We start from the raw sequence: 121896 nt of genomic DNA, 5'->3' as shown, positions 1-121896 counted from the left end.
AAACTAAAATCACCAATAACACAAAGGAGGGGACTATGCTGCCCCTTGTTAGACCCGTCACCATTCTGGCAATACTCGGCGTGATTGTCAACTTTTTAACAGCCCCGCCCAAACCCGAGGTGGTACACCTATCCTGCTACAACCATTCACACCCTACTAGTCCACCAATGCCCACCCTATACCATCACTTAAGAGCCGTAAATCTTGATTCCAATTCTCATGCAAAAAGGATCCATCAGCATCATCCTCACACAAGCCATCCTCCCAATCTTGCAGTTGTTCACGGATGGACGGGACAAACTTATATGAACTATCAACCATTACAGAGGAAGACTCGAAGGATCTACAATGAAACGCGGCATCAACTTTCTTTATGAGGTCTCTCAACTCCCTTGATGATGTCAAAACATTTAGTACCTTCAACACCATTTGTATTATTGTATCAACATCATTGTGAAGAAATTTGTGTGCGACCCCAGAAAATGCATAACCATAGAGCTATAGAAGAGATAATTGGACAGCACATATCCTTCCCAAGAAGATGTATACCCCTACTGTTGATTGGCACTATCTTTAACAAAGTCCCGGTTATGGGTCGTCCAGCAGATTGATCTATGAATGCCTCAAGATCTGCATACTTTACTGAGCTAACTTTCCAAGGCTCTATGTAAGTAATCCATACAAAAAATACTTGAGAAGCATTTTTAATATTAGTTTCCACCGGACAGAACTAAAATGTCCTCAGTATGAACCTGTACAATGGCCTCTGAATCAACGAATTCCAAAGTGTAACAGAACACCCATTAACAATTTGTGATACACCACTCTTAGACTTCACAAAATCATTAGAACCCCCACTTCTCAACCGAGGACTTCCAGTACGCTCAGCAGGTTCAAACCCATGACTAACAGAAACCAAGCTACTATTAAGATACTTCACAAATACCATCAAAATCTCCCCAAGACCCAAAGTCGGAAGCGCGTCTCCCTAACACAGCTCGAAAAGGAAATAACACACCAAAAGACTTGCAACATTCACAAGCAACGGAGAAAAATTCTTCTCCACTAACCAAGAATGCACCAACATATAAACCACAAACTCCATTTGTAACATAACCGAACCATCACACTCAGACGAGTACTGCAATAACGAGCTCCTGTAAGGCTGATGCGCCTCAAAACCATAATTCGGTACAAAAGCATGTAAATAACTAATCCGATGACCTTGTCGGGTATGGTGCGGCGCCAGTTGCCATTTTCCATACGTGATGTACCTATCTCAACTAGAAGGCAAGAAAAGCCCAAGTAGCATCGACTCATGAAACACCCAATCTACTTCACCTCAATTTCTGACCCGGTGGCATCCCTATTCCACCCAATCCAACACCAATATTCATCAACCCCAACCCAATTGCAACTCAACCTTTGGTACTAACTTTAGAACACTTTCAGCGGAGAAGAAGGTGGCGCTTTTTGAACTCTCTCTGCCCCCTTTTTCTCAACAGATTTCACAATCCATCATAAGGGCCCGACCCACAATGACTTAAGAATCGCCCCTACAACTAACCCAAGCCCAACTGCCTAAAGAAAAGTTACTTTCGGCATCGAGAGTACTTGGATAGCGATCTCTTTCTCCTTTCTCTCGACGACTTCCCCACCACCCAACCGGTCACCAATCAACCGCCACCACATCCTACCAATCACTCGGTTTTAACCACCAATCAAAACCCTATAGCTTTAATGAAATCAACATCCCCACATATGTATCCTCAAACCACTCGGTTCTCCTCCATCCATTGATACGGTTGATGGGAAAGTCTTTGTCTCGATCTCCTTCATCGACCAAAACCCGAACCGATGAAGAACCAACCTCAAAATGGACCAAGCGATTGCAACCCATCCAACAAAGACACAAATCATCGTCTTCAGTAATCTCGACCCAGTCCTGCAATTGTATACGCCCATCTACTCAAAACGTAAACACCCTACAGACTTTTTGTTCAAGTCCCCACAGACGGCGCCATTGTGTGAACCCTGTTATTACCATTTAACTTCACACCTTCACTCTCTTCTGTCTCTTCTCAGAGATGAGACTCCCTCTCTTTTGAACCTCTCAGCTGAACCCATTTAGGGCTGCCTACGTACCCCCTTTAGGGAGGATCAAGCTGTGCCGTAGTTCTCCTTTCCTCTTTCTCCCTCTCTCTCCTCTCTTTCTCTATATATATGCGGTTCTCGGCGGTTAGGCGCTTCTCGGCGATTAAAGGTTTAGGTTACCGCTGGACTGATCCAATTGCATCATGACTCCTCTTCCTTATGCTGCATGCGACCCCCTTGCCACCTATAACATTGTATCTCACGAATATGTCCACTACAGAAATAGAGCCTACGCTGGCAATGATGAAGAAAGTAAAGTCGTTAGTGAAAAACAAAAATATGAGAAATCTTGAGGGCTACACCAAAAAAAATTTGGATAATATTTTGGGACTCACTTATGTGTGTTGTGCTTGCGAAGATTTCTTTTGCAACTATAAGAAAGCGCAGACTCATCTTAAGAAAGATCATCCTAAGATTGTTAAAGAAATCATGACTAGAAAATAGAACTACTATCTCTACTTTCTTAAGTTCGGTTGCAGAATGATTAGTATATTATTATGTAAGTTCGGTTGCAGGTGCGGGTGTCTACATTAACCCCAGTTTAATCTTCAAAAATAATAATAATAATAATAATATAAGAAACTAAAAGAAAAACTATAAAACCAACCCAAAATATAATCCAAAAGAGTAGTGGGGGATTTTTATTTATTTATTTTTTAAGTAGAAATTGTATTCATAATGATAACGAATTTTACAAATAATTAAAACAAACGTACAGTAAGCTCTGCAAGTTCTTTCTAAATAGCAAATCGTTTTTGTCTATTTTTAATCTTAGACTTGTGTGTCCTCTCACGACAAAGTTTTACATATGCCTCAATATTTTCATTATGTGGCTTCATGTCAAACTTGTGTTCAATTTTCCCTTCCACAGCAATCTCTCTCTCTCTCTCTTATTTTCGATATATTACATTATGCCCAATACATATCGAAAAGTTGAAGAGTTCGATTTGTGGGGACTTGTGGTCGCCAATTGTCAACAAAATTACCTACACATATCTCATCTTTAGGAAGCTACTATTCATTCCATGAAAGCATGCTGAAATTAAATTTCAAACCCATTTTTGCTACTATTCCTAAGAAATTGAAAATCTCAACTCTGCCCTTATCCGTTTCCAGTTCCCTCCAAAGTGTTCGAGAAAATGTCTCAAACAATCTCATCACCTCAATCAACCCTCTTTCTCCACCCACCTCTGCATACATTCACCTTCCCTTCTGTAGGAAACGTTGCCATTACTGTGACTTCCCCATTGTCGCTCTCGGTTCCATGAACCAATTCGAAGACGACCCTCGTATTATAAACTATGTCCAACTCATTTGCAGAGAAATCAAAGCCACAAAACCAATTTCTACTACCAACCCACCTCTTGAAACACTCTTTTTCGGTGGAGGCACGCCGTCTCTCGTGCCGCCAAAACTTGTTTCGTCGATTATTCAAGTTTTGAAGGAAAATTTTGGAGTGTGTTCTAATGCTGAAATATCAATAGAAATGGACCCAGGCACTTTTGATGAGATGAAAATGAGGGAGTTGTTGGAGTTGGGAGTGAATAGAGTGTCTTTGGGTGTTCAAGCGTTTCAACAAGAGTTGTTGAAAAAATGTGGTAGAGCTCATGGTTTGGAGGAAGTTCATGATGCTATTGGTATTGTTAAGTCAAGTGGGTTGGAGAATTGGAGCTTGGACCTCATATCTTCACTTCCTCACCAAACACTAGAAATGTGGGAAGAGAGCTTGGAGCTTGCAGTTAAAGCTAGTCCTACTCATGTGTCCGTTTACGACTTGCAAGTTGAGCAAGGCACCAAGTTTGGAAACTTGTAAGTGTTAAACGTACAAGAAAACTTGGCAGAGGTTACTTGATATACACAATTGGGATCTAAACATCCCATCATCCTTTGTCGACTGTCAATAACGATGCAAAAAACATCAATGTGCCTTAGTTAGGCCATATAGTAGTGGTGCCTCTGAGTTTTGGTTACCTATGGTATTACTGAAATTGTACGAAGAGTAGCTTTTCTTTTGATATATCTGAAATTGAATTTGAAGTTGGTGTTGTTGCAGGTACACTCCAGGGGAATTCCCTCTACCTTCTGAAACTCAGTCAGCAGAGTTCTATAAGATGGCCTCAAAGACACTTTCTAAAGCCGGATATGAGCATTATGAGATCAGCAGCTACTGCAAGAAAGGATACACGTGTAAGCATAATGTTACCTACTGGCAAAACAGAGCATTTTATGGATTTGGTCTAGGGTCTGCAAGTTACCTGGGTGGAATGAGATTTTCAAGACCAAAGAAGATGAAAGAGTACATGGGTTACGTGCAGGATTTGGAGGACGGGTTAGTGCTAAATTACCAAGAGAATATTCATGTTGATACCAAAGACTTGGCCATGGATGTTGTAATGCTTTCACTTAGGACTTCAGTAGGCCTACATCTGAAGTCTTTTGGGGAATCATTTGGTAGCTCTCTTGTTTCGTCTCTATGCAAGACCTTTCAACCACATGTAGCGAGTGGGCATGTAGTTCCATTAGATGTAAAGCAAATTTCGCTGAATGCAGATGAGTTCAACTCTATCCTATCCGATGAGGGAAAAATTGAAGATGTGGTGGCTTATATTCGGCTCAGTGATCCAGAGGGGTTCCTCCTATCGAATGAGTTAATATCTTCTGCATTTGGGGTTATAGCTCCATAGGGTTGCAACCTTATCTGGTTTTAGTAAATTGAATTTCAGATTATAGGGTAAATTGAATGTATGAACAAGGATAAGCTGTAATGGTGAATATCACTATCTTGAATAGTACTCACCTCGCACGAATGTGTACGTTGAATTGTCATAGCGGATACTGAACTAAGTTATTCCAAGACAAAGTGCTGTTCTTGAAAGGGACAAGTGTCCTCGCCCAGTAAAACGTCGAGGATCTTCATTCGCAGTATTTATACATGAAAAGTATAGAAGAAGATGCCACAATATGAACAGAGCAACCTCTAGCTCAGGCTCACTACTTGTAGGTGAGAATCAAATTGATACCGAAGTAGAGGAACGCCAGTCTAAAGATTCAGTTGATAAGCGTACCTATGTGGCTGTGCAACATTTCTGATGTGGGACTCCCTGCTCATGATATTCAAGGTCTACGCTTATGAAAGAAATTTGTACAGGTGATCAACAAGGAAGATGACTTATTAGACGCCCTTTGAAGGATGCCAAGCGTACAAGTGTTGATATATATATGCCAGATTATTACGCTCAATACTATGTCGTGTGCTTACAATTATTAGAAAATCATCATCAGACTATTATCCTGAGACAAAGTATTTCAAGTTCATTTGAAACCACATCTAAATTTAGCATACACATTTTTTTTTCTTTTAATTTTCCATTGCTTTGCAATCAGAAATTGCATCTGTATCAGTTTGGCATTATAAGAACATATCTGAATTTTTGTTCTGCTTTAACTTGATAATCATGATTCTGGGGGTGAGTAGATTTTCATTTGAAGTCATTATCTCGTCAGAATTAATTATAAATTATGTGTGGCTGTTGTTTTGTGCTAATGATGAATGAAGTAGGTTCTCTTTAATACGTAGGTAAGTAAAGTTCGCGTCAAGTTCCAAACCAACTGAATATATGGTTACGATCTTTTAACACCATAAAATGAGAAAAAAAATAGAGGGCAACAAGGCATTAGGATTTTTGAACCTCATGGAATGAAGGCTTCCGATAAACACTAGGGTTTTTTAACTTCACCGAATATAAGCCTTCCAATAAACACTGGGGTTTCTAATATTTTACCCACTATAAAAGGGCTTGTTATTCCTCTATGCTGAAATGCTGAATCCTCAAACCAGATCTGCGTACAAAAAATACACCATTTCGACTTGAGACCTTCAATTATCTACTTGTATTTTCGTAATGCAGGGTCAACCTACTGAATTAATCTCGACTTGGCCCATTAAAAATGCAAAATGTAAAATAAATTTATAGCAACTAGGGTTCCTTAGGTACTCGACTCAGATAAGAGAAGAAAGAGCCACACATCTAACGGCAAAAAATCAAAGCCGGTTTCGTTGGCTTCAGGATATTTGCCTCTATCAACAAGTTCTCTAACCTGTCACAGTGCTTCTGGTGCATCAACACTTGTATAATTCCCTGGCATCACAAGAAAATCATCAAACAGATAAAATCACTGGAAACAAGATAATAGTAAAAGTCAAGATATAAATCATCCACTGGCCTATACATAAAAGGAAACATGAATACGGATACCTATAACTCGATCAATACCAGAGAATGGTTTCTTTCATGATACGCTGAACATGTGCTTGTTAACAAGATTATGCTGCAATGGAGTTTGTCACACAGATAAACAGATCTCAGCTGTAAGATATCCATATTTTAACGCACAAACAACTATAATCTATGGTATTCGATGGAAACTGTTTAATTGTGAATAGCTAATCAGATTTCCCTTTGTCATTGGATCCAGATGGATTTGAACCATCAACCTCTCAACTAAGAGTGCTCTAACCATTTTGAGCTTATGAATCCACACACTGATTAAAATATTACAATCTATGTACAAATTAGAGTACTTTTTTTTTTTTTTTTTTTTTTTTGGCAAACCTGTTTTAAATGAGATCAGTAACTCTTTGATGCTGGCGGGGTTCGAGCCCCAGACCTCTAGTATCATCACCCAAAGGTTTTACCGACTTTGCTAGTCGGCACCTGCCAAATTAGAGTACTTGTAACCAAACAAATTTAAACTACACGTAACTCGGGGAGTTTTGTCCCAACAGCCTTGATCTTATTCAGTTTCTCCTTCGCTTACATTTGCTCCATATCTGCAAAATGACCCAAAACATCAGCTCCCTAAACACCATAGCTTGCTTATTCTTAGTAGAAATAATGACAGAAAGTAGAGGACCTCCTCTGAAAAGGTAGACGGCAGTCCTATAGCCAGAGAGTAGTCCAGCTCAAACCTGTAAACCATAGTTCAATCCCAAGCTATAAAGCAGAAGAAAATTTTGGAATAAAAACCAGATGGAACTGTAAAACTAAGAAAAAGTTACTCATATAAATCAAAACCCTAACCACTACTCACCTTAATTAACAACTATGACCTAATTATTCCAAGGATCTCCACGGTTTGTTTTTCACCTTCTGAAATCTGAACATCACTCCAAGAAAAAGGTGCCTAAATATAGAAGTATGTCAAATACATTAAAAAAAAAAGAACAGAACAAAAGAAAACCTAGGAAGAGAGAGAGAGGGAATAGTAAAATTTACTTGTTCATAAATCACGGAAAATATATGGATAATTAGTAAAAGACGAAACTGGGATTTAAGTGTAGAAGAATTTATAACTAACCAGGCTGAAACAGTCGAATTAACAACAATCCCACCCTGATTTTGACATTTTGTACATCAGTACATCACTCCTTTTCCCTCTTGTCACACCTGAAGAAGCAAATATGTAAAACAAACGAAAAAGCCCAATGTAAACTACTACTCGAGATTAGATATTAACTATTTTTGCTAGTATTACAGACCTTGGATTAAGGAGTCGGAACCCTAGAATACCCATGCCATCACTCATTGAGTGAGTAGGTTGGACCTATTTTTTAGACCTATTGTTGCACCTCACTATTTCGATAACGTAGGTTCAAATAATAGGTCAAATAAATGAGTCGGTGTAGCATTATTGGTCACTAGGGTATGCCCGCGCTTACTTTCCACGACATCGACGCATCGGGCGCACGCGCTTATTCAAAAAATGAACAATCAATGTTCATATATGTTTTGGGTATGAACATTTATTGTTCATATATGTTTTAATATAAACAATCAATGTTCATATATGTTTTGGGTATGAACAATCAATGTTCATATCTGTTTTGGGTGTGAACATTTATTGTTCATATCTGTTTTGTTCATACCTATTGTTCATAGCTAATGTTCATAATTTGGGATATGCACGTTATTGTTCATATCCTGTTTTGGGTTCATGTTTTCATAGCTACAATCAATGTTCATAAATGATGTTCAAGATGGTAGGTATGAACAATCAATGTTCATACCTATTGCTTATCACGAACTCATTTGCTTATAATTTTTCAATCTCTTTTGAGGAACAGCTTCAATCTAGCTCACAAAATAGAACAAAATAAGCCCACTACTCAAAACAGAAAAAGAAAAACAATGGCCTGTATATTTTTTCCTTTCTTATCTCATCTTTAGTTTTACCAATGGAAGAAGAGTTTCTCCTGAGGAAATCTTTTCTCTTGGAAAAAACAGTTCTGTTGGGAGTTGAAGTGAAGGTTTTTTTACAAATGGGCAAGTTAAAAGTGAACAAAGAAGAAGAATGAGAGGGCGTAGTTTCTTTGCATTTGAACAAGGAGAATGAGAAATTGGCGCCTACCATTGCCATTTCGAGAGTGAAAAAAGAGTCGAGTGTGAAGAAGAAACGAGTAAGTACCTTATCTTGTGTGTTCGTAAATGTTTGGAGAAGTTGGGTTTTATTTGGTGGGCTGACCCAAGCCCAATTGATATTTAGAATCCCATTTAAATGTCATTTCGAAACCGGCCTATTATACTGTTTTCTCATCATAACGTTCTGATATATGTTGACCTCCTGACCATCATAACGTTCTGATATATGTTGACCACGTCCGACGGGCGTCCATGGTCAGGACGCGGGTCAAGACACAGTCAGGACGCGGTCAATATGGTCAGGACGGGGATTTTGACCTAAAAAATTAAAAAATAAATCAAAATAATATAAAAATAACTCAATTTTTTCATTTTTTTTGTTTTGTTAAGACTTATAACATGTTTTTAAAGTTTGATTAGGAAATATTAAACTTAATTTTGTGGCTATTTATCTTTAATAGTTTTGAATTTATGAATGTTGATACATTTAATTAAGTTTTTAATGTTTAATTTATATAAAATAAAATTATAAATATTAATTAATTTCCGGCCCCTATTTTTTTAGATATAACCGAAGTCACAGCGTCGATTAATGCAAGGCCCCGTGTCCGCTATTCAAAAATGAACAATCAATGTTCATATATGTTTTTTGGGCATGAACATTTATTGTTCATATATGTTTTAGGTATGAACAATCAATGTTCATATGCGTTTTGGGTATGAACAATCAATGTTCATATTTGTTTTGGGTTCATGTTTTTTGGGTATGGCCGCCACTATCCCAAAAATGAACAATCAATGTTTATATATGTTTTGGGCATGAACATTTATTGTTCATATATGTTTTGGGTATGAACAATCAATGTTCGATAACGTTCTGATATATGTTGACCTCCTGACCATCATAACGTTACGATATATGTTGACCACGTCCGACGGGCGTCCCATGGTCGACGCTGGTCAAGACACAAATGGGGCCGGTCAATATGGTCGACGGGATTTTGACCTAAAAATAAAAAATAAATCAAAATAATATTAAAAAACTCAATTTTTTCATTTTTTTGTTTTGTTAAGACTTATAACATGTTTTTAAAGTTTGATTAGGAAATATTAAACTTAATTTTGTGGCTATTTATCTTTAATAGTTTTGAATTTATGAATGTTGATACATTTAATTAAGTTTTTAATGTTTAATTTATATAAAATAAAATTATAAATATTAATTAATTTCCGCGTCCTATTTTTTTTAGATATAACCGAGTCACCGCGTCAGTGTTTGCGTCCGTGTCCGCTATTCCGAAAAATGAACAATCAATGTTCATATATGTTTTGGGCATGAACATTTATTGTTCATATATGTTTTGGGTATGAACAATCAATGTTCATGTCTGTTTTGGGTATGAACAATCAATGTTCATATTTGTTTTGGGTTCATGTTTTTTTTGGGTATGACGCGGCGCGTCGCTATCCCGAAAAATGAACAATCAATGTTTATATATGTTTTGGGCATGAACATTTATTGTTCATATATGTTTTGGGTATGAACAATCAATGTTCATGTCTGTTTTGGATATGAACAATCAATGTTCATATTTGTTTTGGGTTCGTGTTTTTTTTTGGGTATGAACACGGATTGTTCATACCTAAAGAAAGTATGAACAATCAATGTTCATATCTGTTTTGGGTACGAACATTTATTGTTCATATCTGTTTTGCTCGCACACACTCATCTTTGCAATAACTTCGGACGCGCCGGTAAAATAACTTCGACGCGCCTCGACGCGAAAACAATATACTTATGCCCTTGCCTCCGTGACGGATAAACAACTCACACTATTGACGATATAACATCGATATAACACCTTCGAAATAAATAATATTAATTATCCGGTTCACAGTATGGAATAACTAAAGCAATAATATCTACAAAAAGAAAGGAAGACCTCGGCATTTTACAGAAATTGAGGAACCGGGCTCAACCAAAGGATAGTTATCTAGTTCCCGCAACAAGAATAAATAAACAAAACAAAATGACACGGGATTCCAATGTGGCTACTTTTTATGTTTACCGCCAGCTTTGGCGTGATTTAACAAAGGGAAGTGGGTTTCATGGCTGCCATTGGGTTGAGTGCTTTACATATCTTAAGAACAGCCAAAGCAGTCCCAAAAAGCGTGCCCTGCAACATCAAGTCCTTCATGTGTAGCCTCAAATGCTTCTCCATGCCTACAACGAGAATAACATAATGAGATGCATACTTGTGAGGCTAACTTAAAGTCAGATATCCTAGTAGCTTTCAATTGTATTTTTTTAGTTGATTAAGTAATGGATCAGTATGACCAAGTCATACATAAAGAAACACAACCACAAAGGTCTTGGTACGCAAAAACGCGGCATTACTTGGGCATTCATGAAAGAGTTTGTAGCCGACCACAATAAATTTCAGCTAAGCGAGCCAACCAACTAAACATGCTTTTAGGTTTGGAATGACCCATGCACAAAAGCGGACCCTGCTTATTTATCTTCTAAATTGTATATATTGCCTGCTACCCAAACTAACCATAGTATTTCATAAATACTTCACAATAAATTCCTTTTGTAAAACAGACATCAAATTCATTATTCGTACTCTTTAGGATTGTATATCCTGAGCTTCTATGTTCCACGGGATATGATGGTTGATGCAGAGTCACCATCAGACTTCAGATACATACTGCATAATGATACATAAGAAGGAAAAAAGAATTAATAATAAAGTGAGTGCAAATAGATCGACTTGTTGAATAAGTAAATGTAAACAACCATGAAAATAAAATAAAACTAATAATAAGGAAAAGAAACTACGATGCACCGACGACAAATGCTTAAAGCAAGACTTCGTGGTATAACGACATTTGTAGTAAGCTTCTCGCTTTGGAGGTAGAAGAATACTTATGCGGGCTCTGCGAAGTGCACTGGATAATGCCACATATAATCGGCCATGGCTGAAAACTTCGGTTCGAAGATCGATTCCCACAAACTTCACGGATTGTCCTTGTGATTTATTTATAGTCATGGAATAAGCCAAACGGATAGGAAATTGTCTTCTTGTCATATTGAAAGGAAAATCAAGAGGATGGTGACAAAGAGATCCTTGGAATAAATACACGGTTACCTGATTTTTCACCGTAAAATTCGGCCCGATATAACGTGTGGTTGACATTGCAAGACCATCAAAGCGAGTCCCGTTGCATAACCCATCTCAGGGGCAATATTAGCGGCAACATTATTGGACAACCCTCTTTTTAGATTGAGTCGAAATGGTGGCGGACCGTGGGGATCAAGTGAGTTTAGGTACTCATTTGGATCTTGATTAATATTTCTAGGATTATTTGCATCCGCCTCATCCAACTTGTCGTGACGGAAAAAGTCCTAGTTTCTCCCCGGAACATAATGTAAAAGCCTGCCATTAATGGCATTGACATCATCATTCCTCGCAAAAGAATTGTCCGTTCAGTTAAATAGTCGGGGGATACGGTGGAAGTTTCATCCAAATTAGGATATGTAGCGTAAATCAAGTCCCGAAGATGTGTGCAATGATGGATCGTTGAGGGTAGCTCAATAACCGCTCGGGATCGTTTCCAACCTGATGACATAAAATGTGAAATACAATATTATGAGAATTCTAATAGAGGAATATTATAAATTAGGGGCGGGAATGTTGGTACCTTTGTTAAGAACTCTCGCAAATAGTAAATTCTCATAAGTGCCACGCTCTAATCGCATGTTCTGTACCAGGGTGAGAACATTGACGTGATTCCAAAGAAAAGAGCATCGCAAGGAAGCACGGACAATTTGCTCTCGGGACCCTCTGGGTATAACTGGTAGGCATTGGCGGAAGTCACCACCAAGAACAACAGTGATTCCCCCGAATGGGTTGTCATTGTTTCGAATATCACGCGAAGTGTCGCGATCAACAACGACTTCCAAACGTAACTTGTTTTGCATCGGGACCTCATCCCATATGATTAGGTTAGCTTTGTCCGAATAAATCAGCTTGTGGTGAACGCTTCATCAACCCACATACTGAGTTATCCATAATATCTAATGGGATGCAAAAGGTTGAGTGAAAGCAACCGACCACCGCCAATAGTAAAGAAGCTATTCCGGATGAAGCCACCATAATAGCAATGTGTCCTTGAAGTGCGACACGTAGCAGCAATGGTGTTGTAAACAAAAGTTTTTCCCGCGGCTGCCCCATTCAAGAAAAAATAGTCGTCCATTTGTTATGAGCTCTTGAATTTGTCACTTCACTATATGCAAAGTGTTGCTTTCGGATTTAAGTGGATGACATTGGCATGTGCCTCTTCATTGTGTGGGTCAAATTGAAATTGCCTTTGCTCCCATATAAGTCCGTTCCCAACAACCAAGCTCCAATTTCTAATTGGGGCGGCATTGTAGGAAAATGAGCAAGAGTTTTACCACCTAACTTCGTAGAGAATATCATTTAAGAGAAATAACCCATAATCTTGTACACGGCATCCGTTGGATGAGGAATGAAGAACATGGTTTGAAGCTTGTATGGGAGGTCATCACAAATGCTTTCGCAAAATTCATTCCATAAGGCTTCAGGTTGCACCGGATTGCACTCGCGGAGAATAGTACGAGAAAAGTCGGCGAAGTTGATACCCGGTTGCATGATTGCGACCTCTTGTAAACATTGCACCCATTCGCCGTTGTCGTCTTCAAAAGTCCACGCGATAACACATGCTTCTTTGAAAGTACGGAAGTGGAGGACCATTTCAATTCTCTTTAGATCATCAAAGGATCATGGACCTTTTACAACAGCTTAGAAGTAACCGCGAAATAAAACCGTTCACCGAGTTAGGACTTGCAAAGTACATTCGCCAATAGCGGTGCTTGAGTCCTTTTGTCCATCTATGCCACCTTTTACTCCAAACATAATGTTCGGAAATTCTTGATATGTAAGCCCTCGCGCATCGATCCGCTAAGCAACCGCCGAAAAATGCGCTAGAGTTGACTTTTTGTTCCGAGCCCCTTAAGAGAATAACATCCGTTGATTCATTAGGATTGTAAACTACTCTGCATTCGGGAGATGAAGTGCTAATCTCACAACAGCCTTTCTCTTGGTGAAGAGAAAACCGAACAACCTCCAAGCCGCTTCAGGTGGCCCGATATATCGTGCATCTAAATATTGTTGTATCTCATCCAAGTCATTGAACACCACTGTTGTCCTATCATGTCCTTTGAATATGTACTTGTGAATGTATTTGACACAACGTATCCCGGCACAAACTTCGACATTAATATGGCAATCGAACATCTTAGAAAGATAAGGATTGTATGGAACAACATCCCTATTATCAACTTCATGCCCTCTAACATTATATTTCTTGCTAGTGTCACGACGACGGTAGATAGGATATCCAGTCTTATCCATGGTCGTAACATTTTCGAAAGCACGGGGATACTGACTTTTGCAACGCCTATTTACCATACATGGACAACTTGGATTTTTTAAGCCACATGGCCCATGAACCATACATTTGATAACAGTGCGAAACAATTCAGGTTCGATTATCCGGATCGAAATTCAAAGACAAACAATGTGGTCAACCCGAAAGCGTAACACCGCAATTTTGTCTTGATGTCGAAGATATATAAGAGCGTGCATATGTGGTAGACCACGTTTCTGAAATTCAATTGTGTAAACATGTGCAAAGAATACCAAGCACACCTTTGTCTCTCGATCTCTCTCATTAAAGCTCTTCGCTTTAGTTCAAACACACGCGCTACCACTTCGGGTCGATCGATTAGCGGTTTAAGTTCTTCGCAAGGCCTTCATAACTTCCTCCCAATGTGGGTTCGCGAGTCATGGTGAGGAATATATCCGGATGGTTGTTGAACCGAAGTTATAGCCATTGAGTCCCGGAAAATCTCAAACATATGCCTTGATCGCCGACGATGATGATCTTTGGTAGAACTTCTGGCCCTTCCAACTTCATCCGGATTTAAGATTTCTCGACATCGGTGAGATTTTGATATAATTCAAAGACGGTACATCTTGCCTAAATCAGTGAAAATCGTAATCGCTTACGTTGGGTGGCGTTCCCGATAAATCAACTAAGAATTCCCTCGAAATAGTTTTTACCTCGCAGATAGAAGAATATTCGTTGGAAAACAAAAGGGTAAGATAGAAGTCCATCTGTGGTGGGCGGTCGCCATGGTGGTTGAAGTTGAGGGGTTCGAACGCTTTCGGATCCGGTGACCACCCAAGCTCTCCACGAGGAAACATTAACACATAGTGCAAAGGTAAGTATCTTTGGATGACATTCAACGATATGAACAAATTCATTTCCCCTTAAGATAAATCACAATGTCTCGCATAATCGTCCCCGCTACCCATCTCCGGTAAAATAACAACAATTTCATCGGTGATGGCAAGTTGTAGCGGCGTCCATGTTGGGTCGCGACCGTAATGTAAATAAGCATGGATGTTGAGATTTTCATCATTCTCAACGTAGGCGATCTAAGAACCTCATATGCATGGAGGAAAGTGTCGAGAAACGGTTATATTGGAGCATAGTTTAGTCGCGGGATCCTAAGAACATCTACATCCGTTATTAGGATTTCGGTCAGTCCGAATATCCATCTTTGCACTTGGATCATAAATATAGAGTCGAGAGTATGTTGCCCGCCTGCCTCGATCGGGAATAAGAGCTCCGCTCGGTCGCCGTAGTTCTCCATGTATAGTGAAAGGTCGTGGACCTCGACCAACAAAGACATGTTCATCGGCACCTAGACTTGTAAATGCAAACGCTGATTGTATTGTCTTCGTACTTCGAAAAGACTTTGACTTGCGATCATCTCCCTCGCACAAAGTTTTAAGGGCGTTGGCAATGTCCGCAATGGAGGCATTTTTATTTTTCCTTGCAAACGGCAAAGTCCCAAACCGAGGATTTGCTAGCTTAATGACGATCTACTCAACCGTTCGTCTTTCCAATGAAGTGCATGGCGTAAAGGACAATCGAACATTCATTTCCCTAAGGAGTGACGCCCCTTGTTCAATTGGATTAGGTTAAGAACATTAGAAGGAAGTACATCATCTTCATTTATGCGTCATGTCATCATTTCCATCATATTGTTGTTGTCTACATAATAGCGATTGTGTCGACAAAGTAGACGAAAATGCAAATAATGACAAATTTTTCGATAAGAAACGCGATACCACCGCATTTTGGTGATGCAATGTTGAAGCACCATTTGATGTTGTTGGATGTGGTATCCCATGAAGTAATGATGAGGTTGAAGACTTCGGGGGCATACTGTTAGAGAATACATGTAAGAGTTATTTGTAAAAGTAAAGATCATACGGGTAACAAATAATTGCCTATTTAAATACCTTGCATTTTGATGACCCATTGCAGAATCAGTCTGAGCACGTGATGGGAGGACATCTGTAAATAGCCTTACAGGATTAAGATGTCCCACGACTCGTTGAAGAGATTCAGAGGAAGTGAGTAGCTTCGAATCCGGGAATAGGTGTAATAGGGCTATGGTGAGTTGAAAATCTCCGCAGCTTGAGGAGGAGTACATAGATTTGTAGGAAAGATATTTTGTGAGGACCCGGGCAACCGCTGGAAATCGGGTAAGACTGGTGCGGTAGATTGTGCGAACAAACAGTGCGAGTTATTGTTTTGTTTAAGGTGTTTTTCTCGTTCCTTCTAACACGCGTTGTGCCATCATTCTTTTGTTAATATCTATAGCAAAGGAAACAATATAAACATCTATATAATAATAGCTATAAATGTGTTGGAGTAGTGACAACAATTTGAAATTTCAAAAATTTCAAAAACAAGACAAAAGTAAGAGCTCTATAGTAACCACGATGAGGCGATATATATAATATAGTTTGGTGGAGAAATAATCGTAGACGATGGTAGAATAAAACACATCGACAATATTAATAATAGGGGAAGTTCAATTCGAAGCTGACCTGAGCACCAGACGACGGTTGAAGAGAGGGAGGAATGTCATCCGTTGGGCGCTGAACAATAAACAAATAAATAATAGTCTTAATTGCAATGCATCAAAGCAATGATGTATAGATAGTAAGTCATGAGGTGACTGAAGTAAGACCTGGAAGGCACGAGGTGGCTGAAGACTCAACCTATCTTGAGGGGGAATGTAAATACGTCTTTTTTGGTTTGAAGGTGCCTCAGACGGGTGCATTGGGCGCTTGCCCTTATCCACATTTGGTCTGGTGGGTTGCTTAATAAAGATAAAGCAGAAAAGATTAAGTCAATACTAAGCAATATAGAAGAAGGAAAAAATTTAATAATTAGAGCAACGGGCATCGCACAAAGTCACGAAGGGTAGTAAAATTCATAACAAAATAATAGAAAAGTGTGAGAAGTTGAAGTAGTACCCGAAAGGCAGGTGGTGGTTGAAGGGTCAACCTATCTTGGGCTTTGGATCGAATTATGGTTTTCATGGTTTGAAGGATCCTCGCGTGGATTCATGGGGCACTTGCCCACATCCGCCATTTAGGAGGCTGTGAAGAAGAAGGCATGAACGTTAAAAGCGCATGAATATGTCTAGCTTACATCACATAGTACACAATCAAAGAATCATTCTTACAAGTACTTGGATGTAAGAGTGAAGTCCCAAGATATCTGAGGCGAGTTCCAAAGAACTACCTAGAAGCACAATGACAATGGCCGCGAAATTCGGTCAAAGAGAAGAAAATTAGAAAAGTTTCTCGGACATCCATAGAGCATAATGAGTTGGTGACAATTAAAGCGTTTGAACTAACTTGTGCTTGTTTTTCCTTTCTTTGTCAATTACACTCTTTGTCAATTACACTGTTCCATATGAAGAATTTAAATTCAAATTAAAATAAGAATAAAAACTTATTTTACAAAATGAACAATACCCGCTTGCATTTTGCACATTTTTGCGTGAGAGAGACTTTTTTACAATACTTTTTACGAAACCCAAAGACAATAATGAAACAAAAGACGAACCGAAATTATTGAGAAAGTACCTTAATATTACCGTGCATAGATGTGATGACCTGAAATATCATAAAGCACAAGATAGCAATTATTAGATAAAGACTAACTCAAGGCACAAAAAAAAGTAGGAATCGAGAAAACATGATACCTCGGTGAATAAATGATGGAGATCTTTCAAATGAGAAGAGTAGCTTTAATAGAAATGTGTATTGAAGTTTTGAGTCCATATGAAAATAAATGCACCTGAGAAATGAGAAACCGCCGAGACTAAATAGAAATAAGCAGCTCAGAAACGAAGAAAGTCAGATAATGACCGATCGGATCTACGTGGATCTACAACTTTATAAAAAAAAACTTTATAAAAACAAACAGAGATTATTTGTTGTTGGATCTACAACTCTATAAAGTTTTTTTTAAACACGAGAGATTATTTAAGGTTGTTTTAAAAGCAGAGAGTGAGGTTGTTGGATCTACAACTTTATAAAAAAACTTTATAAAAACAAACAGAGATTATTTGTTGTTGGATCTACAACTCTATAAATTTTTTTTTTTTTAAAACACAGAGATTATTTAAGGTTGTTTTTAAAAACAGGAGAGAGTGAGAAAGTGGTAGCAAACTAAAAGAAGAGCGAGAAGAGAGAGAGAGACGATTGAGAGAGATTAGATTAGATTAAATCCAACGCGGTCGGATGTTCTTTGTAAAAAGCAACAGACGGGGCTTTCTACCTTTGATTGTCCATGCCATGTCGGTAGTTTGTAGCCGTGGGATGGGGCCCTCTTGAATCCCTATTTCTTCTGTATTGTTAATATAGATTAGTTGCGTAACATCTAATGGGCTATAACACGTGATAATTAGGAACACGTGCGAAACACCGCTGTTACTATATAACCCACGTGCGAAATAGGCTGTTAGTAAAGACAGACTATTTGGGCCTATGTCTCACAATGTTTTGGGCCTTAAAAAAGGACCAATGGGCTATAACTGGATTTCTCCGTTTAATAGTGGGCCGCTTAATTATTCCTTCTGACCTGAACAAGCTCCTCAGTCAAGCTATATACCCATCTTTCTATTCGATACCTTACTTTGCAGCGAAGACAATCCCGCTCACGACTTGACCAAACCCTTCATGCAAATTACGTGCGAGTGCTGCAACCAAGTATGTCCATAGGAAACTTACTGAACACTCTTCTTGACCCACTTCAAAAAGTTGGGTCATGGTACCGAACTACCGATACTCATGGCAGGTTAACTGCGAACCGCACCATGAGAAAAGTGGATCCTAAGCCAAGATCTCTCCTGCTAATTTAACTATTCCAATATATCCCAATAATGCCGAACACAAGAAGTGGATCTCTTCTAAACAAGTGCAACACTTGGATTCAGTTACCCCCAGATTAAGAGTGATGCAAGGCATTGTGCCATCCCCTCGTAATTTGATTGACTCTTGAATTACTCCGAGTGGAGCACCATCGCCAATTCTGAGATTCTTCAGCCAAGGTGTTGCTCAAAAGATGAATCCGAAAATTGCTGCAACTGTGGGTGGCGTCAATAGTTCCATATCCATTTGGTGAGGAATGCCAGCCACTTTATCCCAGACTGTCCCTGGCTTCTCATGCACACCGATTAACTGTCGCACAATATTAGCTTGGCTTTCTCATCTCCAGTAAATGGTTTTGTTGATTCCAATATCCAGTGCCATTTGGCAAGGACATCCAAAATGTTTAACTGCTTGAAAAACTGAAACTGACAAATGAAATACCTAAAAGAAAAGAGTGGGTTCAGAAACCAATTCAAATTGTCCATTACTACTAAATAGAGTTTTCAACCAATGTTACCAGCCAGAAGTATTGCACTAATACCTTGGTATTAATGCCAAAGAAAGGCTGCTCTTGGACCCCGGACGAATTGTATTACAAACAAGCAGCATGTCCATTTGAAGACAGGCCCTCATAAATAGATGGCTGCTGCCAAATGGCTTGAAAGTACAAGATCACAAGAAAGCACTAAACAGATAAATCACTATGACCAGAAACAAGATCAATGTAGAAGTTAGAATAACGGATAGCTGGATACCTATAACTCAGTGCCAGAGAACGGTTTCTCTCCTAATATTGTTGAAGGCTTGAATATTAGGCGAATTGTATTACAAACAAGCAGCATGTCCATTTGAAGACAGACCCTCATAAATAGATGGCTGCTGCCAAATGGCTTGAAAGTACAAGATCACAAGAAAGTACTAAACGGATAAATCACTATGACCAGAAACAAGATCAATGTAGAAGTTAGAATAACAGATAGCTGGATACCTATAACTCAGTGCCAGAGAACGGTTTCTCTCCTAATATTGTTGAAGGCTTGAAGCATCTCTTTGTTATTGCTTCCGCTGTAAAGGACGTCTTTGCAGCACAAACATAACCAGTTCCCAGCTGTAAGCTATCCATATTTTAACGGCAGAAACAACTATAGTCTATGGTATTCAACAAAATCTATCTAATTTGTTGTAATTGGAGCCAGATGGATTTGAACCATCAACCTCTCAACTAAGAGTGCTCTAACCATTTTGAGCTTATGTATCCATTAGAGAACACGCATTAACAAATATATTTGTACCAAGTATGCACCGACGAGAATGCTTGTTACCAAACAACTTGGGGACTACTTGTAACTGGGAACTTTTGTCCTTAATTGGCTTGATCTATACAAATGTTTCCTTTGCTTACCTCTGCTCCAATTCTGCAAAATGACCCAAAAAATCAGCTCCCTAAACGTCCTACTGGCCTTACTTAACAACTATGACCTACTTACTCCAAGGATCCCTAAAAATTGTTTTTCACGTTCTGAAATTCGAGAACGTCGACTCTAAAGCCATAATGTTAGTATGATAGGATTGATAGGGGAGTAATCAATATGGGAAATGTACAAACATATCAGACCTTGAATAAAAAGTATTTTATATAGAAATATCTTACTTTCACCTTTCACAATTATCAGAAGTGTCGTGAGTAGTTCTTGAGCTATTTCCTGCTTAACAAAAAAATTGGGAACTGACTAGAAGTCCGCCCAAACTTCCGTTGTGGATACCCTAGGTTGAGTTTTCATTAAAATCTCCTCAGCGGTTTGTGGGGAGTTCCTTGTATCCAACATCGTAGAGGACTGCATCCGCTTATTCCCTGAATCTGTTAACCATAATAACGTCAAGACTAAAGACTACATCGTTAGAAGATAAGCACACTTGACGTAAACTATAATTACAACTCCTAAAGATAAGAAGAATGAAAAAAATCAGATTTCATTAAAGTACAGCAATAAGGATATCTACAGAACATAGTAGATGCCATACCATCATAAAAAGACTTTAAATTTGATTACTGCAAAATAAGGATGGATAACACTCGGGCAAACAGATTATAACATAGTTGACAATACCCAACAGTCTGGTCTTGATCATCAGTAGTGATGTAGTTGCCGTACCTCAAGTATCATCTGCATATAATCAAAGTAAACAGAACAAAAATATCTCCATTGCAAGGTAAACTGAAAAATACATGTCCTATATAACAGTCTAATAAAAACCATTAATACAATTGCTTTAGCATCTCGTAGTTCATGAACAATTGAACCCGGATGGTTGTACTACAAGTAATAAAATACATGTCAACAATACCAACCCTCAATTTAGAGAAGGATGGTATCAAGCTTATAGTGCATCTTATATATTCCTAGCCTAAGTCCCTTCACCTACGTAAAGTCTGCAAGAGCTTTGGTCAAGTATTACAAAAAAATTTACCTAAGAAAATGAGGCATATATGTTACCTTAGAAAAGCCTCCTTTAATGACAATATAAACCACATTGGTAAGGGGAAGGGGGGGCTGGTGGTGCTCTTTTTGTGAGATGTTGGTAATGTGTTGGGTAATTGATGTTTGATTTAGTCTAGATCACATTCTATATTTTGCCAATAACCACAAAGAATCAAGATTACCATATAACACATTAGTAATCCACATCTTTATCGTACAAGGAGAATAATACATGAGTAAATACCTCTGTGAGTGAGATGGAAATGATTAATTGATGCCAACACGATTCCTTTGTCTTAGCAAACAAGAGGCATATATGAGGATATCAGACTGGCCTTTGACATTTGGAGTCCTCGAAAGAACAACTAAGCCGTTGTTGGACATCTCTTTTACGTCTTCTCTGTTACCTAGTATTAAAGGGTCTGCAAATAAGATAGGTTATCAATAACAACTGAAAAAGAAATATATAAGCAAGGACCATGAGTATGATAGCTAGTATTTATCTGAAAACAGTCGAGTTCAGGCTTTACCAACTCCGCTAACACTTGAAGATGTCTGCTCTCTCAAAAATCCTCAGCTGCATCCAATCCAAAGTCTCCTCTTTATCTTAAACGTTCAATTGGCATCTGCTTAAACTTGGTGCTTGAGTCGACTGTCCTGCCAGCAGCAGACAAGAAGTATGCTGCCATTTCTCCTAATCACACAAGGCCATGCCCCCTTTCACCCTTCAACTTGGTGCCCAACTGTCCTTCCCATATTCACTATGTGTCAGTCACAGCCTCGTTGAAGAATTCAGGTAAGGCCAGGTTATATTCAGCAAACAGACTTAAGGATTCAACACTGGTTCTAATGAATTCAATAGAAAGGTGCGGGTCTAAATTTTTCAAAAACATCGAGAAGAATCACAACTACTCTGAACAGAGGGAAAATCCAAGGACAACACCTGCATTACTGTTTAGTGTTTACTCAAAATGTACATAGACAACTGAGGAGTTAAACCCAACAACTGACCAAAACCAAGGGTAATACAAGGGTATGGTGTTGTGGAACTATAGCTTGCAGTGAGATAAGACTTCTCAAAGAAGAACAAAAGACGCCACAAAAACAATATTAGTAACAAAAAATAAGATAGTACCAAAATACATCTCTAATTCAAACACAACTGGACCTTCTCCAATTTTCTTGTCTGTTCAGTTTTCACACAATGAAGAAAAGTCCAGTTGCAAGGCAACGTAGTGTGAAAGCTAAGCTGCTACAAGAAAAACATATCCCAATCAACCAACTATTAAACATCAACTTCCACATAATTCAAAGGGGGTAAAACCCATATGAAGTTAAACTGATATTCAACAGCTTAAAACTGAAATACAGTGAAACTTATAGAAAATCGATAGAAAGAAATCAAGAGTGATAACCATATCAAACGATAATCCAGTGGAAAAAAAGGAAAATGTGTAGGGAAAATGTCAAAACATCACTAAGAACCAAGAAATCATGTAAATACGAGAGCAATTAAAGAAGATAAACCTTTGTGTATGGGTATCCAAAGTGTAGTGAGTAGATCTTGAGCTATTTCTTGCATTAGGACCCAATAGAGAATGATGTATGCCCCCTAACAGAAAAATGAGCGGCCCATTAGAAATCCACACTTCTGTCATGGATACATGAAAAAGTCTTGTTAGTGGTGTTGTGAAAAAGGGAAGAGAGAATAGACAAGAGGGGGAAAGAAATTTAGGGTTAGATCAAGAGAACTGATTATTTTTTTTCTTTTTTTCTTTTCTTTTTTCTTCTCGAGTCAAATATCCTAACCATGTTGACTGCGTCCTGACCTGTGTCCACCTCGGTCGACAGCATCCTGACCATGTTGACTGTGTCAGACACGCATCCATGCCGCGTCCGATGAGTGTCCAACGCAGACACAACAATACAACAGTTGCGTCTGTACTTCATAGGTTCTGCCAAAGCTGGACTGATGAAGACTCCCTAGTCCCTAACAAAACAAAATGCCAACTTAAAAAGGTACGATCAGAGCATACAAAATCCAACACAGTATCATAAATAAACGATGTCAAACCTTAGTCTCAGTAGCCAAGTGGTATATCACTTCTATGTCATCTCTGTTAACGAGTACAAGGGTCCGCAAATCAGATAGTTCATCAATATCTAGAATGCCACTAACAAAAAACTGATAATATAAGCAACCAGTTTCTGTATCGAAGCTAATATTTATTTTATAGACGGAAGTGGGTGTAACTAAATACGCTTGCTCTCCCTATTATCCTTGAATAAAATCGTAACAACTTTCTTATGCCTAGGGCAAGAGAATGCTAGGATCAGGGGCTTGTAAGGAAATGACAATTAAAAAAAAAACTGTTATTAGTACAGCATGACTCGTTAAGATGTACCACTGTTTTTTTTTTTTTTTTTCAAAAAGGAAGATATGAACTTTCTCTTTTGTTTTTGTGATTTTCTGTCAGAAAAGAAGAAACTTTTGGGGTCCACTTGTTTCAGGCAGAAAACGATACAAACTATTGTTTTGCAAACATTTACCAATTTTGTGGGAGGTTAGTTAGTAAGTTTTTATGTGGGTTCCAATAGAAGGAAGTTGGAACATGGTAATTTTGAAAACTAAGGTGTGTTTGACTGGTAGGGAGAATTTTAACGAGTAAGTCTCACTTGATACAATAAAACGTTCATAAACTAAAAAAGTAATCACAAAGTGAAATTTCTCCACGCCCCTCATGCGATGAATTCTTCAACAGAAAAATTCACAAGCGTGGAGAATACCTTCACAAAGGCTTCCCAGTGCATGGTATATTTCTACTGTCCAAGTAAAGCGTACTTCTGAATATCCTCCTTACAACCCAAGACACCCCTTAAGAATAGAAGTGAAAGTGTGAAACAGACAAACAAAGTTTCATTATGAAAAATAAAAATAACACCCCAAAACCATGACTAACAAGAACTCAACAACAAATAATCCGAGAAGAAAATACTCCACACTATATAAGGTTAAGCCTTTTCTTGAAACTAAAACACACACAAATGAAAGGATAGGCCAAAATTTGTAATTTGTTCGAAAGAATGAGAACCTAGACGAGCAAAACTTTCTGATGTGACTAGACCTAAATTTAACCTAAGGACAAACTCAAATCCTAACCAGTGAAGACCAAGTTAGTCAAACCCAACTATAAGCATATAAACACGATTTCAGTTGGAAAAACAATGGAACTTCTTAACCTTGTGGATATCCCAGTGGACCTCTGATTTCAGTTGCAACAATAAGCATAGCATAAGTAGGATCCCATGTGGGCATAATAATAAACATATAAACATGAAATTCTTATTGTCAGATAGTAATAAATTCAGGATATGCTGAGCTTAATACGTACACATATACTTCTATGAGGGTAAGACCAAAGGGACGGGATAATCAGAACATATTCTAAAACGAGATCTATTACCATAAGTAATTGATGTGAACAGCATACCTTAGTCTTTAGTAGTGAAGCAGTATATCACTTCTACACCATCTATTTCTTTTTCAAATAAACATAAAACAGTGAATACTTTTCACAAAAGATGTACCACTTTGATTTTTTTTTTCAAAATGGAAGAGATGACTTTTCAAACCCCTGTTTTGTTTTAAAAAGAATCTTTTGGGCCAAGGAAAATTTTGTAAATATAAGTAAAGGGCTTTCAAACATATGATCTTTTGAATTGAGGTTTATAATCTGTGTCAAATGTGTTTTGGAGATATTTGTGAAAAGGTTTTCAAACAAGAAGTGCAAAAAGATTTAAGGATTGGTACTTATGACTGATTGAGAAAATTTTGACAAGGGCAAGACTCATTTGATACAAATATGTCATAACGAGTATACTTATTACCAAACAGCTTTTGACTACTCATAACTTATTCACTGTATCTTTTTCTTACCTTTGCTCCCTAAACGTCATAGCTTGCTTACCTTTGATAAAAGGAAATGACAAAGTGTTGAGAATGTCAGTTGAAAGCAGACGACAGACCTAAGCATAGGGTGTTCGAGCACAAACCTGTAAAGCATAATTCAATCTTTACCTACAACAATATATCACAATCAATCTTAACCTACATCAATATATCACAATTAATCATATAGCTTAACAACAACTATTGTTCCTTTAGTGTCTCAAGAGTTGAGATCTGTTTCATTTTAACCTTCTCCATAATCACACAAGGCCATGTTCCCTTTCACCCTACAACTCGGTGACCTTCCGTCCTTGCCATATTTACTGTGTTGGCCAATGCCACCGTCACGAACTCAGGTATGTAATGCCAGGCAAGGTGGACTATTTTGGTATCTACCAATCAAATAGTTATCAATCACACTTCAAGCTAACAAACTTAGAGATTAGAAAATGTCTCTCCTAATGTATAATTAGAAGGGGGCATGACTAAACTTTTCAAAAAAAAACAAGATCACTATCACCAACTGACTCTTGCAGTACAGTTGAAGTCAATTTCCAGGCAATATAACAAAATAAAGTGGGGAAACAACGTGGTAAAAACAGGTTTACAAGCCACTACTCCAGATTATATTATTAAAAACTGTTAAATGGGCGGGTTTTAGTCACAGAATCAAAATCACTGAAAATCCTAGCAATGTTATATGGAGCGGATATTCATGGAAGTTGAAGATTATACGTTCTTGAGGAATACAAATACTAACTAAGAGAGAAGCTCAGAACTACCATTTTAAAATAGTATAGTTGTGTCAATTTCAAGATAGATGCCTCTATTAAATTTCGAAAGCATGGCTTCCAGAAAATATTGTGTAGCCAGCCTACCTCCTTAAAGGGGTCTTTTTTTAAAACATTTCTCACATTTAACGGTTGTTTATCAATTGAAAAAAAATGTGTGACATACTGTTAATTGTTGAGATCTAATGTGAGAATTGTGTTAATTGTTTCTAATTTCATTTAGTTGTACCAACCGACTTTTGTAGATATAATCCAAAAAAAAAGGTCACCTAAAGGCAGGTAGACCTTCAAATGTGGACATTATAAGAAACAAAAACCAAACCATTTGAAGATTGCTTTCAAGAGAGAACTCTAAATATCCTAATGATGTAGCCTCATCAAATTTCCACAAAGAGGCCAACTGTTTAAACAGAAATTGAACAATATTTTACTAGGAAAGTGGAAACAAAAGACCTCATACAGAGACTTGTTAGACAGCTATACATGGAAAACAACAATAATAATAATAACCATCATGACACTAATGAGTGCTTTAGAGTATCTTTCAAAAATTAAAATTGTTGTGATGGTCCAATTAACAGAAAAAGATCGAAAATTTACAAGACTTCCAGTTCCAACAAAAAGGACCACCATACAGTGTAGAAAGACGATGGAAATTACTTACAAGTTACAAGGTCTATGTACTAAATATACCTTGCATGGGCATAGCTTCGTAATCATGTAATTATGTAAACACATGAAAGTAGATCCGTATTGAATAATCTGGCCTCGCCTAATAAAAAAAATGCAAAATGTGGGACAAATATATACCAGCTAGGTCTTTAAGTGGAGTTCACAAGAGCAAGATATAAGAAGAAAGACCCATACATCCGATGGCTGGTCCAAAAAGACCCATACAAGACTTCCAGTTCCAACAAAAAGGACCACCATACAGTGTAAATAGACGATGGAACTTACTTGCAAGGTCTATGTGCTAAATATACCTTGCATGGGCATAGCTTTGTAATCACGTAAACACATGGAAGTATGTTCGTATTGAATTAATCTGGACTCGCCTAATAAAAAACGCAAAATGTGTGATAAATTTATACCAGCTATGTCTTTAAGTAAAGTTCACAAGCGCAAGATATAAGAAGAAAGACATACATCCGACAGCTTGTCCAAAATTTGAAGGTGGCTTAGACGGCTTCAGAATATTTGCCTATATCAACAAGCCCCTAACCAGTGACAGTGCTTCTGGTGCATCAGAGTTTGTATAACTCCCTGACATAAGAAAGGAACCATTGTGACCGGAAACAAGATACCAGTAAAAGTAAAAACGAAAACAAAGTAGAATAACAGATACCTATAACTCAATGCCAGATAACAGTTTCTTTCGTGAAATGCTGATGCATGTGTTTGTTAACGCTTCGGCTGCAAAGGAGTCATTGCAACATGAACATAACCAGTTCTCAGCTGTTAGTTATCTATATATTAACGACACAAACAACTATAACCCAACCTCTCAACTATGAGTGCTCTAATCATTTAAGCTTACAGATCCATTCGAGAACACATATATTTGCACCAGATGTATGTACTAATGAGAGTACTTGTAAGTTGTAACCAAACAACTTCGGAGTAGACCATACTTAATTGGGGACTTGCACAACTATAGAGTGAGCGTGTGAGTATTATAGCAAATCCTAAAAATTGAGGAAATAAGCACCAGGGATAGCGTGGGAAATAAGCGCCGTGTTAAATTTTTACACCAGGGTAACTTAAGAAATAAGCCCAAACCGTGTGAAATTTAGACTAGCTTCGGAAATTCGCAAAAAAGTCCAACCACGGTCGGGCCCAATGCCCTTTAAAACAAAGCCCAGCCCATTGTATCCCCCTAGCGTAGTTTTTCACTGCTGTAGTGCTGCCTTGCTTAGGGAGTATAGTAGTAGACCAAGATCTCCTGCTAATTTAACTACTTCAATAGAAAGACGATACCACACACATATAATGCCGAACACAAAAGGTGGATTTATTGATTTTATTCTAGGCGAGTGCAACACTTGTGATAAGTTACCCACCCCCCAGATGAAGAGTGAGCAAGGCCATGAGCCATCCCATAATAATTTGATTGACTCTCGAATTACCCAAGTGGAGCACCATGGCCAATTCTGAGATTCTTCAGCCAAGGACTTGCTCATCAAAAGATGAATCCAAAAATTGCTCCAATTTTCTAATCACGAAAATCCAGATAATATTGTTTTTGAGTGTAGCTTGGTGCCGGTGTTTTTTTAGCAATTCTCACATTTAATTGTTTCCAACTTCAATAGCTGTAGTCTGTAGGCTGTAGCAACCGACTTCCAAATATCTACCAAAAATATAAGTAATGAGATAGTACTAGTAAACTCTAAACTGAACAGAAATGCATGTACATATATATACCATCTTTAAAGGCAAGTTACCGCAAGACTGATGGCTCCTCCCCTCACTGCAAGTGTCTTCTCTAGCTTTGCATCAGACCTATTTCTTCTCTATATCTTGCCTAGTCTGAGTCAATACCATCTCATCCACATCCAACCCAAACTCCTCATCTTTAACTCTCCCCTTCATCTTAAACTTTCAATTGACATCTTCTCTGGGAAAGTTTTCCTTGCTTCAACTTGGTGCTTGAGTTTATTGACTGTCCTGCCAGCAGCATTGGAAATTTGGAATATTCAAGACACCAGTAGCAAACAAGAAGTATTCTGCCATTTCACCAAATCACACAAGGCCACGCCCCCTTTCACCCTTAAACTTGGAGCCAAACCGTCCTTCCCATATTCACTATGTCGATCACAACCTCGTTGAAGAATTCAGGTACATAGGCCAGGTCATATCACACTTCAAGCAAACAGACTTAAGGATTCAATAGTGGTCCTAATGAATTAAAAAAAATGGTGCAAGTCTAAATTTTTCAAAACATCGAGAAGAATCACAACTACTCTGAACAAAGGGAAAATCCAAGGTATACAGTAGACAACTACAACATTCTTAGCTAACACAAGTACATTGCATACTACTCCAAAACAATGAGTAGGACAAGTGTATGGCATTGTGGAACTATAGCTTGCAGTGAGATAAGACTTCTCAAAGAAGAACAAAAGATGCCAAAAGAACAACATTAATGAAAAATGAGATAGAGAGTACCAAAATACAGCTCCGATTCAGACACAACTGTACATTCTCCAATTTCTGTTCACTCAATGAAGAAAAGTCCAGTCGCAAGGCAACACAGGGTGAAACCTAAACTGCTACAAGAAAGACATAAAAACCCCAAAAACAAATCTCCCAATCAACAGGACTATTAAAGATTATGACATAGTTAACAATACCCAACTGTCTGGTCTTTAACATCAGTAGTGATATAGTTGCCGTACCTCAAGTAGTTGATACTCTACATATAATTGAAGTAAACAGAACAAAATTACCTCCATTGCAAGGTAAACTGACCATCAATATGAGAAAGGGATATATAAGCAAGGACCATCAGTATGAGAGTTAGTATTTATCTGCACACAGTCAAGTCCGCGCTTTACCAACTCCGCTACCACTCAGAAATGTTTGCTCCCCCAAAAATCCTTGAGCAAAGTCATCACAATTTTCTTAGAGACAGTGTCACACAATCATGGGCTTGTGAGGAATTGGAAATATCACATAATCTGCAGCAAAGAGTTCATTAAGATCAAACATTATACATTTCATTAACCTACTTCAAATAAGTAAAAAGAGTGTCAATTCATACTAAAGCAACATTACTTGAAAAGGAACTGGACATGCGACCTGCAATTAAAAGCATTACATGGCACTACTCAATGTTATATTATAAGATTGCTATCACCAACTGGTGTATCAGGGTCGATAAATAGTGTGAGAACCCTATCAACCTATCACCCACTGACTTTTGCAACACAGTTAAATTCCATTTCCAGGATAGATTACCTGATCAAAGAGGAAACACGCGATAGATAAAGATTTTACAAATCACTATTCAATGTAACATTATTAAAAGGTGCTAAATGGAGCGGCTTTAAGTTCCAGAATCAAGTTCACTGCAATAAACTGGATATTCATGGAAATTAAAAAATTTACATTCTAGGAGTTTCATATATGTTATATGAAGAAGCTTGGAGCTACCATTCCAAAATAGTTGATTCTTTCAGAATCCAAGAGAGATGCCTCTACTAAATTTTGAAAGCATGGAAATTCAGATAATATTGTTTTTAGATGTAGCTCCGTGCTACATCCTTAAAGGGGTTGTTTCTTTTTTAGCATTTCTCACGTTTTATTGTTTCTAACTTCATTAAGCTGTACCAACCAACTTCCAAAGATATAAGTTGAGAGATAGTACCAGTAAACTATAAACTCCTCTTTATCTTAAATGTTCAATTGACATCTTCTCTGGAAAGCCTTCCTTGCTCTATATTGATAGCTGCTTAAACTTGGTGCTAGAGTTTGTTTAGTGTCCTGCTAGTAGCATTGGAAATTTGGAACATTCAAGAAACCAGTAGAAGACAAGTAAGCTGCCACCTCTCCAAATCACACAAGGCCATGTTCCCTTTCACCCTTTAACTTGGGGCCAACCCGTCCTTGCCACATTCACTATGTCAGCCAAAGCCTCGGTGAAGAACTTAGGTGAGTAAGGCCAGGTCAACTCAAATATCACACTTCAAGCAAACAGAAACAAGGATTCAACAATAGAAAAGCACATGTCTAAATTTTCAAAAACATCAAGAAGAATCAGCTATTCTAAACAATGGGAAAATCCAAGGACAACACCTGCATTAATGTTTACTCAAAATGTAAATCAGTATACAACTGAGGAGTTAAACCCAACAACATTCTTAGCTAACACGACTACATTCAATAAGACTCCAAAACCAAGAGCAGGAGAAGTGTATGGGTTGTGGAACTATAATTTGCAGTGAGATAAGACTACTAAAAGAAGAACAAAAGACGCCACAAGAACGATATTAGTAAGAAAATAAGATAGATAGTAGCAAAATACACCTCTGATTCAAACACAACTGGACATTCTCCAATTTTCTTTTCTGTTCACTCCTACAAGAAAAAAATAAAAAAATAAAAAAAAAACCCCCATAAACAAATCTCCAAATCAACCGGACTAAACACCAACTTTCATGGAATTCAAGGGGACCTTATGAATGTTAAACTGATATTCAACAGCTTAAAACTGAAAAACAGTGAAACTTATAGAAAATGGATAAAAAAGGTCAAGAATGTGATATAAAAAAAACATTGGAAGAAAATGCCGAATACATGAAAACTAAGGATATAAAAAGATCCACAATATTAAGAAAGAAACTATTCAAGACAATTAGTCAAAGAGTGTAGGGAACATCTTATATAAAATAAGGACATATATAGACATAACACAGCCTTAATAACTAAAAGATAAAGCATCACAAAGAAGCAGGAAATCATGTAGATATGAGAGCAATTAAAGAAGAAAAAACTTAGGTGTCTGAGATGGGAGAATTTTCACTGATAGTCTTACTTTGCAGAAGAGAATTCCCATGAAACAGACAACTCCCTCTTTTTGTTTGTTCACTTGCCCCGTGAAACTTCTCCTTCTTGAGGGTTGAAAAGTATATGTTTTGAAGGCCTCCTATCTCATGAAAAACCCTTCACTGCAAAGTGAGATTCCTCCTCAACATCAAACACACTCTATATACAAATAGAAAATCTAGCAAAACTCGTAGCTATAATATGTATTCACATGAACCACGTAAACAGACATGGTTTTTTTTCGGCTAGGATTATTGACTTACATCCTAGACTACAGTCCGCCACTAACTTAGTTGCTTTTCTCCCTTCAATACTAACAACATACACATATACAAACGATGTTAACAAGTTAACATTTGACCATCCAACAGACAGCGCACAGCAAGCTCAGCAAATGCTTTATTAATGTCGACTGCAGAAACCATAATGTTAGTATGATAGGCAACTAAACAATACGGGATATGTATAGATAGATCAAACCTAGAATGAAAAGTAATTTACATATAAATATCTTACCCATGTATCCGAAGCAACGTGAATAGATCTTGAGCTATTTCCTGCCTTAGGGACCCAATAGAGCATGGTGCATGTCCCCCCTAACAGAAAAGGAGCAGCCCATTAGAAACCCGCTCTTCCATTGCGGATACCCTTGGTTGAAATTTCTTTAAGGTCTTCATCAGCGGTTCTTGGAACTTTGGAAGAGTTGTTTGTATCTATCATAAGTTCATAATTATTCAGCTGGGTATTGAGACTGGTGGACTGGTGGCGAAGAGTTAGTGGTGCTGTGACAGAGGGAAGAGAGAATAGACGAGGGGGAATGACATTTACTGTTAGATCAAGAGAACTGATATTATTTTTATTTTTATTTTTATCTTTCCTTTTTCTCTTTTTTACTTCTCGAGTCAAATATCCTAACCATGTTGACTGAATCATGGACGCGCGTCCGATACGTGGACACAGCACTACAACACTTGCGTCCGTGCTTCATAGGTTTTAGTGTTCTACCAAAGCTGGACTGATGAAGACTCCCTAGTCCCTAGCAGAATAAGAGACAAACTTAAAAAGGCGCGATCAGAACATACAATTTCTAACAAAGTATCATAAAATTGATGTATTACAATAATTAAACAATGTCAAACAATAGTCTCAGCCAAGTGGTATATCACTTCTATGTCATCTCCGTTATCAAGTACAGGGGGTCCACAAACCAGATAGTACATCAATATCTAGAACGCCAAATAACAAAAAACTGAAAATATATGCAAAGACTCTGTATCGAAACTAATATTTATTTTATAGAAGGAAGTGGATGTAACTAAATATGATTGCTCTTCAAGATGTTTGCCCTCCCTATAATCCTTGAATAAAGTCGTAACAACTTTATTATAAAGTACAGCATATGACTCGTTAAGTTAAGTACGACCAATATAAAGTTTGATTCCCTACTTAGGTAATAATTAAGTAAAATGAAATGTTATGTTAAACCGAGTCAAAATATATACACAAAAATAACAGCAAAATAACAAGTCGAAATTGAATAAACAGATGATTAGGTACAGAACATTAAGATCCATGCACAAACCCGCTAGCATTGATGCCTAGAGCTCTCAAACAATTAGTAAAACAATATGTATTAGGAAAAAATAGTAGGGGAACACAAACAAGATTTCCTCCCTGGATTTCAATTGCATAGTCATTCCTGATTACAGAATGTAACATTCAAAGCTTGACTGCTTGAGAGAGAAATACCTCTGCACGCACACAAATACACCACAGCAACATATCACACAACAAGTTAGTAATTTACATCACAGTGACTTGTGAGGCTAACATAACACCGAAAACACAACTTAACTCTATTACTTATTAACCAAATTAAGGCATCCTTTATAACACATGAAAATGCATATATAAACACACATATACATATATAATATAATTCGATTTGTGACTAAGGGCGGGAAATGACAGTATCATGGGCTTGAGTTGATTTGTGAAAAATCAAAGAACCTACAACATATAGTTTATCAAGGACAAACAAAGATTTCAGAGCTGATTTACCCACTAGATAAGAAAAATAAATTTAAGTCATACTGGAGAGATTTGTACCAATGAGTGTCTTATTAGCACCATTGCAACAATCAACAAAGCAGACAAGCAAGCTGCCCAATTTCATCTTATGTGTATTGCCTCCCACTTGGTCTCCTATAACCCTTGTCGTACTGTGCGAAACTTTTCTGGAATTTGAACCAGAAAAATCGTTGCCTTGAAAAGAAAACTAAGGGACATTTTAAAGAACAAGAACATTGTTTCAAAAAGAAGAGAGTTTTGAAGGAGATGTATGTTTAATCAAATTGGAGAAACTTAAAAACCATGAACTCATTGCAAAACACTGAATATTCAAAAAAGGGGCTGATAAATTATTTGTAGAACACAAGCATAAAACAATGATAACTTTTCACAAAAGATGTACAACTCTGTATTCCTTTTTCAAAAAGGAAGAGATGAATTTTCAAACCCCTTTTTTGTTTTTAAAAAGAATGTTTTGGGCCAAGGAAAATTTTGTAAGTATAAGTTAAGAGTTTCAAACAAGAAGCACAAAAAGATTTAAGGAAAAGTTTGATACTTACGACTGATTGAGAGAATTTGACAAGCAAGACTCATTTGATACAAAAGAAGTTCCATGAAGTAGAAAGCAAATTGGCAAGTGAAATTTCTCCACGCCCCTCACGCCATGAATTCTTACATGCAAAAATTCACAAGCGTGAAGAATACATTCGCAAATGCCTCTAACTGCATGTAACTTTTCTACTAACAAGTGAGATGTACCCGCAACGTCCCCCTTACAGCCAAAAAACAACTTTAGAGTAAGTTTTTTGTTTTTTAAAAAAAATAGCAGACCTTTTTAAGAAAAAAAACAGAAGCACGAAATACTTTTTTCTAGATGTGGTGTCAAAACCAATATATTTGGGTTAAATAAGCATTTTTTTTTTTCTCTAAAAAATATTTAGGATACACGTAACAGTTTTTCTAAAAAGAAGCACAGTATAATGATTGGAAAAACAGAGAGAAGGTAAACTTTAAACATAGAAGGATTTGGTTTAAAACAAATTGTCGAAATAAAAAAAACAGTGAATATGGTACTGAAATAAGTTAAAATACCGGCTTCCAAATCATTACTCCAGGGTAACAATGTAGATTGAGAGAGAGAGAGAGAGAGAGAGAATGAATGAAGAGCATCATCATCTCGATCGACTTTCTCTTACTTGCCAGTTCCCACACTTCATCTTTTATAGCAAATTCTAAAACCGAGTTGCGTGGGAAATACGCCACCGCCTTAAATTTTTACACCGCGGCAACTTCAGAAATATAAGCCCAAACCGACTAGCTTAAAACGCCCAGGCCTATTGCAAAGCCCAGACCTACGTTTTTCATTGTGCTCCTTGTCGTGAGACCATATCAACAAACCATAGTTAGAACCTTTTCTTATCTGTTTCTTTCCAATTCATAGCCCTATGCTGCTATGCATCGGTAATTTGTTGATAATTATGTCTCAACAATAATAATTCTCATAGTTCATTGTCAAGACCTGGACACATCCGCCATATCTAGGCCTCCGCACCATAGAATAACTAAGCACCCGATATTGTCGCCACTTATCATTGAAGCTTTGGGCCACATCTTGACATGGGTGTGGGTTTTTTAATCTTAAAAGGCATCGACATTAGTTAGTGAAACTTCCACTTTATCAACCCATGATAAATTTCTTTCTTGTTCAATGGGAGACTATTCCTCTTTTCAGTCCACACACTCTAACATTCATAACAAAGAATCCGCTCATTTCAATAATAAAACAACTAAGAGCATCTCTACTTGTTTCTACACATCTTGTTCACTTTTCAACATGAAAAACATATGACTTCTCATAAATATTATTATCCTTATCTGACTATTGAAGTAAATAGGGAATTTGAAAAGGCTTGTGCATCAGTTCAAAGCTTTAAAATTCCTTTTTTCTTTGCCTACAAGAAAAAGATATTCTCAATTTCTCAAAAAATTTGAAATTCGGCAGTTGTAGTTTTCTAGAGCTAAATCTCAAAAGAGAATGTGATCTGATCTGATTCCTTCCACTATGATCCGCTTCTTGGATTTTGTAAAGGACAGAGAGCCCTGTTTGCTTGCGCAAATCTTTGTCACAATTATCTGAAATGGACTCTAACAATACATAACATAACCTGCAGAACATCTCAATTATACTGTAGCAGTACACAACTCCAGTTATATATCTATAGGATTTTACATCATTTATGCAACATGGGAATCATCAATGTCTCAACCTAGAGGCTGGTAGATCTTCAAATATAGACATAATACAATTATAAGAAACAAAAACCAAAACTACTTGAAGAGTACTTTCAAGAGAGACCTCTAAATATCCTAATGATATGTAGCCTCAACAAATTTTCACAAATTGTTTAAACAGAAATTCAACTATATTTTACTAGGAAATTGGAAACAAAAGGCCTCTTACAGAGACTTGTTTTACAGTTATACATGGAAAGCATCAACGACAGTAATGGGTGCTTTATAGTTTCTTTCAATAATTAAAAATTTTGTGATGGTCCAATTAACAGAAAAAGACGGAAAAATTACGAGACTACCAATTCCAACAAAAAGGACAACCATACAGTGTAGAAAGACGATGGAAATTACTTACAAGTTACAAGGTCTGCACTAAATATACCTTGCATGGGCATAGCTTCGTAATCATGTAAACACATGAAAGTAGATCTGTATTGAATAATCTAGCAAAGTCAGTAAAACCTTTCGATGATGATACTAGAGATCTGGGGTTTGAACTCCGCCAGCATCAAAGAGTTACTGATCTCATTTAAAACAGACTTGCCAATAAAAAAAAATAAAAAATAAAAAAAATGCAAAATGTGTGACAAATTTATACCAGCTAGGTCTTTAAGTAGAATTCACAAGAGCAAGATATAAGAAGAAAGAAACATACATCCGATGACTGGTACAAAAATTTGAGTCCGGCCTAGGCGGCTTCAGAATGTTTGCCTTATCAAGAAGTCCCTAACCAGTGAAAGTGCTTCTGGTGCATCAGACTTCATACAACTTCCTGACATGACAAGAGAATCACCCAACAGATATACAACTGTGACTGGAAACAAGATAACAGTAAAACATATGATAGACAAAAAATAAAGTAAAATAACGGACACCTATAACTCAATGCCAGATGATAGTTCCTTTCGTGATATGCAGAAGCATGTGCTTGTTAACGCTTTGGCTGCAAAGGAGTGTATGCAACAATCAATTGTATTAACCAGAATATATTTAATTTGTGAAAAACTAATCATATATTTTTTTTATAATTGGATCTAGATGGATTTGAACCACCAACCTCTGAAATAAGAGTGCTCTAACCATTTGAGCTTATGAATCCATTCAAGAACACTTAACACGTCTACACTTAATTGGGGACTTACACAGCTATAGAGGAAAACGTTGTTTGAGTAAAGCGTTGGTCATCAAGGATTCAAGGATATCTAATAAATTTGACACAATACCGTATTTCAACTTTGGAAGGAGCTGGTTTTAACCTCTTCGTGCCGGGTGGGTTTTGTAATGTGCTGCTGAGTAATGAAAACAATGAATCGGCATTACACAAACCCAAATAAAAAAGTTCAAGTAAATTTAAATTAATATTAAAGGTCATTTAGATTTTTTTTTTTTAAAAAAAACGCATGGGGCATCATGCAAAAAAAAAACACGCCTAACCGGGGTCATCTTGGAATATCTAGTAGGCAATTTAAAATATCTTTATTTACTTAATTTAGATGTCCTTTTTCTATTAATAATTTAGATACATTTCACTAATGTCACTTAAATTAAATAATTACTCTTATTTTTCATATTAAAATTAAAACAAACTCTATTTTATTACATTTAAATAACATAATTATCTCCTATTTTATTTAAAATAAATAAATAGACGAGTCTCTCTTATATAATTACAATTAGAATCTAAAAAAATCATACTAACTATCTCGACAAACGGGTGGGTCATTGGTTGCTTAACATCTACAATAGCGTGAAACTTAAGACACGAGTTGAGCAGGCGAGAACTAACAAAAACTAGTCCCACACACGCTGTTATTAGAAATTTAGAAAGGCCCACCGTATTTTAGGCCTTCATAATGGACACTATATGTCTATATATATATATGTTTTGGGCCTTAAAAGAAGATCCAGTAGGCCCATGTGGGTGTGACTAAATTTTCGAGACAACCATCCGACAAAAAATAAAAAAATATAGATTTTCTTTACCAACTTCTGAAAATAATCGAATTCAACTCTACGACTTTCGATCAATCTCATTGCATGATCTCCACTCTTCAGATAACACAAAATTTTTATACCATCTCGAATCTAGCTTAAATAGCTTTATGTTAATAATGAGCTTGAATAATTATGGCAACTGAGTCTATAATTAGGCCACTTGAAAAAACACATGAAATTTAGTTATCGATGCCCATTTCAAATCTAGCTATGAAACCAGCTTCAATGGTGAGATTTTTATTAGTTTTAGTGTGGGTTTTAAGTTTGGGTATTGGTGTATTGAGTCAACAACAAGCACCATGGAGAATCCACACATTGTTTTCTGTAGAATGCCAAGATTATTTTGACTGGCAAACAGTTGGTCTTGTTCATAGTTTCAAAAAGGCCAAACAACCTGGACCAATTACAAGGCTTCTTAGTTGTACTGATGAGGAGAAGAAGCGGTATAGAGGAATGAAGCTTGCTCCTACTTTTGAGGTTCCTTCAATGAGCAGACACCCAAAGACTGGCGATTGGTATTCAACTTTTACTTAATTATTATGTTAAATATTTGTTCTTTTTATCATTTTAATTATTTTTTTTACTGTTTATGCATGTTGATGTTAATCTGTGGTCTTTTATGTTCCGTTTTTGCACATTTATGTTTAAAAGTGTGGTTTCTGTTCTATGCATTTTGGCAGGTACCCTGCAATTAACAAGCCCGCTGGAGTAGTTCACTGGCTCAAATATAGTAAAGAAGCAGAGAATGTTGATTGGGTTGTGATCTTGGATGCGGACCAAATAATTCGCGGTCCAATTATACCTTGGGAACTTGGCGCAGAGAAAGGAAGACCTGTTGCTGCATTATACGGGTAAGAAGAATTGACATAGGAAGTGGAAATGACATAGGGTACATTTTTTCCTTCTATGGTGGCGGTGTTACCTTTCCGAAATGCATCTGTAATACGGATTGATAGATTGAATAACTTGTTCAGATATTTGATTGGATGCGATAATATTCTTGCACAACTTCATACAAAGCACCCGGAACTCTGTGACAAGGTTGGTGGGCTTTTAGCAATGCATATTGATGACCTCAGGGCATTGGCCCCTATGTGGCTCTCAAAGACAGAAGAAGTACGTGAAGACCGCGCTCACTGGGCAAGAAATATAACTGGTGACATATATGAAAAGGGTTGGATCAGTGAAATGTATGGATACTCATTTGGTGCTTCAGAAGTGAGTACAATGACATCTCTTCTGTTTGTAATTATGATGTTCTGGTGCCGTGCTAAATCATTTTTTGTTTATGCGCTCTGCTTGTGTAGGTGGGACTTCACCACAAGATTAATGATGACTTGATGCTCTACCCAGGTTATATTCCACGCCCTGGGGTTGAGCCTATCCTTTTTCACTATGGATTGCCATTCAGTGTTGGGAATTGGTCTTTCAGTAAATTGGATCACCATGAGGATGGGGTCGTTTATGACTGCGGCAGGCTCTTCCCTGAGCCCCCATATCCCAGAGAGGTAGGTCACTAGATTAGAAATAGGATGCTGCAAATAGGGACAGCCTAGTGTATTTGATAAAATACAACTGGCTATAGTTGACATGTTACCCATCCATGATCAATGAGCACCACTTACTCATCAATCAGTACCATACACATCTCTTTGTCAGTATTGGATGCATGTATTCTCACCCAAAACTGTATTGATGGTAAGACCAAATTATGAATGCTTAATTGTTGGAGAAGGTATTACTGACTTAATTCACTTTCGCTGTGTCACAGTAGTTGCTATGATGTATATCTAAATTTGATGCAGGTCCAACTGATGGAATCCAATCCGGACAAAAGGCGAGCTCTGTTTTTGAGTATAGAATGTATAAACACTTTAAATGAGGGTCTTCTATTACACCACATCAAGTGGATGCTCTAAGCCGAAATGGTCAAAGTACTTGAGCTTTCTAAAGAGCAAGACGTTCTCTCAACTCACTTTCGCTGAAATATATAATTAAGTGATAACATGCGAAGTGAGGAAACAAAGGTACAAGATCAGTCGATTGAAGAACCAAGAAGGATGCACTCAAAAATACATACAATTTTTTTCCACAGAGTGTTCCCCATATTTTGACTGGCAAACTGTAGGACTTCTCCACAGTTTTCATCTCAGTGGCCAGCCTGGAAATATTACACGTCTACTCAGCTGCACCGAGGAAGACTTAAAAGCGATATACTGGCCATGATCTGGCACCTACACATCATGTCCCATCCATGAGCCGACATCCATTAACTGGAGACTGGTAATGCATTTCTCCTCTCTGAAGATATTTCCCTTCCCTGGATGAGATTTTGTGCATGTAGAGATAAAATGAAAGAATAAGTAAGCCCATTTTTTTTTAACGCTGCCACATTGTATTCTTCAAATGACCTAATAATTTGATGGTCAAAGATCTGCTGATATGCTTTCTTGTTAAAATTTCTGAAGAGATTTAAAATGAGATACTTGGAGTCAGTGCTATAGACTCTCTTCCTACCAGCCCTAAAAAGAAAGAGAGAAGAAAAGACCCTCTTGATGCTTTTCCAGTGGACAATAAAGTGGTAGGAAAGGTGCTACTAGACTAATAGAAAACAAGTTTAGGCTTTATCCGGTTCCAATTTTGTGGAAGCTAATTAAGGCCATGCCCCAGTTGTACAGGGTTTTGTGTTGGAGTGGAAGGTGTTATCATAATAATGCTGCTTACCTGCCAAGAGATCTGATAATTAAAGAACATTAATAACTATATTATCATTAATATCTTATCACTAACGCAGTTTTACTGTACTAATTATTGTTATTGTTAGTATTGTTTCTGTTCTCGTCATCGTCGTCTTCTAAGGAAATAATGTTGTGTCTGTTTTGGCATCTAGGTACCCAGCAATCAATAAACCTGCTGGTGTTCTCCATTGGCTTAATCATGTGGATACTGGCCTTGGGAATTCATAGTTATTCTAGATGCAGATATGATACTCAGAGGCCCAATAACACCATGGGAGTTTAATGCAACGCTGGCCATCCAGTTTCAACCCCTATGAGTAAGAATCTCTCTCTATCTCCGATAAACACAAACACTTGCACAAATTCATGTATTTCTGTGCAGATTTGTTACTCATTTGGTGATTTGATGCATGTCAGTACTTTATGGCTTAACCCCGTTTGTGCATTTCAGCTACCTTATAGGTTGTGACAATGAGCTTGCTGAGCTTCATACCAGTCATCCTGATGTCGCGATAAGGTTGGTGGTGTAATAATTATGCATGTAGATGACCTGCAAAGTTTGCCATGCTATGGCTGCACAAAACTGAGGAGGTCCGTGCCGATAAAAGCTCATTATTCAAAAATCTCACAGGTGATATATATGAATCTGGATGGATAAGTGAGATGTATGGTTACTCCTTTGGTGCAGCAGAGGTATGTTCGAATAGAGGCAGATTTTCTTAACGTAAAAAAGCTACATTATTTGACATCTGTTCAATCTATAAAGATGTGTACCCTTGTTGTCTTTCATGCAGCTGAATTTGAGGCACATCATTAACAAAGATATACTGATTTATCCTGGTTATGTTCCTGAGCCGGGCATCAAGTATAGGGTCTTCCACTATGGGTTAGAATTTAGTGTTGGAAACTGGAGTTTTGATAAGGCCAACTGGAGGAATGTGGACTTGGTCAACACATGTTGGGCTAACTTCCCAGATCCTCCTGATCCTTCAATACTAGATTCAACTGATCAAGACATTCTGCGAAGGGACCAGCTGAGCATTGAATGTGCAAGGACTATGAATGAAGCTCTCCGTTTGCACCATGAGAGGCAGAAATGTGGCAACACTCATATTGAAACTACCTCTAATCAGATCATTGAAGAAAAACCTATGTTGGCACGTCGAGTTGGAAAGTTTGATGGAAACTTGTACGTAAAAAGTAACCCCATGCCAACGACTGCATCTTCTGTGCCATCTATACCCGCCGAATGGATCATGTCTCTAACTCGTATAAATCTTGGATGATTTTTCTATGGATTTTTCAACTCTGGGCTTCTTAGCTCTCATGTCAGTGGTTCTGTTGGGCGTAAAAGCAGAAAACACGGAGTAAATCATACAGGAATAAGAGAAGAGCCTCACATTCTGGTTTCCTGGATACAAATGGGCATGATAGACATATTTATACTGACTTGTGATGAACGCAATAATCTGTACCTTCTCATATAATTTTGATCCAGTTTTGAGATATGATTCAGAAATTTCTGTACAATCCTGGAAGAAAAACGTCGTCAGTGTTATTAAGTCTAAGCTATTGGACTGGAATTTGTTGGTGAAGGACAAAGGATCTGATACTGTGCTATGTTGCTGAAGATGTTCATGGCTTAACTTGCACAATGTGAGTTGGGACTCTGCAATTGTTTGAAGAGTAATTGTGCTGAATTTACAATGCAATTGTAATCCAATTTTGAAAATGTATAATGTTTAACTTAGAGTGCAATTTTTAGGTTTCAACATGCTTGTAACTTACCATGCCGGTCATGGCAATATATTAGAGTATCATAGAAAAAATAAAAATAATAAGCACAATTTGAGAAAGAAAGTATTCAATGCGATTTTCCCTCCATCTTATGTCTGCTTTACTGTCTTAGCGGGCTAAGAATAGTTTCCCCTGCCGTGTAGGATTTTAATTAGTCCAAGTCGGGGATGGATATGGATTTCTTCGAGTAATCACATCTGTATAACCCCCAATACCAGAACTCTAAAAAGACATGCCTGCTTAAAAAGTACTTGCAAGGACTGCTCTTGAAAAATTGATAGGTTCTTCTTGCATCACACACGGCTACGATGCCTCCAGAATTCTAGATGCATACCACCGCCTCTTCAGAGATGTTTTGTCAGGATTCTTCTTGCATCAGTATGAACCCTAAGTACTTTGAAGTCAAAGACGGTAGGTACCGAAACAAGGTCACTAACAGATTAACAGAGGCTGACGCATATACAAAGATATCCACGTATGTCACATCATATACGCGATGCAAGGAGGTGATGTAACTGCTAACTACAGGCCGTGCTTGTGTTTCCCAGAAAAATGTGAATTTTCGAGGGTAGAATTTGAAATATAACAGGGGAGTCAAGAAGTTGGTAGGTGTCACACCACCAAAATCCTAATAAAAAAAATGCAAATCCAACTAGACACCTCCAGTCCTTGAAACAACCCTAGTTCAAATTCAACCCTAACAAATTTGTAGAGTAAACAAGCAGTTCATAACTATGTTTCCCACCATAAGTTTGTTGTTTCCATCTAATTTACATGTTAAATATCACATAGCTGTTAGAAAGATGAAATATAGAAGTGTAGGTGACAGAGCAATCTATGTAAGGATCAGTCACCTAACACATAACAGGTTTCTTTTCAAGATACCGTGCTACCAGTCTCTAGTAAAAACCGGACTCCAGAGCTGTACGGGTCATGTAATGAACAAACCTTCAGCTATTGTAGAATATTCGATTGAGTCGAATAGATAATCTGAGTTGAACCTCAGTCCATCATTCAAGTGACTTGGAATATCAGTAATAAGTTCTGGACCAAGGTAGTCGGAAAATTCTAGGTTGTTGAGCCCAACATTCTCAACGTAAGCATGATCTTGTAGGGAACAGAGTTGGACATCCTCGTGGGGAGATACTAAAATAGGCCCACTTACAAAGTTCAGCTGTTGAGTTCCCAAGTTACTATTCAGAAACTGATCAAAGCTGTGGCATTTTGTGCTTGGTGAGATGATACTGGTAGACATGCAGTCAAAAATTTCAGCACTTACAGCATTGGTTTGAGCCTTAACTGTGTGAGATGTTGGAGACACAGTTCTGACATGGCTGTTTCCATATACAGTACGCCAAGGCTTCATTTCAGATGGGCCTACTTTATCTGCTTCGCTAGTAGAAGTTCCAAAATTAACTGATGAAGCTGGTTTTATGGGATCTGCTTGGATGTGTTGCTTTTGACAAGACGGGTATCTAGGTGGACTTTGCTCTTCTTTTGGTTGTTTTGTGAACTGTATCATTGGACTTGCTCCGCCCCAAGAGTGCTGCTGAGGAGTGGTAGGCTGACTAGGCTCAAACAATGTATATTTAATCTTTTTCCCCGATCCAGAAGAATTTGCAAGCTCTATTCTAGAACCATTATCCATCTTCTGCATATATGGAACATCAACAGTCAAAGCTTTTCTGGATTTTGTTACAGGTAAGAATGGAACCTTCGAACTGACTTCTTGGACTTCTGGGCTAACATCTTGGACAAGCATGTTTTTGCCAAAGTATCCAAAACTACAGCTAGCTGAATTGTTTTGGTGCATCACAGTAGAGCTCTGGATGTTAAAGCTTGAAGAAGGATCCATTGAAGAGAAATCTGGTTGTGTTGTTGCACCAAAGGAAGGTTCGTTCTGCTTCTGCAACCTACTCAAGTAGAGGCGGTATTTCTGCACAATGCAGGTGTTCTCAGAGAGGCTGATAATGAAGTCCAAACGTGATTTTCTGAAAAACTGAAAGTACTCTTTTGGTGTAATTTGGAAACTCTCCTAACCGGTGATATGCATCTCATGATAGTGATTAAAGAAATTTAGCATAAATCTATCTTCCAAGAAAAATCACTGATACCGCTTTATATTCTCATGTCATAAAATCAGAATAAAATAAGGCGTACACTAATGTCCAAACATTGGAAGTGTTAAAATAGTGGGGTAGAGATGCTCTCATAGCTTCTAAATGGGAGTAGAGCCATGAGTTGTGAGATGTTAGCATCTAAAACATACTTTTGGTTAAAAAGATACTTCAGTATCAAAAACTTCAACAATTTCAATAAAGGACCGCAGAAACTTTTTCCAGCATCTCAGAAGAAAGTAAAAGCATCTAAATATTTGAAAGGTATTGATATTTGAAAGAGAATTAGAGAGACTCACTATGCTAACAGAAATTCAAGTCAGTACCTGGAATTCAGTTTAAAGACATAGGCCTACCTGCAGGTGACTAGCTACATTTTCCCTTGTCAACCAAGGGACATTCATCAAATCAAGTATTTTCTTCGGACCGACTTCTGTACCAAAAAGAAGAGATAAGTATCATTACTTCACAAGTTTAGAATATGACAGTTAAGATATGCTGACCATAAATATTAAAAGCAAGCAATTCTAGTTGTTCAAAAATTATCATGACTTCTTAGCATAGCTTTCAGAAAATATAAGATCAGAAGAATTATCAACACTCACTATCTAAACCAATATGATTAACAGCACTGACAAACTTCTGATGAAGATCTATGGACCAGACTACCCTAGCCTTCTTCGCAGCTGAAGAATCACTAAAATCTTGGTCATCAAGCCCGTGGTACTCTAAGTCTTTTCTTCTCCTTGCTGATGCAAGATCTCCTCCAGCTAGCAAGTGGCTATCATCAAAAGCATCTAAACCGTTTCTCATTTTTTGGATGCTTTCACTGCCTTCATGCGTTTCAAGATCTTTAACCTCGTGTATCTTCTTTCTAACAACATGTTGCCATATGTTTTGAAGTTCTTTCATTCGTATAGGTTTGAGAAGATAATCACAGGCTCCATGCAGAACACCCTTCATCACCCTGTTTATTTCTCCATCGACTGACATCACTAGACGGTTTCATAATGGACACCATTGGAAAAAAAAAAAAAAAAATGTTAGCATGATGTAAAAATAATTGAACTATAACAGAAACACATAGCATGCCAGATAAAAAATATGATCAAAGGAACTAACTGATGACAGGTAGATTCATCTCAAGTCCAACGTGTTCAAGGAGCTTAAAACCATCCATGTCAGGCATGTTGACATCACTAATCACAATGTCAAATCCCTCCTTTCTTTTGCGAAGCATGTCAAGAGCATCAGTTGCTAAACAGCATGTAGTTACTGTTACAGACAAAGAAATATAAACATAAATGTGTCAGATAGAAGCAAAATAACAAATCAACACCATGGAGCCATTTACAAGTGGGTTTAATTCTTTTCAGGAAAATATTGCCCTTCTACGATATGTATATCCATTAAGAGAAAAAGGCCCCATCTTTGTGCGATCATAGACTTTAAATACTAACAAGATCAAGGTGACCATTAGAAATACTAGCACTCACAACACTTGCTCCATAAAATATATATCTGAATAACCTGCTTCGCATAAAGTCAAAGTCTTTGCTAGTAGCAAGTTTTCAATTTGCATTAACAAACACTCACAGTTTCTGTCTTCGTTCAACTCTTGATTCCTGAGAAAGTTTGGACAAATTTCTGAATTATTCTTTTCTTAATTCCACTTGGTTTTAGAAAAGGGAGTATCTTCACTCTTCTCTACTGTCTACAAATTCAAGAATGACAACTCTTGAACACTATATTCCAACTGTAAAGCGTTTAATGGACCAGCCCTCATATCTTAATTCTGATACAATACCATGGGGGAACCTTTTGACAGTGCCATTATGACATTCTAAGCATTCTACTAGAAGCCTCATCTTGACAAACATATTTGTGCATTTTTATTTATCGGTAACAAACAAATTCCTGCTAAATCCTAGAAGTTGTTTTCTTGAGGGTGGGAAAATATATATGCTTTCTACTTCATCAGCATATTCTCCAATCTTCACTATAATTTAAGATTACCATTTATCTCTTTTTCATCGCAAAGAAAATATTATGTTGGGTTTTTAGTTTTATCATGGAAATCACTACAGAAGCCCACCTTAAATCCAACATCTGATTAATCATTATATTACAAAAATACAATTTCATAATGGTAAATAAATGGCCAGTCAACTAGATAAGAAATAGCCCAGAACTAAAATAACTAAAATTCAAAGTGATTGTAAGTACCTTCATAAGAACACTTCTTAAGCATCTTTTCAAGAATTTTCAGCCATGTAGGATCATCATCAACAACAAGGACACGGAGACCAGCAGGAAACATGTCACTTCGACTAGGAACCAACCCATTCTCCATTGATCAATCCAGAGCAAAATCAAGGACACCAAAAGAGAGTGTGTGTATGTGTTTTTGTGTGTGAGTGTGTTTTTTTAAGAGGTTTTAAAAATGGGTGAAGGGTCCCCAATGGCTCATGTTTTAGTATTCTCTTGTTCAAAAATATATATTTATAGTCGGCACCAAATAACTTTGGTGGGAAAGTGGGGAGAATAAGTTTAAGTGGATTAAAGCATGTTTGATTGTGTTGATCATCCAATACTACTTGAACCTTTTTCTTTATAAAGACTGGTTTGTGGCAGGGTTTAGCCTAATTTTTTACTAATCATCTATCATCTAATACCCTACCGAAAATCGTGTGTGAAGACTATTGATCGACAAGTGTCAAGTGGTTGCCACAATTATAAGACAAATAATAATAATTATTGGTTGATTAAGATTTATGAGTAAACTCGAAGTGGCGACTAGCATTTAATGTTATAGTTTGATCTTATAGTGCTAGAGCATATTTAATGGTGAGACCTATTTAGCACCAAACACTACATTCTCGAAAATTTAGTGTTTTTTATTTTTAATTGTGAGACTTTTTGAATACCAAACCAAAAAAACATCAAACCAAACATCGAATCGGCTGGAATTTGGTATTTGTTTTGGTCTTTGAACCAAATGTGCTGGCGGTGTTTGAACACCATTCTGAGGAAAACACTTTTCATTTACGGACAAAACAAATCTTTATTGTGTGTTTTTCTCTTGCGGTGTTCTGAAAACAGTGGCTGTGTAGGGCTTTATTTGGTGCGGTTTTGGAAACGCCGCGACGTACATTTGGTGCTCACTCTTTGATGTTTCCACTAAAATTGTTTGGTGTTTATTTGGTTTGGTGTTGGATTGCTCAAAAATATTTGGAGATCTCACCATTAAAGATGCTCTTACTAGCGAATGAATTTGATTATGGAAAGTTCTTATCCTCGACGAAACTCGGTTTAATCTTAAACTAAGATTTTGTGCTCTATTACTTCATTCCATTATGCAACGTGTCTGTCGACCTATTCCAATTCTACCAGCTAATGCATATCATTGGTAATAATCGGATTAGTTTGTACGCTTTTGATTTAGAAGAGGCTGCAAATGTGGAGGGCATGGTGGCGTTAGGGTTGGAAACAATTGGTAGGAAGGAATGTGGAATGTACTCAAGTACTCACTAAGAAGGGAATGTTAACTAAAAGAAATCTTAAATTAATTTGAAGTGGAAAGTAGAATATTCATCTTCTTTTACTACTTTAAACAAGAAAATTTAAGTTCCTGAGTGGCCATTCATACTTGAGAAGCATCTTACTACTGTACTTGAGAAGTAAGCAATTATTGAAACTTTGTATGTCAGCAGATTAACGCACAAAAAATTGAAGACAAAGGTCTTTAACCTCAGTTTCTTTAGGAGGAGATTCCTTTTACCACATTGGCTCCAGTTTAATAGAATGTCATTATCACGAAGGGACATTGATTTCAAGGACGGCTCACAATACTTTCTGGGTAAATTCCCAAACAAGGCACGATAATGTCAATTTTTTCCCAATTAAATTCATGTCAACACCACACGCAATTGATCAGCAATTAGTAGAGTTATGTCAGCAACTTTTTGCACTAAGTTGCTGATAGTTTTCAAATTGAGAACAAATTGACATTATCCTGTCTTATTTGGGAATTTACGCTTGAATGAGTTTTCTAGAATGGCTTTCATTGTTCTCTCCTCATGTTGAAAATTGATAGTTGATTACAATTTATTCACAATAAAAATATCATAGTTTTGTTTAGCAATTTGTTGCTAAGTCTCCCCTGACCCCTATGTGATTTTCACTTGGTTTAATTTAACGTGGATGTCAAACAGTGTGTAGGCCAACTACAGCGCAGCAGACCTCTAACTTTTTCTCCATAAATATATAGAAACTTCACTAGGCGGTCATTTAGGTCTTGTTCAGGTATCTGCGCTTGCAGAAGTGGTGGATGCCTGATATATGACAACTTTTTGAAATCCAATAGTTTCGAGTTCCATCACCATAAGAAACTTCGAGTTGATGGATAGCAACTGCAAGGACATAATCCTAACACTACTTCAAAAAAATTCAAATTCTAAAGACAAACGAATAAATTGTAGTTAATTGTACCTAATCTGACAAACCTACCAATCAAGAGCAAATCATTTGGAATCAACATATACGACTTTCTCAAGTTCTTTGCTTCTTTTTTTCATACATCTCACTTGGTCTAATCTGGGGTATTATAGTCACTAAATATGTTTGTTTCTTAAATAATTCCTCAGTTCAAATCTGGTGTAACTAGTAAAAGTTTTTACCTTTCAGCTCTCTGTTTCAAACAACAAGGTGCTTTTTGAGAGTGGCATACATGATGCATGTCAAGGCTTGCAAATGAAAAGCATCTTCTGGTCCTCAAAGAAAATGCCCACTATCACGTTTTGTTCCAAGGATTTTATATGCAGCCTATGCCTATCTAGAGTTGCTTTTGATTAGTTTTTGGTGACTGTTCTGTAATTGTGCTTTCACTTAGAACAAGTCCAATGGGAGATAATATAGGCTGTTAAAGGCAAATATAGCACCCTAACTACAAAAATGTCATTCTAATGAGATTGCTAAAAGGGTCTTAAATTTGGAAGGAGCAAAAAACCTAGCCAAAATTAAGACTTTCACTAGCTTGTTTGCTATAATAAGTTCGGAGGAGGCAGGCGGCGTAGTTTTTGTTGTCCGTGTGTTAAATTTCAAGGGCAGAAAACGTGTCGTCTGTCTAAAAATTCAACTTAAATTACAAAATAATAGGCCGAGCAAAATAAAACTATGTGCGTCCATTATCATTTAGCACTTCAAACCACGAAAAAATGATTGGATTGGTTTTGATTTTGGGGTGCCAAATTTTGTAAGACTAAAAGGCCTATGTGACACCTTTTAGCAACCCAATTTAGCTCTCCATTGGACTTGCTCTTTGCCATAGGATTTTAAGACTTTTAGTTTGTCGACCAAATTTGGCATGCCAAAACATGAAAAAACATCCAATGGGTTTATTTTTAGCATTTTGTGGAATTGGTGGGCCGGACAGCAGAAAATGCACATTGTTTGTCACTATTCACTTAAAATTAATAGTACCCATGAACAGTGATAGATGGTAGAAAGTATGTCATCCGTTGAACAATAACATCGAACAGTAAATAATAAACAATACCGTGAACTGTACAGACAACAGAAAACGTTGCAATTTATCGCACAGACAGCATAAACTTTATCGTCCGTCTCCCGAAACTTATTTTTAATAACTGCTAGACAATGCCACAAATTTAACTAAATTGATCACACTAGCCAAATTTAAGACCCTTTTACCCATTAGAATGATTTTTTGGTGTTTGGGGTGTTATATGGGTTGCTATATGGGTTGCACCATATAGCACCCCATGAGACTTAATTGTTTTGTACTTAATTGTGTTTTCCATTTTATTATTCTAGTAAGCATAACATAAATAAGATTGTAACCAGAAACTTATCACTGAGGATTGTGCTCGGTACAATTTTCTTAAAACGAAAAACATTGCCGGTATGAGCCTCAAGTGCACGCCTCCCAGGATACAACAGCGAAGGAGTCAGTTACTAGCAAATGACAAACTCTAAGTAGTCCAGACGTGTTTTTTTAAGAGAAATGATTTTGAGAAGCTATTTTTTGTGTTTGATAAAATAGGAAACTCTTAAGATTGGCTAAACCAACAATTGAATCAAAATCCACAATTTATAGAAGATATTCAAGAACCCTAAAGGCTGGAATCTTACAAAAACACAATGCTGGTGCTGGTACTAATAGGAAAGAAAGGATTTAAGGGTGTAATAATCTCTATATGATGCAAATTTGAGTATATGCACACTCCAAATCGTATGTGATAGTGGCAGAAACAGTTACATTAGATGGTCGAGTTTGTCTTCATATGCTGTTAATATAAAGTATTCTTAGTTCTTACCCAGGGTCCAAGGCTTAGCTTCATATGCTAACAGCCTTAACGTTTGCTACTCCCCTCGAGCCCTCTCATGCTAGTATATGTTATTGAAGATTATAAATCAAGTTATGAATAGTTCGGAATTTCGGAATTTTCGGAATTCCGAAAATCAAAATATGAAATTTATTAAATTTGACCCTATCACATTTGGAATTTCGGATGATTTCAGAATTTTAGATATTTCAACTCTATATCAGAATTCCATTTTTTAAACCGAAATTCAGAGAATTCGAAGTTTTGTTGAATCACGAACTATGGTTAAGAGCAAGTCTAATGGGGCTTGACTATAATTGGCTGCTAAAAGGTGTCACATATGCCCTTTAAGCGATTCGATTAAATTTGGCGGCTTAAATTCGAAAAACCAGTCCAATGAAAACTTTTTGCGGTTGTTAAAGTTCGGGATCTGAGGACGGCGAGTTTAGCCCGTCTGCAATACCCTCGAGCAGCCCTATAACACCACGAATCTCTTCTCAATCTTATGTTGTTTTACAAATCATCACAAAGCCCATATTTTTGTCCCCTTTCCCCACCCTTAGTCACAGAACACCTCGCTCCCCTCTCAATCACCCATCCAAGCCTTCATTAGGACCGCTGGATGGTGGTGGTTCTATCAAGTTATCGCGACTAAGTCCCACCTGACCAGCTGGATAGTGGTGGTTCTATATTTAGGCACCTTCTTTTTTCTTGGGGTGATGTTTTGGATTTCAGAACAGAAAAACAAACCTTAGATGTGAACAGTTCCATTTGATGTTCATACTTTTTAATTAAGGTGAGTTGTGGTTAGGGTTTTGATTTATATCAGTCACTTTTTTCTTAGTTATTTAGATGTGAACAGTTCCATTTGATGTTCTAGCAAAGAAGGTTGAAATGAAACTGATCTTGGACTCTTGAGTTACAAAAAGAAACAGTCGGCATTGTGCTATATGATTTATTGCTTTCTTCTGCTCTATAGGTTGGGATTGAACTATGCTTTACAGGTTTGAGCTGGATTACTCTCTGGCTATAGGACTGTCGCCTGCCTTTTCAAAGGAGGTCCTCTACTTTCTGTCATTACTTTCTGCAGATATGGAGCAAAATTAAGCAAAGGAAAACTGAATAAGATCAAGGCTGTTATGACAAAACTCCCCAGATTACGCAGGTGTAGTTTAAAAGTTGTTTGGTTACAAAGTACTCTAAAATATATTGTCCAGATATATTTATCAATGTGGGTTCTCTAATGGATTCATAAGATCGAAATGGTTAGAATACTCTTAGTTGAGAGGTTGTTTGTTCAAATCCATCTGGATCCAATGACGAAGGGAAATTTATTAGCTATTCACAAATTAAACTGTTTCTGTCAAATACCATAGATTATAGTTGTTTATGGATATCTTACAGCTGAGATCTGGTTATCTTGGTGATGTAGGAGAGAAGGTTCAAATGAATTAGATCTCGACTCTTAAGTTACAACAAGAACAATCGCCATTACGCTATTTGATATATTGGTTTCTACTGGTTTATATTTAAGTAGCTTGGGATTGTATTATGCTTTACAGGTCTGCGCTTTAACTCTCTGTAGGACTGTCATCTGCCTTTTCAACTGAGGTCCTTAGCGTTCTCTCATTTACTTCTCTCAAGACCTCAAGGGTAAGACGTTTAGGGTGCTCATGTTTTGTGTCATTTTGCAGAAATGGAGCAGAGGTAAGTGAAGGAGACAGTGAATATGATCAAGCCAGTTAAGGACAAAAGAACTACCAAGTTTCTGAGGCAGTCAAAGTATGCTCTTGGCATTGAGTCAAAAGCAGGCGTTCAAACCATCGGCAGCTACTATTTATTTTGAAATTGCCCACGTGCTGAAATTTGGTGTCAGCCCCATCTTTTGAATGATTGAATGTCTACTACATGCTTCTTGACTGTTAATGGCTGGTAAGACATTGTGCTCTTTTTATGGCTGAGATTTTACTGCAATTTGGTCTATGATGTAGTTAACATATGTATTTTTGTGATAGAAGTGTAATGCAGCCAATGTCTAATCGATAGTTACACACTTAAAGTGTAAAGAGGAGAATGAAGAAGGAACTGGATTTTCCTCTTCTTTTGTTGCCTCTCCCGCGTGCCCTTTCCTCTCACAATTGTTTATTGTTTTTCATCTACTTTGGTGACAGGTTGGGGCTATCGTGGAATGGTTGTGCTGCTTTCATGCTTGTTTTGTATCTGATTAAGCTTGGGTCTAACTTCTAAGGCTTCCTTTGCTTTTTGGTTCTGTTTGTTTGGTCAGTTAAACGATGCTAACTATTGATATAGATATAAAGATCTGCTGCATTGATCATATACAACGCTTCACACGAATATGATGATGAATATGCTACTTGAGTGAGATTGGGATGGCAACACCACAAAGCAGCACAGTTGGTACTCTTTCAAAATTTTGGTAAGAAAATGATAGTTATTTGACTTCTTGAAATTTCGTAGAACTTGATGACTATGGTCAGTGAGTGAGTCATGCAAGTGATCTTAACTAATTTAATTTACGTTTCTAGATCATCTGTGGCCATGATTCTTTGCTTTGAAAATGAAATCCTCGACTAATTATTGGACAGCGTTAGCACTTTTACTACTGACTAATTTACCAGTTTTGTTTAGGCAACTTTACCAGTTTCAGTTTTTAAAGCAGTTAAACAATTTGGTTGAGTCAATTGGTCGGTGTTAATTTATGTTTGTATGGTGAGCTCGTCTAGTCGTCTTGGCTGCAAATCGTGCTTATGTGAGAATGGAGTTTATCTGTTGGGTGATTCTCCTCTGATGTCAGGGAGTTATACAAACTCTGATGCACCAGAAGCACTGTCACTCTGACCTCACTGGTTAGGGGCTTGTTGATATAGGCAAATATTCTGAAGCCGCCCTTCAATTTTTTGACAAGCTGTTGGATGTATGCATCTTTCTTCTTATATCTTGCACTTGGGAACTCCACTTAAAAGACATGGCTGGTATAAATTTATAACACATTTTGCATTTTTTATTAGGCGAGTCCAGATTAATTCAATACTTACATACTTTCATGTGTTTACATGATTCTGAAGCTATGCCCATGCAAAAGGTATATTTAAGCATAGATCTTGTAAATAAGTTCCATCGTCTATTTACACTGTATGGTGGTCCTTTTTGTTGGAACTGGTAGTCTCGTATTTTTTCTGTCTTTTTCTGTTAATTGGACCAATCACGACAATTTCAATTTTTGAAAGATACTATAAAGGAGTAAAGCGCCCATTACTTACTATTATGATTGTTTTCCATGTATAACTGTCAAACAAGTCTCTGTATGAGGCCTTTTTTTCCACTTTCCTAGTAAAATATTGTTTGTTCAATTTCTGTTTAAACAATTAAACATTTTTGTGAAAAATTGATGAGGCTACATCATTAGGATATTTAGAGTTCTCTCTTGAAAGCAATCTTCTAGTACTTTTGGTTTGTGCCTATTATAAATGTATTATGTCCATATTTGATGGTCTACCAGCATCTAGGTGATCTCAGGCTAGACATTAATGATTCCTATGTTGCATATGATGTAAAATCCGATAGATATAGCTGGAGTTGTATACTGCTAGAGTAAAACTGAAATGTTCTGAGGGGATGTAGTTGGTTACTTAGAGCCTAAAAGGTGATTGTGACTAAGATTTGAGCAAGCAAATAGGGATCTCTAGCCTTTAGAGTATCCCTAGATAGCAAGTTGCATCCTTAATCGTGTATAAATGCAGAGAATCAGAATATCAGATCATAGTGGAATGAATTTGTCCTGGTGAAAAAGTCCCTCCAAAGCAAATGACAACCAAATAGAATTCAGTTTAAAGCAATTTTATAGTTTGCATGTAAGTGATGGCGTGGGAGTGCTGCGTACTGGATGATGAAAGATTGAAGGTTTTCAGTTCAGAAAGGGATCCAACTACACAGTCTTGATGCATTAAATTAAATTAGAATGACATTATACTCTGGATTATAGCACTTCATTTCGAAGATTATCAGAAACTTTTTCTTTGGGTTTCTCTGGAGTTTTTTGAAAAGCTGTAAGAACGGCAAAGTTGATGAGTTTTTTTTATGAAGAATTGTAACTCACCTAGAATTGTGGAAATCATATCAACCGTGGCTTGGTTTCAACAGCAGAGAGGGTGAAATCATTCTAATCAGATGAAGATCCTTCTGGGATAAATCTTCTGTTTCCATATAGTCGATATTTGCTCACCTCTTCTTCAAGGCCAGGAACTCAACCATAAAACCTGCAGGGAATATGGAACAAGGATGTTGAGCTGGCATGGGAGTATGTTTTGCTCTCTAAATTAATAGATGTAGTTTGTACTTTGTACATGCTTATTTTTGAGGTCCCCCTTTTTTTTTTTTTTGCTCTCTTATTGTAGGTGATTTGACTTGACATGGCATACTCATAGTTTTAAATTCTCCCTCTATTAGTGCATCTTCTAGCTGTGTTTTCCTGTGTTCGGTACGATGAGGAATTCATCACTTTACTATTAATTCGTTATTCCAAATACCAACTAAAAGCAAGTGAATACTCATACATGTGACAAGTATACTTCAGTGCTTGTGTTTTTCCATTTTTGTTGAATTTCCATACTTGCTTCTATTTAGTAATCCTGATACTGATACATATTCTCATTCAGAGTTCAGACAAATCTATAGCCATTCCAGGATGTTGTTTTCATTCTTTGTAAATGCACTTTATTGAAATTGTGTACTTTTTTTTTGTAGATGGCGTTGGTTCAGATGCAGCTATAAGTGTTCCATTTGGCTCATGTCCAGTCATGTGGGGGAAATGAAGGAGACACCCCCCCAACCGCGCACACACAATTAATTTCAGAGTTCCTGGGGAACACAAGTTTGATAGAGTATTTGAGAGGTGAAAAAAAATGGCTCGGAATGGGTTTAGGACTTTTTCTGCGAGCCGTATGCGGTAAGTCATGGCTACAAGAAAATATTATGTTTCAAACATTTTTTTTTAACAAAGACAAATAGCTCTCTGCAGCAAAAAGTAATTTTTCTGCTGTTTTACTATTATTTTTTTGCCTACTTTAATTTATACCATATAATATGATAAGAATTGAAGTTACTTGGTTAAGCTTAAAACTTCATATAGTAGAAAAGTATTCGTTGCTGAACTGGGTTGGACCTTATTTTATAGATGAACTTCAGTATGTTTTCTAGGAAGAAAATAAAGATATAAAGGAAAGGGGTTATAACTTATATGTAGAGATGGATGGAAAATTTATCCCTACAATGAGTTTTAATCTAATAATAACTAATAGTCATACACTGACACAGTACAGGTGACCCTACGTTAAATTTTCTGCAATAAGTTTTTGCTTCCTCTGAGATAAAATGTAGTACTTGCGGTTTTTTGGAAACTTTTCCATTTTGTTACAATACATCGTGGTAAGATTATGAAGGGAAGGGTCTATTATATAAGGTTTTAGTTTTTCTTCCTTATCAAGGATATATTAGAAAATATTGTCATATATACATGGTTATGGAAAAATTAAAACTTCCTATTACCTAGTGGGGCAGCAGGCATGTGTATCAAGTCCTTCGCTCCCTGAACTTGGATCCATTCGCCCCAGGGAGTGAGAAGAAGGAGAAACAAAGAAAGAGAGGTGGTGGTTAATGGTTATATGGACTTGTTGATTGGTATGCTCTAATAAAATGGCCCCATGGAAAGAAGAAAAACAAAACAAGAAACTCTAATATGTTAACAACTTCAAAAGTCAACTATGTATTAAAAACAAAAAACCACTTGATTTGCTTTTTAAGTATGAAACTCAAATGTAAAATCAACCATGATCTGATGGAATAGTTTCATATTCAACCATTGACTTCTAAAATCTCATTCTCAATGAGCACGTTGCAGCAGCTAAAAGTGGATAGATCATTGATCAACTGTGTTCAAAAGTTTGAAATAACTCATTATTTTAAACATAACTCATTATTTCACTTCTGTCTTTTTCTGTAATGCATGTTAATATGTTGTACTACAAGTTGTTAATATTCTTTTATAAGTAAATCTTCTATTTTTGTGTTTTCATACTGTTGCAACAACCATGACTGTGGATCTTACAATGGCTTCAGAAAAAGATGCATTTACAAGTAATATGGAAGAAAACACAGTCGAAGAAGTAACGTCAGCAACACACCAGGGTACAGACAACTTGATAGTACTGCAAGACCACCCAAATACTTCTGTGGAGACTGAAATGGATAGAAAAGTTGCTTCAGATGTTGCTGTTAATGAGTTCAAGAGAGTAAATTCGTTATTGGGTCGAACTAGAAAAGGACACGCTCGCTTCAGAAGAGCTCCTTCTTTGCCGTCTTCTTCTACTTTGCGGCATACTCAAGAAACCAATCAGCACAAAGAGTTATCTCCATCAAGAGATAACTCTGCCCCTACAATCCAACATCTGCCGCCTCTTGTTCCTCCTCCACATCATCAAATGAGAAAGGACAGTTCTTCAAGAACTATTTCGTTCAGTTCTCCACTTGTTTCTGCTTCAAACACCTCTACTTACTCGCTAACAGGTGATACTAATGCAAAGAAGAGGTCGAAATTTTCAAGTACGCAAGAGGATAAAATTTTAACAAAAGACAAAAGAAGGTCGGGGATCATTAATCTCATGCAGAATGAATCACTTGTGTGCAGTTAGATATGAGTTTTATTGTTAATTTTTATGATATTAATGGACGGTGAATATGGATTTGTTTGCAGGAAATTGGGAGTTAAGGAGATTGTGAAAATTCCAGCAATCAGCTCAGTAATGGCTGATATCCCAACCGACGATTATTCATGGAGAAAATATGGACAGAAACCCATCAAGGGATCCCCACATCCAAGGTACTAACAAGTAACTCTCGAGTATCTTTTCTAATATTCTGGTATGAACTCGTTGACTTAAATCACCTTCTTACCTTTGACTAAGGGGTCATTAATTGTGAAGCACTTGAAAATCTTGTTCATCAAGCATCAAATAGTCTTCTCCACGCGCAAGTTTTTCGAGTCTTTGGTTTTGCAAGGATATGTCAAGTTGACAGGATCTTTGACAATTTTGGTTAGGGACAGATATGCAAAATTCAGGGTTTGTGAAAACTGTTTCTTTCTAAGCATTTCCTCTGCAAGCAATAAGTTCAACATCTGATTGCATGGTTTTCAGAACCGGTTTTTTTTTACTCGGATCGGGTCAGACCGGTCCTGGTTCATCCCACCGGGTCAAAGAAACCCAGGCAGTTCTTTGTTATTAAAAAACCTAAAAAAATGTTATACATTTATATATTTAAAGTTAATAAATAAAATTATTTAATGTTTGGGTTGAGTCAACTCGGCCGGGGTTGAATAAAAACCATTGTGTTGAACCCATTTTTAAAACCGAGTTATGCATGCAGGGTGAGACAACTGGTGGGGCCCCATATTTGTAAACCCATTTCTAGTTTGGGTACTAGTTTACTACAATCAATTTGGAATCCTGTTTTATAAAAGTTTGCATTTAAAAGATTGAATAATATTATTTTATAGATTTACTACTATTTATGTTTTTTTAGATAGTGAAAACTATTTGTACAAAGAAAAAATACGATTTTCAGACTTTGACTATAACTAGCCACTTTTTATAATCGTTTTATTCTCTCTTTTACCCTTAAATAATTACCAAATATTTTCACTAAAAATAAAGTAATAGATTTCACTTATAACCACACGTGGTTTGCATTTTAATATGGTATATCACAAACAAAAACCACAAAAATTAAACCACCTACGTTATAAACTTAACACATTTTAAAATCCAGATGCACGACACATTTTAAAATGCATATGCACCAACATTGTAAATTTGCTTACACATTTTAAAGTGCATATGCATAATGCATTTTAAAATGTAAATACTAAATGCATTTTATTATGATGTGGGTTCGACCAACTACTATGAAATACAACGAGTTGGTTTATGGTTTAGTGTCTAGAAGTTTAGTGTTTAGGCTTAAGGCCTAGTTTACAAAGGGTTAGAGGTTAATGTCTTAAGGTTTAAGATTTAGGCTTAGGGCCTAGTTTGTAAGAGTTTAGGGTTTAGGGTTAGTGTCTAGTTTATAAGAATTTTGGGTTTAGTGTCCAGACGTGTAGGGTTTATGCTTAGAGTCTAGTGTCAAATGCCTCTACAAAATGGGAGGTGTATCAATTTTTAAGTTTTTGCACTATATGCATTTTAAAATGTAAAGTATGTTATTATAAGTGAATTATTGACTATTTATTTTAAAATGTTGAGTTCAAATAACTTAATTATCGAGTTAAAATGCATTAAATCAAGTGTATTTTAATATTTATAAAATTTTAAGATAGTTGCAAATAAGTAAAGAGGGTATTCTTGTTCATTACTTTCAAAAGTGGGTTGATGTGTCTAATTCTGGTTTTGGTCAAACTTGGATGTAAAAACTAAAAATATTATGCCTCTAGCTTTGGAGTCCAAACAATTCTTAACGGACTCTCTTAAACTAATTTTCGATCTTGCAATGCATGGGGGGTGTGAGCCCCGCCCAGCATGCTGCTATGGTTATTTGACAAATTCACTCATCCAGTTCCAAATTTCCGTAGTAAACAAACATAGCCTTCAAGGTGAATAGCACCACCTCGGCCGATTTACTTAAAAATAACAGAGAATAACATTTTAAGGTAGAACCCTATTGAACTTTTAAGAAAAAAGAGTTAAAATATTATTTAAATGGACAATGAAGTTGATTAGGTTAAACTTAAATGTCTTATATTATGGACAAAATGAAATTGATTAGGTTAAACTTAAGATTATAGGTTGTTGTTCACAAACTAAGTAACTAGGTATAGAACACAAGACCATCTAGCTAGGTACAAACCACTAGGCCCCACCACCCAAGCTATTTTGGACACTTACAATACCTTAAGAGAAAAATGTATTTAGATTTTCACATAGAAGAGGTATGTAATTTGATTCATATGTTGTTTTAGAAACATACCGGCCAGAAACTTGCAACAAAGACAACTAGTGCCAAGACTGATATGCAGAGGCAGGGTAAGAAGTGCGGAAATCTATAGAGAAATATTTATATAAATTCATTATCTTAAGACTAAATGACACAATGGAAATGCTCGGCCAATTAAGAACTACATCTGTGGAAATTAGGAAACGTTTCTTACAAGTGACATTCCAAGAACTTGATGTTTCTCTCGACAAACTTCAGAAACATATGTCTTTGAATGTATGTCGAAAAAGGGTGGGCTAACACATATTGCATGCTGTAGGGAAATAACAAAATATTCTAGGTTTTTATAGTGAGAAGTCAACACATATTATTCAATCACTTAGTCTCACACAAATATATACCTTAAAGATCTTTATCACTACAACTCCTTACGTAGGAACAAACCCAATATATATTAGGTTATCGGAACCCCCCAATATATATGTTTTCTGAATGTCCAGAAAAATATATTTGGGTTGAGAAGAAGAGATTGGAGCCATAATAAAAATAGTAAGAAACATGTGATCGAAAAAACAAAATCAAATTTACCTAAAGTTTCGGGTTCTCTTCAGAGTCGATTGTTCATTATAATCCAACCCTGACCCTATTGATTGAAAAAAGTAAAACACGATTGATTAACAAATTGACACGATTTAGAGAGAAAAAAGTTTACCTGATGATTCGGGCTCTTTGTGCAATGTTGAAACTTGAAATTTGAGAGAAAGGAAGTGATGTTGGGACCTGCTATCGAGACGAGTATGGGGAGAACAAGAGAGAGATAGAGGAGTTGAGACTTGAGAGAGAAGAGTTTTGGTGGAGAGAGAAGCGGACAGATAAACAGAAACTAACCAAATGATATTTTGGGTTACATATTCCCCTCGGCTCAGAACGTTCGCTCCGCTAACTTGATTATTCTTCTAAATTTTTTTGTTGTCGGTTAAAACCCGTTATGACTCATTTTCTACAGGCAGGCTCAATTTCTTTTCTCATCACTCATTTTACGTTTATCTATATAACAAAGAAGGGTGGTGCTGGACATCCAAGTATCCAACCCTAACTTTTGGATATAGCTTATGATGTGGCAAATCTAAGAGCTTTTGAGGTGTGGGTGGTTTAATAGTGTGGAACAAGAGTGTTGTATCATTATTAAAGTCAACAAATGTGGTTGGGCTTTTAGTGGGTTCGGTTGGGCATATTTTGTCGGGCTTCTATTGGATTTCGATTGGAGTTTTTTTAGTTGGATTTCGGTTGGAGTTTTTATGGTACGGAGGTGAAGGCACGTGTATCCGTCTTTGTCGGGAGGGATGCACATTGGAACGCCAAGACGCTGCCAGATCCGTGTTGTATGTATCCGCGCCGTCAAAGACGGACAAATACTAGTATTTAACAAGGTCGCAAGGGTATATTAACTCATTTATATCTCTAAAAAAAAACACTCATTTATTAATCATTTAATGGAACCATTAACTCTGATTATATCATTACTGTTTATCTCCATCAGTCAGAAAAACAAAAAAACAAAAAAAAAACTTGCGGAACAGAATGAAATATTCCTTTCGAAAAAAAAACGAAAAAAACGCAAGAAGACGCCATAAAAAAAGTTTCGTTCGAAGATCGCAAGTCGGCAACTATCTCAGTAACAAGTGTTATCCTCATTGTAACTTAGTGAAAAACTATTTTCATTGTCACATTATTAAAGTGTGGAACAAGAGTGTTGTATCATTATTAAAGTCAACAAATGTGGTTGGGCTTTTAGTGGGTTCGGTTGGGCATATTTTGTCGGGCTTCTATTGGATTTCGATTGGAGTTTTTAGTTGGATTTCGGTTGGAGTTTTTATGGTACGGAGGTGAAGGCACGTGTATCTGTGCTGTACCGGGGAGAGGGATGCACATTGGAACGCCGACGCTACAGATATGCGTTGCATGTGATTGTATGCCCGTCTGACACGGACAAATACTAGTATTTAACAAGGTCGCAAGGGTATATTAACTCATTTATATCTCTAAAAAAAAACACTCATTTATTAATCATTTAATGGAACCATTAACTCTGATTATATCATTACTGTTTATCTCCATCAGTCAGAAAAACAAAAAAAAAAACAAAACTTGCGGGACAGAATGAAATATTCCTTTCGAAAAAAAAACGAAAAAACACGCAAGACGCCATAAAAAAAGTTTCGTTCGAAGATCGCAAGTCGGCAACTATCTCAGTAACAAGTGTTATCCTCATTGTAACTTAGTGAAAAACTATTTTCATTGTCACATTATTAAAGTGTGGAACAAGAGTGTTGTATCATTATTAAAGTCAACAAATGTGGTTGGGCTTTTAGTGGGTTCGGTTGGGCATATTTTGTCGGGCTTCTATTGGATTTCGATTGGAGTTTTTTTAGTTGGATTTCGGTTGGAGTTTTTATGGTACGGAGGTGAAGGCACGTGTATCTGTGCTGTACCGGGGGGAGGGATGCACATTGGAACGCCGAAGACGCGCTATGCCTTTGGTCGCGGCGTGACCGCGTGCATATGGCAAAGACGGACAAATACTAGTATTTAACAAGGTCGCAAGGGTATATTAACTCATTTATATCTCTAAAAAAAAACACTCATTTATTAATCATTTAATGGAACCATTAACTCTGATTATATCATTACTGTTTATCTCCATCAGTCAGAAAAACAAAAAAAAAAAAAAAAAAAACAAAACTTGCGGGACAGAATGAAATATTCCTTTCGAAAAAAAAACGAAAAAACACGCAAGACGCCATAAAAAAAGTTTCGTTCGAAGATCGCAAGTCGGCAACTATCTCAGTAACAAGTGTTATCCTCATTGTAACTTAGTGAAAAACTATTTTCATTGTCACATTTGCACTGGGCCATTGTTTTTTATTTGTAAGGGCGACAAGTTGTTGGCTCTGCTTGGGACGATTGAAATCGTAGCAAATTTGTAAATTTTTATTTTAGAAAGCTTTCCTTTGCAAAATTTTCTAAATGAAAATTTCACCCGAAAATACAGTTGCTTGGTCCCAAGCAATCCGGCGAGATTATCAGGAGAGATTTACAAAGAATGAAGGTCTTTCATTTTTTGGAAAGTTTTGCCACCAGTTTATCAGGGGAAACATTTATTAACATTGTTGACTTTTATAGAAAAGTTTCCAGTGGTCTACCCTTTACACATGAGTTACCAAGCACGGGGAATTTGCCAAACTGGTGGAAATGTTTCTAAAACAAAGTTTTGCTCCAGTTTCCGAGTGAAACAAGTGGAGCCGTTATTTCTCCTCAAAGTTGTTTGTATTTGGGAATGCTATTAAGGGTAAAAAAATTGCAAATCTTAAAATATACTCGGAATATACTCGAATTCGGAATCTTAAACTACGTTGTTGTTGTTGTTGTTGTTTTTTAAATGGAAATTTTATTGATATTGATAACGAATTTTACAAATAATTAAGACAAGCATGCAACAAACTGTACTGCAAGTCTTTTCTGAATAGCAAATCATATTCTTTTAAAAACAAACTCGTTAGAACCAGCTATTATTTTTATTTTATTTTATTATTATTATTATTATTATTATTATTATTATTTATTTTTATCGCGAGCCTTTCGACTTATAACCAACATTATGGATTAAACCAACACATGGTGCCTAATGAACTGTTAAGGCTGGGCTAAGGTGAGATCTGTTTATGTGCCCTGGACCATAATACAAAATATTGCGATAAATATCGAAATTTCAATAAAAGATATATAAATATTATGATATGTATAAAGATATATAAGAGTGCAAATATCTGTGATATTTTGGGATATTTTGTGATATTTTGTGTAGGTAACAATTTTATTTAATATTTACTATTATATTTCAAATAAATATAAATTATATATCAAGAAATATCTATATTATCTATGAAATGTATTGATATTTTGAATATATCAATGATATTTATATATAAAACAATATGAAATATCTCCAAAAAAAGATATATCCACAATATATATCTATAAATTAGGAGTCGATATTTTGATATATCCTGATATTTTGTATTATGTCCCGGACAGAATTATTGTTTGGCTGCATGTCATGACTAACAAATAGTATCACCGACAAGGTTAGTCAGGGAATAGGGAGTCTCATATCACATTGGGTAGTACTAAAAATGTGCCTTATCGCAGCATTTTGTACTATGCTTTGGAAAACCAATCCCGTGTCCGACTTTGTATCAACTTCAAAACAGACGTAGATCAAATACAATATGGTGAGGTTTTTGGGGCCCAAAAGAACTTCACAAGTGGCCTATATGACAAAACTATTCAATTGATTTCGCAAAATTTATTTGACAAATGTAGCTTTGAGTCTAACTAGTGAAATACTGATTTAATACAACCAGGAGACCAACTGGGCTATGTGAACAACGAGATTGAAATGAGCAAAACTACTATTACTATAGGGTTTTTTCTGTAGGATGTGGCTCTAATTTTGGGTCAAATGTCGGGGCCCTAGCCGGCTGTTTGTCTCGCTTGTACTCAAAGCTGCCCCTGATATAGATTATGAATAATTACTATTTTGGATGGATTTGGGATCAAACTTTCTTTCTTTTCTTTAGGGGATATTACAAGTGCAGTAGTGTGAAGAATTGTCCCGCACGTAAACAAGTGGAAAGAGCTTTAGACGAAGCTACGATGCTAATCGTCACATACGAAGGAGAGCACAATCATCCCCATACAGTCACAGAGATAGTCAGTCTCAACATCCTCGAATCGTCTTAATTTTCTTATCCCTCCGTTTCTTAAAATTTGCTTAAACAAATTGCCAAAGAAAAGTACTCTAAGGAGTAAGGAGTATACAGGACAATACAACCGAGCGAGTAGCAGTATATCGAAGGCCAACTCCTAATAGGAGGAAAAATAAAAAGTAAACTTCATCAGATTAACAGACTCAAAACTTTAAAGGTTTTAAATGGGTTTGTGTTGTTTATTTAAATTTCAAACCCTCTGGTTTTTGCATATTGAGAATTTGATATTCTAATTGGAAAAGGTAGAAAGAGTTTGTATTCTAATTTGCCTTATTTTTATCATTTTAGCTTTACTTTTGCGTTGATATTTGGTTCATTTGACGGTAGTGATATATACTTACTATCACAATTTTTTCCTGAAATGAGATAGTATATGGACATTGTTGGCTGAGATCTCTTCTTAATTGTTTCGTTCATGAACCTGTCACGTATGGGACAGTTGAGGGAGGCCTACCGTGAATTCTTAATTCTATTAGAAGATGTTGGGTTGGTGCTGCATATACATTCATACTAGTAGGGGCTCTTTGGGTGGGGGTGTACGTGTGCCTCCCAATCTGGTTTTAGTAACAAAATTTGTATTTTTAGATTAGCAAGCCTGTTTTAATGAGCAGTAACTCGGGCTTTACTCTATTACTGGCGGGGTAACAAGATTTGTATTCAAGACAAATAGACAATGCATTTGTAATTTGTAAATTTTTGTAGACTTCAATCACCAAAACCAATAGTTACCAAAAAAAAAAAATCACTAAAACCAATAAATATTACCAAAATTTACCGTGTGATACATTTGTTTGTGCTTCATATGGCTGGCTCTCTGTTTCACCTGGCCGCTCATCCTTTTCTCCTTTTTACCTTCTCTAAGGGCATCTCCAATAGGGGGTGTAAATTGTTTAAAGTATAAAATTTACACTCTAAACGTCAAAAACATGTTTTCAATAGGGGTGTAAATCCCAGGTGATAAGCTAATAGTTAATAGAGGGGGTGAAGAATTCCCCATCCGACTATTAGTTAATAAATATCTCGGGCGTCACTTGAAGTAACTTCCCAACTAAAAAGAAATTCAGACGATACTTAAACTCACGTTTGTTTTTTTTTTTTTTGAGAATTGTAATGTTTGCAACGGGCAAAGACCGTCATTTATTGGTTGGGCCAGTTTTAAGTAAACCACAGCCGTTACTCAAAGTGACGTGTGTTTTATTTCTTTTTTAGTTAAACCCAATGTTTTGAAAACCGAACCGGTGATTGAACCGATTTTTTGTTAAAATGGTTCAACCATAGTTCGACTCGGTCAGACCGATTGATGTTTATTTAACAATTTTTTTAATAATTACAATAATAAAATGAATAAATATATGTTTTAATCCAATATTAATTGGTATTATATATCAAAACGAATTTCTTATACAAAAAACACATAGTAGTATGTTGGTTTGGAGTTTGGACTATCTGATTTAGGTGCTAGGTTCAACTCCCCACATTATCAATTTTTCAAAAAATAAAAAATAAATAAAAAAATAATAATAATAATAAAGGTGATCCGGTTTAGAGCTGAGCCGGTTTGTCGGTTCAACCACGGTTTAAATTTAAACCGATGGTCCAACCAAAAACTCAAGTTATGCCTGACCCGAACCTAAAATTTACCGATTCCAGTCGGATACCGGTCCGATCCAATTTTCTAAACACTAGTTAAACCACTTGCGACGGATTTTGACCGTCGTTTTTTCTCAGTTTGTTAATTTTACAAACTCTTTGCATTGGATACCATTTTGGGTGTGAAAACTATTAGTGTGTAATAGGGGTCATAAAATCCTAGTGGCACCTATGTGGCATTTATGTGGAGGTATATATATACACTCCCCATTAGAGATGCCCTAAATCCATTAGGACTAATAAGTATGGAAAGTTATTCATTAATTTACCTGTTTAATGTATAATTAATATTCATTTTAGAGCATTTTTAAGAGAGCAACAAAAAAAACACCAACTATTTTTAGGAGCAACATCAAATTTTCGACATCAAATGACACGGTTTTGAATAAATCGTGCCATATAGCCCACACGGTTTTTCCAACACCGCTCCAGTGAAGCCCATTTTAAAAGCCCAAACCCACACGATTTTTCAAAAACCGCGTGATCAACTTTTTTATTATTTTTCTTTCCCAATCTCTCGCGCGGTTTCGCGTGATTGAATCCCACAATCTAGCCCAAGCCCACACAGTGTTGGCAAAACCGCACGATTTTTATAAAACCGCGTGAGTGATTTGATACAGCACCAAAGCTAGAATCAAATATTGGTCAATTTGGTGTTTGGTTTGGTGTTTTCATCAACATGTGACTCTCCTGAAGTTGAAAAAACACCAAATTGTTAGAAATTTGGTGTTTGATACTAAGTTGGTATCACTCCTAAAAATGCTCTTATTTTAACACTTTGAAAAGTTTTATGATTTATCCTTAAAAAATGTTTCTATTGGATAACCCGTATAGGAAGGGGGCTTTTCTTACTTTCACCTTGGGCTTGAATTGTATGGAGCCGGCCCTGCATTTCACAGTTTGTAGTTGAATTATTAGTTGACCGTACTTATATCGTAATAATAAATTTATAAAAACAAAAGAAAAAAATGAAACCTTTAGTTGACCCTGCAGGCCTGCACTACCAGCTAAAGCTTTAGGCATTTTTAAAGCACAATTACATTGCACGATTACGAGAAAAGCTTTGGTCCTCAACATTTAGGACCGAAGTGCGTCTAAAGCAGCTGAAGACTACACATTTGGTATCAGTATTTTTACACAAATGACCAAAATCTTTTCCCATGATTACCTTGAAATGTGAGCTATTAGAAGATTGAGCTAAAATCCTTGAAATTTTAGCTCAAATTTTAGGATCTTAAGCAGCTTATTTAGCAAGTATGTCTCCGTATTTGATATTTTGATGTATATTATACATTTCGATTTCCCGATAACTCGGACTTGTCATAAAAATTTAGCCGTCTGGAACAAAATCGATGTTCACGGGTTTATCTTTGCCATTCCTAAAACAAAAAAGAAAAGATAAAAATCATCTGAACTCCTCAGCTTGATTTGCATCTTTACACGTGATTTTTTATCTATCTTGTACGTCCACGGACATTGTCCCCCACCACTCTCTGCTAAAAGCAGAAAGCGGGGTCTTTGAATTCATCTATAAAATCCACAACAATAAACTCCCTGGGAGTCCAAACTCACGTGATTGAATTAAGGTGCCAAAAACACAATCCAATCTATTCTCTCTCCAATCCCCACCGACACTAGCCAAATTTTGTATTATCTGTTAGATTAAACGTTGTAAATATTACATTTTTGTAATGTATATTTATATCTTAATATTAAAACTCATACAAAAAATATTTTTCGAGTTCCATTAAAATTTTACATCATTTCCTATTAAAACGAAAATTTTACTCCTATTATAACCAGAATTTATTTCCTATTAAAACAAATTCTAACACTTCTAATTAAAACGGGAATCATTAATATATTTAAAATGAGAATTCCTTCTCTATTGAAAAGAGAAAATTTAGTATATCTAATTAAAACGGAAATTATTTTCCTATTAAAATATGATCTCTCTCCCAATTGAAAAAACGGATTTTTAAAACTTAATTTAAAACAATTTGTTAGAAAATTAAAACGGGTTAGCAACTAAAATGGTAGCCCCAATTTTCTAAAAAAAATCTAAATGTTTTCAAAATAGCCCGCGTATGCACGGTCTACAAACTAGTCTTAATATTAAAACTCTCACAAAAGATATTTTTCGAATTCTATTAAAATTTTACGTTATCTCTTATTAAAACGAGAATTTCTCTTTTATTTGAAAAACCGGAAATTTCTTTTTTGACAACGGAAATTCCTCTTCTATTATAACGGAAATTTATTTCATATTAAAACAAATTATAACACTTCTAATTAAAGCGGTAATTTTTACTCTCCTATTAAACGTTGTAAATATTACACTTTTGTAATAACAAGTAATAACAACAAAATCACCAAAATATATATCTAAAAATTAACACCACTAATCAAACACCATGTCTTCTCTCACACTGACACTTTTTCTGCTGCTGAATAAGAAGAAGAAGATAATGTACGCTTACGACAGAATCGTTGAGAAGTCTTAGAAGTATCAACAACTCTATCAATAACAAAATGACCCAAAAAGTCCTTTGTTTCCACCAAATTCTCTCCGCACAAGAACTCATGACTACAAACTTTTTCCACTTCTCTATTAAAATCATGCACAAACACATGTGTTTTGACCCCTCCATTTTTCTTACTTCTTGCAAGAACTCCAGCAGTAAATATTGCAGACATCCTACCCGGTGCCAATGCTGAATAACCTCTTGGTCCATCAACCAATATAACATCCCAACTCACATCATATACATGATTTGGCAAATCATTAATCCCCAACTTACATTCTGAGAACAATAGATTCTGTACCGGACGGCATTCGTTACGGACTTGTTGTTTCGTTGTTTCGATCAATTCCTTCATTTCATTCACTCTAGTTGTGTATTGAACATCGTAAGCTTCAATGTCGCGATGTTTTTCTTCGATATACGCAACGTAGTATTGGTTCTCGTCTATGAATACTGTCCTTCCATTAGAATTCAAAGCTTTCCATAGGAGAGTTTCATGTGTAAGACCAAAGATGAGAAAATTACATGGGGAAGAACAGTGGCGTAGAACATTTGATATTGATTTCAGTTCTGCATCAGTCATGTGCCCCGTTTGATTAGACGTCGAAGCGTAGTGAAGTAATGCTTCTACGACGCTTGGAGATAATTGCGTTGGTTTGGTCGAAGAGGAGGAAATGGTGGTGGAAGTGGTGGCCATGGAATCTCTTGTGTTGAGAAAAGTCAGAAGAATTGCAAATGTGAAAAATGAAACAAAGGCTAGAAGCCATATACGGTGAGTTCCACTCTGTTTTTGTATTAAAGGGTGGAGAAGGATGAGTTTTGTGGTGGCAGTGTTCATCTTCATGACTCACTGAGTCAGATGGATTGGGGAGAGAGAGAGAGAGAAAATGGAGAAGATTGATAATATGGTGTAGTTATTATGAAGAAAGAAAGTTGATTAATTTGGGGAGAAAGAAAATAAAATACATTGGAATGGGGGAAAGTGGTGGGGCCCAAAGTCGAGGTGGGGCCGAATTCAATGGAGGGTGGGATGACAGTGTACCTAGAAACTAGCAAGATGTCGCTGTACCTTAAGTATTCCGTGTTGTAAACTTGTAATTGAAATGGCCAAATGGGTGGTGTGGTGTGGTGTTTGGGCTGGTGAATGTCTTATAGAACTGTAGAAGAGTAGGATGTCTATGTAGTTTGAAATCGATCGAAAAGAGAGAGTGAATTTGAAGTAAAAGTAGGTTTTGATTGAATTGTGGAAAGAAAAAGCTCAAAAGCATTTTATAAGATTTCCTATGATTTTGAGTCAATTTAGGAGAATGGTCGTTAAAAATTGAGTAACCGTCCCTGATTTAGCGGCATAACAATGGAAAAATACTTACCTCACCACAATGCCCAAACAAAAATGTCTTTTTCCTAAACTAAATATCACATATTATTAAAGAAGCCTTTAACGACTGAACCAATTGTGCCGTTGATATGGTATACGGTCCTGGGTCCTGGTAGTGAACCTTCTGCCATTTTTTGATCGATCATTGTCAATACTCAATAGTACGTATAGACTTTGAGGTTGTGTCCAAGACTCAAGGCCACTGGCAAGGCAGTATCCGGTTGAAATTAGTTGAAGTGCGCGTAAGCTAAAAAATATATTCCAAAGTGTAGAGGTCACGGGAGCCGGCACATTCGGCGAATGACTAGTTTTTTATTATGGTAACGGTGTTGAAACCATTACAAATTAAAACCAGATTAAATTTAAAAATATTAAAGTGGAAACTGAATGAATTTTGCACTGTAATGGAAACTAAATTAATTTTGTACACATTTGAAAACTTGGAAAATTCCTGCATTTGTCAAATGGTTTGCACTCAAAAGTGTGCGATTCATTGTAATGTTTTGTGTTAACTTTACATGACGTGCTTTTGTTTAGCTGTCTTTCGCCAGCAATAAGTTAATTAATCGGAATTAAGGATCTTCACAGATTCTTTTCGGTGGACAAAGTAATTCCATGTCATGTGACAAGAGCAATGAGAGCATTCCCAAGACAGGGTAATATGAGGGGTTTGTGAAATTATTCACTTCTAAATGTGGAAAACCACTAACCAATGCAGAGGTGAATAACCGGTGACTATTTTCCCAAGTTAAAATGGAGGTGAAACTTTCAACCGAGATAGTGGCTGACTTGTGAATTTCGGACGGGATGTTGGATTCCGTCTCATGTGTTTTTTTCGATTTCTTTTTTCAGCTGGAATGTTTCATTCCGTCTTGCGTGTTTTTTCGATTTTTTTTAACTTCAGACAAAATACCGGACGGAATGTTACATTCTGTCTCGATCAAAAAGCCTCCAGACAGAATCTAACAACCCGTCTGAGATTTTTTTTTAACCTTTGCATTGCACAATTTCACCTTGTTTTTTTATCAAAAGGGAAAATACTGCCTAGATAGAGGTGATAAAAGAGGGAATATATTGACTTGTATTGGGAATGCTCTGATCGATTAATCAAGGAGTTTGGTTCCCCTATAACTGGGTACAGAGATAACATCTCTATAACTGTTGAAAATTTTACTATAACTGGGTACAGAGATAACATCTCTATAACTGTTGAAAATTTTACGCCATCTGCCCACTTTAACTCCAACAAATTGTGTTGTTGGCTCCCCTGTTACCAGTTTCTTTGACTTTCTTTTATTAATTTCCCTAATTTTTTTTCTTTCTCCTTTAATTCTTTTAGTTTTATAAAAGTATAAAGCAAAACTTCAACTTAAGTAGTCTTGGTTGAATAGGTTACTGCAATGGCCACCATTACAGACCATAAAACACTTCCCAATCAAGGCTTACAATATGTATTTCCACTCTTTAAAAACAGAGTGCCCCCAATCTTTATATGTACTATGTAGTAGTGGCAAATGAATACTATGTAGTAGTGGCAAATGAATATATATATGTTTAAATTCGAAAATCACCATCATGTGTATTTTGGTTTAACAGGCTCAATAAATGAGTTCAAAGAGACTATTAAACAAGATTGGTTTAATCACCATCCTAACAGGTTTGGGTTTAGAGAGGAAAGGTTGGGTTCTTAGAGGATTCCGGCGGGGGCGAATAGGGAACTTGGAAGCTTTTGTTTAATGACTTTAATCGCCATTTTTACTTTAAAATTTTCTAAAATTAAATAGCAAAGTTTAAAAACATAGAAAGAAAAACGATAAAAGAAAGAGCAAACATAAAAAATAACAGGAAATTTGTTGGAGTTAAAGTGGACATTTGGTATCAAATTTACAACAATTGCATAGATTAATCTCTATACCTGGTTATAAAGGAACCAGACTCTTAATCAAATTATAAAGGAACCAAACTCTTAATCAAGGGCACTTCACGCTTGTTCTACTAGATTCCATGCATGTGAACTGGAAAATCCCAATTCCTCTAAAAGTGAAATTATTTTTTGGGTTAACGAGTATTACCCACCCTCTTACCGATGAGCCAATTAGGATTTCCCCCCATTAGATGGGAAATTAGGGTCTCTTTCCCAAATACAAAAAAAAAAAAAAAACACACACACAATCAACCCAAATTGATTTTTTTTTTGTGTATTTAGGGGGAAAACCATAATTTTCCCATCTGGTGAGAGGGAAATCATAATTGGTTCATCTAGCTGTTGGGGTCGCGCTTATTCTTTTGGTGTGTCATACTTGGGCGTACCGGCGGATGCTCTACTTTGTAGAGGTACAGTGGTCTCTCTCATTTGTACTATGTATGATATGCCCATGGAGAGCATTAGTCATGTGTTCTTGCATTACTGCTTCACTTTAGAGGGATGGACTTTCATGCTCCAATGGTTATGGTGTTTCCTTTGCTAGTGCAAGCCATTTTAGTCCCAAAATTTCTTGCAAATTGGCCAAGAAGGAGACGGAAGAATTTTGGATCAATTATTTGGAGTCTATTGCCATATGTTGTTATTTGGGTATTATGGAAGAACAAAAATCATCATATTTTCAAGAACAAAAAATGCTCGGTCTCACAAATGGTCAAGGAGATTAAAGGTGTGTTGTGGTATTGGATTTCTAATTATGAGGAAAGGCGACACTACCAATTCAGAAACTTTGTACTAGACTCGCCTCGTGTGATAATGTCCTACTCCGGGGATGTAATATTCTAGGGATGCTATTTTCTTTTACTTCCCTGTATGTTTTCTTTACAGTTGCAGAACTTGTGATGTTTTCACTCACTATCTTTAATAGCGCTTTACACGTCAATTATAATAAAATCTACTTATCAAAAAAAAAAAAATCCATGCACGTGAAATTCCCAAAAATTGTCTTTTACCAAATGGGCTGCAAGCACAAACGTGATTCCCAGGTATGAGAACCGAAGCATATAATGTTCAAGATCCAATGCACACAACAAAAATCTTAAATTATCTCCTAGGAAATTAGGAAATTGGAAAAGTGACCACAGACATATGGACAATGCGTATGACATTGGGTATCAATGGGCGCATTTCAGAGCAATTTATATTATGATGAAGATTGATGACTATAACTGATAATTTACTGTCATAGAAATCAGCAAACTAATTTGATATTAGAGCATCTCTAAGTGGCGGTAGCATTAACAACTAATTTTGTGAACAAGTATGTGAGTTATTCACATACTACTGCCGACTCTAGGCGGAGCCAAACCAAAATAGCAAAACTAGTTTAAGTGGAGCCCAATTTAGTTTTTAAATATTTTTGAAATTGATTTTGCTAAACAAGTGGTAAGAGTTTGTCCCAAAAAACCCTAAGCGATACTCACATTATCTCTCCAAGTTAAAAAAATAAAAATAAAATGCGACACTCTCACTGTCGCGTGACATTCTGTCGTGTCTGCAATTGAAATCGCAAATTTACGAATACGGATACGAACATGACAGTTGTTACGACCCTATCTGAGACCAACTAGAGATGATTTTTGTCGAAATTCCGAATTAGTGGGAGCATCTGACAGTTGATGTTACCACCTAGAGATGCTTTTAATGAGTTTCGAACATAGTTTGTGATTTCAAACATAATCTCAGAATTCCAACAAATATTATTATGGTTATTTAAGAAATCGAAATAATAATGTTTAGGGGTCGAACAATGTAAATTTCATATACGAGAAGTCTTGTTTTAGAACTTCTTTCATAATTCGGACAATTTAAAAATCGTGAATAATGGTTTTGACTTTTGAGGAGGGTTGCGGACTTGTCATCTATACACTTTTCAACTTCGAAACCTAACCTAGAGTCGGTATCATTTCTACATCAAAAGCACATAAAATAAAACACAAGTAGAGTAGTTATCATATCCATTTCTCATTTTTGAAGCATATTTCGTTGTTAGGTACTTAGAATATATTGGTTGCATTACATAATACTGAGCAAATAAACGTGATAGCAGCACCATGCATTGTTGTTCATAAAAGTAGCGCACAATCTAAAGTATCAGAATAATAGAAATATTAAATTAAGAAAATCAGACAGCCAAAAAACAAACTTCTAATGATACAAAATTAGACATTTTAATTTAAACAATGAAGGTTCGTTCTTTTTGTTAGCTCATTCAACAACTTCTTCACCAAGAAATGATTATTTGCAAGCGAATCATTTTGGCATTTTTGGTACATAAAGAGTACCTTTAAATAAGATATGCATATAAAACCATGATTGCAGTACCTTTAAGGTTCAATTATATGTGCACCAAAAGAATATGAACATCTTGCTTTTGGCCAAATTGAAATTTTATAATTGCACACTCTACTGACGTTCCTTCCAGGCGTCTCAAAAAAAATGGAAATGGTATTACCTCATGAACAGAAGTCTTCATGGAGTGGCCAAAGGCCCATTGAAGTTTGGGCATTGAAGTTTTGAACTGTACGAGAAATTTTGTCTTCATTTACGCTAAAAGAAAAGCCCAAGTAAAGCCCAACCCCCTGTTTGTACAGGGACCTGGGTAACTCGACAGCGCAACTCATAGATGGAGGCTCCTAGAATCATGCAAAAGTCTGACGGCAGCATAACAGATAATCACATGACCATCGCCACTATGTTATTATATACTATGGTATGCCCGTCCTTACGACCCACGATATCTCGACGCAAATGCGGCACTATTCCGACAACTCGTCGCGCCTTCGGCACAAGGTGTATGCGCGCTTTCGGCGCGAAACAACTCGTCACACCTTCGCAAAGCCAGCCCAATTGCCCATTATCCATAAGTCCAATAGTATCAATTGGGCCAGCCAATTATGTAGTATCAAATTTAGAGGCCCAACAGTTTATAAATCCAGCCGTAATTGTTGACTTTTGGCTGATTTTTTGATAGATCCCATGATATTGATTGCACTTCACAAAATTACGCAAACCCTCTAAACACTTGAATCTGCCAAGTCATATTTTGGTGAGAATGATTACCTACTATTAGATGGGGCTAGTACACGTGAGCATAGTACAGAATATCCCGATATATCGTGATATTTGAGGATATCTATCCAGATTTCAGAGAAAGATATATAAATATCATGATATGTTCAGAGATATATACGACTGCAAATATAAATAATATTTCGACGATATTTATAATATTTGTAATATTTTGCGATATTTTGTGTATATAACAATTTTATTTAATATTTACTATTATATTTCAAATAAATATAAATAATGTATCATGATATATCAAAAAATATCCATAATATCTATGATATTTATTGATATTTTGAATATATCTACGATATTTGTATGTGAAACAATATCAAATATCCCCAAAAAGAAATATATATCCACGATACATATCCAGAAATTGAATATCGATAAATATCCATATCCTGATATTTTGTAATATGCATGTGTGGCTATTACATTTATAACCAAATAACTCCGGGCCAATTTAAGTACGTGTGAACTGTGAACCCTCTAGTAGCTGATCGAGACTTCTCTAAATTGACCAGATCAACCAATTTATTAATATTAATAGTACAACCAAATTAATAGTTTTATTGGTAATAACAATAAAGCCAAGAAATTTGGTGGGAAGAAGAAGTTGACGTCTTTTATTTGTTGGTTAAGAAAGGAAGATGTGTTTAAGTGGCTTAATTAACACGTTCTCATCTCTCTGTTTTGGATTTGTCTCGATTTTTATATTTAGTTACCTAACACAAAGATTTTGGCAGCTATATATTCGGGTAACAAAGAGAAAATGGCGTTACTCACTAGTTATCTAATCTCAATCTCGAATAAAATCCAACGTGATTGGTTGCGCCCACACAAATTACCTTGTGCGGCTAGCTCTTTGAATCCGGACTCTTTAAAAAATACCCACAACTTTGTTTTATAATTCCCATGTGCGTTTATCAACTACCACCCAAACATTTAGAGCTGCCCAAAAACCCAAAACATAACACCCAAGAAAGAAAACGTACAAGGCCTTATCCAAAAACGTTTCTTTAAGATTGAATTCCTTAGCAAGGAGAGTCATTTGCCTCTACTGACACCTACACCCTAAACCACTATTTGCATACAAAGTAGTACAAACCACTTTAGCCAAGTGTGATCTGCATGAATCAGGTTTGAATTCTGTGGATAGACACCATTGTGATGTGAAGGTTTTATTGCCACGCCATGTAGCTGCATGCTAGAACATTTCATTTACAAGTGTCACAGAATCCATTGCTTATTGGCATATGTTTACGTGTATATAAGTTAATACTTTGAAGTATTTTTGGTTATTACACAAAATTTGAGGGAATGGAACAAGAAGTTGGTGAGATGAAAATGATGAAAAAAAGCATTCAAAGAAGCTCAAGAAGAGGGTGCATGAGAGGTAAAGGAGGTCCAGAGAATTCTCAATGTACATATAGAGGTGTGAGGCAGAGGACTTGGGGGAAATGGGTAGCTGAAATTCGTGAACCAAATAGAGGTGCACGGCTTTGGCTTGGGACTTTCAACACATCAGATGAAGCAGCTCTTGCTTATGATTTTGTTGCTAGATATCTTTATGGTTCTTCAGCTAAACTCAATTTGCCTGAAATGCAAGTGAATTGCAACACGCCACCACCATCAATCAAGCACATCAACATACCTGGCATGCATGTGGAAAACAACAAATCACCTTCTTCTAAACCCAATTTGCCTGAAGTGCATGTGGAATCCTTTCCACCACCTTCCCCAATTCCAGTTTCCACTATCACCAAGAACCGGAACGAAAGCACACCGGTTCTGGAACAAGAGTGTACATCATCAAGGACGATTGACGAGAATACTAGTTCTTGTATTCCAGGTACAACGTCATTTTTTCCAAATTTAAGTGAAGAGTTCAAGGGGAGCGTAGGTCAAGAATTGAAGACTGAAGATGATGATATCGGAGGAATATGGGAGAATCTTGATTTGGGCATTCCAGACATAGATGAGTCCCTTGTCATAGAGGCACCACCACCATTGATGATGGATGATTATTCCGTGATGATGATAAATGCAGATCCTGGTATATCTAATTTAACTTTGGACGATGGATTGAATTGGAATTCCTTGCAATTGCCTTATTGTGCACGAAGGTGATCACCAGCTAGCCATGCATCCAAGGCTCCAAGCTAATGATTCCAGAATATATTAGATCAAAATCATCAAATCATATAAACAAACAGTAAATAAATAATGAATCTTGTGGAATATACTAAGCACGTGTATGACGTGATAGGGTTGCTGTATATGTATGATGTAAATTACTAAATTAGTATCGATCAGTTGTCCACTTGTCCGCCCGTGGACTTGGAGGGAATGAATAATGATGTAATTATACACTAATTTAATATTGACTAATTAGTAATAATCGTAAAAAAATAATGTAGGCCAATAGGCCTTGTTAGTTGACAAGTGGACATGCTATTATTCAGTTAACGATTTTAACTAACTGGGTGTTAGAATACAGTTTTCGATGCTATTTTTTTCCACTTCGAAACTAGGTTATGATTTGTGACCAAAATATTTTTTTTAGACCATAGAAATAGAAATATTAATGTATAGAAATGTTTTTTTAGACAAGGCATAGAAATAGGGGTGGAATTTGGATCGGATTAGCCCAAATTAAAACTCGATTTTTGTTGGTCAAGTATATCGGTTCAGTCGGTTCAAAACTAGACTGGTTTGACGGTATTTTAGACCGACGTCTAAGTGTCTAACCCTGAGCACTTGTTTTTACTTACGCAACAAAAATCTGCGGATATCTGCTATACACACATCATACATGGTAAATTAGACTGAAAATGAAGGAAAAAAATACAAGTGGTTTAGGAAGGGGTTGTATACCCTTAACTAATAGTCTAACATACAAGCTCAGGTCACTCTAAGAATACATTTATCATAAGAATACTTTTACAACTCTCACGAGTCTCTTTGATACACCAAATGGTATCTCCCATTTCGGTATTTAAGCTGGTTTACCATTTCTGAATTCAGTCATCGCCTCTGTTACAAAAACGGCATATGAGTAAATGAGTAAATCAACGAAATATATATTTAGAATCAAAACTATCATTACAAAAACGAAGTGATAATACAATTAGTAGAATTTTCTGTAGTATGTTCTTATATATTCGGCGTCTGTTGTTATATTTAAGAATTAAGACTGTGTTTGTTTACTGTCAAATTTCTAGTGGGACAAATTTCTAGTGGAAAATGTTGGGAGATTTCACTAGGAAGTCACACTTCAACCTAGTTATTTTCAATTCCAAATGACTTAAACTTGGAGTTCACACAAAAAAAGTCACATACCCAAGACTTTGATAGTTATTACAACAAACTCAACAAAGCAAAACTACTAATTTATCATCACAATTCATAGCAAATAATAAATATGGAAGTAAATACAAAGAGACACAAAGATTTAAGGTGGTTCGGTAAATGTTACCTACGTTCACACAAGAGTCTAGTTTTCTTTATAGTAAAGATTGGAGAGTTTACAAGAGATAACTAGAATCAAGAACAAGAGGCCTCACTCAAATCCCAGCTCAATAGAGCTCCCACAATTCCCATGAAATGAATTTCTCAAAATTGTCTCAAAACCCTAATCTATTTCTTTTATATAGGTACACACGTAAAAAAAAAAGAAAAATGGGCTTTGGGCCGAAATTTCATCAACTGTCGAAATTCTGAAATAAGGTGAGAGCGGGTGTGCCTTGGGCAAAGCAAAGGAAAGCGCATTCGCACCTTCTTCGTGTCCAACTTCTAGTAACTTTAGGGTGTGAGCCCCTTGGGTTTGGCTATAGTCAAGCGCATGCGCCTCTTCTCCAAACTGAAAAACGTGAAGGCAACATGGTCGAACACCGAAGCAAAGCTCGACAGTTCCATAACCTAACAAGAAAATATTATATTTGCCATTGTTTTCCCACTAAAGATTTGTCATACCAATTTGTAGTGGGAAAATTTCAGTTTTACCGATTTACAAAAATTTCTATTGAGAAAATATGAGATTTGCCAATTTTACCAGTGTTTGTTTACAAAAGTTTTTTCCCATGACAAATGATATTTTAACTTTTTGGAATTTTTTTTTTTTTTTTTTTTCAACCTCATTGAAATATATAATAAAAAAACAAAAAGTATGAGGCCAACAATTCATTGAAACCAAACGACTATATTGGCATATCATGTTGCTAGGATAAGTAATAAACATGTAAAAAACAAGGAAAAACGATTCACAAGGATAGAAGAAGCTTCACATAAACCAAAAACTATTTGCAAACATTTGAATTCTCCTCTAAAACCTCTTGATATGTTGTCAACCCGTCACTCATGTGTATACAAAGAAACCGATGTCGTAAGAACAATATTCTCATAGAAAGATAAGTACAACAACTCTTATAACAAAAATATTTTTAACGAATGCTATTAAATGCAGATCCTATGTGTTACTATAATATTTATAAGAAAATTTAATCCCAATCTTCTTATCTCTAGCTCCTTACATAAAAAAAAGGGTATTTTTTTATATTTATATCTTTATGTAGTTTTTAATTAAAAACTCGGGCAACAACAACAACAACACCACCACCTAGAACCCAACATCAAGAAGACACGGAACCCGTGCAAAGCAAAGAATACCAACCCGGGCAGACAACAACACCAGTCACCACACACCACATGTACAACACCACTCCACCACTCCACACACCACCACCACCACGCGACACACTCCACCACACACACTCCACCATGCACACCATAACACACACCAGTCCACACACACCGCCACACACACCACAACATATAATGCACAGTCACCACCACCAACTAGAACTCGAAATCGAATTAGTCCATATATATTCAATTCACTCATAAATAGAGCCACACTACCACCACCACACCCACACTGTCACAGCATAAACAATTAAAAAAAAATGAATATTTGAAATATAAATATCTCAAACATCATTCGGTTCAATTGTCTAAAAACCTAGGCTATGACGGGGGATACAACACATGTCAAAACCTAAAACCCACATCCACAACGGGGATCAACTTAACAACAAAATCTCCAAATCCTCAACTATCACTTTATTAAAAAACTTTCTTCCATCCCAATACAAACCTAAACAAACTTTAAGAATAACAATTTCCAACATCGTATTCTCATGTCATATAAAAATGTAACCCACGTTATTACATCATTCCAATAAGATCGGCCTAAAAGAAAACTAACGGACTGCCTCCGGGCACGAATCCCAATCACACGTGGTTCCACCGCCTTCCACCTATGTTCCTAGAACACACCCACGCTACAAAACAAAGCAAACATGGGTTGACAAAATGGAATTTGTTGGTATGAGTAGACTAACCACATAAAACCATTATCATACTTTAATTATTCAAACAATCACTTTATATTATCCCATAACTTAATCATTCACGACTTGGAAGGCGGGTAGTTCCGCCATTTTAACCGCATAATTTCTTCCCAAGCAAGACTTCCATTATATAACTCATTATAATAACTCGTTTTAATATCTAAACTATTGAATTAAAACTTACCGATATCCATCTTTGTAGATAAGGGTAGGACCGGCGTCCCTCGCACAAAATGTTATTAATTCCTACCCTCCCCTGCAAAGAAAGTTATAACTTCTATATAACATATGTAGATATTATATTAGGTATTCAAAAGTAAACCCAACCACTCGCATAATCAAAGAATACAACTAACCCAAGAAAGGCGAATACCTTAGTTCCTCTCTAGGCGGTCAAATAATCACGGTCATTCATGGCACATTCAATGAATACCCTGGGTCATTCCTGCCACATTCAAGGAATACCTAATCCTACATTCCCGTACACTCAAGAAATACAACTAACCCGCAAGGCGAATACCTTAGTTCCTCTTTAGGGCAATCCAAACAATCTGGTCATTCATGGCACATTCAATGAATACCCGGGTCATTCATGACACATTCAATGAATACCCATATATAACGCTAACGGGCCATTTATGGCACATTCAATAAATGCCCACCTAACATATGACATCAACAGTCATAAAACTAAATTCCACAACTTGAGGCGTGGAGAGTTCTAAAAGGTTGCGGTAAATTATTTACGCATTATTGCACTTTATTATATATATTATTTCAGAGAACGAAGAAATATCTTGATTTATGTATTTTTGGTTACGCGTTATTAATATACCGATGTCTAAGTGTCATAGCGTTGTATAACATAAAAACTGAAATATCACATAGTAGTTAATACACATACTCACGTATGTTTAAAGGTCTTAGCCTAAAGTCAAGTATGCTAATAGCCCTAGACCTATCTTAATAACCCAAATCATAATCCGAGTTAAAATGTCAAATTGGGTCAACTGGTCAAAATCAACTCTGGTCAAAGTCAAAGTCAACCATCATGGTCGAAGTCAAACTGTCGTTTCCATGTTCAACAGGTTCGGGGTCATAGCCATGGTTCATGACTAAGGTCAAATGTGCATGGCTCGTGGGCTCATGGTTAAGGCCATGGTTCGGACCCAACTGGCCAAGCCTATGACGTAACCAAAAGTTCAAATTATGTTAGCCGGATCCAACAAAAAAAACCAAACTATACACCGGCCCAACAATAGATTTAGCCCAACTAGAAATATCTAGAGGGAACCATCCAAAAAACAATAATGGCCCACCCACAAAATAGGAGAAAATCGGCCCATAATTACAAAAATTAGAACTGGCCCATAACAAGTTAACGCTAATAGGAAAAAGGGCCCAAACAAAATTAAAACCAAAAATCGGGCCCAACCAAACAAAAATAGAACTGGCCCATCCTAGCTAATGTTTTTGGCCCAACCGATTAGGCCCAAGCCCAAAATCGGTTACTGTTCATCTTCTTCTCCAATTCTGTCCTCCACCAGCCACCAAATCGACCGGCCACCCACTCCTCACTTCATCAACTCGTTTTTGCTCCCCATAAAAACCCAAACAACATTAATGAAAGCGAAAACCCCAAATTATTAAATCCAAACCTCACCCAAAACTAGATCTAGAAATTTTTACTGCTGCCATTAATGGCTTCTCCAAGCTTTAACAGCTGCCGACCCCTAACCACACCACAGACTCCAATCCCTAACCCAACGTCCATCATACATCAACAACCAATACAAAACAACAAATAAAACAACCATAGTTTAAACCAACCCAAACAAGACCGGCGACTCCATTAACAGTTCTTCAAAGCTTCGACAGCCGCCCCTCACGACACCCACACATCACCCTTCATTCAAACCAACACTATACTATACCAACAAATTCGATTCCAACATCATCTAACAAATACACAAATTAACAGTTCAAAAAAAAATCAAAATCTACACAACCACAGTATCACAGTATCAAAAATATTAAGGAAGTGACGGTGTTTGGGGCTCGCGCCTCCATGATATAGTATGGAGGTGATAGTATAGCACTAAAGAGTTTCAACAGCAGTCCAAAAATCACTCACCGAATAGAATGAACAAATAAACATAAAACTTATATATTTTGATAATAAATCTGTAGATTTGAAATTGATAAAAAAAAAACCATCGTTATAGTAGTTCGTGAGAGATAAAATCTACTCACCTGTAGCGCTCTCCGATTATCAGCCAGCTACAAGGAAAAACCTTCATTTCCTTTCCTTCAGTAAAACTCCCATTTTTTTTCTAAAACCCTCGCTGTGTTTTTTTCCCAAAAACTCTACGTGAAAAAACTCCCCGAAAAACAAGGACAACCCTTATCCATTTACCTACGGGCTTTTATCCGTCCGTAACTGCTGGATATTTTATATCTGTTTTATCTATTATCTATTTTCATTATTATCTTTATTATTATTATTATTATGAAAACAAAGAATAAAAACATGGGGTGTTATACACACCCACACTCACCACACTACCACCACCACCTGCCACAAACCCCACCTACCCTAGCACTTGCAAGTACACACCAACTATTGTATTTCCCATATCGATTACAACCTTCAAACAATCGCCATCACATGTTTCTGAAGACAGTGACTATTTTTTCACCAAATAAAATGGTCTTGGAGTCCTCGACCTTAATGTCACGATGCTTCCATTGATCACGAACACGTACCGTCGCACTAAAACAAGTCTGCACAACACAATAATCATCAATTAAATTATTAATTATTGTATACTCCACTATACATTACAATACACTGATATAAATAATTAAATTTAGTGAAGCGAATTTTACAACGTATGTTGAGAAAGAAGACCTTGAGCACGAACAAGCAATATTCATCAAAATGCGAAAAACTTGACTGAATCTATCCATGGTTTTTTGAAAACAATAAAATTAATTGTTAGGCAACTGCAATTTTACAAGAAATCGACCGCCATTTACCATAACCCAAACAACAACGATAAACCAATATATATTCATCTACAACACAAACATATATGATTTGTACTAAACACTAAAGTGAAATTAATTTATACTGAAAAACAAACAAAAAGAACCCTAGTTTTGATAATGAGTAGAGCTTACCAAAGAAGGAGGCGAATCGTTCAAATCAACAGTTATGCAAACGTTAGATATGTAAATTTAAACAATGAGGCGATGCGAATCGCCATCAAACTTCACTGGCGGACAAGTTCAAATTCGAGAGGAGAGTTTGATGATTTATTTGAGCAAGTAAATGAGAGAGAGAAGAGAGAAGAGCAAGAGCGAAAATGAGAGAGAATAGAGGAGAGCAAGAGAGAAAATGAGTGGGATGAGAAAAGGGAGCTAGAGAGATGGGTGGCAAATCTTTGTTGCTCTAGTGGGAAAATAACCACTAGCAAAAGAGTTTAGGGGGAGATCGAGGTGGGAAAATTTTATTTGCCGACAGTGTCCTTAAATGTACTAAAACACTAGCAAATGATGCATCTAGTAGATTAGACATCAACGGTTGGAACGGCCTTAAGACAAGTTTTATGTGGACTTAAAAATAGCGTTAGTAACGGCTCTTTTTTGTGTGGGCCTGAATTAATTATCACTTGTGCAGATCTTATGTGCACAAATTTAGTAAGCTTTTCTACCTCCTTTTTCACGTTTCTTTCCTCCTCAATAACCTATCTTGACGTAAGTCTTACGAAGGCTTTATTCAACACGTTGCATATATGAGCATGTGTCATAATAATTTTTTTTATTTGGACATATAAATATTATATGGCTAAATCTATGGTGCGCGAGATGTATGGTGCGCCATTACATCTCGGCCACTCATACCAAGGGTGCGTGTGTATTTAATGGCAAAAGTACTGATCCAAAGGCCCATAATTACCTGCGCACCATACGACCTGCGCACTGAAGACATGCTCATATTATATATCTATTCTTTCTTTCTATATATAATAAAACATCTCATGGTTTTTTATGCTTTTATATCAAACAGCGAAAACAGTTTAATTTGGGAGATCCAACGGTAATCATATCATAACACTTTTACTAATACCTATGAAATTAGGAAATAAGAAAAAATATAATAAAGAGATCTTGGATACCTAAGGACCAAGATTAAAGTATGACTTCAACAGTTCAACTTACACCACTACTATTGTTTTTCTAGGGTGTGAACAAAATAACCATAGTACAAAATGCCACGATATATCGCAGTATACTAACTTGGTATGGAAAACTCTTCTTACCAGATATATATCGTTATATATCGCAATAAGTAAGATAAATCTTTAAAATTTCAAAATATCGTAAGTTCACAAGAAGTAAGAAATAATCAAGAAATGAGGTTCAGTCCCTTGGTTCTAACTCGGTTGAGTATAAACTCCCTCCCATCGACCCATATCACATAACCTCTCTATTATTTAGGTCTTATTAAATAACCTCCATGTTTTCCAAAAAAGAGATAAAATATGGTTTGTTTTTATTTCCCATTTTATCTTATTTTCTTTTTTACCCTTTTGGGATTGAAAATTTTCCGACTATATGTAAATGTATTTTTACATAGTCATATATATATGTAAAACTATATTTGCATAGTCATTGGAGCTATAAAAACTTAAATTTACATAGTAACTTTTGGGATTGAAATTTTTTCGACACCTGACATAATATATGTAAATGTATTTTTACATAGTTATATATATGTAAAACTATATTTATATAGTCATTGGAGCTATGAAAACTTAAATTTACATAGTAACTTTTGGGATTGAAAATTTTCCGACGACACCAGACAGAATATAAATTTAAATTTTCCTATGAAAAAAAATTTCATATGAAAATTTAAATTTAAATAGGTTAAGAAGACTATGTAATTTTATATTGTCATATGTAAATACAAATTTACATAGGATGACGTCAGCCCGGTTTGTCTTTAAGCCGAAATTATAAGTAAAGATTGATGACGTCAGTTCGGTTTTCACAGGGGTACTTTGGTCTGTTTTGGCTTTGATATTATGTTTTAAATAGTAGGGAGGTTTTATGCATTTATGTTCGCTTACAGGAGGTTTTTGTGCAACCATTTAAGTACCAGGGAGATTAAACCCATTGTATGAAAAAATAATAGGGTAGTTTAAGGCTTTCAGTTTGTAGTTTGTCACTGCCAAATTATTTGCTTATCCTCTTCCTCTTCCATTCAATTTTTAAGAATATATTAAGATATAGAGTTGTTATGATGAGTGGCAAAGGATGAAGAATAATATAGTTTTTAAGCATCTTTAGTAGATTTTTTTTATGGTGTTTTCACTTTTAAATGGCTAATCTAACCATAGAGTTCTTTTTATTTATAGCAAGAGAGGTTGTTATATTGAGTTACAATCTGATATAAGTTTTTCCCCTAGTATCATTGTATACAATTTTCTTTATATCCTCATAAAATGAGCTAGGGGTAACTTCAATGTCTCTAATAGAAAAATTATTACAAGCTAATGTCAACAAACTTATTACATTACCTATAAATATGCTTAACATAAAAAAATTCCATTAGCTCTCTTATCTCCGATGCATCTGTTAGCAATTTCCTTGTTGGCCATGACACTCTGCTTTTCTGCTCAATGAATGAAATGGCATTAGTTGAGTCTGTTCTAGTTTCTGCTTTTCATTCTCTCTCTCTCCCTCCTTTATTCCCTCTCTTTCTCAACCAAACCCTAACTCTCTCTCCCTCCACCCACAAACCCATTTCTCCCTCTCTCTTCTCCACAAAAAATTAATGGAAATCTAGTTGTATATATATGGAGTATAATGGAAATCTGGAATTAATGCTATAGAAACACAAAAAAATGGAGAAATACCTTTGTACTCTACTTTTAATATAATGTCTAGATGGCACGATCAACAGTTGAAAAAATATATTGCAAAAAATTTCATAGAAACAGAGTTCACTAATCTTATATGAATCATACGACAATAATTTCCTTGCAACTATGAACGGGACATGTATCCAATTCCGACAACCAACAACGATGGCAGCCTAAATGCATAACGTGTGAACAGGGGATTCGAACAGTCTCTGATTCATCCAAGAACCTTGTAAAACAATACGCACACACTTCCTTTTCCCAGTTAGTATGAACTTTCTTCAGTACAACTCTTTGGTTTTCGTTCGTTGCCGAAGCAACCACAACCAGGTCTTCTTCTTCTTCTTCTTCGGAATCAGAATCAGAATCAGAATCTTCTTCTTCAGAATCATAATCATAGTCTTCTTCTTCTTCATCATCATCATCAAAACTATAATCTTTTCCTACATTTTTTTCATCAGCATCACAATCTATTTCTTCTTCAGCATCATAATATTTTTCTTCTTCCACACCATAATTTTTTTTTTCTTCATACTCAGTAATAAAGAGTTCAATATATGCAACAATGTGAAAAGAATCATTACACGTCAATGCTAAGGAATGGGCTTTCTTGGACGCATAGAATGCAATTCGTTCTTTGAGATAGCCGAAAGCTATGCTGTTAGGGTGAATCTTCATGATAGAAAGCATCTGTGTGAAAATATAATCCGACAACTGTGGAAGAAACAAGAATTTATGTGGAAGCTGAAACAACATTGTTTTAGGATCACTTTCTTTCACTTCACTCCACCCCGGGCCAATAGATGGTTTGGATATTCTGCATGTCTTCTTAACTTGAACTTCCATGAAAACATCTCCAGTGTTAGTTTTCGGTAGACTTGTAGTCATCGTAAGAGAACATTGGGGAGAAAGAAAAGTAAACATGATTGAATCAATTCAACTCTCTCTCAACAAAAGAACAAATTATTAAGTAATTATCTCAAACAAGGCCTAACCAAAGTATGAAACAGGACGTAGGACGTGAAAGTTATGTTTTCAATTTTGTGCTAGAATTGAGAGGGAACGAAACACATATATATACACAGGCGAGTTTGCAAAAAAAGAAAGTTTTGTTTCTATTTCGAGTCGGAATATGTGTACTAATTTTGATTGGACTTATATTTTAGTTTCCACATAGAATCAGGGCGAAGCTACTAAATTCGGCCCAAGTGCCTGTCCACAAGACATGACGATTTTTATTCGACTTGGATTCGAACTATAATTCAGGAGAGAAGCTACCAAGTTCGACTCAACTATAAATTGATAACTACTGTTGATTTCTATTAGGATATCCCATATATAACAGAATTTTTTTATAAATAGTAGTACTCTTGTAGTCTTGTGGCTTAGCTTGAGAGAGAGGGAGAAAACATAAAGGGAGCTATGGGTATGATGAGTTTCAAGCTAGCTTTAGTTTTGATTATAAGTGGTGTTGCATATTGCAATGGTGGTACCTCGAGCTCCTACGTTAGAAAGACCCAAGCGTCTACGGACTTGCCTCTCAGTGTTCTTAGTTCACCACCCGGCTATAATGCTCCAGAACAGGTGCATATTAGTATATCACATGCTTGAAGATTTTTCCTTTTTTTCTTTTAATTGTGAAGATGGTTTTACGGTACGTGTTTAAATTGAATAATGTATACTAATTTGCTAAAATATGAAGGTTCATATAACTCAAGGAGATCATAATGGAAGAGGTATGATTGTATCATGGGTGACTCCATTGGAAAAGAGTTCGAATTTTGTCGAGTATTGGAAGGTTGATGATGACAAAAACAAGCAACGAGCCTACTCCGATAGTAAGGAGTACAGTTTCTGCAACTATAAATCTGGCCATATTCACCATGCCACCATAAAAAATTTGGAGGTATTTTCTTATTGTTGCATTTATATTTTAAGTTTAAACATGTTTCGCTAGTGAAGATTTGTATATGACCATTTTTTTTTTTTTTTTTTGTTGTTGATGGTGGATTACTTATTGATTCGGGATTGTTTGCAGTATAATACCAAATACGTTTATGAAGTTGGGAATGCTAATACTACCCGTCGTTTCTCCTTCACAACTCCTCCCGAAGTTGGACCTGACGTTCCTTACACCTTTGGCATTATAGGTTGGTAATAATTTTTTTTTTGATAAACAGATTCTAGTTAAATACTATCCAATTGAACTTGGCAATTCTGTTCGAAGACATATAATAGCCAACTTAACGTCTGATCGAGCACACAACCTTACTCCTTACACTATAATAATGATTTCTGCCTCAAGAGACATGACTATATTTTGTCCTTTTTCACAGGAGATTTGGGACAGACATATGATTCTAATCAGACATTGGAACATTACAACTCCAATCCGAAAGGGCAGACAGTACTGTACGTAGGTGATCTATCATATGCCGATAATTACCCGTTGCATGACAACAGAAGGTGGGACTCATGGGGCCGGTTTGTTGAAAAGAATGCTGCCTATCAGCCATGGATTTGGACTGCCGGCAATCATGAACTGGATTACCTTCCCGATTATGTAAGTTGCTGTTCTGATATTTGGAGGTTTTTACTTGGTTGCCTATTGTTTCAGCATATCTCATAAATAACTTGCCATCAGGTTTATGACGATATATTTTTTTGCTTGATTTATGACTATAGATTGATGTTCTTACTTTTCATTTCTGTAGGGTGAAACTGTTCCATTCAAACCATTCACACATCGATACCATGTTCCTTACAAGGCATCTAACAGTACATCCCCACTTTGGTACTCAATCAAGCGTGCCTCGGCGTATATCATTGTTCTTTCATCATATTCAGCTTATGGTAAACAATCTACCTGTTCTCAATAGTTCTTTTCATGGTAAACAATCTTGCAAGTGAATAGAATGATCACCCGGTATTAAGGGATAAACTTTTGTTTAGCAGCAGACATTAGATGTTTTTATGTTGTTAAGTCTTTGTGTATGTACCCGAGTGAGTTATGTTCATGAGTTTCTCATGATTGTAAGGTTTCGAGCCTAGTATTATTGTACTAAGGATTCTCCCTCTAATGATCATACTCTTGGGGTCTGTCTCAACCCCATAACCATTTCAAAAAAACAAGAAAAAAAGAATGTTTAATAAGTTGATAACTGGATATGATTGGATTTCCTGTGCAGGAAAATATACGCCGCAGTATGTTTGGCTTCAAAACGAGTTCGCAAAGGTGAATAGATCAGAGACCCCATGGCTGATTGTTCTTCTTCACTCTCCATGGTATAACAGTTATGACTACCACTTTATGGAAGGAGAGAGCATGAGAGTGATGTTTGAACCTTGGTTTGTTGAAAACAAAGTGGATATTGTGTTTTCTGGTCATGTTCATGCTTATGAGAGATCGGTAAGTTTCAGTTTGTGACCTTTTTACTACATGAATCTCATATTAAGTTCTTAGTACTGTTCTAATTTCTAATTTTCTTTATATCTGCTACAGGAGAGAATTTCAAATATAGCATACAAAGTTTCAAATGGGAATTGCACACCAGTGTTAAACTCATCTGCACCGGTTTACATTACAATCGGGGATGGAGGAAACATAGAAGGCCTTGCTAATAAGTAAGTCTTCCTGCTTCTAACCTCATTACAACAACATTATGTAGCGTCTTCTTGAATGACATTTGTCATTTTCTATGTGCAGGTTTACAGAGCCACAACCTAGTTACTCAGCTTACAGGGAAGCAAGCTTTGGGCATGCAATGCTGGAAATAAAGAACCGAACGCATGCCTTCTACTCCTGGCACCGTAACCAGGACAGCGAAGCAGTTCTTGGAGATTCTCAGTGGTTCTACAACAGGCAGTGGTATCCACATGAAGAGAGTAGCACTGCTGGTACTGTGGCTTAAGGGAAGAGTAATCAATTTTAGAAATCTGTGAACCATATGAAATAGAGCATTCTAGCTTGGAAGGTTTGGTATACCACCAACAGTGCGAATAGCGAGTAGACATTCAATTTCAGTTGTATTAGATACTCAATCCACATTCGTTTTCAGTGCGATTAGCTGCTCAATATTTGTTCTTTCTTTTTCACAACTTTAGTTCAAGATCATACTAGTATGCTCAATATTGGTTTTTTCTTCACAAATTAGTGTACTAGCACTAGATTTCTGAACTAATGTAAAAGATGATTGCCTGGAGCTGCAAATCTCTTCCTTCTATTAACTCTTGTAACTCTTCTGCTATCAGTCATTGCAAAAGGTTAAAAAAAAACATGTCCTAGTTTTAAGAGTTCTGTATTAGTATTATCCGGTGAATGTAAACAAAATAAACAATACAGGTAGTCTTAACTAATACTAATACAGTAAAAGAGTCCTTTCTAAAGCGGAAACTGACTCATTTTACTGGTAGTCTGTAACTCCTGATATTCCACCTTTGGTTTTCCAAAACTTGAGTGGAACAACCAGAAATCCACTTCTTTCTCATCAAATGAAAATGCTTTATATCTTGCAAACAACACAAGTATTGGTTGGCCAGGAACAGATAAAAATGTTACCATCAACACGTCCATTAATTATCACTCAGCCTAAGAAGCAGCAGTAATGGTGGACGGCCAACTCAACCTGTCTTAACACAACAAGTGATCAAACAGACTCTTGAAATATGGAGCTTAAAAAGAAGAACAAGTCCTGGGACAAGAGGGCATGATAATCAATTGCTTCACAATTCAATAAATTCCAAGAGGGGAAAAATGAAATAGACAATCTTATTATTTGAACGCAAAGCGTCAATTCCCTTTCATACAACATGGACCACTTTAGAGTTTTGTCTAGTTTTAGTGCTGCAGCAAGTGCTTGCTCTAAAGCAAAATCGTATTTACCCGGAAGTAAAAATGAAGGCACACATTGAGCAGAACATTGGAAGGCAAAAGCAGAACGAGAAGAAGAAAACATCTTGCAGGGGATTGGATTGCAGGGGATTGGACAGAAAGAAGGATGTTATCATGATACAGCTGTTGTGGAGTCATCAACAGGATTCCAATATCTGTTGAAAAACCATAAAGAATCTGCTGTTACAGCATAACCATCTTGATTACGATGCCAACTGTAGTAGGCATGGGTCCGATTCTTAATATCAAACATGGCGTGACCAAAGCTTGCTTCACGATACGCTGAATACTTTGGTTGAGGTTCGGTCATGCTGCATATTCAAAGAAAACTTTATATATTCAATGGACAGAATAATCTATAAGTAACTGTCAGAATGAATGTTTGTGAGTACTATCTTACTTGGTTGCCAATCCTTCTAGATTCCCTCCATCACCAATGGTAATGTAAACAGGGGCAGATTGGTCACTTATAGGAGTGCAAATGCCATTTACTACATTGTATGCAATGTTTGAGACACGTTCCTGTAAGAAAAAAGTCTTTTCAGACCATAGCAGAGAAAGTAGCAAGGACTTCTACAATTCTTTTATCCATACTAAAAGCGACAAAAGAGCAAATAGTATACTAAGGGCGAAAGAAATAAGAAGAAGCTAATTTAGAGCCCAGTCCTATTGAAAAGTGAGATAAAAAAACCCACTTCATATAGAGATTACAAATTAATTTAACTTGCCATAGTACGAATTTTTACTTGGCCTGAAAAGAATGTGTGCTCTTAGAGAGAAGCACAGCTAGCCATATAATACAGCAAATACTCATATATACGCCAAATACAGTGTCAAATTGCACTTGCCGATAATATTTATGAACAAAGAAAAGGAATCAGGTTATCTAGATTAGTCAAATTAAACAGAGCAGAGAGAAAAAAAATGAACTTACAGATCGTTCATAGGCATGAACATGTCCAGCATATACAACATCTACTTTGTATTTTACAAACCATGGCTCGTACATTACTCTCATGGTTTCCCCTTCCATAAAATGATAATTGTAACTGTTGTACCAGGGGGAATGCATAAGAACAATCAACCATGGTGTTACAGTCCTATTAACTTTGGGGAATTCCTGTTCAAGCCATTTGTACTGAGGGGTGTATTTGCCTGCACAAGAGAGGAATATTGTGCCATGTAAAGCGACTGTGCAACCACATTAACCTTTTACTTTAAGTACATGATGTAACTAGCAGTTAACAATTTGGGTATTCATCAATCTGAATCATACTCTTTCTTCTGTTAAGATAACTACTAACATGCAAAACAAAATTGCACCTCATCATGATTGTCATATCAGGACAGATAAGTGTTTTCATAGATGCTAACTTGTAGAGGGATAGTATGACGTTTTTGTCCAGGGACATCTACACAAGGGAGCAAAACATCAAGCACAACGTGCATAAATAAGGTAAACAAGCTTACCATAGGCAGAATATGAAGAGAGGACAATGATATATGCGGAAGCTCGCTTGATGGAGTACCATAGTGGAGCTGTGCTTCCAGATGCTTTGTAGGGCACATGATAACGACGAGTAAAAGGCTTGAAAGGAACAGTCTCACCCTTCAAAATAAATAAAATAATAAAATAAAAAGACCACCTCCGGTCAAGGAAATCAATTCTCAAAAAAATGTTTTGATTTGAACAAAAGCAGATTGTGTTGGAAAGCAGCATTTCGGCTGAAGTGCACATGAGAATAACTGGGTGATGAAGAAAATTGTTATACTTTCCATTAACATAAGTTTGCATTTATCTCCCATAAAAACAATTTCAAGATAAACACACGGATTCAAAGAGCCAATAAACCTTCACAAGTGTGTTGGTTACTCGGGTCATTTTGAGGCAGCAAAGTCGGTATGCATATTACCATAATATTATAAGGAGACAAGGCCTAATACTTAGAGAACGGGTCTCCCTGGATTTCACAGTGTCCCTAAGATGAAAATGTACCAAAGGCAATCAGTTTAAAGCCCAAAGATGAAGGCATGAATGACAACTTAGTCAAGTAAAGACACTCTTAAGATATTTACATCTCTTTGTTTCTGTTAAAAAATAAATGTTTCTAGTTTATCAACGACAATCTTTCAGCTGCATAGGAATAACTATTCGCAAAGAAAACATAGCCTGTAAACTAGGTGAAAATTTCATAGAACAACTGATAAACATATTGACTTCAAATGCTTTGAGTAGATATGGAGTGCTTACGATTTCAGGAACAAAATCAATTTCATGATTCCCTGCAGTCCATATCCACGGTTGATAAGCAGTACTTCTCTCCACAAATCTGCCCCATGTATCCCATCTTACATTGTCGTGAAATGGATAGTTATCAGCATAAGAGAGATCGCCAACGAACAACACTGTCTGTCCTTTTGTTGGGTTATTTTCATAATGAGTGAGTGTTAAATTTGAATCATAACTTTGGCCAAGATCCCCTGCAAATGACGTCATATAGTGTAAGACCAAAAGGAATGAAAAATTATTACAGAACATTTCTTTATCAGCACTTGTAATTCTTTGAGTATCTGCCAAAGTTCTATATCATAAACCGATAAATGCAGATAACCATGCTTTCCATTTAAAGCTTCATAGGAAATGCAATAACTGTTGTAGTTGAATTCACATAGATTAAGGTTCATATAATTTACCGATGAGACCAAAAGTATAAGGAACATCTGGTCCAACTTCAGGAGGGTTCTAAACCAGAACTGCCTCATGGTGTTACCCACTCCAAGGGCATAGTAATATTTTGTATTAAACTGCAAAACACAACAAACTCAAAATTACATCATTTACATTAACACACACCTTCCTGTGGCAAGTAAAGGTGCAACTTAATCGTCTAACTACAGAGCAGAGCTACCATAAACAATAAATGGGTTCCAGACCTACCACCAAATCCTTGATGGTGCAATGATGAATGTATCCAGAAGTATAATTGTAGAATTTGTAGGTAAGCACTTTGCCCTCAGCACTAGACTTCTGTTTGTCATTTGCTTTCCAGTACAGCACAGTATTTGAACCCGGTTCATCTTGAGTTACCCAAGATACAATCACTGCTTTTCCCACTAAATCTCCTTGAGTAATATGAACCTTAAAACACAACACTACATCATATCTTCTTCTTTTTTATAATAAAGAAAATCTCAGAAATGGGGTAGGCATCAAATTTATTAATCAAACTAATAAAGTATAAAGGGACCCAAGTATAAAAGCACCTATTCAAACATAAATGTAACTCATTTAATAATATTTGAATGACAACGGGAAAAAGAAGTAAAGTGTTATTAAAAAAAGTTAAAGAAAAGCTCAGCAATGAAAAGAGTTTAGCCGTCTGGGTGTAAAAACCAAGAAGGCCATTAAAAAATTATAGGAAGAAGAAGATAAACACCTGCTGGGGAGCATTGTAACCAGAAGGAACACGAAAGACATCACTATCAAGTGGCATATCAATAGTTTTCTCAACCTTCCTAACAAAACTACTTGTACTTCCTCCATTGCAGACATTTGCTTCATTCAAGATTAAACACAACACAGTAACAACAACAACAACAACAAACGAACCCCACGACCTCATTTCCTTCTTCTTCCCTGTTGTAGGAGAGAAAGAAAGAGAGAGTTGGAGCGTACTTATATTTGTTAATGGAGGGAGGGAATATTCATTGGTATATATACGGATATTATGAAAGACTTGTGTAGTTAAAGGAAGGGTGGACTATTTATAGATTCGATTTCGGTTTATCATTTCAAAGTTGACTTTGGGGTCTTCGCTTAGATTACGTAGGGACAAAAACACTAGATAGTAGATAGGATGCCCAAAAAATCGTCGTTTTGCCTTACGTTTTAATAGCTTATTCGTGCTGTCACTTTAGGATCCATCTCAATTACAGCACTTCTTTAGAGTTAAAGACTCAAGAGTCGAGACTCCGAAATTATGGTTTGAATAATAATACAGGTAAGTAGGGTGATTACCAAAGATTGTATATACAAAAAGAACTTCCATTAAAATTAGTACCCCCAAGCAAACTATAGAAAAAAAAAATGAGAAAACAAAAAATGCAATGACAAATAAATGACATAATTGTTCTATTATTGAAGAATGTTTAGCATGATGACTATCATGTCTAAAATGGTGGGATGTAATTTTTGTGGCGTGTCTAAATATTGAAGAATGTTAAACATGATGAATATTATCTCTAAATGTTGAAACATAAAAGGAGTGAGATTTTTTTTCTTAGTGAGTAAAGAATGTTGATGACAAGAGAAAGAGGATGAAAGAGAAGAAGGGAAAATAAGAAGCTAGTAAAAAGGAATAATACTAAATCTCACGGTCTTTTTGCTTCCCAATTATTTTTGTTTAATTTTCGATTTGCCATATCCCTAAAATCATGCCCATATAAAACTCATTTTATTTGGTTTCCTAAAGTTAAATCTCTCATAACTAATATGTGTGGACACGGACCTACTTTGTAGACCTAGAAATTGGGCTGTAGACACTTTCTTTAGTGTGTTTTTTGTCTAGAGAAAGATCAATATTATCTTTTGATTCTACTCCAATTTTAACAACATGTCACTTTTTGGGTGTATTAACTGTTTTTAAAACTTCTTATTTCTCCTTTTTATCCTTTCATTTGTAACTGCCAATTTTTTCCACAAATAAATAATAATTTAAATCTAATGTGCAAAGTCAGGTATGTGTGTCAATCGAGGCCACCTCATCGACAAGGGTATGCGTGTGTATTGCTCCAAGATGTACCGCAATCAAATAATACAATTGTCTTTATAAAAAACTCATTTGTCCTTTTCACAATTTCACAATTTGAATTACATCAAACAAAACTTAAACATGATATTCAAAATTATCGTAGATGCATTTTAAATTGTTAAAGCTCAGATTGAAATTAGTTGTAATCAACATACATTTTTTCCGTTTTTGAAGTTGATGTTTTCCATATTGTTTTGGTCTCTCTAGAAATTCATCTCACTTTTGATTGGAAATTTGTAGATTTTGGATGAATTTTAGTTATTTTGATTAACTCACTACTCTTTTGGTAACTGATTTAGTTTGTAGTTTTTTTTTTGTTGGTAGTTGGTTTCTTTAGTTGGGACTAATAAAAGAGGTCAAAATTGTAAAAGTTAGCCTCAAATTTGAAACAGATGTCAAATTTCAGTTTCTATGGAGAAAAAACAAAAAAAAAAATTGCTATTTCCTCTGAACATAAGAAATTTGCGTCTGTGTACCTATACCCAATTTTCTGCTTTGTAGACCTACTATTTCGACTCACTATTTGGATAACGTTGGTTTGTATTGCAATACACACGGACATGTATCTCTATATAAATCAATAATTAAGACTTTTGACATATCAGTAGGTATAAAAGAGTAGGTTAAATAAGTGGGTCGGTCTAATATTATCTGATCCCTAGAAAAATTCTTTACTACCACCTGAACTGAACTACAATTGAGAGGGAGAAGTTGGGAGGTAACGCTATGAGTTATAACTGTATGTAGACAGGACCGGAATTTTCATTCTTCAAAGGGAGCTTTTACGCAGGGGCGGATCTATGAATTGGCTGACTCGGGATGTATCCCCCCTAACTTTGCTCAAAACCCAAAAATACAATGATAACAGTTCACTCCAAAAAAAAAAAATATATATATATATATATATATATATATATATATATATATATATATATATATATATATATAATAATAATAGTGAGAATTAGTGTTAGTAGCCCTCTTATTGTTGAATCCTGCATCCGCCCCTGTTTACGTTTCATTTTCCCTTACTAATTTAATCAAGTTGACGAGTAAATATACATATACAAATCAAAGAATTCTCAGCTCGAGATCAGCGTGGCCAACCCTTGCTTTGTGTTTCAAAAAGATCTTCAAGGGCTTGAATATACTTTTTGTGGATCTCATTGACCTGCACAAAAAGATTTGGGTCTAACATTAGTGATAAACTATTGAACCCTCATGCAAAAATCCCACATACTACATTTTTTGGAAATATGGTATTGTGAAATCAACAACAAGTGGATGCCTTTTTATTTGAAATGAAATAAAGTCTTACTGAAACTCAATTTATTTTAATGCATCAAATTACAGACAACGTTTTCACACATTACTTGTTCACTGAAAAGGATGCTTTGCCATATCAGGGATTCATATGTAGGGAGACGTCCTTGTTAGGAAATTAGTGCACAATTTGTCTGGCTAAAAAGCTGACCCCCCCCCTGACCCAAACTTATGGTCAAGTTGAGGAGGGTAGGCTGAGACGCTGAGTACAAGAAGCTAGTTGGGTACATGGTCCACCCAAATTGCAACCCAATCTTCCTTTTTAACCAACTAGTTGAACCTTTCAGATTGGATGCAGTGAAGGTACAGAGAAAGGAGATGGGAGGATTATGGAAAGGCCGATCGATAGGACATAAACGATTTCAAGGTCATGTCCAATTGTTTAATAGCGCAATTTCATTGGTTTTAAAGCCTCCCCCCTAAAGAAAAGTATTGTGTTTGACCAGAGAATGGTATGGGCCTATTAGCTAACTGGCTTCCATTAAAAATCTTAAACTTCTACCTTTTCGGCCGATTCAGAAAAAGAACGGTATCCACATCACGGTTAGCCCCACGCGAACGTCATTTTATAAGCGCAGCTTCATAAGCCTCCCAAGTTGACTTACGTCTACACAGTACACATTTTACAGAATACACTTCAGGATTTTTGGACCATAGAATAGAACGGGCATGTCGATATGACAATATGGCCATTAGGAAGACCCTTACTGTAGACCCTGGTCTACCCGTTCTGTGAAATACACACGACTTTCATCGAGGCATATCACAATTATAGAGTGGATGAACGCATTTACGCACTTAGCTACTGTAACTCTTGCTATATAGCCTTTACCATTAAGTTAGATAGATGGAACGATGTAGTCCAAAACATTGCGTCAGTCCATCAACAAAGATTTATCTTTCAGATACCAGCAATTACCGAACAAAAACTGTGTTGACAAATTTTCTGATTCTCTCTGATACAATCTCTCTCCTATAGTCTAATCTCTCTTCTCTCGTTTTCTTCCTCCCTTTTTCTTCTAAACTCCCTCTCTTTTTATACTTCTTTTTCCCTTTCCTTCAACTGCCTCTTGTCCGTCGTTCATCTCTCCTTTATCTTGCGGCCCCTGTACTTCCACTTCGTCTCCGGCAGTTCCGCAGCTTCAATCTTGTATCACTCACCCTCTTATTCTTCGCTGATCACTCCTTGATCCTACGCCGTCCGTCCTCCCAACCGCCGCAGTAGTTTCTAGCGGTTCCCAAAGAGCTTGGCATTCCGCGGACGTGATCACCAAAGATCGCCTCCTCCACCTTAACTTACTTACGCCCATTTATCACCTATAACCTTCTATGTCATGAATATGACCTCATGGATGCCCCCTCTCTCCTTTGCCGTCGTGGGAACTCAGAATGTTCCGGGACGGACCAACGGGACCGAACCTCTCCTCATTCCTCTCTTTCCCTTCAAGGTATTCTCGTGATTGTGTTAGTTCAATTAACTTCCTTTTCTTCGCTTGGCTCAGTTTCATCATGGCATCCAAATGTCCCAATCGCAGCACGCCAAGACTTGCTCGACATTCACCATTCCGAGGCCCCACGCGTCTCTTCCTCTCTATGGTCCCTTTGTGGTGAATTTACTTTTTTACCCCACCGCTTAGACTCCCGCTTAAACCCCTTCTCTCTTCTCCAAATCGACCATTTCAACCTTTCATTTTCTTCTCTCCAAATTCTCTCCAACTTCTTTTCTCGCTTTTTTTATTTTCACCTTCGGGCGATCTTCAAACTCGATCGGATTTCTTTAGAGTCGCCCTCGGGTTGTGCTACCTTGTATTCGGGTTTGTTTCCTCTTTTCCCTTCCCTTCTTTTGTTATTTTGTCGCATTCACTTGCTTCATTTGTTTCACTCTACCCTTTTATCACTCGTTCCCCATTGTTGCTTCCACTTCCTTCTTTTTTATTTAGTCCGGCTATGTCGGGCCTCAATCACGGATACCTCGCCACTCGATCCGGGTTCATATTCCGCATCTAGCCGACACACTACGAATCCATCCGAATCCTCGAACCCTAACTCTTTACGATTCTACCGCGGAACCTCTACCTTCGTGCGGAAGATCGCTTTTCCCCACCGCCATACCCATCAGACCTAATCTCGATGCCATCACGGCCGCTATGGCATTCCCGATGATTTGGTCCTAGAACATGTCCCCTGTCACCCATTTTCCACATCCGTAAAGCCCCTACCGTTGTCTCATTGCTATCAGTAGGTCGATATAGCGGCGGGCTTGGCGCTTTCCTTTAACCCTTCTAGATGTCGAGGTATGTATGTAATCACTTCAATATTCCGCTCAAGGCATAGGCAATTTTTTGGCGTGTCATGTATGCCGCGAACCATTATAATGAGACTCAATCCCTAAAATCCAACTCCGCTGATATAATTACTCATTTTTATATCAAGAAGAGCACCAAATTTGTAGTGTAGTGGTATCGGTCTTCCGTACTTTCGTCCGCAGAAGAAATCCTTTATTCTTCACCGACCACCTCCGACAAAGTGTGGCATTACTATCCACTATATGTGTCCGAATTTTTTCTCCGCTGGATCTCCCTCCGACGCTTTCTAAGGCATCTCTGCTTTCTTTCAAGTGGTAATGCATCGCTTTTTACTTCTTTGCGCTCCTTTCTAACTATATTTTTAACTTGACTTTACTTGGTGATCCAGTTGAGACCCGATTCGCGATCTCGACCTACACCGCCTTTCTTCCGAATTTTTCAACGCCCGCGATTTGGGTAGTGCTCAATGTGCTCTTTCTGGTATTGATCCGTAAAAGGTAACCCTCTTTTACTTGATCCATCCTGAAAAACATCGGTGACTACCAAGGTCCCTCTATCGCTTGCCGCCACCCAAAGAAAGAAAACCCAAATCCTCTCCCCGTCCCTAAAAGAAAACCCCACGATCTTTCAAATACACTACCAAGATCTCCCACTCTAAAGTCGCCAGACAAAGGGTCGCCGCTAAGCACCCTCCACCGCTTCCCCTACCCCTCTCTTTCTTATTCTCAAGGCTTAGCGATTGAAGACGACATTAACCCTCATCTTACCACCACTTCAACCGCTGATATGGCCGCCAAAGAAACTCAAGCTTGATAGTGGACTCGACGGTGATGACTCCGGGAAGTCGCTTCGAAGTCCGCCCCAAAGAAAGCCAAGTCCGCCATCCCTCTGCCTCTCGTTACTAATACCCCCGCCCAGTGGCGCTTCGGCATGGGAAGGAAACTACCGCTGCCCCGGTTCCTCCTTGCCCTTCGGACTGTTGAAGTCCGGCGACCTCGATTCAAGGTAAAGGGACCGCTGGTTAATACCCGAGATTCAAAGATTGACAATCCAAATTGCCGCAGCCTCTTTCTTTGGTTCCCATCTTCCGGCGGGATCAAGCCTCTGGCGATGCCGTTCTCTAGCTTCTCACAAAACCTCTATATATACCGGTTTGGAAAAGGTAAGTTCTTCTTCTTTGTATATCCACATCGATTTCCTAGATGCGCACTTTTACTCGAAGTTTTTTTTTTTTTAAGCCTCGGATATTGACATCCGTCCGCGGATTGACTAGCACTCGACTCCTTGGAGATAACGGCGGAGATTAACGGTCCCGGATGGCCGGAAAGTGAAGTATGCAATAACCGAAAAGGGACCGGATGATCTCGCGATCGTGGGCCATGAAGTCGCGATAAAGCACTTCAAACAAGCCGAAGATCAACATAAAGACTACGTGAGCCGGGTCGCCTCAAACCGGAAAGCCAACGGAGGCGGATAAACCGCTACTCAAGCCGCTGTGGACAAAAGCGCCGCAGAAGCCGCCCGACCGCTGAGGCTTAGCCGAAGAAGATAAACAGTGCATTAAAGCATCAACTTGATTTTAGCTGCAACCGCTTGGGCCGACTTCCATCACCTCCGACTATTTCGCTTCCACTCATTGATATCCTTCCGATGGTGCCCACCGGCCGATATGCTCGCGACAACCCATTCCCCGCCCATATAGCGCTACTTCCCCATGGCCGGTGATGGTGATCCTATACTTGTTCGGGAGGCGCCTCAAGTTTCTTCGGAAGGATGGGAATGACAACCAACCTAGAAGTGATAACCCGCCAACGGGCGGCCGTTGCCTCAAGACATGAACACCGCTTTGATTATCATTTGCATTCTATGAATTTGCTCTCCACTTTAATACAATCTAAATTTCTCCGTGTTGGCCAGATATGTGAATGTATCCCGGTTTCTCGGGTAAGCCCAAATGAGGTTTTCTTTTAAACTCTTTTATATGGGGTTGCTACTGTTCTTCTTTAGTGTTTGATATGGAGGCATAAGTCCATTAACGAATGTAACTTGTCAAAATCCTTTGCTTTCTTTCATTTGTCGCCAGTGTGGCTATGAAGCTTTTGTGGGGCGTTCGGTTTGCCCCCAGTTTGATATGGACTATTGTCCGCTGGGCGGTTCTTCCCCCACGCTTTGGTGGTCTGTGAAGCTTTGTGGGGCAAAATTCCGCTTTGCCCCGGCTTTGATTTGGAGCCTTGTCCGCCAAGGGCTCTTCCCCGCATTGCCATCGGTGGTCGTGAAGCCTTGGGGGCAACCTTCGGTTGCCCCCGCTTTGATTCGACGATTGTCCGCCGGCGGGCTCTTCCCCGCCTTTGAGTCTTTGTCGAAGCTTTGTGGGGGCAGCCCGGTTTGCCCCGGCTTGATTTGACCGGTTGTCCGCCGGCTCTTCCCCCGCTTTTTGATTGCTTGGAAGCCTCGTGGGGCAGCTCGGTTTGCCCCCCGGTTTGATTTGGACCTTGTCCGCTGGGCGGCTCTTCCCCTCATTGCCATTGGTGGCTGTGGAGCCTTGTGGGGCAACTCCGGTTTGCCCCCGCTTTGATTCGACCATTGTCCGGCGCGGCTCTTCCCCCGCTGCCTTTGAGTGTGAAGCTTTGTGGGGCAAACTCGGTTTGCCCCCGCCTTGATTTGACCGCTTGTCCGCTGGCGGCTCTTCCCCACCGCCTTTGATTGCCGTGGAAGCTTTGTGGGGCGGCTTGGTTTCCTTGCTTTGATTTGGACCGTTGTCCGCTGGCGGGCTCTTCCCCCGCTGCCTTTGGTGGCGGTGAAGCCTTGCGGGGCAGCCTCGGTTTGCCTCCCGCTTGATTTGGACTGCTTGTCCGCGGGCGGCTCTTCCCCCCTCACTGCCTTTTTGGTGGTCATGAGCCTTGCCTGTGGCAGCCTTTCGCTTTTCCCCCTTTGATTTGACTATTGTCCGCGCGGCGGCTCTCCCCCGGTGTCTTTGGCGGGTGTGAAGCCTCGGGGGCCGAAGTTCCTCATGCTATCTTTGGGCGGCGATATGCCTATCGAGGCCGCTTTTATTCCTTTATTCTCATTCATAAGACATACACTTTAATATATGACAAGTAACAAAAAGATTGACAAACTTTGATTCATACATGGAATTTCTTTAACATTCTAATGTTCCACGGTTTCAACATTTTCCCTCGCTAAAGTTTGCAAGTTTATAAGTTCCAGATGTACCCTTTTCTCTCACAACATAGGGTCCTTCCCAGTTGGGCCCTAGTTTTCCTTCATTTTCCTTTCTCGTGGTCGTGTAACGCTACCGCAGAACTAAATCCTCCACTTCAACGCCCGCGGTCTCACTTTTCTTGGCATATTGCCAGCCAGAATCTCCGGCGATACTCTTCCAACCGTGATCGTGCAATTTCTTTTTTCCTCTATCGACTCAAATCATCGGGCTAATATTCTTTTCATTTCTTCCCCATTACTATCGTGCATTGGTTCCGTGGTGGAGACTATCATCTCCACCGGTATGATCGCTTCTACTTCGTAAGTCATTGCGTAATGGTGACTCCTAGTCGATGTTCATGGTGTTAGACGGTATGCCCGTGAGTACATGGTTCGGGCCCATCGCCCATGCCCCTTTCCTTGCTTCCAGCTTCTCTTTATATTATCCATTATGATTTTGTTGGAAGACTCTCGCTTGCCCATTTCCTTCGGGATTATATGGTGCCGAAACCCTCGTTTCACCTTTAAATGCCCGGCGAACTCTCTGACCTTTTTTCCTCAGAACCGTGGTTCCGTTGTTCCCATGATGATCGATGTGGTAAACCGAACCCGCATATGATGTTCTCCCATATAAACTTCTTTACATTGTCTTCTTTCACCCGCTGTAACGCCTAATTCCTTCTACCCATTTGGTAAAATAGTCGGTAGCCGCCAACATAAATCGCCTTTGCCGCCACCGCTGTAGCGGCCCCAACAATGTCCAACCCCCACATGGCGAATGGCCAAGGTCAATACGCTATGTAACGCTCTCCCGAGAGCGGTATGAGTGGCCCAAATCTCTCGACACTTCACATTTCTTGGCGTGTGGTGGCGCTCTCTTCATATGTGGGCCAAAAGTACCCCCTCGATATCAATCTGGTTGTCGCGCCCGCCGAGCGATCGCCGCGAATCTCTTCGTGGTATCTCAAATGTTTAATTTCTTGTATCCGCCGCGCGTCCTACGATTTCAAAGATAGGTCCGCTGAAATTTCTTTTATACAACTCTCCTTCGAAAGCAACGTACCTTTGACTAGTTTGTTCCATCTTTCGCCTCTTTGTTTGTCTTCTATTTCCCCGACCCATCGTGAAGGTTTTAATGGGCATCATCCAACCCCTCGCCTCCCTGTTCACTTGTAAGGCAAACATCGTTTCTCTTCTCGACTTCGCGGATTGCCCTCGCTTCTTCGGATGTGCCGGGTATGCTTAGGACTCTCACCTCAATTGTCCGGCCCTTCCGTCTCCGCAAAGATCGCCGCCACATGCCGCCAAAGCGCCGCCGGCGTCTATTCTCACCACGCCTAGATGTGCAAAGCTAATTTTCTCGAACTTGCTTGCTCTTGCTTTGCGGACCTCTAAGTATCTCGCCATCCTTGGCAACGGGCCATAAATCCACCGCTTCATCCGATAAATTACTAAGTTCGAATCGAGAAAAATGCATAATTCTCTCACCCCAAATCCCTTGTAAGATCCAAACCCGCTATTACCGCCATATTCGTGACTCATTGTTCAAGCCGCGAATCCCGCTTTCATCGACAAATTTCCGGCTATTGTTCTCAAAGCGCACCGTGATCGAATTCCAATTCCATTCCTCAGATTCGCCGCTGATCCATCTCAGGAACACTTCCACCCCATTCCGCGATCCCAAGGATCCAATGGATCTTGACATGATTCCCCTTCGTTCCATGACCATTTCTTCTCCCCCCATGTTGGGTCTTCGCCGAACTCGCCTAGAAGTCAGCCATGGCTTGCGCGCCTTTTCGCCAGCATTTAACTGATAATCGATCTCATAACAACCGAAAGCATCATCGCCCACTTCAAAGATTCGGCCCGATTTATCCGCCTTCAACGCCATGAATGGTAAATTAGTTATTACCACCACCGAATGTGACTCGGCAAGGCTTTAGCTTCAAAGGTGAAAATATTAATGCCAAAGCGTATTTTTCAATTCTGGCCAGATCGGTTTCGCCCCAAAGATGGTCTTACTTTTGAAGTAAACCGCTTTTCTACTTTTCTACCAATTCAACTAGAATCAACTCACGGCAGATTCTCGACACTCCAAGATACAAATACAGCCTTTCCCCGCTCTTCAAGCCGCTGATAGTAAAGGTGCCTTTCCCAAGTAACTTTTAATTTTGAAAGGCCCTACATTCTCTCCGTCCATTGAAATCCGGGCGTTTTCAACAAACGATATAACGGCTCGGCACTTATCCAAGATTTTGAAATAAATCGCTCAATGCCGCTAACTCTTCCAAACCAACCTTTTGTACTTTTTTTACATTTTGGGGACGGCATCTCCGCTGCTGACCTTTATCTGCTCGGGTTAGCTTCCATTCCGCTGATGGGTTACTATGTATCCCAAGAATTTGCCCGGTTACCCCCTGGGTGCATTTCGTGGTTGAGCTTCAGCTTTGTACTTCCGAAGTATGAGGAACGCCTCTTGCGTACTTCTAGATGTTCTCGCTTCCGACATGCTTTTTTCCACCATGTCGCCAATATATATTTCCATCCCTTCCGAATCTTGCCCTCAAACATTTTTTCTCCTAACCTCCTGAAATGTGGCCCCCAAAGATTCTTTAATCCAATGGCATTCTCGTAGCAATAAGTTCCACCTTCCACCACGGTTGTCTTTTCCTCGATCCGTCCGTACATCGCGACTGATTATACCCCATGAAGCCCCCATAAAAGAAAAATAATTTGAACCCCCGCTGTTCGGGTCCACCGGGCCATCCATCCACCTGGCATTGATAGCAATCCTTAGGACATTCTTTGTTTACGCCGTCAGAAAATCCACGCACATCCTAACCTTGCCATTCTTCTTTGGCACCACGACTACATTTGATAACCATTCCGTGAATTCAATTTCCCTCGATTATCCCTCGCCTTTCACCGATCACCTTTTCACAGATACCATCCGCATACTTCGCCCGACACTTCTCATCTTTTGTCTTTACCGCTTTGCATTTTCGCTTCATGTGCAAGCGGCGACATGCAAACTCGTGGATCTAACCCCGTAATATCTTCTATCGCCTAAGCAATATATATCTTTGTTTTCTGCCCAAAAACTGATTAACTTACTTTTCCATTCATCCGCAATTCAACCCACCGGCAATTTCTCCTCGCCTCCCGCCCCCGATTCACAATCTCAACTTCATCCAAAGTTTTCGGTCCAAGTGGCGGCTCGTGATATCATCGCCGCAGCCGCTTTTGTAATTGCTATGCCGCGACCCGGCCCTCGCTCTCGCATCTCTCCTTTTTATTTCAGCGGACCGTATTTCAATCAAGCACTACCTGGAATATTCTCTCATACTACTTGATCTCCTTTTATCTCATACGCATCTCCCTTTGTGGGGAAACGGATTACCCGATAATAAGTTGATGGAATTGCTCTCATCTCATAAATCCACCGCCTCCCTAGGATTGCATTGTATTGATTTAATGTCCACCACCATGAACCTTGTGAATACGGGTCGCCGGACCAAGAAGCATCGGTAACACTAGTTCGCCTTACAGTTCGTGCTCGGTCATACCGCCGCCGTTGAATCCAAACAAATTGGTTCGCGTGCTTTCATCCGTCTCTATCGATATTCATTTCTTCCATGGCTCCTTTAAACAACAGATCTACCGAACTTCCGCAGCCTATCAAAACCCTCTTTACCAAATAATTCCCCATTGCAATGGTGATTACCAAGGCATCTTCTTCATGTGGCGAAATGACCGACCTGTGTCCTTCGGAGTGAACGCTATGGTTTCCTCTCCTTCAAGCGTTCCACTAACTAACCGCTGAATGCTCACCACTTCATTGACCTCCGCGAAACTTGTCGTCTTTCGGATCTTATCACGGTGTACATTTCTCCCCGGTGTTTCCCCGCTAAAAATAATGTTGATGGTTCCTAAGATTCTAGCCGGTGCGGCGCACTCTTTCAGCCTTTTGGCCCCTTTTGATAAATTCTCTAAGCATCCCTTTTCAATCATCCTTCCAACAACCATTTCAAGGCATAACATTCATTGGTTGCGCGGATTCCGACTGGATGATAGGCGCAGAACGGCTTTCCCTCTATTTCTCCCGGCGATTTCGCGGACCTTCATAGTACCGGGTCCCTTAATTAGTGGCAAGATCTCCTCCAACGGTCCGTTGAGGGAGTCTCGCTTTCTATTTCATGCAGACGGGCTTCCTTTCCCCGGAACTTCTCCTACCACGATCCCCAAATCCTCTCTCGGTCCGCGATTCTCGCCCAATCGTATGATATCTTATCCCTTTCTTCTCGACCGCTTCTTACCCTCCGATCATCTTTGTCCACTTTGCTCAGATCGCTTTCCCGATCTCCTCTCCTCTCTTTCGCTGCGTTCCTCAGATTATGTCCTCATATCGTATGTACTTTTCCACCTTCGGATACAAAGCATGTAACGTGGTGATTTCAATCTTGGATACCGACTTCGTGGACTCTAGTTCCTTGTCTCAAACCATGCCGGAATGCTATTATCACGATGTTCTTCCAAATTTTCTACCCTCAACGCCTCTTCCTTGAACCTACATAAAACTCCCCTTTAACGATTCCGCGACCTTTGCTTGACATTGAATAGAGCAGCGATATCGACCACTCTCCGCTCGATGTATGAAATGATCGACAAAGGCACGCTCTAGTTCTTCAAACTTGTTGATGCTCCTCGACGCTTAATCTATAATACCAATCTAACTGACCCCCTTTAAGGCTAGCCGAACATCATGCATCGGAGTCCATCATACTTGCTTTCCCCGCCATAATGGCATCTGTTGTCGGTGATGTAAATGATCCGCCGGATCACCTTTCCCATCATATCTTTCAAACCCGGTTGATCAACCTTTTGGCACCTCGAAATTCCATACCATATCCGCCGATGGATTCTTATTGAGACTCGCCACCTCTTTCTGGCACCAAGGCCTCGGTTCACTTTCTCCACCCCTTTATTTGCTTCCCCTATCTTTCTCAATCATCGCCGCACCACTTCCATCGTGATGCCCGCTATTTGTTCCTCCCTTTATGGATGGAAAATTTTCATTCTCTCCTCCATTCCACTATCTTGTAGATCCCTCCTCTGTTTCCACTTGGGTGTCCTCCTTTTCTTTTCTCAGATCGTCGTTCTCATTGCGTAATCTGACTATCTCCTCTTGCAATAGTCTAGTGGTGTCCGCCGCTACCTCGGATGTTTCTTCTTCCCCCACTCCTTCTATCTCTCAAGGCCGCTTCTTCTTCTTCTGGCTCTCGAACTGCTTCTTTTCTAGGTCTCCCTACCGCTCTTTTCGCTATGGTGGCCATTTTCTCTCGGTCCCCACAGACGGCGCCAAACGGTGGATTTATGGCCCGTTGCCCAAGGATGGCGAGATACTTAGAGGTCCTGCAACAGAGAGCAAGCAAGTTCGAGAAAATTAGCTTTGCACATCTAGGCCGTGGTGAGAATAGACACGCCGACGCTTTGGCTTATGTGGCGGCAGTGCTGCCGGGGACAGAGGGACGGACAATTGAGGTGAGAGTCCTAAGCATACCCAGCACATCCGAAGAGCGACAGGCAATCACAGGGTCAGAAGAGAACAGTGTTTGCCTTACAAGTGAACAGGAGCAGGGTTGGATGATGCCCATTAAAACCTTCCTGATGGGTCAGGAAATAGAAGACAAACAAGAGAGACGAAAGATGGAACAAACTAGTCAAAGGTACACGTTGCTCGAAGGAGAGTTGTATAAAAGAAATTTCAACGGACCTATGCTGAAATGCGTAGGGCCGCAGCAGATACAAGAAATTCTGGCTGAGATACACGAAGGAGATTGCGGCAGTCACTCGGCAGGGCGCACGACAACCCACAGATTGATATCACAGGGGTACTTTTGGCCACATATGAAGAGAGACGCCACCACATACGCCAAGAAATGTGAGAAGTGTCAGAGATTTGGGCCACTCATACACGCCCGGGAGAGCCGTTACATAACGATTTCAGCCCTTGGCCATTCGCCATGTGGGGTTGGACATTGTTGGGCGCCTACGCCGAAATGGCGGCAAAAGACGATTTATGTTGGCAGCTACCGACTATTTTACCAAATGGGTAGAAGGAGTGGCGTTACAGCAGGTGAAAGAAGACAATGTAAAGAAGTTTATATGGGAGAACATCATATGCAGGTTCGGTTTACCACATACGATCATCATCGCATACAACGGAACACGCTTTACGGAAAAAAGGTCCGAGTTCCTTCAGCATTTAAGGTGAAACAGGGGTTCTCGACCATATAATCCCGGGCGAAATGGGCAAGCGAGTCTTCCAACAAAATCATAATGGATAATATAAAGAGGAAACTGAAGCAAGGAAAGGGGCATGGGCGATGAACTGAACCATGTACTGGGCATACCAGACAACACCGCGAACATCGACTAGGGAGTCACCATTCGCAAATGACTTACGGTAGAAGCGGTCATACCGGTGGAGATGATAGTCTCCACCACCAGAACCAATGCAGTAGTAACAGGAAGAAATGAAAGAATATTAGCCGATGATTTGAGTCTGATAGAGGAAAAAAGAGAAATTGCACGCATACGGTTGGAAGAGTATCATCGGAAGTTACAAAATGCAATATGCCAAGAAAGTGAGACCGCTGGACGCTCAAGTGGAGGATTTAGTTCTCAAGGGCGCGTTACACCAGCCACGAAAAGGAAAGGAAAATGAAGGAAAACTAGGGCCCAACCGAAGGACCCTATGTTGTGAGAGAAAAGGGTACATCTGGAACTTATCGCTTGCAAACTTTAGCAGGGGAAAATGTTGAGAAACCGTGGAACATTAGAATGTTAAAGAAATTCCATGTATGAATCAAAGTTTGTCAATCTTTTGTTACTTGTCATATATTAAAGTGTATGTCTTATGAATGAGAATAAAGGAATAAAGCGGCCTCGATAGGCATATCGCCGCCGCGATATAGCGTAGGGGAACTTCAAATTTCACAAGGCTTCACAGCCGCCAAAGACACCGGGGAGAGAGCCCTTCGCGGACAATAGTCCAAATCAAACTGGGGGCAAACTGAGCTGCCCCCACAAGGCTTCACAGCCACCAAAGACAGCGGGGGGGAAGAGCCCTTCGCGGACAACGGTCCAAATCAAACGGGAGGCAAACTGAGCTGCCCCCACAAGGCTTCACCGCCACCAAAGACAGCGGGGGGGAAGAGCCCTTCGCGGACAACGGTCCAAATCAAACTGGGGGCAAACTGAGCTGCCCCCACAAAGCTTCACAGCAATCAAAGACAGCGGGGGGGAAGAGCCCTTCGCGGACAACGGTCCAAATCAAACTGGGGGCAAACTGAGCTGCCCCCACAAAGCTTCACAGCACTCAAGACAGCGGGGGGGAAGAGCCCTTCGCGACAATGGTCCGAATCAAAACGGGGGCAAACTGAGTTGCCCCCACAAGGCTTCACAGCCACCAATGACAGGGGAAGAGCCTTCATGCGGACAAGGGGTCCAAATCAAACCGGGGGGGGCACCGAAGCTGCCCCACAACGCGCTTCACAAAGAATCAAAGACAAATGGGGAAGAGCCCTTCGCGGACAACGGTCCAAATCAAACTGGGGGCAAACTGAGCTGCCCCCACAAAGCTTCACAGCACTCAAAGACAGCGGGGGGGAAGAGCCCTTCGCGGACAATCGTCCGAATCAAAACGGGGGCAAACTGAGTTGCCCCCACAAGGCTTCACAGCCACCAATGACAGCGGGGGGGAAGAGCCCTTCGCGGACAAGGCTCCAAATCAAACCGGGGCAACCGAAATGCCCCCCCATTAAGGCTTCACAACCACCAAAGGCAGCGGGGGGAAGAACCCTTCGCGGACAATAGTCCATATCAAACTGGGGGCAAACTGAGCTGCCCCCACAAAGCTTCATAGCCACACAACGACAAATGAAAGAAAGCAAAGGATTTCGACAAGTTACATTCGTTAATGGACTTATGCCTCCATATCAAACACTAAAGAAGAACAGAGTAGCAACCCCATATAAAAGAGTTTAAAAGAAAACCTGCTGGGCTTACCCAGAAACCAGGATACATTCACATATACGACGCCAACAGAGAAATTTAGATTGTATTAAGGGTACAGAGCAAATTCATAGAATGCAAATGATAATCAAACAGTGTTCATGTCTTCAGAGGCAACTTCGCCCATTGGCGGGTTATCACTTCTAGGTTGGCTGTCATTCCCATCCTTCTGAGAAGAAACTTCAGGCGCCTCCCCGACAAGTATAGGATCACCATCCTCGGCCATGGGGGAAGTAACCGCGCTATGGGCAGGAATGGGTTGTGCAGGCATATCAGCTTCAGTGGGCACCATCGGAAGGATATCAATGAGTGGAGACGAAATAGTCGGAGGTGATGGAGGCAGAAGTCGGCCCGAAGCAGTGAGCTCATCAAGTTGATGCTTTAATGCACGGTTTATCTTCTTCTCGGCTAAGCCTCGAAAGCGGTCAGCGGCTTCCTGCAGCGCTTTGTCCACAGCAGCTTGAGTAGCCAGTTTATCCGCCTCCCGTTGGCTTTCCAGTTTCGAAGCGACCCCAGCTACGTAGTCTTTATGTTGATCTTCGGCTTGCTGAAGTGCTTTGTGCGACTTCATGGCCACGATGCGCAGATCATCCCGGTCCTTTTCCAGTTGTGCATACTTCACTTTCCAGCCATCAGGACCGTTAATCTCCTGCTTCGTTATCTCCAAGGAGTCCAGAGTGCTAGTCAATCCGCGGACCAGATGTCCAATATCCAGGCTTAAAAAAAAAAAAAAAAAAAAAACTCTGAGTAAAGAGTGCGCATCTAGGAAATCGATGTGGATATACAAGAAGAGAACTTACCTTTTCCAAACCAGTATATATAGAGGTTTTGTGAGAAGCTAGAGAACCAGCATCGCCGTAGGCTTGATCCTTCGGAAGATGGGAACCAAAGAAGAGAGAGGCTGCAACAGCTGGATTGTCCAATGCTGAATCTCGGGTATTAACTTCGCGGTCCTTTACCTTGAATCGAGGTCGCCCGGACTTCAACAGTCCGAGGGCAAGGAACCAGACGCGGTAGTTTCCTTCCCATGCCGACGCCCTGGAGCGGGGGGCCGTGGCTTGGTAACCTGAGAGACAGAGGGATGAGCGGACTTGGCTTTCTTTGGGGGCGGACTTCTGAGAACGACTTCCACGGAGTCATCACCGTCGGAGTCACTATCCCAAAGCTTGAGTTTGTCAAGGCGCCATATGCGCGGTTGAAGTGGTGGTAAGATGAGGGGTTAATGTCGTTTTCCCACCGCTAGCCTTGAGAATAAGAAGAGGGGGCGGTAGGGGGAGCAGTGGAGGGGTGCTTAGCGGCAGCCCTTTGTGCAACAGCTTTAGAGTGGGAGATCTTGGTAGTGTATTTGAAAGATCTGTGGGGTTTTCTTTTAGGGACAGGAGAGGATTTGGGTTTTCTTTCTTTGGGTGGCGGCAAACGATAGAGGGGACCTTGGTAGTCACCGATGTTTTTCAAGGATGGATCAAGTAAAAGAGGGTTACCTTTTTCTGGATCAATACCGAGAAGGGCACATTGAGCACTACCCAAATCGCGGAGGCGTTGAAAAATTTCGGAAGAAAGGCCGGTGTAGATTCGAGATCGCGAATCGGGTCTCCAACCTGGATCACCAAGTAAAGTCAAGTTAAAAATATAGTTAGAAAGGAGCACAATGAAAGTAAAAGTGATGCACGTACCACTTGAAAAGAAAAACCGAGATGCCTTAGAGAAACGTCGGAGGGGAGATCCGCGGAGAGAAAATTCCCAGACACATATAGTGGATAGTAATGCCACACTTTGTCAGAGGTGGTCAGGTGAAGAATAAAGGATTTCTTCTGCGGACGAGTACAGAAGGACTGATACCCTACACTACCAAATTTGGTGCTCTTCTTGATATAAAAATGAGTAATTATATCGCGGAGTTGGATTTTAGGGGATTGAGTCTCATTATAATGGTTCGCGGCATACATGACACGCCAAAAATTGCCTATGCCTTGACAGGGCGGAATATTGAAGTGATTACATACCTCGACATCTAGAAGGGTTAAAGGAAAGCGCAAGCCTGCTGCTATCTGACCTACAGTAGCAATGAGACAACCAGGCCGGGGCTTTACCAGATGTGGAAAATGGGTGACACCGGGGACATGTTCTAGGACCAAATCATCGGGAATGCCATAGGCGGCCGTGATGGCATCGAGATTAGGTCTACAGTGGTATGACGGTGGGGGGGGAAGAGCAGTCTTCCTGCCTGAGGTAGAGGGTTCCGCGGCAGAATCAGAAGAGTTAGGGTTCGAGGATTCAGATGGATTCGTAGTGTGTCGGCTAGATCTGGAATATGAACCTCTTTCTGAGACTCGCCACCTCTTTTTCTCGGCCAAGGCCCGTTCACTTCCTCCACCCTTTATTTGCTTCCCCTATCTTTCTCAATCATCGCTGCACCACTTCCATCGTGATGCCCGCTATTTGTTCCTCCCTTATGGATGGAAAATTTTCATTCTCTCCCTCCATTCCACTATCTTGTAGATCCCTCCGCTCTGTTTCCACTTGGGTGTCCTCCTTTTCTTTTCTCGGATCGTGCCGTTCCTCATCATTCGTGTCCGACTATCTCCTCTTCAATAGTCTAGTGGTGTCCCGCTACCTCGGATGTTTCTTCTTCCCCACTCCTTCTATCTGGCAAACGCTTCTTCTTCTTCCTCTCTCGAACGAACTTCTTTTCTAGGTCTCCCTACCGCTCTTTTTCGCTATGGTGGCCATTTTCTCTGGTCCCCACTGGCCAGCCAAATGTGTTGACAAATTTTCTCGATTCTCTCGATACAATCTCTCCTATAGTCTAATCTCTCTTCTCGTTTTCTTCCTCCCTTTTTCTTCTAAACTCCCTCTCTTTTTATACTTCTTTTTCCCTTTCCTTCAATCAACCTCTTGTCCGTCGTTCATCTCTCCTTCATCTTAGCGTCCTCGGTACCTCCACCGTCCCCGGTTCGTCTGCGGTTCGAATCTTGTATCACTCACCTCTTATTCTTCGTTGATCACTCCTTGATCCTACTGCCTCCGTCCTCCCAACCGTCATGCGGTAGTTTCTAGCGGTTCCCAAATTGGCATTCCGCGGACGTGATCACCAGCATCGCGTCTCCTCCACCTTAACTTACTTACGGCCCATTTATCACCTATAACCTTCTATGTCATGAATATGACCCTCACAAAAACCATCTAAAATTTTGAACTCAAACTAAGTACTACCACACGTCCATAATACCTACATGTAGATATGCAATACTTCAGCTTCAGCAAAGATGTTGTAACAAGCTTAAGTTCTTTTCAATAAGAGCCCAAACCACTGGGGCCTGCAGTACTGGCGTACTGCCCATTGGTATATTGAATTTTCAACCAAATGGTCTGAAATTCACCGTTGAGCCAATGTGAAGGCGTCTCAACCTCTTATGGGCGTAATTCACGAAATATCTTACGCCCATAATGGCCAAAACCATATGTTTCGAATAGCATTTTCTCCACATGGTGAGCTATCTCACTATCCCTTATTACTGCTTGCAATCATAAGCTATCAATTTTCTAACAGTAGCATTTACAAACATTTATAGCCTATGGTATTTAACATAAGCTATTTCATTCATGAACAACGAATCAAATTTCCTTTGGAAATTGGATCGAGATGGATTTGAACCATCAACTTCTCAATTAAGAGCGTTTTTCCCGTTTTTAGCTTACGAATCCATGAGAGAAAACACATTCAGAGGCGCGTTAGAAACAGTATTTGTAACAAAACAACTTGGACGAGATGTTCCTCACCTTATCCATTGCTTGTCTCTGCTCCATTTTGAAAAATTAACCAAAACAACAGCTCCCTAAACGTCATAACTTGCTTGCCGTAGAGATAAGTACTGAAGAATATCGAAGCCTCAGATTAAAAAGATATGACAATCCTATAGCTACAGAGTGGTCCAGCCCAAAATGTGCATCAGTATAAAGCATAAGAAAGCACTAAACCATATATATGGTAATGGTGGACACCAAGTGAAACTGTTCACATTGAAAATAACTAGCAAAAATGTGACTAAAATAACTCGAACCCAATCATCGTTCACCTTAGTAAACAACTGTGACCTTCTTCCCAAGATCTTCAAGGTTACGTTTCAGGTTCCAAACATCCATCCAATGAGAAGAGGTGCCTAAAAGTTTATAAAAAATGTATGTCAAGCACACTACTCAATCATTATAATATTAAAAACAACTAGGGAGAAGGATATAGGGGAAAAACCATTTTAAAGTATGATATACATATTCGTCTGCTATCATAAATCCATTTCCGACCTATCAATGCATAACAGGGTCTATTTAAATTCACATGTGCCATGTATACATACAATGTTTTTGGCTGCTAATATAATTGAATAGACCACCACGAACTTCCAATTCTTTGCTTTTCACTTCCATATACACAACAAAGTCATAAGTAAAAGACATTAACCGGTTAACATTTTAACATTCCCACAGAAGTGTATGCTTCATTAATGTAGACTCTAGAAGCCCAGTTGATATATAAGTGAGAAATCAATATGAGGTAAATAAATCAGACCTTGTATACAAAGTATTTTACATAAACATATCTTAGTTTAACCTTTTCCATGTATCCAAAGTATCGTAAGTAGTTCTCTAGTTATTTCCTAACTTTAGCAACCAAAAGATCAGGGTGCACATCACCCTAACAGAAAAGTAAACAGCCCATTAGAAGTCTCCCATTTCAATTGTTGATACTCTAGGTCCCATTCTAGGAGAGTTATTGGTAGCTCAGGTTCGTACAGGAGGTGGTGTTGTTCCTAGCTTAAGTGTCTACGCCTAAATAGAGTATGCAAGAGTTTTACAATTATGGAGTTCTTTTTCCCTTTTCCCTTCATCGATGAGCACCTGGGAAAGGGCTCGATCTAGGCATCTACTTCCTTTTTCCAAATTCTTTAGGATCACTTTATCAGGATGAAACAAAAGTAATGGATTTCGGTCCAATAATTGCAAATTCAGAAAGAATGCCCTCCAACATGGGCTGCTCAAATCAAAAGCAAAAAATGAACAAAAGAAACCTTCAGTTCCTTTTATTCCATAGTCCACCACCTTCCAGAAAAGATCCTTCCACTACTTCAGCAATCGTCACTCTGTTGCCCGATGCTCGTGTTTAATGTATATCAGTTGATACTATGCGTGTCATAAAGTAAATTAGACTAAAACTGTATTGTGGTGTAAACTGAAAATTACAAGTCTTTAATCATTGACTTAAATGACACAAATGAATTCCAAATTATGAAACAATATAAGAAAATGCATTCTTATACAGGCTCTCAGAGTGCATGTTTACCCTGCATTGTAGTATATTCGTAGCTTGGCAACAGATTTAGTTACCAATATAAATGTGGAGTTCTTGTTGGGAGATTTCACTAAAAAGTCACACCTCAATCTAGTTACTTTCTATCCCAAATGATTTCAACTTAGAGCTCACACAAAGGAAATCACCCACCCAAGACTTTGGTAATTATCACAACAAACTCAAACAAGTAAAACCACTAATTTATCATCACCCATAGCAAGCAAACAATAAATAAGGAAGTAAATATGCAAAGAGACACAAAGATTTAGGTGGTTCGGTAAATGTTACTTACATCCACACAAGAGCCAAGTTTCCTTTATAGCAAAGATTGGAGAGTTTAGAAGAGATATCAAGAATCAAGAACAAGAGGCCTCACTCAAACCCTAGCTCAATAGAGCTCCTACAATACCCAAGAAATGAATCTCTCAAAAAGTTGTCTCAAAACCCTAATCTATTTCCTTTATATAGGTGTACATAGAAAAAATGGGAGAAAAGGTTTGGGGCCGAAATATCGACAAATCGTCGAAATTCCGAAAAGTTTCAAAACTCTAAAGCTTGCTGGTGAGATACCGGAGCTTCATACGCTCGACAGTTCCACAGCCCAACAGTTCCTAGTAACTAGATTAGGCTTAATGAAACCCACTAATACAGAAAAGTAAAATCATGAAAACTATTACCATAATTAGGGAACAAGAAACAAAACAGAAAATCATATAAACAAATTAGTTATTACAATAAAAGTGTCATCAATGAAAATTACAACTACTGTTCTAGGCTTTTTTACTTTAATTCGAATTTTGAGCAAATGAGACTAAAATTAGGATATGGATGGGTTCAGTAGTTGATCAGAGTGGATACTATGATGATCATTACGAGACTCAAAACCCTGGAAGCAGAAGAATAACTATGCTCACTGGAGTACTGGACTACTACAGGGGCACTTCTTTCAGTTCTTTGTTATATAAGCAACAGTTGCGTAAGGTTTACGAATCGAGTAAAAACTAGTTGCGTAATAAGGCACTGCGTAAAAGTAAATAGTTTCGGTAATTAAAAATTATATAAAAATTAAAATTACTGGTTACCGCGTAAAAGGTTAGTTGCTTCGGAATAACGCAGACTTTACAGCTAGCGTTAAAAAAGAAAAAGCAAAGTCCAAGCCCAGTTTGTCTATAAAAAGAAGTTAGAAACAAGCCCAGTCCGCTGCCCACTATCTAACTACTTTAAAGAGAATGATTTCGTGAACAGTGCTCATTTCCCATTATATCCCATCCGGTTTCAAATATTACCATCATTATTCAAAAGATAATTATATAATAATATATGTAAGGGAGGGGTAAAATCATCCATTTGTACAGTGAAATTCAAACGCGCCTCCCTTCATTTATCACATTGTCTTCAATTTTACAAACAATTATGAGTTTGCAATTGACTGAAAATTAGATTTTTGTGTTGCCCGACCCAAACCAACTGACTGCACACGTAGCGTAAACACGTGCCAGTTAACTAGTTCTTTATTAACAACATCAACGCTCTGATGGCCTCGAGATCAAACGGTTGTCAATGGTCTTTTTGCTTCAAGTTCCGGGCGGCTTTAAATGCAATCTTAATCTTTTTTTTTTTACAAGTACGACAAGGGATAGCGAATTAAGTGGGTGGTGGAAAGCCACATTGCATTGTGTTAATCCTTGCCAAAATGAAGGTGCTGAATTTGGTAAAATTATGGTTTTTAAACAACTATTTGGTAAAATTTACGTCATGTATATATATGGAGAGAGATAGAGCCACTCCATCAACTTACAAATTGAATTAAGACTCGATTTTTAGTGGATATGTTTTTCTCACAATGGATAACAAGTCCACAAAATTTATCTTATTTAGATATGTCTAACCAGGGTGGCTCTGAGATTGTGGAGGCCCTAGGCGAACTTTTACATGGGGCCTATAGACATTGCCATAACAAAAAACCCATTTTTTTTTTGCACCATTTTATATATCTTGTGATATATATAATATTTAAAAATTATCATAAGAATTGTGTGGTGTAGTGGTTGTGTATCTAGTTTCGGTGGTTGCAATGAAGGTCGAGTCATTGTAGCAATATTTTCAAATGACTATTACGTATTTTATTGCCAAAAATTGATTTTGGGCCTAACGAAATGCAAACTGACCAGGCCCATACCAACAAAATCATATTAGTTGTGGTTTGAACGTTTATCTAACGGTCCAAAATTTTAGAGAGATCATATCTACAAAATATCAGCTCTTAATTAACTGGTAGGACGAGATATGATTTTGTACGTTTTGGTAGGATGAGATGAAACGAGTTAACACAAAAAATTAGGTTTGAATTCATTTCATAAGTAAAGTTTTATTTACATACTTATTTTAAGTTAAATTAAGTAGCTAATTTTTAAATTAACTTAAGTTAACTAGTTTTTGTTTACTCATTTTCTGAAAAGCTTGTGTTTTCTCTTCCTTTTTTCTCGAAAAACTTTCACATATCTTTTCGTTATTTTGTTTTCGAAACGTATATACGTTTTTCTTTTCTTCAATTTGTTTTAAAATATTAATTTCATCGGTTTTAAAAAATATAAGCATGTGTTAATAGTAAATCACTTCACTGTACAAAAAGGAATATATGTCCCTTAGTTTGGAAATTATTACTATTACTATTTTGATGTAAATGGTTTTTCTGCTTCAAGTTCCATAAAGTTTTGCACGAATTCCAAAATCTAGAAATTGGGCTCTAGACACTTTCTTTAGTGTGCTTTTTGTCTAAAGAAAGACCAATATTATCTTTTGATTCTACTCCAATTTTAGCAACACGTCACTTTTTGGGTGTATTAACTGTTTTTAAAACTTCTTATTTCTCCTTTTTATCCTTTTATTTGTAACTGCTAATTTCTTCTACAAATAAATAATACAAAAATCTAATGTGTGCAGGCTGTACGTGTGTGTGTCAATCGAGGCCACTCATCAAGCAAGGGTGCGTGTGTATTGTTCCAAGATGTACTGCAATCAAATAATACAATTGTCTTATAAAAAAAAACTATTTGTCGTTTCACAATTTCACAATTTGAATTACATCAAGCTTAAATATGCTATTCAAAATTATTAGAGATGCATTTTAAATTGTTAAAGCTGTATTGAAATTAGTTGTAATTAACATATATTTTTTCCCTTTTTGAAGTTTTTTTCACCTTGTTTTGGTCTCTCCAGAAATTCATCTCACTTTTAATTAGAATTTTGTAGATTTCGGATGAATTTTAGTTATTTTGATTAACCGACTACTCTTTTGGTAACTAATTTAGTACGTAGTTTTATTTTTGTTGGTAGTTAGCTTCTTTAATTGGGACTGATAAAAGAGGTCAAAATTGTAAAAGTCAGTCTGATATTTGAGACAGATGTCAAATTTCAGTTTTTATAGAGGAAAAACAAAAAAAAAGTTTGATATTTCCTATGAACTTAAAAAATTTGTGTTTGTGTACCTATACCCAATTTCCCCATTCCAAAATTTCCACAGTAAAGACGACAAGGGATATAGGGGACCAAGTGGGAGGCTACATGGGGTTATGTGATTCCTGGCATGCAGAATGCTTAAATGTGGCAGCTTGTGTTTGTGTGGCCAATATGTGGTGTCTGAATGTTATAATGGTGCTAATAAACACTAATTGGTACAAATCTCTCTTTTGTAATTTAATTTACCTTATATATATGAGAAAAGCTTTGTGAGAGGGAAATATGGGGGAAGAAATGGTGAATGGACAAAGTACAAGAAATCATCTATTTGGTCTGGTATGAAGTGGGCACTCGAGGAAGTCAAGACGGATACTAGTTGGAGCATTGGCACATGCAAAGACATTAGCATCTGGAAAGACAATTGGACAGGTTTAGATGCTCTCTGTGATCTAATCCCTATGCAGAATGGTTTCTGGAGGCAATGCGGCTCCAAATTGAGTGAATGTATCAGAAATGATCACTGGGAATTCACAAAAATTCTGAACAAGGTGGGAGTGAACTTAAACTTACTACAACAACCTCATTCTACACAAGAGGATACCCGGATCTGGATGCCCACCATAGATGGGCTATTTTCAGTCTCTCGTGATATGAAGCTACCCGGAAGAAAGAAACAAAAGTGAACTGGTATTCATTCTTATGGAAGTCCATGCTTCACCCTAGTGTTCAAGGAATCGGATGAAAAGTTCTTCGAGGAGTGATGCACAATCGATGATAAGCTAAAGGCGAGAAAATTCAGCTTACGGCGTCCATTTGTTGTATGTGCAAGCAATATGAAGAGACTCAAGAACATCTACTCTTTGATTGTAGTTTTGCACATAAACATTGGGAATATCTAAAATAGAGCTTTTATATTCAGGGAACAATTCATAAAATATAGTATTAATGGTTGAGGCCACCATTAATACTGCCATTATCACAAATCCCCACAAGCCATAATGCTTCCCACCCTTAGTCACAAACATATATATATATATATTAAAATATTTGTCATTATTGGTTTGCCGTTATTTTTTTTAATTTTTTTTTTATACATGTGAGCTTGCATTAGAATGAATACAAATTTTTATATTATATGTTTTGTGATGTTATTTTTTGTATAATTTAATTTTCCACTGTAATTTGTTTTGGTTTGGTATATATATATATATATATTATAAAATTATAAATTACATTATAGTGTTGAATTTTTTTTTTTATAAATTTATAAATTTAATTGGAATATGTCGTAATTTATGTGGATTTTGAAATCCTTAACGATGACTAAATGTCTAAATCTCAAAGTGGATGATGCATTAAATCTATCTAACTTTTTTTGTTTATGCCAATATAGACATATATTGCATACAATACAATTTTATTTGGTCTCCGCTTAGTTTTGGGTGTACACTGTTATTTATTTTATGATTAGTTGACTTTTATTTTTCCTTTTTTGTCTCAATCACATGTATTATGGTTAACAAATGTAAAAAGTAAATGTTCAGGCAACTCAATTCATTTTTTCCTTCATTATATCATTGTCTTTTTCTAGAACTTCACCTAAGATTAGTGTAGAAAATATTCTTTGTAGCGTAAGGGTTTTAGAAAAATCATTTTCGGTAGAAACT

At 37.8% G+C, this 121896-nt stretch overlaps 7 protein-coding genes, 2 long non-coding RNA genes and 1 pseudogene across 18 annotated transcripts; 5 read left to right on the top strand and 5 right to left on the bottom strand.

Moving 5' to 3' along the window:
- The first annotated feature begins 3064 nt into the window (after positions 1-3064).
- Positions 3065-5479, top strand: LOC147520533 (uncharacterized). Of its 2 annotated transcripts, none has more exons than XM_086592068.1 (2): positions 3065-3963; positions 4193-5479. In XM_086592068.1, exons 1-2 carry the CDS (start codon positions 3188-3190, stop codon positions 4836-4838), a joined length of 1422 nt encoding a protein of 473 aa, XP_086448194.1. In that variant the 5' UTR covers positions 3065-3187; the 3' UTR covers positions 4839-5479. The 2 variants fall into 2 exon arrangements, with proteins under 2 accessions (XP_086448194.1, XP_086448195.1); XM_086592069.1 differs by having other exon boundaries at positions 3071-3963; positions 4208-5479.
- A 1099-nt stretch (positions 5480-6578) lies between these two features.
- LOC147520532 (uncharacterized) lies at positions 6579-32470 on the bottom strand. The gene is made up of 23 exons (XR_015212660.1): positions 32188-32470; positions 31935-32083; positions 31661-31793; positions 31153-31203; positions 30494-30809; positions 29293-29804; positions 28549-28986; positions 27473-27540; positions 27274-27390; positions 24879-27182; positions 23462-23504; positions 23217-23377; positions 22915-22999; positions 21918-22639; positions 20565-21809; positions 20200-20322; positions 19663-20015; positions 19449-19564; positions 18667-19348; positions 7513-7601; positions 7246-7338; positions 7069-7123; positions 6579-6985 (listed from the first exon to the last, which is right to left on the bottom strand). It is a non-coding gene; the product is annotated as an uncharacterized LOC147520532 (long non-coding RNA).
- Positions 32471-38067: 5597 nt separating this feature from the next.
- Positions 38068-42626, top strand: LOC147520531 (peptidyl serine alpha-galactosyltransferase-like; annotated as a pseudogene). The gene is made up of 8 exons (XR_015212659.1): positions 38068-38543; positions 38709-38879; positions 39003-39246; positions 39336-39536; positions 39834-40311; positions 40919-41078; positions 41212-41459; positions 41561-42626. The product of XR_015212659.1 is annotated as a peptidyl serine alpha-galactosyltransferase-like (transcript).
- Positions 42627-43229: 603 nt separating this feature from the next.
- Positions 43230-47269, bottom strand: LOC147520530 (two-component response regulator ORR26-like). Of its 2 annotated transcripts, none has more exons than XM_086592066.1 (5): positions 46907-47269; positions 45803-45955; positions 45286-45675; positions 45037-45113; positions 43230-44499 (listed from the first exon to the last, which is right to left on the bottom strand). In XM_086592066.1, the coding sequence occupies exons 1-5, from the start codon at positions 47031-47033 to the stop codon at positions 43495-43497; spliced, it is 1752 nt and encodes a 583-aa protein (XP_086448192.1). In that variant the 5' UTR covers positions 47034-47269; the 3' UTR covers positions 43230-43494. The 2 variants fall into 2 exon arrangements, with proteins under 2 accessions (XP_086448192.1, XP_086448193.1); XM_086592067.1 differs by having other exon boundaries at positions 45037-45110; positions 46907-47265.
- Positions 47270-53322: 6053 nt separating this feature from the next.
- Positions 53323-65594, top strand: LOC147520529 (putative WRKY transcription factor 7). 6 transcript variants are annotated; one of them, XM_086592064.1, is made up of 5 exons: positions 53323-53464; positions 55792-55993; positions 57163-57685; positions 57797-57922; positions 65230-65594. In XM_086592064.1, exons 2-5 carry the CDS (start codon positions 55960-55962, stop codon positions 65261-65263), a joined length of 717 nt encoding a protein of 238 aa, XP_086448190.1. In that variant the 5' UTR covers positions 53323-53464; positions 55792-55959; the 3' UTR covers positions 65264-65594. The 6 variants fall into 6 exon arrangements, with proteins under 6 accessions (XP_086448190.1, XP_086448185.1, XP_086448189.1 ...); XM_086592059.1 differs by lacking the exon at positions 65230-65594 and adding an exon at positions 64671-65123; XM_086592063.1 differs by lacking the exon at positions 65230-65594 and adding an exon at positions 64455-64661.
- Positions 65595-68751: 3157 nt separating this feature from the next.
- Positions 68752-70327, bottom strand: LOC147520528 (protein IRX15-LIKE-like). Its single transcript, XM_086592058.1, has one exon. The coding sequence runs from the start codon at positions 69876-69878 to the stop codon at positions 68934-68936; it is 945 nt and encodes a 314-aa protein (XP_086448184.1). The 5' UTR covers positions 69879-70327; the 3' UTR covers positions 68752-68933.
- A 6105-nt stretch (positions 70328-76432) lies between these two features.
- Positions 76433-77791, top strand: LOC147520527 (uncharacterized). The gene has a single exon (XM_086594963.1). It carries the CDS (start codon positions 76789-76791, stop codon positions 77596-77598), a length of 810 nt encoding a protein of 269 aa, XP_086451089.1. The 5' UTR covers positions 76433-76788; the 3' UTR covers positions 77599-77791.
- Positions 77792-78260: 469 nt separating this feature from the next.
- Positions 78261-84383, bottom strand: LOC147520526 (uncharacterized). Its single transcript, XR_015212661.1, has 3 exons — positions 84063-84383; positions 83133-83663; positions 78261-78504 (listed from the first exon to the last, which is right to left on the bottom strand). It is a non-coding gene; the product is annotated as an uncharacterized LOC147520526 (long non-coding RNA).
- Positions 84384-88234: 3851 nt separating this feature from the next.
- Positions 88235-90943, top strand: LOC147520525 (purple acid phosphatase-like). Its single transcript, XM_086594291.1, has 8 exons — positions 88235-88396; positions 88515-88718; positions 88851-88962; positions 89149-89375; positions 89527-89665; positions 90001-90221; positions 90315-90436; positions 90519-90943. Exons 1-8 carry the CDS (start codon positions 88235-88237, stop codon positions 90721-90723), a joined length of 1392 nt encoding a protein of 463 aa, XP_086450417.1. The 3' UTR covers positions 90724-90943.
- A 616-nt stretch (positions 90944-91559) lies between these two features.
- LOC147520524 (purple acid phosphatase-like) lies at positions 91560-95518 on the bottom strand. 2 transcript variants are annotated; one of them, XR_015212658.1, is made up of 8 exons: positions 95141-95518; positions 94642-94842; positions 94398-94508; positions 93955-94184; positions 93174-93312; positions 92638-92858; positions 92104-92225; positions 91560-92014 (listed from the first exon to the last, which is right to left on the bottom strand). XR_015212658.1 is itself a non-coding variant. In XM_086592056.1 (5 exons), exons 3-5 carry the CDS (start codon positions 92773-92775, stop codon positions 91816-91818), a joined length of 459 nt encoding a protein of 152 aa, XP_086448182.1. In that variant the 5' UTR covers positions 92776-92858; positions 93174-93312; positions 93955-94184; the 3' UTR covers positions 91560-91815. The 2 variants fall into 2 exon arrangements, 1 of the variants encoding a protein (XP_086448182.1); XM_086592056.1 differs by lacking the exons at positions 94398-94508; positions 94642-94842; positions 95141-95518.
- Positions 95519-121896: the final 26378 nt, after the last annotated feature.

This window comes from Coptis chinensis, chromosome 2, assembly GCF_015680905.1.
Source record: "Coptis chinensis isolate HL-2020 chromosome 2, ASM1568090v1, whole genome shotgun sequence".
NCBI classification, from domain to species: domain Eukaryota; kingdom Viridiplantae; phylum Streptophyta; class Magnoliopsida; order Ranunculales; family Ranunculaceae; genus Coptis; species Coptis chinensis.
The sequence above is the reverse complement of the archived record's forward strand: the minus strand, read 5'-3'. Positions and strand labels throughout refer to the sequence as shown.

What these genes read in the sequence shown, in the direction of transcription:
- LOC147520533 (XM_086592068.1), top strand. Translation starts at nt 3,188, where the DNA reads ATGCTGAAATTAAATTTCAAACCCATTTTTGCTACTATTCCTAAGAAA. An exon ending in GGCACCAAGTTTGGAAACTT is followed by an intron (nt 3,964 to 4,192) that starts GTAAGTGTTAAA and finishes TTGAATTTGAAG; the next exon opens with TTGGTGTTGTTGCAGGTACA.
- LOC147520530 (XM_086592066.1), bottom strand. Translation starts at nt 47,033, where the DNA reads ATGGAGAATGGGTTGGTTCCTAGTCGAAGTGACATGTTTCCTGCTGGT. An exon ending in TAATCATATTGGTTTAGATA is followed by an intron (nt 45,114 to 45,285) that starts GTGAGTGTTGAT and finishes TTTTTGGTACAG; the next exon opens with AAGTCGGTCCGAAGAAAATA. An exon ending in ATGTAGCTAGTCACCTGCAG is followed by an intron (nt 44,500 to 45,036) that starts GTAGGCCTATGT and finishes TGCATTGTGCAG; the next exon opens with AAATACCGCCTCTACTTGAG.
- LOC147520529 (XM_086592059.1), top strand. Translation starts at nt 55,960, where the DNA reads ATGGGTTTAGGACTTTTTCTGCGAGCCGTATGCG. An exon ending in TTTTCTGCGAGCCGTATGCG is followed by an intron (nt 55,994 to 57,162) that starts GTAAGTCATGGC and finishes CAATGGCTTCAG; the next exon opens with AAAAAGATGCATTTACAAGT. An exon ending in AAGGGATCCCCACATCCAAG is followed by an intron (nt 57,923 to 64,670) that starts GTACTAACAAGT and finishes TCTTTTCTTTAG; the next exon opens with GGGATATTACAAGTGCAGTA.
- LOC147520528 (XM_086592058.1), bottom strand. Translation starts at nt 69,878, where the DNA reads ATGAAGATGAACACTGCCACCACAAAACTCATCCTTCTCCACCCTTTA.
- LOC147520527 (XM_086594963.1), top strand. Translation starts at nt 76,789, where the DNA reads ATGGAACAAGAAGTTGGTGAGATGAAAATGATGAAAAAAAGCATTCAA.
- LOC147520525 (XM_086594291.1), top strand. Translation starts at nt 88,235, where the DNA reads ATGGGTATGATGAGTTTCAAGCTAGCTTTAGTTTTGATTATAAGTGGT. An exon ending in GCTATAATGCTCCAGAACAG is followed by an intron (nt 88,397 to 88,514) that starts GTGCATATTAGT and finishes TAAAATATGAAG; the next exon opens with GTTCATATAACTCAAGGAGA. An exon ending in TTACACCTTTGGCATTATAG is followed by an intron (nt 88,963 to 89,148) that starts GTTGGTAATAAT and finishes CCTTTTTCACAG; the next exon opens with GAGATTTGGGACAGACATAT.
- LOC147520524 (XM_086592056.1), bottom strand. Translation starts at nt 92,775, where the DNA reads ATGCATTCCCCCTGGTACAACAGTTACAATTATCATTTTATGGAAGGG. An exon ending in TTCATGCCTATGAACGATCT is followed by an intron (nt 92,226 to 92,637) that starts GTAAGTTCATTT and finishes TTTTTCTTACAG; the next exon opens with GAACGTGTCTCAAACATTGC. An exon ending in CTAGAAGGATTGGCAACCAA is followed by an intron (nt 92,015 to 92,103) that starts GTAAGATAGTAC and finishes TTGAATATGCAG; the next exon opens with CATGACCGAACCTCAACCAA.